At 41.0% G+C, this 144,179-nt stretch overlaps 1 pseudogene; it reads left to right on the top strand.

Moving 5' to 3' along the window:
- The first annotated feature begins 57,458 nt into the window (after positions 1-57,458).
- Positions 57,459-99,794, top strand: LOC149163130 (putative polygalacturonase At1g80170 pseudogene; annotated as a pseudogene).
- The last annotated feature ends 44,385 nt before the right edge of the window (positions 99,795-144,179 follow it).

Genomic DNA, 144,179 nt, shown 5'->3' with positions numbered 1-144,179 from the left:
AGCAAGAACCTCCAAGTGGAATCAAGAACTAACAGAGGGAGAGGACACTAGTCAGATCTCAAGCTGACTCATCCTCTCTCCAAACATCTATATATGGATCTCTCCTCCATGAGATCTAGAGGATGGAATTTTGTTATTGCAAAGAATTGCTGTTGGTTTGAGACTTGAATCATTCGGTGCTTAATGCTTTGAAGGGAGGTGAAGATAGGAATTTCATTTTGCTGCGAAGGAGATGCTGGATTGGAGCCCTCTGGGTTGTATCTCTTCCTGAACCTTGTTATTCATCAATAAAGCTATCTTTGTTTTCTCCTATATACTGATGTATCTTTGATGTATGATTGCATTAGTATGTTTAGTTTACTTCTAATCCTGAACTAGTTATGTTTATGAATCTATGTCTTTGTGTAGTGTTCTTCTCTTGTAATCTTGCAGAGACCTGTTGAAGTTGGGCGAACGAGAAGGCAAGTAGCTGTGAACACCCAAAGAGAAGAGAAACTGGATCGAGGGACAAACGGAAGACACCGGTTAGTCCATTCATCTCTCTTCATTCTTAATTCATAAAGGAAGAATACTAGAATAGTTGTCTCTGTTTGTTGCTAAGGCACTGTCACACCTTAGGTGGATAGGATCGTCCTGCATAGGCATTTTTCCCCACAACAATTGGGAATAGACTGGGCCACTGATATGAACGAACCACAAAATGATCTTTAATAAAAAGTCACTATGAATGGTAGTACCGCTAGATCCAGCCAAAGGAGCGCGATACAATGAACTGGTGTGCAACGACGATAGTGATGATGATCTCAATCGTATTTAGAAGATAACTGCATGAGAATAAGATTGGGTGAATCCGACTATAGATGGAAGGATTTCGTGGGAGAATGAAATCTCCTACACTTCATATTCATACGAAGAGATAGAGCGATGGCAGAATCGACTGCATGAAGTAACAATGCTGAACTACAACATGATGATCAGATCATTGCGTTGCGTGACAATAGAGGCAAGGGAGCTACTGACAAATGATGGATTGTCAGCGGTGAATGAATTCCTGAGCAAATTTGAAAGCACAGTTCTAGAATAGCAGCGATTCAATGCGCTAAAGTGGGCACTGTGTGCAACACCCACACGATGGTGGGGTACGCACCAAGGAAGTTTTGAGGACTGGTGCGGATGCAAAAGGATGATGTGCCTACACTTTGGAAAACCCCAGCTCCAAACGAAAGCCAATTAGCAGGGGCGAAACCACTTGCGTGCCCACCTTTCTCGATGGGTACAAACATATGCTGTACAATCCGCACAAGTGCACACCACCCCAGAATAGAGAATCAGAACAAACCATAGCAGCAAGAAAGGCGACGTGCACTACAAATTCTCCACAACGAAGCCTTCGATAGGGTGTGCGGAGTACTGAACAAGGTTCACCAGTTGAGATGAAATGATTGGGACCTGTGCATGCCAGCGGTTCGATGGGCCTACCAGACCATGTGAAAAACCCTGAACACGGAGATGATTCCAGAGGTGCAGAATAGAGTGGAGACCGTAATTACTGAAGAAAATACAAAAGGGAATCTGCACGTATTGGACCCTGTAGTGGTGATAGTGCATGATGACCAGGAGGAAGAAATCACACATCTACACGAGGTCGAACATATAAGGATGCAGGAAGCCATTCGGTGAGGGAACCTGTGCGTGCCAGCGGTTCGATGGGTCTACCAGACCATGTGCAAAACCCTGAACACGGAGATGATTCCAAAGGTGAGGAACAGAGTGGAGACTGTAATTTTTGAAGAAAATACAAAAGGGAATCCGCACGTACTGGACCCTGTAGTGGTGACAGTGCACAATGAACAGGAGGAAGAAATCACACATCTACGTGAGGTTGAACATATAAGGGTGCAGGAAGCCATTGGGTACAGACATATGTTGTACAGTCTGCACAAGCGCACACCACCCCAAAATAGAAAATCAGAACAAACCATAGCAGAAGGAAAGGCAACGCATGCTACCAATTCTCCACGACGAATCCTTCGATAGGGTGTGCAGAGTACTGAACAAGGTTCACCAGGTGAGACAAAATATTGGGACCTGTGCGTGCCAGTGGTTCAATGGGCCTACTAGACCATGTGTAAAACCCTGAATGTGGAGATGATTCCAAAGGTGCGGAACAGAGTGGAGACCGTAATTATTGTAGAAAATACAAAAGGGAATCCGCACGTATTGGACCCTGTAGTGGTGACAGTGCACAATGACCAGGAAGAAGAAATCACACATCTATGCAAGGTTGAGTATATAAGGATGTAGGAAGCCATCCAGAGAGGGAACCTTAGACTTTGCAAACTCGAAAAAGACCAGGTACAATTGATGAAGAAAAGCATTTTGATGGACGTTAAGATTAAGAGGCTGGAAAACGAGATCACACAGGCATGTCTCGTTGATAAACCAAGGATGAAAAGGCAAGATACAGATGCTCGTACCACTACATTAGAAGATTGTCACCGAGAATTTATGACTCTGCTGCCATGGCTACGACTGCACATCACCAAACACAGTAACCAGGGGAGCGCACTACATATAGTAGAATGCACGGCGTTGTCGATCACACAGGCAATTGAGGAGTTTCCCCAGACTATACTGGAAGACGAGTTGAAGTCTCGCATAGGTGGTGCGACCACCTGACTAGCCGTAGGGAGCACAGTCTCAACGCTCCCGACAGTTGAAAGAGAGCGCGGGACTCTAAAAGAGTCTGTTTGGGAGGTGCATGATGAGGGAGGTGTGTGCAGAATCAGCATGGCACAAGGTTCGTGCCTACTCACAGGGGGCTGCGCTGCCGCTTGGGTAGGCTAGGAAGTAAACATTGGTGTCACTGTTCATGATGAGATGTCCAATTTAAGGCAAAATGGAGCGGGCGACGGGCATTTAAGATGAATTAAGGACAAGATTTGGGGCAATCTTCCACCAAGAAAGCATTAATGACTCAGAATTGGGGGGAACGGTTGAATTCAAATTCAAAAAGCGCTATAAAACTCCAAGGGCTAGCCATGAGACAACACTTGGTCATTTGAGATTGGAGCAGTTGAATAGAGCATAGAGTGTTGAGCGCCGAGCAAGATTTGAGCCCCGAAGTTTGAGAATGACCATAGATAGCTCAAACAGGATGACAGCTACCAAGAGAGGTTTGGGCTATGTCGAAGGAACCACCGACGAGGCCACGCAGAACCCCACAGTGCATGATGTTCTCGGAGACACTGGGGTCGCACCGGAAATCCTAAAATCTCCTCGAATGTTGAGGCCCAAGAAGGATAAGCAGGAAGCGGGACGATTCGCATGTCCTCGAGGAATCCGCGGTTCGGTAAACTCTCCATGGAAGAAAAGGGCAAGGTTGTCACCATTAAGATAGGTGATGATGATGAGGACCTGCAGGCTCTCGTCGATGAGATAGAGGTAGCTGAAGACATGGAAGAAGACATCCAGTCAGTGCCCACTGCAGTGAAATTTCCCAAGTATGTCTCTCCGCGGAAAGGGAAAGCTAAGATACGCAAGGATTTGGATGCCGCTAAGAGTGCACTCCAAACTCCGCTCCTCTCCGATGGAATTGTGCTTGAGGGCTCGGCCTTGGGCCGCATGCTCACAATGAAGTTTGAAGATTGGGACCTCGCGAATAGCGAGAAGTTCCCACATTTAGAGACTAAGAACCTCATGAAGCAGAGAATGGAGGGGTCAGTTACAACACTAGAGCCGCAGAAATGGTTGCGCGGTGTGGAGAAGGCTGGACTACTTCAGCTACTATGGATTCCACACTTTCACCGCACAGCTATAAAAATTTTCATCATCAGGCAGTTGCTTTTCCTGGTGCATGATGCGTACTTATGGATGGAGGAGCCTATTCCCATCATGGCGGATCTTATCCACAAGATTCCCAGCTCCCCTGTAAGGGAAAGGACCCCACAGAGATAGTAGGTAAAAGCGGAGACTTGGCGCTCGCAGAGGCCATGAAGAAAAAATACAAATTGGAGAAGAAAAAGAGGGGTTACGCCATCAGCAACATTAAAGATAAGGGGTGCACGTAGCCACCCAACTCCTGGCCGGAAAGGTAATGCAAAAATGTTGAGAGATGAGGTACTCATGCTGGTAGTTGTGCTGGCAGAACAATGCACCGAGGGGGTCCAATTCAACTGGGCCGAGTTCCTCTGCGAGGAGTTCCTAACTAACTACAAGGAAGCCCATGAGCAGGGCAAGACCTTCCACTACGCATGGTTGCTCTTGTCTATTTTACTAATAACAGGGCAACTGCCTAAGGACAGTCAGTTCCCTAATATTGAACAAGACTTATTAGAGGCCGCAAAGTACATGTCGCTCTAGGCTACTAAGGATGCCACGCGGATCCACAAAACAAAGATCTTATGGGTGCTCATGGAGGCGAGCGTCCAGATGTGGATCAACAAGAGGCCGGGCCTGTCCCCCACAGTGTACAACAGTTTGCAGACCTTTGCAGACTTCAAGGCGGACATGCATAATGTGTATATCAAGGCGTGTAAGGATCCGACGTAGACATGGACCAAGATCCCCTTCAACACCATTGATGATGCGACCTTCTCAGTGCTAGAATCATGGCCTCCCAAGTGGCGTGCCCCAGATCTAGTGGAGAAGGAGAGAACAACATCACAAAAGCAGAAGGTTGCAACCAAGTTGTGTATCACGCAGTTGGCCTAGCAAAAGCACATCGAATAAGCTGTTGTGGAGGTAAGGGCTGTCTGCGAGGTAGTGAAAGTAGCCGCAGAGCAGGCAAAGGCCGTCGAAAAAGCAGCAGCGGTGAAGGCAGCAGGGGCCACCACGACGCAGGAGGAAGGGGGCCAGAACATGTCTACAGACAAGGAGCAGAGGACATAGCAGAAGGCACAGACCCGAGCACAACATCCACCCAGCTGAAATAGTCACACGTTACTGAGAGATCAGGTCCACGATAAAAGGTCAAGGCATCCAAACTAGACATCGAACTGATTACATTGACAGAAGGCGACCTTTACGACATCGGTGACACGGTTCGTGAGGTCACTAGGGAAGCACTCCAGGAAGCCATGATAGAGAAAAAGATTGTGTTGGGGGCCCTAAGGGCACAACTGCAGGAACTTCAGGTGCGCCCCCCATAGGAAGGAGCAGTAGCCTGCCTATGGTGCCATAGGTGCATCAGCAGCGGAGCAGCTGCTATGCGTAAATATGGCCAACACCATAGGGATACTGGAAGGAGCGCTAACAACGGAAAACGAAGATGACAGAGCTGCGGTAAGCAGGATCAAGGGAATGGGCCTTAACTTGGTTTCCCTTCCGCAAGACACATTGTACCAACTACAAGATGGAATCAGAGTAGAACTCCACACCAGAGAGGGTCACACAATCCAGGTATTGAGTGAGTAGAAGATCAACTCAGCTTGCAGTGTGACAAGCTAGTGTCACAGAATTAGCAGATCGTGCAAACAGTTGATGAAGCCTGTCAACACGTTCCAAAGTTATCCATCCTCGCAAACATACCAACAGAGATTTGGATCCACTTCCTGGCAAGTGGAGTCCAAAGTGCGCGCGAGGAAACAACACGAGTGGAGCTGGAGTTGAACCTCCAGATTGCCAAGCTGCAGCTGAAGGCACAACCTTCCACTCCTCCGGAAGTTAGAGAGCAGTGCATTAGCACTATTCAAACAGGATTGGAAGAAATCGGACGGGTAATGCAGGATTGTACTAGTATGCTGGACCAAGATTTTAACATCCTCACATCCTTGCAGGAGGACCCCAACATACAACGCCTGGAAACAGAGGTACACGAAGTGCAAGAGCAATATGACAGTGTAATGGGAACTGCGCAAACAATCATCCTCACCCAATAGTTGGCAAAGATGCAACAAGCAAGGGCACTGCAGGAACAGGTGTAAGGTGCAAGACAGAAAGAGGCACTTCTCAAAGCACACGTCCAACCTTGGATTGATGAGGCCTTAACCATTACAGCTGAGATTGAGGGAAAGCTCGCACAGATGCAGGAAATATATGCGCTAAGGTAAGTAGTGGATCCTCACAAAGAAGCATCGGAGGAACGCATGCAGCAGGTACAGAAAACCATAGAACAGTGCACCACGGACCTCTGGGCAGTATGGGACCAGTTCGATGGGCTCCGTGCCAAGATCGCCACACCAGCATAGTGACTCGAGACGAGTCATGATGATTGTGTTGGGGGCCTGTTGGGCATGGAATCCCCCCACAACATGTTTTGGGGCTCAAAGCCCAAGTTTTGGTCAAAGGTTTTGTAAGACTCCGCAAATTGCGGGCATAGAGCGCAAAGTAGAGGTTAAGTCATAGGGTTGTCCGCCCTAAAGTAATGTAATGTAATGTAAAGTCATGTTGGCCTACCCATGGTTCGCGGACCATGGGCTTGTATAAATAAAGTGAGGCTCTAAGTTGTAAAGATAGCTAAGGGAATAAAAGAGAACAATATGAATGGTTCGAGCTTAGACTAGGATTCTAAGTGTATTGGGTCGTAGTAGTAGGAAGAGGCTCTGCAGCTGAGTGTGTAGAGGCCTAGTAAAGTCCATCGCTGAGTGCGCGGACCCCTATAGCTGAGTGCACAGTGTGGTGTCAAGTTTGTAATCGGGATTGAAGATTAATAAAGAGAAGTTGATTCTTATTTCTATGTATTTATTGTACATTTCCTTCTTTACGTTTATATTGGTTTATTTATTGCTCACACTGATATGGTTGCTGAATATGCTATAATAATCATTAATCTTACGCACTCAAGTTAAGTAATGAGGTAATAATAGATTAAATAGCAAGGAACTTGAGTATTATACAGGTTGCGCCCCGAGTAGGGCTGTGCGGAAACAATGTCACAGGTTGCAAAGGAATAACCAGTGCGCGTAGCGACGTGCGCGCAGGGTCAAACTGCGAACCTCTGGAAGCCCATCAGACATCCCCAGGGTGTGGAAACCTGGTTCTAGCACCCACCCATACTACTTCGGGTGAGACCTTAGTCTGCGCTCCACGGACTGTTGCCGAAAGGGCTAGTAGTATTGGGATTTGCTTGGCTAAATCACCTCTGAACCTGGGTCAGGCCCACAAAAGCCAACACTGCTTGTATGCGTGTTTCTTTATGCTGTATGCCCTCCACACTATTGGGGTTTTCAACCCAAGACCCTAGGGTGTTTCCACCCACAACAAAATTGGCAACTCCACTAGGGATCAAACCAAAAATCTCTTTTGGGTTGTTTGTTCTTGATCATGGTTTATTTTCTTGATTTCTTTTTTTTACAGTGGCAGCGACTTATTGGCTTCCTAGGCATCAAATCTGATCTTTCGGACTAGGCCTTGATATTTTATTTTTCTTAATTGAGCTTTTTATTCACCTTTTTTTAGGTATACAGTAGTGTATACATGCTTGTTTCCTAAAATAGACTCGTGTATACATGAGTTTCCTGCGTTTGAAACGCGTGCGCATGCCTCTGTTCCTTTACACAATTACGTATACCTAATTTTAAATTAATTTTTCAAAATATTTTTCCTAGTTAAGTCTATTGCCTGGTGACTTTTGCAATTTTTTGGTCATTCACTGTCATTAAAGCTCTGCTTTCTTGCAAGTTTTCAATTTTGAATCTTCTTCTCGGTGAAAAACCTAGTTGACCTAGGATTGATTTTTTAGTAAGGTTTTAGTTTGCGTTTTGGGTTCAAGGCTTTTGTCAGAAGTTCTTGGTTGTTCCGACCTTCCAGAACAAGAAATTGGTTTCAGTTTCATTTATAACCCAACTTTCATATTTCTTTGCTTTGCTTTCTTTTTTGGTTGACCTATTTTGTTTTTCATGGTTTTTGAGTGTCTCTTTGGCAATCTTGCGAGTATTTCAAGACATTCTGTTGGTTTGTTGAAGTCTTTTATATTGCTTTTCAGATCAGTTAATACAATTTTGTAGTCCTTTCTCATTTCCAGTTTCATTTTATTGATGAGTTGCTTAACTTGTGAAGTTCAGGGACTCTTTATGCTTGTTTCTTGATCTTTGAAGTTTAGTAGTCTTTTGTGACCTCAAAAAATTCTTTGGGTTTTTAAAAGAAAAAGACAAAAACATAGCTTTTGCCTTTCTTTTTCTTTTCAAGTTTTTGTTTTTGGTCTATTTTGTTTTGTTTTCAAGAAATTGTGAACTTTTTCAATTAGTTTTTCTTGGTTTTGAGGGAAATTTGTTATTGAATTTTTTCCCTCTTTATTTTCAAGTTGGCTTATTGAACTTGTAAAGAAACACATTTGCTTATTATATGAGTATTCATAGGATCTTGCATCATCATTTGAGTTTTCATTAGGTTAGTTTGCACAATAAGCATTTTTAGTCTTTTTTGTTAGATTTTGAGTGTGTGTGGAGTGTACTTCTGAAAAAGAAAAAGAAATATTTTTCTTATATAAGTTTTTTCATAGAACCAAGTAGAAATCCTTTTTCATCGAAGAAAATAACTGCATGCATATAGTTAAGTTTCTATTGATTTATTTTGCATCGAAAACACCATAAGTTTCACTCTCGTTGTACCTTTGACTTAAAGAAAAACCCTCTAAAATCAAGCACTTTAATAAAAATAAATAGAAATTTTTTTAATTTGTCATTAACAACACCAAAAATTTTAGTTCTTTAGGGCATTGGAATAGGTGAGTGGAGAGTTAAATCTCCAAGGCCACTCAAACTATCAAACATAGCTGTTTAATAATGACTGAAATATAGTGTCGTTAGAAATACTAGGAAAGCCCTGTGACTGGGAGTCAAGAACGAGGGAGAGTGAAGGAAAGGAAGAGAGATACCCCCTCTCCTACTTGTTGGATCCAGCCCCGACACTGTTACGCCCGGATTTTGATGCAAACTGGTGCCCTTAGTTGCTATTCCTAGGGATCACATAGGTGGCTACGGGGGGAATCCTGTGGCACCTGAGACAAACATTGCATCACATTCATTAGTACTTCAGGAGGGTACGATTGCGAAGCTTGGGTGCTTGCACCAACAAAAGATTTTGTCTAGAAGTCATCATAATTGTTTATGTTACCTTCGCTAGTAGGCCTGGGCCGTCATTATCCCAGACTATTTTCGGAAGGTCCTTAATTTTCATTTTCTTGTATTTTGGTGTCCGGTCCTCAGCAGCCAGAGCATAAATACTTGGAAGTAGCTTGATTCACTATATCTTTTAGGGACTTTGTTATATAGTGCTCTTTTCTCTTAGTCGGCCTAGATTTATAAATTTTTTAAGTCTTTAATTAGTTCTCTTAAAAATAATTAAAAGTGGTTGATCAACCAGTTAGTCAGTCTAGGAGACTTCGTGGGCTTCCACCTACGAGTGTTGAGCCTTCTTCTAGAAGGCGTAGGAGAAATTATTCCAGTGACTTCCAATCAGTGGTAGTAGACGCAACGAAGATTGATCCTCTGGTTAAATATTTTGATTTACAGAATAGACCTCGTACAAGTAGAGAGTTGGAGAGGAACACTCCAGTACTTTCTAAAGTCCTCTTCCAGTCGGAAGATGTTATATAGGTTGAAGATTACCAAGTCTCTTTTGACTCCTAATTCTCCTCTTCCTCCCGATCATCAGATGTTTTATTATACGTTGGGACTCCGACCCACAGGCCTTTGAGCCCTAGTCTATATTGATCTATTCCTTCGATGGCCACTACTGGCAGCATAGTTTCAATTGCGAGTGCTACTAGTGTGAAAACTCCTTTATCAATATAAGGAGGAGGTACGATTTCCATAACTTCAATCACTCCTAGCACTACAATTTTTGGCTCTACCTCCATTCCATCTTGGAGTGGGGGCACCCAAGATTTTTCCTCCCACACTAGTTATTTCCCCTTTGGAATGCCTACTAGTGCAATCCTTCAGTTCCATTAAGTTTTCCATGAGCTGCCTCCACGTCTATGACTTCTATGGCAAGTGGCTCAACTTCTTTTTAGGGTTTCCCTTTTGGGAGTGGTCATATACCACATTCTAACCCAAATTTAGGATCAATACCTTTTCCCTCCATGGGGAAAAGTTATAATCCTTTCCAAGGATGGACTAACCCAGTTGTTAGCGGACTTGGAGATGGGAATCAATTCTCTTTCAACCAACAAGGGAATATGTCGTATTCCTCCATGAGTTCATTCCATAGTTTTTCTCCCTATGCTCATGCATGGAACCTTTACTAAGGGATGTCTTCTCCTTTCAACACCTCTCTAGGGGGAAGTTTCATTGGCACGAGTTGGACAAACTCCATTTTTTTCTAGGCCACAAGGTTCTCCTTATGGTTCAAGTTTTTCTACGAATTACTTCAGGAAACCCAGTACCTTCACAAATATAGGGTATTCTTTTCAGAATGTTGAAAATTCTACCTAGACCGGGTGGAATTCTCAGGGTCCTCCACACTTACCTTTCCTGGCAATGTTAAACTTGCCAAATCTATCCAATTTGACAAATGATTTGATTAGATATAACACGAACTGGCCTCCGGTTCGAACCAAACTTCCATCGGATATACCCAAATTCGAAGGGAAGACCGGTGAAGATCCGGCCAACCATATAACCTCTTTCCACTTATGGTGTTCGTCGAACTCCTTGATAGATGATTCAATCAAGTTGAGATTATTTCAACACACTCTAACTAGGAATGCGGCCAAATGATACATTGAACTCCCAGGGGGTACCTTCGCTTTTTTCGGTGATTTGGCTACAATATTTTTAAACCATTTTCATTTTCTCGTTCGTTATGATGTTGGAACCGAGCTATTAGCTAATTTCCACCAGGACCAGGAAACCCACATTTCGGATCATATCTAGGAATGGAGGAGAAGGAAGAGAATCATTAAAGCCGATATTCTGCAAGAATTCCTTCTTGAATGGTTTCTCAAATATTTGCAACCTTAGATTTCTAAGGATGTATCGCTCTCCGGTGTATTCAACGAAGAACAAGCTATTTTTAGAGCCCAACAATTAAAGCTTATATATTCTCAATCTGGGGTTCTTCAGAAAATTTTGCCTGATGCTCCTAGGTCCAAGATTGATTTAGCCAAAATGAAGCTAGGTCCCCATGCCGATGGGCTAGTTAAATCGATCAATAGTAACATGGCTAACCTGCTAAATCAATTGCAGTAGTTGTCTTTACAAACTGCTTCTTCTATTCAAGCATCGCCATAAATGCCTATGCCTTCTCAACCTTCATTTGTAAATGTCATTCAAACTTCTAACCCCAAAGGAAACCAACAATCTGATGGGAAGAAGAAAGGACATGGTAGGAAAAAGAACCAGGATGGGAAGGGTAATGTAAACAAACCCGACAATGATGTTGGAGGGGGTAAAAAAGAGTCTAAGAAGAAAGTAAAGTTTCCATGCAAGTTATGCAATGGTGACGATTTGAATCATATTTTCCCTAAGATTCAAGATGTTCAACACTTGTTGGTTCAACAAGGGTATTCGAGATCCTAGGATGTGCTAACTAACCCTTTTCCCCAAGGGCATCAGTTGCTTGTTGGAACGAATTCTAGTATTGGTACCCCCATTGGGGGCAACCAATAATGGGAAAATACAAAAAATGTTTATATGATGAGTTCACATATTGACGTTGTAACATGGTCACATGATTATGGTGAATCAAAATCGTCCAAGACTAAGTCTAATCCTAATGTTTCAAAGCCACTCCATATCAAGAGGCCCGTAGTTGAGTCTATACTTCAGATGTCGAAAGGCTCCGCAAAACGCTCGACCATTAACCCCAATGCTAAGGTAGCCTAGAACTACTCTATTGTAGAGGATCTGGCTTAGATTCCTTGTGTTATGTCGTCGTTAGAGGTACTCCAATTGTGCCCAGCACAAAGGAGTGCATTGCTCACTGCAATCAGAGTGGTTGATCCAAAAAACTCTCTTGTTCTTACATTGAATATGTCAAACACCAAGAAGAGAATGCCACATCATATGTCTTTTCAAATCAAGTCTACATATCAAAAGACTAATATCTTTCTAATTGTAGTTGATGAGGGAGCTTCCACATGTGTAATGTCTATATCATGTTGGAAGGCTATTGGATTGCCTTAGGCTATTCCTTCACCTACTCTATTAACAGCATCTGATGGGCATTCTCATAGACTGCATGGGATTATTCTAGCCTTTCCTGTCTGTGTTGGGGGTAAGGTTGTAAATATTGCAGTAGAAATAGTTGATGCAAATTTGGACTACAATCTCCTTTTAGGTAGAAATTGGATTTACGAGATGGATGCTATTGTATCATTGTTATTCCGCATCCTTTGTTTTCCTCGTGAAGGGTGAATTGTAAAGGTTGATCAGATAAATTATTCTCTGGGTGAGTCCTTTTGCATCTTCTAAATCTATTGTTCCATTAGTGAACAATCCCAAGCAGTCTATAGAGAATTTAGGAGTTGGAATGTACTCTTCCTTAATGGATACCTTTGATTTTCCTGCTCCTATAGCTAGAATTAATGATATTTCATCCTCCAATGCACCTTCTCGGAGGTAGAACTCATTATTTTTCGGATCCTTGGCCCTTACCCTTGTCTACCACCACATTAGATGAGGGGTAGGTAGATGGAATGACATTTCCTATGTTTGCAACAGAAATTACTTATCAGTCTATTGTTAACAGTGCAGACTCTGATCCTACTCCTTTTTCACCATAGGAGCTGGATGGGGATGTGGCTCCAGTCTGGACTCTAGATTCAACTTCTACTAAGGATTTCTTAGATACTTTTTTTTCCATCCGAAGAAGCAATTCTAGAATAAATGACAAGTGTTGAAAGCCCGTGGAATGATTTGCATCATCAGTCATATTTTATCCCTCATTTGCAAGACGTAGAATCAAGCCTATCCAGTTCTTCATCTACTAGTGATGTTCATGCAGTTAAAATCCTTTGGCCCCAACATAGTTTTTTGCTGAAGGTACCATGTCTGTCATTTCAAAAAATATTCAAGTGAACATCTATAGGAATCCCAACATTATTGAAAATGTCTTCATTGGAGCTGACTATTCCCCTGAAGAAATTCAAACTTATATCGATCTCTTCAAAGAGTTTTGAGATGTGTCCGCTTGGTCTTATGAGGAAATGCCTGGGATATATCCATATATAGTTGAGCATGATATCAAGATGTATGAAAATGCAAAACCTATTCGCCAGAAGCTTCGACTGCTAAACCCTAGAAAAGAAGCAGCTATCAAAGATGAGGTTGAAAAGTTGCTCAAGGCAGGTTTCATATACCCCATTCCTGAGTGGGTCTCGATTCCAGTCCCCGTAGACAAGAAGAAAGGAACGATACATGTATGCATTGAATTTAGGGACCTAAATAAGGCTCGTCCTAAGGATAATCACCCCATGCCCTTTATTGATCAGATTATCGATGAATGTGCGGGTAATGAAATTTTCTCATTTATGGATGGTTTTTTGGTTATAATCAAATTACTATTCATCCAGAAGATCAACATAAGACAACTTTTATTTGGCCTTGGGGTACATTTGCGTATAAAAAGATTCCTTTTGGCCTTAAAAATGCTGGAGCTACTTTTTAGAGAGCCATGTCATATGCTTTTCACGATATCAAACATGTTATCGAAGCTTATTTGGATGATTTAGCTGCTCATTCTCGAAAGAGAATGGATCATCCTAAACATCTTCAATCAATTTTTGAACGATGTCGTTTTTATAAAATCTGGTTGAATTTGAATACGTGTTTTTTCGTCGTCACATCAGGTCGGTTGTTGGGATTCATTGTGTCGATTGAAGGGATTCGGGTAGATCCCTTCAAGGTTGAGGAAAGACTTTAGTTGCCTCCCTTGTACTTTATTCATCAACTTCAAAGTCTCCAAGGAAAATCTAATTTCTTAAGGATATTTATAGCTAATTACGCCAAGATTACAAAAGGATTTACGAGATTTCTTAAGAAATGGGTCCCATTTATATGGGATGATTTCGTGCAACACTTGTTTGATGATTTGAAAAAAGCATTAACCTTTGCTTCTTTGTTGAGTCCACCTTATTATAGCAGAGAATTCCTTTTATATCTCACTGCAGCAGAATCGACTATTGGTATGGTTCTGGTTCAGGAGGATGATGCTCTCTGTGAGCACATAATATATTATCTAAGCCGAGGCTTACTAGGTCCTAAACTACGCTATTCTCCCACCGAGAAATTGGCTTTAGCAGTTGTCCATGCTATCCAGCGACTTAGACATTATATTATTCTTCGAAAAACATTTGTCTTACCAACCGTCAATCCATTTCAGTTTGTTCTTAGCACGCGAGTGATTGGGGGAAAATACAATAGATGGATTGTCATTTTGCAGAGTTGCCTTGTGAGGAAGAAACCGCTTATGAGGAAACTTTTCCTGACAAACATCTTTTTCTTATTTCCTTGCAAGAACCTTGTGTTATAGACATTTTTGTGCCTTACAGCATGAAGCATGAAATGTCAATAATCTAAGGGATCCAAAGTCCCTAAACATGTTGTTCCTACCCCTAGAGGAACAAGGTCAGCAAACCACAACACTGAATATCAGTTCTCCACCTGAAAACACTCAAAAACAAGCTAATTATGGATCATGTCAACTGCTCCACTGAGCATCTGCGCTGAATGTCAAGAGCTCCACTGTCTACCTGCGCTGAATATCAACTGCAAAGAAGGCTACCTGCGCTGGGCGAGTTGGGACAAGTGGCACAGTCATTCTTCAAGGTGTCAATGCCCAGGAAGCTTCCAAAATGACACTTGGATCAGGGAATTCGACTGGTGATGAGTAAGAGGGTCTAGATCTCCAAGTGGAAGCAAGAACCTCCAAGTGGACTCAAGAACTGAAGAATAACTGAAGTGGGAGAGGACACTAGTCAGCTTCATGCCAGCTACAAGCTGACTCATCCTTTCTCCAAAACTCCTATATATAGAGCTCTCTCATGAGGTCTAGGGAGGCTGGAATCTTGTGAATGTAAGGAAGTGCTGTTGGTTTGAGTATAGAACTATTGGGTGATTTGCTTGAAGGAGGTGAAGAGGAGATTTCTTTCTGCTGGGAGGTGATGCTGGATTGGACCTTTTATGGTTGTATTACTTCCTGAACTTTACTTCTCCCATTAATAAAGCATTTGAGGTTCTTCTATATGCATGTGTCTCAATGGTGTATTGTTATACTTGTGTATTTGATTTATTCTAATCCTTGAATCAATTATGAATGTATGCTTCTTGTAGTTTCCCTCTCTTGCCATTTTGCAGGATCTTGGTGTAGATGTGCCAGTGAAAGAGCAAGGAGCTGGGAGCAAGCAACAAAGAGAGAAGATTGGATCAATCATTAGCGGAAGACAACGATTAGTGGATCTCTTTCTCCCCTCTCTTACATCTCATAAAGAAGTAATCTCGAATAGCTTTGCTTTGATTGTTGCTGAGGTACTATCACCCTTAGAGAGGGATATGGTCATTCCGTATTGGATACTTTTCCCAACAACACCTTGGTATGGAGATATTATTATATATCTCTAGACTTCGAAGTTTCTGCTCACTTTTTAGAAGGATGAACATAGAAAATTACGTCACCTCGCTAAAAGCTATATTATGATAGGTGATAGTTTATTTCGTCGCGAGGTTGATTCAATCCTTAGATGTTTTTTAACCTTAGAATAAGATGAGTTTGTGCTTAATGATTACCATAGTGGAGCTTGTGGTGGTCATCTATCTTGGCTTGCAACAACCCAAAAAAATTTGTGTGTTGGTTACTTTTGGCCTTCGATCTTCAAAGATTGTATTGAAGCAGTCAATAGATGCCATCCCTATTAGGTTTATATTCTGAAAATGCGTGCACATCTAGCTCCGCTTTTTCTTGTGATCATCATCGATCCTTTCACGAAGTGGGGTATTGATTTTACTACTTGTAATCCACCTTTGGTAGGAAATCACAAGTATATCATCGTAGCCGTAGACTACTTTACTAAGTGCGCCGAGACTATGCCTACTTTCAAGAATGATGGTGAAACAACATCCTTGTTTCTCTTCAATCAAGTTAATTCCTGGTTCGGTATTCCTAAAGAGATTATCACTAACCATGGAAATCATTTACAAAATAAAATGATGTCTGAATTGGCTCTTGAGTTGGGTTTCCGGCAGGAGCATTCATCTCCGTATTATCCTTAGGCCAATGGGTAGGTTGAAGCCATGAATAAATCCCTAAAAATCATCCTAAAAAGGACAATTAACAAAGCTCGATCCAATTGGCACATTATGTTATATTCGACACTTTGGGAATACTGAATGTCAGTTAAGACTACCACTGGTTTTACTCCTTTTCAACTAGTTTATGGGTTGGAATCCATTTTTCTTGTGGAATGTGAAATTCCTTCCCTTAAATTAGTTGTTGAACTTCTTCCCGATACTTCTAGTCTCAAAGAATGCCTCGTTCATTTGGAACATCTCGATGAGCAACATCGAGATGCGGCCATAATCAACGAGGGTAAAAACTCATAAGAAGAGCGTAAAAACTCAATATGATAATTTTGTCCGTCCTAGAGTTTTTCTGAAGGCGACCTTGTCCTGGTCTATGACCAAGACAAATATGCCTTAGGGGAAGGCAAGTTTAAATCTATGTGGTACGGTCCCTTCATTGTCAAAAACGTTTTGAAAATGGGAGCTTATGAATAGATTTATTTCACGGGAAAAAAGTTGGCAGAGCCCATAAATGGGCTCTTTCTTAAAAAGTATTTTTCTTAGGCTTCAACCTAGCATTTGCTTGATTGTAAATATTATATCTTTGTGATTTTCTATCTATCGATTTTATAGTGATGTCAATATTTTTATTTGCTTTGGTAGGTATTGATGGATGATTTGATATATCTAGGGTTCGTCGATGGTGTTAGTAGACACACCCGGAACCTTGCTTCCGTGGCTTGGGTGATTTATTATCCATCTGGCCAGTTGTTGGTTTCGAGAGGCGTATGTATCAATGTTGCTTCAAATAATGTCGCCGAATATACTGCTATCATTAATTTACTATCTGAGGCAATATCACTTGGTATTGATTCATCAGTAGTTTATTTAGATTCACAACTAGTGGTATCTCAATTGAATAACACCTATCATGTAAGAAATCCTTATTTATATTGCCAATTTCTGAGAGTTCATTTATTACAAAGATCATTTTTTTAATATCAAATTTTTTCATATTCCATGATCAGAAAATTAATTAGAAAATTCTATCGCTAATCAAGCATTAGATTGGCATATAAATCATTCATCACATTAAAAAAATAAATAAAAAATCGAAGTATCATCTGTATATATATGATCATCATGATAAATTGTCTGTACATAGATAGATTTTTGTGTCCAAAATAATATACAAAATTAGGACAAAATGTCCTAAAAAATTAGGGCTTATACCCATCATCATGTCTAATAAAAAAAGATCTGATCATCTATCTAGCAATCCTGCTCAGGATGAGCAGCAAGGAAGAAAACGATGGCATTTTCCACCCGCCGAAATAGCCGCACCCAATCCCGTGGTACTCCCACCACGCGTCTTTGCATCTCCTCTGGTAGGTCCTCTATAGCCACCATAGGTACTTGGTGAGTTAACCTCACCAAGTTTCTCTGGATTGCATGGAGGGTCCTCTTAATCTCTGCTGCGACTCCTTCTGTGTCTCTTCTGCGATGCTTGTGTCGAGGTACATCATCAATTCTCACTAGTCCAACATCTGTGTCATGATCAATAATTTTGTAAGTATTTTGTCTCATCAAAAATATTTTTAGTTCATTTATACTTAAAATCCAAAAAATCTTAAAATTCAAAAATTAAAAAATATTTGTACCTATGGCGCCCCATGCTACATCTGGTGGCAACACCAGATCTAGATCTCCTCTGAAGTCCATTCTGGCATAAGGGTAGTCTTCGACCGCAATGACCTGTTGTTCCCACCAAAGGAAAAACTCGTCATCAAATGCATTCCTAGGGACCTCACCACCCCCTAGTCATTTCATTAAGTCAGCGCACCTGCCCATCCATGGATCTCTTGGGTTGCTAATGGTGGATAATACCTTGGGATGAAGCCCATGTACTCTCTCAAAGAAGAAGGAACACAAGATAGTTCCATATCTAAAGTTCTTTGTCTGACCCTTCTGGATAGAAGTAAGTTGTTTTTTCATATTGGCTAAAAGAGGTGTGCACCAATCAAATACTGTCGTGAGACACTCCACAACAAGAATCATTGAAACACGAGAGGCATGATGTAGAGAAGTAGGACCATTTACCCTGGAAATGGTAAAAATAAGGATTCTCAATGATATACTCTCTACATGTTTGATTGGAATCTGGGTTCCAATCTTCTCGGTGTTTCCTAGGCAATAGATGCATACGTAGTCTTCCACACTAAGACTACCTCTTGTTCTTCTTGTTGAGTGGACCCTCTCTCCCCTCCGGGAAAGACTTGTGATGAAATAGATATCCTCTATTTCAATCTTTAGGGGCATCTGATCAATAACAAAAGCATCTTCTTCTAAATTCTAGTAGTGGATTAACATCTCAAGCAACCTAGTATTTGCCTTCATATTCGACATTTTGAATTTTTTCAACAATCCACATCCTCGTAAGGAATCTAATGCATTTTGATCTTCCATTTCTTCATTATCAATCGCTATGCTCTCCTTCATGCCAAGTGATAAACATCCTGCAAAAAAAAGATTTTTTGAATCATTAAAATCATGTTTCAAATTTTGAATTCACGCACATGCGGGTTTGGTATTCACACAGTCGCGCATATGGATTTCCTATATTTTGTTCACATGTGTCCAACCCGCGTGTACGTAGAGCAAAAATTTTAAAATAAATTCCCACAGTCAAATTTGTGACAATTTTTTTTAAAAAGAATTAAAACTTATTTAAAGCTCAGTTAGAAGGTTACCTGGAAGATTGGAGGCTGTTTGAACGAATGAATTTGATGGAGTAAGCTTACTTGGTTTTTTCTCCATAGCTACTTCACCCAATTGCTCAAAACACAAATGAAGAATTGTGAGTCAAAAATTCCTTATATAAGTTGACATATGAAAAATATTTTTTCTAAAGTTTATTTTTCTTTTTTGTGGGATTTTTGATTTGGAGTGTTGTGATGGGTTGCTTTTACATGATACTTTGGAGATTTTTTGAGAGATTGCTTCGATTCCATGACTACAGACCCGTCATGGCAGGTATTGCTTTTTCACTGGCATATAGGTTAGGGATATCATTTTTCATTGCAATTTGTATACTAGCCTCCATACTGCGATATTTTTGCCATAGGGTTGATCCCATCATGTCTTGGTTCTAAAACCATTTTCACTCGCCAACTTGTAAAATATGATATGATGGTAGAGCCAACCTTCACATGGGCATCTTAGTTAGATCCTTGCTAGCATATGTTTCCCATGTTGTTATATTGTGTAGGCTCAAGAGTCCTCTTTAGTCCCGTCATGACTTATGCGTTGAAGACTCATTCTCTTACTTCTTCGCTATTTTTCTGGCTTTATACCCTAGAGGCTCCTTTGTGTTGAGTTTTACTATTGCATTGCATGTTGACCATTTGTACCTTTTGGCCTTAAGTCGGCTTCTCTTGGACTTGTGTTTAAGCCACCTTTTGACCATGTCTTATTTGAAATCAACCTTTCAATCACTTAGCCTCTGCAACTTGACACCCTCTTACCCGTGGAAAGAACATTCCTTTGAGTGTCACTGACCAGTTTCGTCACCTTGCATTTAGCATAGGAATGTTCCCCTCCCAAGAACTAGCGCATCTGTATTTGGACACTCGTTCTTTCCACTGTACTATAGGCATTCTTTTATTCTTTTTCAGGCTTCATAAATATGAAAAAGACAAAAAAAATAATATCCCAAAAAGAGTGGGAATGGGACATTATTTCCATAATTGATTGCAACTAGAGTCAGTTGTGTCACCCTTGAACAAAGCACTCAAAATTAAGTCTTTCCTCCATTGTGATGGGCATTAGCTTGACTTAGGAGAGCCTTAACCTTGTTATTGATTCAGTACTCCTTCGATTGGTTATCTCTTCCAATCATATGGAGAGTTTTTTTATGCCTCCTGCATGAAAAACTTATACAAAGTTATCATATGCTGCTATGTAGTCACATTTGATTCATGCTCTTGTTCAAGGGAAGTAAACCTAAGTTGGCCTTTTTGCGGTGTTTATTGATCTATTTTTCTGTCGACCATCCCTAGTTGTCAGAGTCATGTTCCTTATCACATCATCTATTTGGTCCTTGTGCTGGTTTGAGAAGGTCTCCACTAACTTCTTGTTGGCGGATCTTTCTCTTATTGACTACAAAAAATTGCTCTCAGAGTGGATATAGAGCCGCACCCTAGCCATATTTTCATTATTGATAGGTCACCGTGTGCTCAACATCGATCAATATCATGGGTCTTTGACTGAGTGGTTTCCCTTGTGTTCAACGTCAAATTTAATTATCACACAATGGGATTCGTGCAATACCTTGGTTTCCATTTGACCCTATTGGTTGATTCCTCACCTCTGTGTCAGCTTTCATTATTGGTTGGTTCAGAGGGTTTCTATCATGCGCTAGCCACATCTTGTGTATGCTGGAAACATGCTTTGGTTGGGTTAATACATCTTTCTTCATCTGATTCCTTCCACATTATTGGCTTACGAGTTACACTCGTGCTGGATTGATGAAGGATGACTTAATGCCTTCCTTCCAGCGGATCATTTCCCATCGACTTCAACTCATTGCTTTGGGAACAAGGTCTAGAGTCCATTTGGCAATACCTTAGGGTTTTCAGTCATCAGTGGCAGACTTTGTCACTATCGATAGTTGGAAAACTTCATTGTCTCCTGATTGATAGATTCTTCCAAGTGTTCAACTTCAGCTCATTTATTTGCACTTGTTATATTATACTGGGTACCTTGACTCTCATCATCATTATCGATGAGTAGTCTTGTGTTTGTTAACGATATACATCAATGATCAATAATCAAATGATTTCTCACATGGTCGACTTCAGATCATTTATTCCCATTGTGTAGAAATGTACCACAACAGTCAGTGAAGACCTCAAGTTTGCATCAACATTTCTTGGTTCACTTGTCAGTTGCTCCTATTTCTGCTAGTTGACACCATCCACCTTATATGTTGTAGTTCATTACAACAAAATCCTATATGTTGGCACCCAAGTTGCGTGTAGTACCATTTGTTCCACCATTTGACTTGGTACTTTTTGGATCAACTTTATGTCTTCAGTGATCAACTTTCTACTTCAGCATCATTGATTAGTTCTTTATATGTGATATTGAGACATGTAATTCTATGGATATGATCGGATGATCCACTATGTATTTTAGTCCTTTTATACTTGTATACATATTGGATCCACTTTTTTACTTGACGTGCGGACATGCTTTATTTTCTCGAGCATGGGTATGCCCGCTTCATACAACAACTTCAACTTTCTTTCTAATCTCTTTCACTGGCTTGGCTGGCTGAATTTTGGTGAACTCCTCTCAGGTCTCGGCATGATTCCTTCTATACACTTAATACATTTCAACCATCATGTACCCCTTCTGACCTCATATATTAGGGGGAATATGTTATAGCACCATTTACCACTCTTGGTAGATTTGATGCTCTGGTTATGGCCTAGGGCAACCCTTCCTTTCCAGACTTGGTCCATATTCTAAAAAACATTGTTTCAATTCTCATATGCTATTTTTCCTTGTATAAAAAGCATGTACACACAGGTCAGTCTATACCCAACTCGTGTATATGTGTTAAAACACTAAAAAATATATAATCTACTTAAATTTAGGTGGATTTTATGGGTTTTACCTATTACTCACCTACTATAGTCCGTGGCCCAACTGTTTCCCACCTGAAAAAACTAATTTGGAGAAGTATAAATAAACATCCATGGGAAAGCCTACGGGGAAGAGAGATGTAATTTTGATATTATAGTTGGTTACATCCCTGATCAAGTCTGAAGAAATCCATGTTCCTCCTACACTCCCAAGTTATAGGAAACCTTTGTTTCCTTCTTTGAGGTGTCCATCATCTTTGTATGACATCCTGGTGTACCTTTATGGAGGAGGATTGCTGAGGCCTGGGCAGGATGGATCTGGAGGACGGTTTCGCTTGGAGCTAGAGGAAGACTCAGGTTGTAGTTTTCCACATTTCATTTAGCTTACATCAATAAAGAAATGTTGTTCTATTCCTGATATTTATTGTGTTTATGCATTAATCTATGTTATGATTTACATATGAAATCTTATGTTAATTCTCATTTGCTCACATGCTTATATGATTTAACACCTATATCATGAACATGATTTCTATTACTGCTGTTGTATATGCTTTTCTTGGATAAGTTACAGGTTCTAAAGGCATTGGAAGGAGCAGAGGTTTTGGACCCTGCAGGATCGACCTCGAACGTAGGACCTCCGAGTAATACCTCTTCTTCCTACTTCAATAATTTAAGCATTTAGACTGTTTGTCTACGTGTTTCTTTATGTTGTATGCCCTCCACTCTATTGGGGTTTTCAACCCAAGACCCTAGGGTGTTTCCACCCGCAACGAGGAGTGAGGAGTGGCTCCAACATCCCACTACTAGGACTAGTGATGTATTGTGTACATATGTGTCTTGGGACTTTTTCTTAATTCAGAAGCTTGTTAAGGCCAACATGTTTTCATGCATGTTTTGTAGATGTTTGTAAGACTATTCTTTTGACATTTGTAATGCATGTTTTTTTCACCTATACTAAGATAATTGAACTATTTTGGTTGTTTTAGTACTTACATTGTCGAGAATGTGCTTTACTGGTTATCACCACTGTCTCATCCATGTGGACTATGCCGCGAGATACCAGACATACCACCTTTTGTTGAAGGAAATGTAACTAGGTTCAGTCTTCATAAATATTCTTTTGATATTTGTATTTATTCAAGAAAAGAAATATTATTTTTATAATATGTGTCAATAAGTTTCTTTCTCATTGAAATAGGTCTAGCACATGTTAAAGTGCTATAGGTGAGTCAAAGAGTCAAAAGAATTATGTTGAAGACCTTAAGGGAATGTTGCTATAGGTATATACTTATGTATTAGAGTCAAAGAAGACACCTCCAAGCAATGTCAAGTCTCCTCCAATCATGTAGCACCATTAAAAGAAGCCATCCAAAGCAAATAAGTCAGGTCAGCCTACAGTCAACAAGTTGGCTTAAAGGAGGGACAATCCTCCATATATAGAGGTTTTCCACCCCCCCATAACGTCAAGCATTCATCTTTGAAATTAGCGAAGGTAGAAGCCAAGAAAAGGGTGAATGAAGGACAAAGAATGGTTCTCCAAGTACAACGAAGAAGAAGGGTACACAATCAAGCCTAAGAGGATTGTTTCTAGGGCAAGTTTTAGTCACACGTGCGAAGATAAAGAGGGTATCTCTGCTATCATAGCAGCCCTCCACCACAGTCATACATATACCATTGGTTGGGATAGAAAATTAGGCCTACAAGGCCTCTCACTCAAGCGAAAAGGAATCTCACTCAAGTGAATAAGAAAAGAGGACCTCCACATAAGAATCTAGAAGGTATCCCCTCACACATGTGAAGAAACAGTGATACATTGTTTTCATATCATACCCACAACTATATCTCAAGAAAGAGATGAGTTGGAGGAAGGATAAAGTGCTCTTAATATGTAAAGGAATCTACCAAGGAACAAAGATTAATATCTCTTATATAAGAAACATAACAAGGACTATTATCAGTTTCCGAAAGAAGGATGAAGTGTTGGGGAGAAAAGTGCGTGAATAAGGAAGACTAAGTGTCGGGGAACAAAATGCAGAAAGGAGGAAGGGCTTGACTTGTGCTTGGAGGATATTCTTGTCAAGGGTATAGGATTTATCATTGATCAATAAGAAGCTTCAATAAGAGAAATTTACCAAAGGCTTTTCCTCTCAAGAGAAGAGAGGTTTTGGCCCTGGCAGAGAGCTAACATCTTGTGTTCTTTTTCTTATGTTTTGGTAGCAGTTTGATGAAGTACACACACATGCATTAATAATAATAAGAAGAAGATTAATCTAGCAAGAAAAATTAAAAATACTCCACAAAATGTTTTCAAGTCAAGAATAATCACATTGCACCTAATTTCCCTTAATTCTTCAAAATTGTATCATAGGTAAGGTGACACATCAAGGAAATAACATCTAAAGAACACTCATCAAGGAAGGACATCTACAAAAGTTTAAGCATCAAGCCAAGAAGTCTCAATCACTTCAAATACAATAAGGTCTACCATCTATCATTCATCGAGGACTACAAAGACAGAATAAGAGCCTTACATAAAGGCACCTACAAGAAGAGCAAATCAAAGAAGCACCTACATCAAGCTACAAGTCATCAAGAAAATCTCAAGCAAGTCCACTTGGAGAAAGAAACTTGTAGTACATCAATATCTAAGGAAGGCAAGCCATCAAGTCTTCAAGAAGAAAGCAAGTCCACTACATCTCAAAATATATCAAGTATATGTCCCCTTATGAATATACATCAATGTCTTTTTGCAAGGAAAGCAACAAATTTGTAGGTACCAATAACTTTCTTGCATGGAAGAAGAGGATTGATTTACTTCTCAAGGAGAATGAACTTAGAGAACACATGAAAGGGAATATCACTGTCCTTGCTAAGGAACAAACTCAAGCCTTAGCCAAGTACAATAAGGATGAGAAGAAGAGCTTAAAGGATTCTAATAGAATCCATCAAAGACTCTCTCATTCCTTATCTCTCCAAACTTGAAACATCAAAAGAAATCTATGACAAACTAGTAGAGCTATTCTCGGTAACCACCACTTGAGAAGTGATATCTCTATGAAATGAATTGTAAAAAATGAAGATATCAAAGGAATAAATATCTCCCTACATGAAGATCTCTGAGATGAGGGATCAACATCAAGATCTAGGGGAAGTCATGTATGACAATGAAATGACAACTGTAGTACTCAATGCTCTACCTAAGGATTGGGACAACTTCACATCAAGCATATATGCCAAGAATGAAGCCACCCACTAAGTTAAATGTGGTATCTATGCAATATATAGGAAACAATACTCAAAGCAAAGGAAGATGTGGGATCAAAGGAGCAATCATTTGCTACCATGGCCAAAAGAAAGGGAAAATTTGGAAAATTTTGTCCACGAAGAACAAACAACAAAGACATGTCCAAAGTCCAATGCTTTGGATGCCAAGAATATGGACACTGCAAAAGGAATTGTCCTAAACCAAAGAAGGAAGAAAACAACAAAAGAAAAAGGGAAGAAGCTCATGTGACTCAAGAAATGAAATAATAAGACAAGAAGAAAAAGAAGGAAGATCCTCCGGATCTCTATTGTGACTAAGTCTTCTTTCAAAGTTTTGAGTAGTATAGGAGCATGCAGGAATAGAATAAAATTTCATGGATAGAAACATCTTCTAGAATCTAAAAGCATGATGTACATAGAGTTCAAAATACTCATGTAGAAGCAACATTTATAAATAGAACAAAATGCATGGTTAGAAATATCTTCTAGAATATACGGGCATGGTAGATATAACTCAATATATTCATGTAGAAGGAGCATACCTAGTATAGGACCTCATCCACAATGAAAGAAAATTGATCATGATTAAGAATCTTAGAAGCCCTCCATCATCAAAAGAAAAAAACATTTACAGGCTAAGGGTCTTCAAGATCCTCTGATGGAATCTTCAAAAGAATATTAATAAACAAAAGCAGATGTCTCATTGGGAGTCCCATTCATGGGATTCAAGAAAAATTATGATACGTAGGCAAGCTAAGATGAAGCGAGAAGGGCCACACCATTGAAAATCAATTGAAGGTAAGATGATAAAAGTAGAATCAAGATGAGGTATGTATGCATCAAGGTTAGTCATGTTATCATATGTATATTATTGAGTCATGGGAATAGTTCTATGACATGATCAAGTAGGAAATAATCTCTTTCACCAATGACATGCTCAAAGGCATGTACTACAATGCAATGAAGGTCAACGAAAGGAAATACTCACATAAGGAATATAATATTGTTGACTAAGAAGCAAGTGAAGAAGGAATGTTGACTAGTCCTAGAAGAAAGCAATGAAGAATTTCTCCCAAAAGGAGCATAAGGTGGTTGACCAATCTATCCAAGAAGAAGCAAATGAAGAAAGAGATCAAGCATGTGAAGAGCACCATGATCACAAAGAATCACTATCTAACAAGATACTTTGAAGAAATCTCCTGAAAGAAGGCATGCCAACTCTGACAAAGGTAGGAAAAAGATCAAAATACCCTTGACACCTATGAAGTCCTTGGAGATATGAAATGTGTAGATAATTGATTCTACTCTATGAATATGCCATGATGAATAATCCATATAGCAAAAGAACCATTTAATTTTGAAGCAATATCAGGATGAATTCATGAAGGGCTACTAGATCAAAGCACATGAACAAGAAAGTACAATGAAGCATCCATGTGAAGAGTAGTGTGAATCATAGACAAGATGACAAAGGAGTAGCCAGATGACAAGAGAACCTAATATATGACAACGAGGTCACTTTCCACGAAGGAAGCAATGACATGACAAACCAAGAAGGAAAGTGATTGATGGATGGTTCCCTACTAAGAAGAAGTTCAAACAAATACTTCATGACATCAAAGGAAAGAAGGAGATCAAGTAGTTGGAGGACCCACGAAGAAGAAGGTCCTAAGAATGGAAAAGTCCCTAGTGAAGAGGGAGTTATAACAAATTCCTAACTATAAAGGAACTTGAACAAGTACCTTGTCAGAGGATACTTGGGCATGTCTTCCTCAATTGAGAGGAAGGGATAGACACAACATTATTATCTTCACTTGGGAAGAAATAATGGGAGGATTGAGTAATCATATGGAATCCGATGCTCTTTAAGGATGTGTAGGGCATCCAAGACAAGAGTAGGCAAGAGGAACGATATTCTTTGAGGGTTGGGAAACCAAGACAAGAATAGTCCTAGAAAGACATACTTAGGGAACACCAGGGTGGGTATGTAGCTGGAGAGTCAATGTCTAAGGTGTCTATAATTCATTGGTATCGCCAACATTGTGTTTTGATCTATTGAGAGATAGATTTGTCAGTCAAGGCCTTATTGTGGAAACAATGTTGGTTACTATGATGTTATAACAGATGGATTACCAATATGGTTTCTCTTATGTGAATTCTTCAAGATTGAAAAATAGCCAAACACCTTGTAATGTTGTATGAATACCTCCCTAGTTAAGAGGGAGTGTTGAAGGAAATGTAACTAGGTTCGGTCTTCATAAATGTACTTTTGATATTTTTATTTATTCAAGAAAAGAAATATTATTTTTATAATATATGTCAATGAGTTTCTTGCTCATTGAAATAGGTCTAGCACATGTTAAAGTGTTATAGGTGAGTCAAAGAGTCAAAAGAATTATGTTGAAGACCTTAAGGGCATGTTACTATAGGTATACTTATGTATTACATTCAAAGAAGACACCTCCAAGCAAAGTCAAGTCTCCTCCAAGCATGTAGCACCATCAAAAGAATCCATCTGAAGCAAATAAGTCAAGTCGACCTACAATCAGCAAGTCGGCCTAAAGGAGGGACAATCCTATATATATAGAGGTTGTCCACTCCCTCATAACGTCAAGCATTCATCTCTGAAATCAGTGACGGTAGAAGCCAAGAAAATGGTGAACAAAGGACGAAGAAGGGGTCTCCAAGTACAGCGAAGAAGAAGGGTACACAACCGACCCTAAGAGGATTGTTTCAGGGACAAACTGTAGTCACACGTGCAAAGATAAAGAGGGTATCTCTATTGTCATAGTAGCCCTCCACCACAGTCATACATATTTCATTGGTTGGGCTAGAAAAGCAGGCCTATAAGGCCTCTCACTTAAGTGAAAAGGAAGCTCACTCAAGCGAGGAAGAAAAGAGGACCTCCACATAAGAATCTTGAAGGAATCCCCTCATACGTGCAAAGAGACAGTGATACACTGATGTCATATCAGACTTGCAACTGTATCTCAAGAAAGCGCTCAGTTGGAGGAAGGATAAAGTACTCTTCATATGTAAAGGAATCTACCAAGGAACAAAGAGGAATATCTCTTATAGAAGAAACATAACAAGGACTACTATTAGTTGCCAAAAGGACAAAGTGTCGGGGAGAAAAGTGCCAGAAGAAGGAAGATTAAGTGTTGGGGAACAAAGTGTAGAAAGGAGGAAGTACTTGACTTGTACTTGGAGGATATTCTTTTCAAGGGTCTAGGGTTTGGCATTGATCAATAAGAATCTTTAATAAGAGAAATTTACCAAAGGGTTTTCCTCTCAAGAGAAGAGAGGTTTTGGCCCTGGCAGAGAGCAAACATATTTTGTTCTTGTTCTTATTTTTTGGTAGAAGTTTGATGAAGTACACCCACATGCATTAATAATAAGAAGAAGAAGATTAAGCTAACAAGAAAAAGTAAAAATACTCCACAAATTGTTATCAAGTCAAGAAGAATCACATTACACCTAATTGCCCTTGATTCTTCAACACCTTTATGTATTGGTTATCCCTGTTGTCACATCCTTGTGGACAACTCCGTGGGATACTCGACAAACCATCTTTGTTATTTGGTTATAACAATCATCACATCCGTGTGGACTACTCTATTGGGTGGTGTACGTGTTGTCACCTTCACTTTAGTTTTAACGACTGTCGCATCCATTGTGGACTATTCTGTTGGGTTTTGGATAGATATTTTTGGTTCGTGTGTGTCTCTTCCTGGGTAGTACTACTAACGCTAATCTAGAGGTTCACTTTATTACCCCCCCTTACAGTAAGAGAACCTAGACACGAGTTACATTACACACTCACCAAGCACATTTACCTTGTTGTTTGAAGATACTAGTGTAACACTCATGTGCTAATAGCTAGAGCCAAGGAAGATCTCTAAGTAAATGGAAACCATGCCATCATACCAGATGGGACTCCTACACTAAATAGTGTGAGGTCTAGTTGGGACTTCACATCGAAGACATCTCCTTGGTTAACGAATTTCCAACACCGTCAACAAAATGGCGCTAGAAGGAGGTCTAGATGAAAGGTTGTGCCCGTAGAGTTTGGTTTCAATCTCTTATTTTAAAATGGCTCTTCCCAAAATCATAATCCCAGGATTTTTTTCTAAAGAGCTTAATTGTACCATCCCTGCAGAACTCATTCATGACCTGTCTGAAATCAAGTTCGATGGTGAGTGTGAATCAACTTTTCATGAACATCTCTTTCAAGTTATCGGTCTTTATTTTTGTAACAAAGTAGAGTCCGAAGATGTCATGGATAGATTACTCACCCTCACATTCGAAGTTCATGTTAAAAAATGGTGTCATACATTACTCGTTTCTTCTATCCATTTGCTCACTCAGCTTGGATATATGTTGTGTAAAGCTTTCGATAAGTACAACCACCAAGATGTCTATGAAATAATATGTCGTTTAAAAATGGAGCTTGATGAATCAGTTGAGGACTTTGTTGAGTGATTCCTTCACCTCTGTTGTGAAATTCCTGACCAATTTTTGAACTCAGATTTTGTGGGACAAGGTTCAAATGCTTGGTTCATGTTTCCCAATATGGTGAACCTCTTGATTTCCCTTCTTCCCCAACTCTTGCAGATCATGAGGCACCTCAAAATACAGAGGAGGTTACCACTACTCTGTTTCTTCCTTGTCCTTCTCCCTTTTTGGTCCCGATGTGGGTGCCCCATTGCGGTGATCATGAAGCCAAGAAATATTTGCAGCATGTCCCCATCCCATCTTCTTATCTTTCTCTCGCTACAATGGAGAAAATTTCAGAATGGCTCAAGAAGCCTACAATGAAGACTCACTCCTCCATTCCGCAAGACGACATCACCGTTCAAAACCCAAGTCTCAAATCTGATCTGCATCTCTACCATCCTCTATCATCTACAAGCCATGACTCCTTGTACCATGACTCACTTGATCAATCTACTTCACCAGCTAGTTGTTCGCATTCTCTTGATTATCAAGTTGTTCGCTCAAATTGTGATCAGGTGCAAGTCAGTCACAATACACAGGAAGAGAAGCAGAAAGGTGAGGACACTATCGATATTCCCTCCCCATTTCAAAATTGTCCACATCAAAACAATGAGCTTCCATTCTTAAATGATTCTCAATATAATAATCTTGGTGGAATATCTTATACAATCAATTCTTTCAATCAACCACCAATCTTGGGCAGTCATCACTCCCATGCTTCCATATGTTGTGACGAACAACCAAGCACATCGTGTGATCTTTTGTTTTCTCATGAAGTCTCTAACTCAGATCTACGATGTGCTCCTTTTAAAGAAGATGTCCATATTGAAACTTCCTCTTCACCTCACTTTCCCTTGTGTCCTACCATTCAAAATGCATCTACGTGTGGCAGAGATACTCCATGCTCTCTTGCTTCTTCATCTGATGAGTTATCTCCTCGATTGACACAAGGCGGTGAGGTTGTCCATGATAAAATTGAAAATAGTCTATTCACACTGGAATCTTCCCACCTGTTGATGGGCCAAAATGTACCACCAACAACTAAGGGGTCTCCCTCGCGTGAAGTCCCAATTAGACCTCACACTGTTCAGGATAGGAGCCCCATCCGATATGTGGGCCCGACTGCCACCATGAATGTTTTCTACTCTTGGTTATCAAATGAGAAGATGCCAAAGTGGGGAAAGAATGAAGTGCTCAAGCAACGAAACAAAATCAACCCAAGATTGAAGAATTGCAGAAAGAGTTGCAAACAAGTCACAACAACGATAAGAAGAGATAAATGATGAGAGGGATTAGCGAGCTAAAACCCCATCAGACATAATAAATAGGAACATGCCAGAGGTCAATTGCAAAGTAGTTCACAATAGGTTACTGACATGACAAGGGATAAGCAAACATAGATTCGAAAGCAAAACATACATGCAACCACTATGTATCAATACATAACATCTCGTGTATATGAAATCACACATACAAATATGGTGAGGTACTAGACAAACTAATAAAACCACCATGAGTAAGCATGGGAATCAGTGCAAAAGGTGAAATAAAACATCTTATTAATATTGTTTCAACTTCAAATACATAACCTACAATTGGTCAATACCCAATAGTGGAACATGGGTTGTTCATATCGTCGCCCGATGCGACAACCCCAAACCCACTGCAGATCCACTCTACTAGCTACCAAGAGCTGAGTGACCCTAGCTCTCAAGCATACATCAGTTATCTATCTATGCCTCAACTCAAGTGCCAAAAAGTCTCTATTAATGAGGCATGGGGTAATATTTATAGAGACGAGGTGACTATTCACCTACTGTGACCCTTGGCCTTCCCTAGTGCCCTTTCGGCTACCCCCATGACTCTTGAGTTTACCCACTCCTTTCTCAAACCAAAATTGATTGTTGCATGCCTACTTCAGTTCCAACATAGTGGCTACTACAATGGTGGGAGATATTTACATTATGATAAAAGAGAGAGGAGAGGGATGTAGAGGGTTATTGAAAACCCTAGAATGCTTGATGCCTATATCTCACAATGACACGGATGCTTGGTCCTGAACTGATTTGTTTTCTTGCCACTATGATTTTCTTTCGTTCATCAATCCTCTGGTGATGTGCCTTGGGTTTTATTGAGGGGTTCTTGAAGTTTTCAAGGGACCATTTGGCTTATTAAAGGGGAACTCTCACCATGCAAGGTTCAAGACAAATTGTAATCTTGCTGCATAACTCAACATCTTGCTTCCCTACTCCTAACTTCTGTGGTTGAGGCAACTTTAAGTAACTAATGAATGCATTATCATAAATTTGAATCATTCTCCAACTGGTGCAGAATCTATATGATTGAGACATTCATGCCCTATAATCCTACAAGGACATAATCATCAATTAAAACCCATGATAAACATATGGCAGTAAAAGGAAATAACTGAGATAAATTAATGAATAAACAATTTGAGGGGAAAGAAATAGTCCATTTCGCGAGTGTTGGTGATGGGTCGGTCTTCATCATTCTAGTTTCTCTGCAACAGAAAAATCAACACATAGCTTCCTTTTGCCTAGGATAGGGTATATAGCTCCCTCATCTTTGGGATAGGATATTGGTCTTGGAATCGTCACAGCAACAACAACATATAGTAGCAAAAACAACAATGGTGAGGCCAAAAAAGGCGGAGGATTGATTAATATCGTTTACGATAACAGTAACCATGGGTGTTATTGCTACCCGTACTTACACGCCATGAATGAATCCCTCCCTACATAGCCAAACAAGCTTCTCATGGCACTTGCCCAATGTAATCACTGTCTCTCTCTCTCTTTGCACAACTAAACTGGAGGCTCCTTTACGGAACATATTTTCACACACCCCAATTCCCACTTCTTTGAGAGAGCACCAAAACATGCCCAACATTTTCCATGCACACTCTCTGTCGGCTTGTCTGAGGCTTTATAATGTGATTTTGCAACCTGTTAGTTGATAGAGTGATCTAGTCGAAAATCTGGTGAGGAGTGATGATGTGAATCTATCCAAGTCGCATTGTGGGAGCGTGATCATTCAAGTCACAAATGGAAGGTGAGACCTCCATGCAAGTAGTAATGAGAAGGTTTGATATCAAATTTTCATTCACATATGAGAATAGGATTGTGATTTTCCAATAATGAAAGTGAACACCGTGACTCATATTCAAACCTGGAGATGTTCCACTAATACTATTGTACCAAACTTCACTCACTTCCACTGCTGATGTCTGGTTTGCACATGTCGTTGGAGAATCACAGTAATACTAGTCTATAATTATAGGATATGAAACATTTTCCATATACACATTTTGGTATTTGATCCCTTGACAATAGCCAGAGCCACCCTGCCAAGTCTTGATCCGGAGCCCATTTGTGTTATCATGAAGAAAAACCCCATCTACCAAGACATCAACAACGTGAGCTTCAGAGTTTCCCTTACCCAAGCTTCCAATGTTGATTCCATGGCCTAGTCCACAGTTGACATTCCGAATTACAATGTCAAAGGAATCACTGACTATGGAGATGCAATCATCCCTGGTTCCAATGAGGCTGTTGGTAACCACAACATATGTGGAAGTTGCAATGTGAATGCCATCAGTGTTAGGACTATGTTTAGGTGTTGTCACCTCCAGATTGCTTGCTTCTACCACAACACAGTTCTTGAAAGTAATTTGTACTTATCGGTTGTTCTTCAAAATTAAGTTCCTCACCACCACGTAGTTGTTTGAATCGAATGTAATTATTGTTGGAGCATATCGAAATGGATTTGTTTTGTTGATCTTGCAGGATGTTGCCCACCATTTCTCCCTACTTCCTTAAATCAACCCTTCGCCCCCAATTGTTAGTTCATATGTTTCGGTATTTGATGATGATGCGAAGCACGTGGTAGAAGACTAATTGTGTTCATAATTTTAAAAGTAAGCTGCTGGTGTTTTTCCATTGCCAGCGGGCCTAGACAGTACCCCGGTGGAGTCACTCCAAGAAATCAAAATCTTGCTCCGCTGCCAGCGAGCCTGGTCAGTACCCTGGCGGAGTTGTTGCATTACCTCTCTATGCAAGAAGGCTTTATCAATCCTTTACCCTTTATTTGGTTTCACTTTATTTTGTGTGTGCATTTGCACTTATTTCTAGGCGTTTATTGCGCGAGGGTGGATGAGGGATCCCGACTTATTTTGTGAGCAAGAGAGATTTTTTCTTTTTTGATAGAAACTAAAAGATATCTTGATTTAGGTATTCCCTTATTGCAAGCTTCCACATCTCATTTCTCATCAACAACTGAAAAAAGAACACAAGTCATTGAAACAATGAAGACCACACTGAGCACTAGGTTTAGGTTATGGGTATAGCTCATTCAAGCTGATTAGGGATCCCCATGAGAAATATGTTTTTATTTTCCTTGTTAATGAATAATACTCATATGAGAGATATCCAGGATGCAACTTTGATGACTGGTTCCAAGAGAGGCTACTCATTAGTGTAATCATTACAACTTCACACCATCATTAGGGCTAGGGTTTCAGTTTAAGGGTTATCAAATAGGTGCGAAGAGGTCGAAGCAATGCACCTTGAGGCTAGAGCAAGAGAAAAAGGTGTGAGAAAGATATTCACAACACCACAGGTTTGAAAAATTTAGGTTCATGAAAGCTCATGAAGCGGCATGCAACACAGGGGAAATTTCCAGGCTAGGTCAAAGGTGGGTGTGTGCCAGGTGAGAAGGAAAGTGTATGATGCAATGCGGCAGATAGGGCTAATGATGAAATGTAATGCTATGTGAAAAAGAGATTGACTAATTACAATTAAAGGACCAATGCAATGCATATGAAAAGATTTCATGAATGTCATGAAAAAATAAACAAATGCATGGACATGAGTTAAAACATAAATATGCAGGAAACTAAACTACCTACGGCAAGGAAAACGAACATAAAAAATTTAAACTATCAAGAAAATTATAATCAACAAATGAATAAGAAAAACCCAAAACCTAACTAGTCTAAAAACCTAAATCCTAATTTAACCAAAGCATAGGTCGGGTTATGTGAAATCAAACTTCCAATGTAGCCATCGCAACAATTCCCGAAATGCCAAAAGCAAGATGACAACAATCAGAATTTGTGAAAAGAGTTGTACAAAAAATAAAATGTTTACCTGTAAAGCATGCACAACAGAAAGAAAATCTCATCTACTTCCAGGGAAACGCTCCAAAAAATACCTTTCAAGGTAAACTGCAACCCAACCCTCTCAAACTGACTCATAAGCATGAAATCTATAGTCACCCAGCCATGACATACATATGTGCATACTTAACCCGAAATGCAATACAAGTAAGGCAAGATGTTGTCGGCCAGCAAAGGGATCCCCCAGATTAACTCAATCAACAACATGATCATGATACAGAGGCTGATCAACTTGATGACTTAGAAAAGAGGGGTTTTTTCTTGGTTTAACTGAGATCCCTAAGAATTCGAACACATAAACCCTAATTTTAGAAACCCTAATTTGAAATTGTTCATAGACTTCATCTAGGGCATGAGGATCTGACATAGCCATCAACAGAAGCTGAAGTGCCTCACTGTCCTGACATAACTCTGAACCTTCAAATGACACGTCATCAAATATTGGTAGCTTCGCAAGCTTTTTAGGTGAATGTATATGGTTATCGTTGGTTGTGACCGAAAAACTATCAGTGAAAATATTGTGGATTGGATCCATTGTCTGAATATTGATAGATTGGCATCTCGACAAATGAGATTCTTTATATTCCTGAAAGAGAACTGAATCAACTGAAAGAGTTCCAGGAAGAGGGGAGATTAGGTGATTGATAAATTCCCATATAGGATATTGTAATACATCATTTAATAGTGTATGTTGACAGATTGTATCGGCTGGGCAACAATAAAAAAGGTTTAGGACAATGGCCAGAGCACTCCCTTCAGCAAACAAATTAGGATATAGAGGTTGATGCACATCAGATGCAAGGTGATGGAAAGGTTTGCTCAGAGCAACATTTCCTGAATCAGAGGATTTCCAAAATGAGCTTGCATCTAGCAAGATGATGTTGAGAGGAGCGTGATGTGCAAAAACCCTATTTTCAAAAACCCTAATTCGACTTGGTTCATGAGTTTCATCAGGAATGCGAGAACCTGACATAACCATGAGCAGAAGCTGAAGTGCCTCAAATTCTTGATGAGTCCCTAAACATTCAAACGGTGGGTCATCAAATTCTGGAGGCTTCGTAGGATCAACATATAGATACGTAGGATACTCACCAGAGGCGTGAGCGAATATATATTCGGTAAACTAAGAATCACTAAAACCACTAGTTTGATCAAGTTGGGTATCTGATACATAAAGCTCTTCTTAGCTTGGTGATCTGAATTTGAAACTACTTGAAATTTGTTTGCAAGGTATTCAATTCAGAATTAAACATGTTTAAAAGATTTCCATGTCTTGCAGAAAGAAAACACATGAAATTTTCAGCTGTTCATGACCCATTTAAGCATAGCAAAGTTATTTCCTTTTACTGTTAAAACATTAAAATGAATTTTTTCTGCAAAATAAATCAACCACAAATTGCAAAAGAAGTTGATAAAGCAGTTCACCCCCTCCAGGGCTACGTCTGCTGGGTCCAAAGCTCCCAACCGGGCTTGTCCTTGTTTTTATTAAATGATCAAATTGAAAATACAGCTGAATAGAAGCATCTACAGGAGAAATAGATGGTAAAAATTGATTCAAAACACTTGAATCCTTCAGGATTGACTATTGGATCACCTCCAATGGATACCTGCAACCCTATACAATCTTCACAAAACTGGGCCCTAGTGGCTCCTAGAACTTTCACGGCTCAAAAACCTCTAACGATGACCTCAGATAGCTGTAAGACCTGAACCAATGGCTTCAGAAGGTCGAAAATACCCAAAATAAAAAAAAAATTCGTCCAAAACCGACTTTCCTAGCCAAAGTTATGGCCATTTAAAGTTTCTCCAGTTTGCCCCTAGAAAAACTCTAGCTAACTTTAGTTAACTCCAAACAGCTTTGCCAATTATGGCGGGTCCGCCAAATTTGGCGCTCCTGCCAAAATTCTGCCAACTTAACTGCAGTTACATTTAATGTTTGGTGGTTGCCTCGGATTTTGTGCTCGGCGGAATATTCATTTTTTAATTTTTTTTTTGAAAAATTAAAATTTCTAATGTTATGGACAAATTCTTCTTTTTGCCATAACTTCCTCATACGGCGACCGTTTTTCGAACCGTTTGCGGCGCCGGAATCGGGAAGACGAGCACTTTCCAGTCATTCAACTTTGAACCAGTTCTAAGCACTTTAAATTTTGAGCATTTTACGACACTTAGGACATGAGCACCTGATCACGCCTCCCCATTGGGAAGCTTTTGGACCCCAAAAGCCTTCAACTACCTGTTAAAGAGGTGAGGGTATAGCTCCCTCACTCTGTCCACCTCCATCCACTTTGCCTTGTTTGATTTGTTTCCTTTGAAACCAACCCGAACATAATCTACACTGCCCCTTCTTGAAGTGCGTGTCCTTCTGTCAAGGATTGTATCTTCTTTCAGCTCATCTAAGAATTCTGGCGAGAAATCTTCTATAGATGGCAGCTGAACAACACTTTCATGATCAGCAATCAAAGGAGGTTCATACAAACGTAAGTTCTCCACATTGACAACAGAATACATTTGCATGTAGGAAGGCAAATCTAATTGAAAAGCATCATTTCCAACCTTCTTGAGGATTTTGAATAGACCATAACGAATAGGCTTCAGCTTTTTACCTTCTCCTTGCATCCTTTCCTTACTAATGTACAGCCATACCTCATCTCCTTCTTGAAACTTGTGATCGACTCTATACTTGTCGTGTCTTTCTTTGTACTTGCCTTGACTCTTCTCAAGCTGTTCTTGATTTTGCTGATGTATTTATTGAATCCTTTCAATGAATGAACAAGCTTTGTCAATGTCACTATGTCCCTCAATGGCAAAATCTTTCTCAAGAATGAAATCAAGAGGTGATTTTGGCAAGTAACCCAAACAAGCTTCAAACGGTGAGGTGTTTGTGGAAGATTGCTTGGCACGATTGTAAGCATGCTGTATGTAGTGCAAATGTTCATCCCAAAGCTTGGGATGCTTGCTGCAATAACCTCTCAAGAGGTGCACAATGGTTCTGTTCACAACTTCGGTTTGTCCATCTATTTGCGGATGGAAAGCAATACTTTTCTTCAACTTTGTGTCCATCATCTCCCATAGGTTGGACCAAAAATTCCCCACAAATCTGGAATCCCTGTCACTAATAATGGAAGTAGGAAAACCAAAGTGAATCCATACATGATGAAAAAATAATTCAGCAGTTTGTTCAGCAGTTATAGTTTTCTTACAAGGCATAAGTATACACATTTTGCTGAAACGATCAACTACTACATATAAATAATCATGCTGCTTTAGAGATTTTGGCAAACCTCCTACAAAATCCATAGAGATGCTCTCCCATGGTCTAGAAGGTACCGGAAAAGGAGTATACAAACCAAGCTTCCTATTGCTAGGCTTGCTTGTAGCACATAATGAACAACCTCTTATGAACCTTGAAACAAAATCTACCATGCGAGGCCAATAGCAATACCTCTGTAGATGTGCAACTGTTTTGCTCACACCAAAATGGCCAGCAATAAGAGAAGAATGAGCTTCTCTTATGACATTTATCCTCTCCCCCTGTGGTATACACAACTTGCCCAAATGAAACAACAAATTGTTATGCATGTGATAGTCATTTTCCTCCACATGATTTCCTTTACTCAAGTTAGCATACACATCTTTAAAGTCATCATCAGATGCATATTGTTCTATGTAACTATCATGTACAATGGAATCATTCTTAAGTAAAGTAACAGCACCAATAATAGGCCTTGAAAGCATATCAACAACCTTATTCAAAGTACCTTTCTTATACCTTATTACCAAATGGAACTGTTGCAAGAAGCCCATCCATCTGAAGTGTCGTGACTGTTGTAAATTGCTTTGTGATTGCAAGTACTGTAAGGGCTGATGGTCAGTATGTATAACAGTTTCTTTGCCCATCAAGTAGTGTTTCCACTTTTTGACGCTTTGTACCAACGCATACAACTCCTTATCATATGTAGGATAATTTACAACAACACCATTAAAAGTTTCAGAATGAAAAGCAAAAGGCTTACCATGCTGTAGAAGAACTGCACCCATAACATAATCACTAGCATCAGTTTGTATCTCAAATGGCTGTCTCAAATCCGGTAATGCAAGGACTGGAGCTGAACTAATCTTCTCTTTCAAATATTCGAAAGCTTTTTGCTACTTGCCTCCTCATTGGAAAGCATGCTTCACACTTATCACTGCATGCATAGGAGCTGCTATAGAAGAGAAGTTAGAGATAAACTTCCTCCAATATTGAGCTGCACCCAAAAAACTTCTTACCTCTGTTATGGATTTGGGAGTAGGCCACTTCACAATAGCCTCAATATTAGCAGGATCAATTCTCAAAGCACCTCCTCCTACTATGTGTCCCAAATAAAACAAAGAAGTCTTTCCAAATTCACACTTTGACATTTTAAGAAATAACTGATTCTTCTTCAAAACATCAAGTACTTTTCTAACATGCATGACATGATCTTCTCTAGACTTGCTGAAAATTAAGATGTCATCTAAGTAGACAATAACGAAATCATCAAGAAAAGGACGCAAGACATTATCCATTACCCGCATGAAAGTTGCAGGTGCATTGCACAAACCAAACGACATCACAAGCCACTCAAAGAGTCCTTGTTTGGTTTTAAAGGCTGTCTTCCAAATGTCGCTTTCTTCAATTCTTACTTGATGATATCCACTGCGCAAGTCTAGCTTTGTGAAATATCGAGCATCTTTCAGTTGATCTAGCAAATCATCTATCCTTGGGAGTGGGTAACGATTCTTTACCATTATCTTGTTCAAGGCCCTGAAATCAACACACATACGCCAAGTGCCATCTTTCTTTGGAATCAATACAATCGGTGACCCACATGGCGAAGTACTTGGCCTTATGAAACCCTTGTCCAACAAGTCCTTGATTTGCTTCTTTATTTCAACATTCTCCATAATAGACATGCGGTACATGCCTATGTTTGGAAGAGGACAATTTGGATGCAAATGGATTTCATGCTGAATCTCCCTCTTAGGAGGCAAACCTATAGGCTCCTGAAACATCTCATGATATGCATCAACTACATCATACAGATCTGATTTAAGTTTTGGATCACAATTGTCAAATGACTCATGATTCACATCAACCTTGGGCTTAATCATAAGAAGAACAAAATTCTTACTTGAATTGACCAGCCTTTTTACCTGTCCTGCATTCACCATCGCTATATTTGTCTTCTTGCGATGAGCTCTAACAATGAACTCCTTGCCATCTTTGAACAGATGATATTTGTTTTCATGGCGATGAAAGATAGCTTTCCTGTCAAACAATTAAGGACTTCCCAAAACAATTCCTGCTATATCAAAAGGTACCACATCAAGTTCAACTGTGTCAATAAAATGTGCAGTAATTGCAAAGCGCAATGTGCACTTTCTTGAAACTTGTAAATTTGCATCCTTGCAAATCCATCCAAGTGGATATGGCTTCGGATGTGGAACGGTCTCAAGTTTAAGCTGCTTGACCAAGTCCTCTGATATAAGGTTTGCTTGTGACCCACTATCAAAAAGTGTGTCAATTTTAGTATGTTTTGAAATCACCCTCACATGAAACAGTTCAATTCTTTCTTCCTCATTAGGAGCTTGTAAATGGCAGTTTGAGGTACTAGTGCTGGCTTGAGTTTCAATTTCTTTTTCCTTCAAGTTTTTCAAACCCATGGCTGTAATTTTGGTTTCATCACCTGAATATTCCCCTAAATCTTGTGGTGTAGATGTAGTAGCAGCAGTTTTATGTTTCCCTTTGGATTTGTTAAATTGAGGTCTTTTTTAAGGATATAATTTCCAACAGTTTTTCTCCTCATGACCTGGTTTAGAACAATGTTTACAGATCACTTTCTCACTCTCCTGTTTGACAGATGCATTCTTTTTTCCCTTTCCCTTGGAGGTTTTCTCTTTGTTTTTCCCCTTGGGGGGCTTGTTTCTACCCTCTTCAAATGTGTTTTTTCCCCTTGCCTCTAAATGGGTAGCTTGGACACGAACCTCGTCCAAGCTAGTAGGGTTAAACATCAAGATGGTGTGTCTAAGGTAGCTATGCAAGCCACCAATGTATTTCAGCAAGGTTTCCTGGGTCTGCAAATCTACCCCTAACAAGAGAGCTCTTCTCCTGAATTCTTGGGTGTAGTCTTGGACACTCTGACCCTTAAGTTGTCTGAAATTTTTCCAATTCATAATGGCCTTCTGCATGTGAGCAAGAGGATAAAACTGTTTTTTAATGGCTAACAGAAATTCAGGCCATGTTAAGGTAACCTTACCAAATTTCTTGATCTCCTCTTTAGTCTTGGCCTCCCACCAGACCAATGCCACTCCATCCATTCTCAAAGAAGCCAACTGAATCTTTGTGGCATCATCATGCATATTCTGAATCCTCAAGTAAACTTCCAACTGCCTAATCTAGTTGTCAAGCTTTTCTGCATTCACTTCACCATTAAACATAGGTAATTCGAATTTTACATCAAGCTTCAAAAAAGGACTTTTTCCAGAGGATCTATGCTTATGAACAGAAGAAGACGAGGATGAAGAGGAAGAAGGTGAAGATGGGGGTGGTGGATCACCATTTCCTCCATGTACTTTCTTGGAATGATCATCATCCTTCTTACCTCCTGAAGAGCCCTCTCCTTCAAGTGGATGTTTGGACCCTTCTCCAGCCAATTTCTCATTTCTTTCTTGGTACAATATCCTCACCATTTCAGTGAGGTCCAAGAAAGCCTTTCTGAAGACTCTTTCTTCTTCTCTTGGATCTGTCTCTATAGGAATTTCTCCTTCATGTTCAGACATCCTTGAATCTTCTGCTGAGACTCTTGAGGGTGAAATTGAAGGTGGAGGTGATGGCTCTCTGGCCTTCCTTGACTGAGGATTCTCTCGTTCTCTAGTCACCTGTCCTTCCCCTCTTTTGAGTTTCAACCTGGTAAGCATCAATACTTTGCAAGACAGTTAGAAGATCTTTGCACAAAACCCTGAGCTCTGATACCAACTTGATCTGAATTTGAAACTACTTGAAATTTGTTTGCAAGGTATTCAATTCAGAATTAAACATGTTTAAAAGATTTCCATGTCTTGCAGAAAGAAAACACATGAAATTTTCAGCTGTTCATGACCCATTTAAGCATAGCAAAGTTATTTCCTTTTACTGTTAACACATTAAAACGAATTTGTTCTGCAAAATAAATCAACCACAAATGCAAAAGAAGTTGATAAAGCAGTTCACCCCCTCCAGGGCTACGTCTGCTGGGTCCAAAGCTCCCAACCGGGCTTGTCCTTGTTTTTATTAAATGCTCAAATTGAAAATATAGTTGAATAGAAGCATCTACAGGAGAAATAGATGGTAAAAATGGATTCAGAACACTTGAATCCTTCAGGATTGACTATTGGATCACCTCCAATGGATACTTGCAACCCTATACAGTCTTCACAAAACTAGGCCCTAGTGGCTCCTAGAACTTTCACGGCTCCAAAACCTCTGAAAATGACCTCAGATAGCTGTAATACCTGCACCAATGGATTCAAAAGGTCGAAAATACCCAAAATAAAAAAAAAATTCATCCAAAACAGACTTTCCTAGCCAAAGTTATGGCCATTTATAGTTTCTCCAGTTTGCCCCTAGAAAAACTCCAGATAACTTTAGTTAACTCCAGATAGCTCCGCTAATTATGGCGGGTCCGCCAAATTTGGCGCTCCTGCCAAAATTCCGCCAACTTAACTGCAGTTACATTTAATGTTTGGTGGTTGCCTTGGATTTCGTGCCTGGCGGAATATTCCTTTTTTAATTTTTTTTTTTGAAAAATTAAAATTTCTAATGTTATGGACAAATTCTTCTTTTTGCCATAACTTCCTCATACGACGACCGTTTTTCGAACCGTTTACGGCACCGAAATCGGGAAGACGAGAAATTTCCAGTCACTCAACTTTGAACCAGTTCTAAGCACTTTAAATTTTGAGCATTTTACGACACTTAGGACATGAGCACCTGATCACTTGGGAGTGAAGGGGGATAAATGAGAGAACCAACTTAAGCTAGGAAATATGCATGGCCCTCTTCTCAACCTATTAAAGACTGCAAGTGGAGAGGATCAGGCATAAGAGATCCATAATCTGCATCCTTTAACTGTGAAACATCACCCCCATGTACATGATTGCAATCAATGCGGGCAAGATAAAGATTTGAATTATCTGAAAGAACCGTTGGTGCAGTAGACCCATGGGCCAAATCAGGGTAGAATGGACGCATAGGGTTAGATGAAGGGGCATCGATCGGACTTGGACTCACATCCTTCCCATTTATGTTCGCTAAAGAGAAAGATGGATTTGCAGACCTGATGTGGTCCGTGGATTTGATAGGACAGTCAACTTTAATTGAGACAAGACCAAAGCCAAAATGCACAGGTGAATGAGATCCCAGGATATAGTGAGACGTATGTTGAATGGACTCGATCGGGGTTCGATCAACAGGAAGAGATGTTATGTAATTTTCAGATTCAAGATCAAAAAGATGTATGAGGGATTTAGATGTGAGACCATCAAATCCATTGCCCATAAAGCATTGTTCATCGTTTAAAACATTTATGACCACAATATTATTATCTAACAAGTCAAGAGGAGGATGAAAAATCCCACAAACAATAATCGCTTCCTCGGGGGGTTGAGGTTGTTCTAGATTAAGAGAGATAGGCAAAACAAAACTATGGGTAGAATATGGACACTTTGTAATCTGAAAATTATGATGATACTTGTTAAGAAACCAGCTCAAGAGAAGATAGAAAAGATAGATCAATGCCTTAGAATTTAGCCTCTTCGAGGGGGAAACCTCCTTTACATTACATAAATGAACAATTCTTGGATGATACAAATGAAAATATCTCCTTTCTATATATAGGAGTCTAAGGGGGCATAACATAATCAGAGCTGACATAACAATAATAATGTAAGGGCACAATAATAACAATAGTGGGCTTCTATGGGGCACAAGAGTAACAATATGGGCACTACATGGGTACATCAATATAATAAGGGGGTTGTACTAATAACAATAAGGGGTTACACTAGTAGTATAGGGGCCTAACATGCCCCTCTCCTTCAAAAAGCGTTGTCCTCAACGCTTGAGTAGTTCTTGATGCTTTTGTATAAAATTCTTGTCCTCCCATGTGGAATCTTCAGCAGGTAAGTTCTTCCACTTGATGAGATACTCTGAAATTGATCGATTTCGTAGCTGTCGGGTTCTTGTTTCTGTGACTACTCCAGGTTCCAATATGATTTTTCCTTCCTCTTCTATTTCTGGCAATATTGTTTGTATTGGAATCTTTTTCAACTTTTGAATAAGTGGCCATACTTCTTTGTCCTTCTTCCATTCATCCCTTGCTTCGTTTATCCAATCTGGTTGGATAATAGAAATAGCACAAAACAATGCTTCCACATCCTCATCCTTGAAGAGTCTTCCCATTCGGTAAGGTCGCCATTTGTTAAGTGCATGTAGTATTGCCCACATTTCCTTCTCATAAATAGTTTTATTTATATGTAGCAGCAAAAATACCCAATCACCTACATCAAAACATTTTTCACTATGATGTTGATCTACTTGTTGTTTCATTTGATTTTGCACCAAAGTGGCGTTATCCTTTAAAAGTTGGAGAACTTGTTGTTGATGCTCGATGTGATATTTCACTGCTTGAACCTTTTTATTCTTGATATGTCCTTCTATCTTTAGAGTTTGAGGAGTGGTAATTTCTTCCAATCCTTTACAAGATATGGTTGGATTCATTTCTTGATGCTCGATGTGATCTTTCACTTCTTGACCATTTTTCTTCTTGATATGTCCTTCTAGCTTGATAGTTTGAGGAGTGGTAATTCCGACCAATGAATTACAAGATATGGTTGGATTCATTTCTTCTTTCTTGACGTGATCTTTCACTTCTTTCACCTTTTTCTTCTTGATATGTCCTTCTATCTTGAGAGTTTGAGGAGTGGTCTTTCTTGCTAATAGTTTACAAGATATGGTCTGATTCTTTTCTTCTTTCTCTGGGGTTGAGTCCTGGCATATATCCTCTTCTTTTGATGTTTCTTGATCCTTTTCTTCCTCCTCTTCATACTCTATGTAAAATAATTTCTTCTCGGCACACTTATGACCTTTAGTGCATTTGCTATCACAATTGTAACAAAGCCCTTTTTCTCTTTTTTCTTCCAATTGTTGTGGTGTAACCCTTGTAGGTTCTGGAAGGCTTGGAGAAACAACACTTCCATCTTTATAGTTGTGAGGGGTAGACTTCCTTTTTGCCATAATTTTACTTTCCAATATGTCACAAAGCCCTTTTACTCTTTCCAATTGTTGTGGTGTTGCTCTAAGGAAGGTGTTGCTCTTTGTATCCTCATATTGTGCTATCATTTCCTCCGTGAGAATTGACCACGTAACAAGTTGTTTACGAGAACAAAGCCCTTTATACCATAAAAGTTGATCCGGTTCTAAATATGAAGATGCAATACATGCCTTTTGTAACAGTGGCACACCATGTAGATCAAAATATTGCTCCATCTGAAGTATCCAATTTACCGGATCCTTGCCATCAAACTTCCTCATCTTTCTTTTTCTTGATTTTGGGATCTCGATTTTGCAACGACTATAACTCTATAATTTCAGATATTTAAGTTCTGAAATTTCTACTTGTAGTAGCCCTCTGTTTCCTCTTTCCAATGCCACCAGTCTGATCCAAATTGGATTCTCCAAGAAAGAGTTATGCACAATCTCCCAAGATGACCCGATTATAGACCTTTCCAGAAGAGCAAACTTGTATGAAGTGCCACGTGTCAATTTTTCGACCTTTGGTTCTGAAAAAGATATACAAGAAACTACAGTCTATCCTCTTTCTATACCTTCTTACGAAATTTCAATCTGATGCTTAGAGAGAAAGTTATGATGATTTTCCCCAGGTCACCTGTTTTGAATGTAATTCAGGAGTCTGCAAAAAGACAAACTTCCTCAGGTCATATCTCCGTAAATGTCACGTGAAAAGCTTTGAAATTCGGATCCAAGGTTCAGCACGATTTCTTCTCAAATGGGTTTTTCTTGCGACTTCTGAAACGTCACAGAAAAAAAGTTATAGCGAAAATTCCACGATGACCTGTTTGGAGTAGCGAAACCCTAGAATCCAAAGCTTTGATACCAAATTTTAAGAAACCAGCTCAAGAGAAGATAGAAAAGATAGATCAATGCCTTAGAATTTAGCCTCTTAGAGGGGGAAACCTCCTGTACATTACATAAATGAACAATTCTTGGATGATACAAATGAAAATATCTCCTTTCTATATATAGGAGTCTAAGGGGGCATAACATAATCAGAGCTGACATAACAATAATAATGTAAGGGCACAATAATAACAATAGTGGGCTTCTATGGGGCACAAGAGTAACAATATGGGCACTACATGGGTACATCAATATAATAAGGGGTTTGTACTAATAACAATAAGGGGTTACACTAGTAGTATAGGGGCCTAACAATACTCATGTGAAACAAGACTTTTTTCTAATTGAAAATGTTGTAAAGAAATGGGAACCAATTGATACAACCAATCAACATCACTTTCAAGACATTCAAAACAAGGATGCACATATCTGAAAGAAAAATCCTCTAAAGATTCTTCAGGTTTCATCCTAAGCTCATTTATCCTTTTTAACACATCTTCAAAATCGTACCTGTCAAATGCTTTTTGGAGCTTACCAAAAAGTTGCTTGAGCGAATGAATGGACGCTGCCAGAAATGTGTGGCACCATTGCTTGGCACGACCTTCAAGGGTGAGGAAGAAGACCACACGAGAAAACTCTTCATCATCGATCTCAAAATATTTAAAAAACTTGAGGAAATCATAAATGTGCTCGGTTATGGGTGCTCCATCCTCACCATAGAACTTTAACTAGGATAAGTGATGTAACTGCTCCTAGGGGATGGAAAATAAAAAAATAGACAAACCATATAAACACCCCGGGAGCAAGATTCTAGTCGAGCCATTAATAGATATGAGACTAAACTGCAGGCTCCAAGGGCTCAGCTTGTCATTTGACCCTCCTTCTAGCGCCAATTCAAGGGCTTGACCTATCATCCATGATGAGGGAGTTATATACCCTATCCTAGGAAAAAGGAAGCTATGTGTTTGTTTTGTTGTTGCAAAGAAACTGGAATGATGAAGAATGACCCTTCATCAACACTCGTGAAAATGGACTCTTTCTTTCCCCTAAAATTGTTTATTCATTAATTTATCTCAATTATTTCCTTTTACTGCCATATGTTTATCATGGGTTTTAATTGATGATTATGTCCTTGTAGGATTATAGGGCATGAATGTCTCAATCATATAGATTCGCCACAGTTGGAGAATGATTCAAATTTATGAGCACGCATTCATCACTTACTTAAAGTTGCCTCGACCACAGAAGTTGGGAGCAAGGAAGAAAGATGTTGAGCTATGAAAAAGGATTACAATTTGTCATGAAGCTTGCATGATGATAGTTCCCCTTTAGCAAACCCAGGTGGTCCCTTGCAAACTTCAAGAACCCCTCGATAAACCCCAAGGCACATCACCAGAGGGTTGATGAACAAAAGAAAATCATAGTGGCAAGAAAACAAATCAGTTAAGACCAAGCATCCGCGTTATTGTGAGAAATAGGCATTAAGCATTCTAGGGTTTTCAATAGCCCTCTACATCCCTCTCCTCTCTCTTTTATCATAATGTAAATATCTCCCACCATTGTAGAAGCCACTATGTTGGAACTGAAGTAGGCATGCAACAATAAATTTTGGTTTGAGAAAGGAGTGGGTAAACTCAAGAGTCATGGGGGTAGCCGAAAGGGAACCAGGGAAGGCCAAGGGTCATGATAGGTGAATAGTCACCTCTTCTCTATAAATATTCCCCCCGACCTCATTAATAAATACTTTTTAGCACTTGAGTTGAGGCAGAGATAGATAGTTGATGTATTCTTGAGAGTTAGGGTCACTAAGCTCTTGGTAGCTAATAGAGAGACTTCAGTGGGTTTAGGGTTGTGGCATCAGGCGACAATATGAACAACCCATGTTCCACTATTGGGTATTGACCAATTACAAGATATGTATTTGAAGTTGCAACAATATTAATAAGATGTTTTCTTTCACCTTTTGCACTGATTCCCATGCTTACTCATGGTGGTTGTATTAGCTGTTTGGTACCTCACCATATTTGTATGTGTGCTTTCATATACGCGAGATGTTATGTACTGATACATAGTGGTTGCATGTATGTTTCGCTTTTGAACCTATGTTTACTTGTCCCTTTCCATGTCGGTAACCTATTGTGAACTACTTTGCAATTGACCTTCGGCATGTTCCTATTTATTATGTCTGATTGGGTTTTAGCTCACTAATCCCTCTCATTGTTTATCTCTTATTATCATTGATGTGACTTGTTTGCACATCTTTCTACAATTTTTCAATCTTGGGATGATTTTTTTTCACTGCCCGAGCACTTCATTCTTGCCCCACTCTAGCATATTCTCATTTGATAACCAAGAGCATAAAATAGTCATGGTGCCAGTCGGGCCCACATACTGTATGGGGCTCCTATCCCAAATAATGTGAGGTCTAATTGGCACTTCACACTAAGGAGACCCCTCAGTCGTTGGGGGTACATTTTGGCCCGTCAACAAATTGGTGCTAGAAGGAGGGCTAGATGAAAAGCTGAACCCTTGGATCCTGCAATTTAGTCTCATATCTGTTAATGGATCCGACCAGAATCTTTCTCTTGAGGTGTTTATCTGGTTTGTCTATTTTTCGATTTTCCATCCCCAAGGAGCAGCTGCATCACTTATCTTAGTTAAAGTTTGATCGTGAGGATGGAACACCCATAACCGAGCACATTTATGATTTCCTCAAGTTTTGTGAATCTTTTGAGTTCGACGATGAAGAGTTTGCTTGTGTGGTCTTCTCCCTCACCCTTGAAGTTCGTGCCAAGAAATGGTGCCACACATTTCTGGCGGTGTCCATTCATTCGTTTGAGAAACTCGTCGATAAACTCCAACAAGCATTTGACAGGTACGATTTTCAAGATGTGTTAAAGAGGATAAATAAGCTTAAGATGAAGCCTAAAAAATCTTTAGAGGATTTTGCTTTCAGATATGTGCATCCTTGTTTTGAATTTCTTGAAAGTGATGTCGATTGGGTGTATTTGAATGTAAATTTTCAACGATTGGTTCTCGTTTATTTACAACATTTTCAATTAGAAACAATTCTTGTTTCACATGATTATCATCATAATTTGCATATTACAAAGTGTCTAGATTCTACCTATAATTTTATTTTGCCTATCTCTCTTAATCCGAAACGACCTCAACCCCCCGAGGAAGAGATTACTGTTTGTGGGATTTTTCATCCTCCTCTTGACTTGTTACATAATAAAATTATGGTGGTAAATGGTTCAAATGATGAATAATGCTTTCTGAGCAATGGATTTGATGGTCTCACCTCTAAATCCCTCGTACATCTTTTTGATCTTGAATCTGAAAATTACATAACATCTCTTCCTGCTGATGGAACCTTGATCGAGTCCATTCAAAATATGTCTCACTATATCCCGTGATCTCATTCACCTGCGCATGTTGGCTTTGGTCTCAATTAAAGTTGATTGTCCTATCAAATCCATAGACCACATCAAGCCTGCAAATCTGTATTTCTCGTTGGCGAACATAAATGGGCAGGATGTGAGTCCGGGTCTAATTGGTACCCATTCATCTAACCCTGTGCATCCATTCTACCCTGATTTGACCCATGAGTCTACTGCACTAGCGGTTCCTTCAGATCATTCACATATTTATCTTGCTCGCATTGATTGCAATCATGTACATGGGAGTGATGTTTCATAGTTAAGGGATGCAAATTCTGAATCTCTTATGCCTGATCTTCTCCAGTAGTAGTATTTAACAGGTGGAAAATAGGGCCATGCATCTCGCCCAACTCAAGCTAGTTCTCTCATTAATCCCTTTTCACTCCCAAGCCAAGAAGAGCCTTATGTATCAGATACCCAACTTGATCAAACTAGTGGTTTCACCGATTCTCATTTTACCAATTATATATTCGCTCATGCCTCTGGTGATTAACCTACGTATCCGTATGTTGATCCTATGAAGCCACCAGAATTTGATACCCCACCGTTCGAATGTTTAGGGACTCATCAGGAAGTTGAGGCACTTTAGCTTCCACTAATGGTTATGTCAAGTTCTCGCGTAACTGATGAGACCCCTAAACCAAGTCAAATTAGGGTTTATGCGCATCACACTCCTCTCAACATCATCTTGCCGGATATGAGCTCATTTTGGAAATCCTCTGATTCGAGCGATGTCACTCTAAGAAAACATTTCCATCACCTTATAGATGATGTGCATCAACCTTTATATCCTAATTTGTTTGCTGAAGGGAGTGCTCTGGCCTTTTTTCCAAACCTTTTTTATTGTTGCCCAGCTAGTATAGCTTGTCAACATACACTATTGAATGATGCATTATAATCTCCTATATGGGAAGGTGACAATCACCTGATCTCTCCTCTTCCTGGAACTCTTTCGGTTGATTCAATTCATTATCAGGAATCTAAAGAATCTCATTTGTCGAGTTGCCAATATATAAATATTCAGACAATGGATCCAATATGTTAGTGTCAATTAGTTTAGCCTGTCACCAATAATCAAATATGCTCTTACAAGGTGTTGTTAGGGTGTCAAGTCAATTTTTTGTCATTTCAGTGAATCTTCAAATAAAAATTTGGTCATTGACTGTTGATTTCTAGGTCACTGCTGCTCCCTTCGCTTACTCATGGTCTTCATATCATCATGGTCATTGTCTTCTTCAAGGTATCATATCTTCATTTAAGTGTCTTGGGTCATGAAATGGTTAAATTCCTCATTTCAGGTCATGGTCAAGGGTTTCACTCAATGTGTCACCATGATACCATATGTAAAAAAAAAACATGTCCATCATGTGATTTAGTGGGTAAAGGGAGTTAGGAGATTAGGGAAAGAAAAATAAAGGTAAATGTAATGTTTAATTTCAAATAAGACAATGATGCGGTACACTATCTCGTCTCATCATTTCTCATAGGGACAATTTTTCTTCAAAATATTTTTGTGACCTAATGGAGATGAATTTTACAAAAGTGAAGGAGGTTTTTTTCAATTATATTCCAAGGAACAAAAAACTTCTTCAGTATATGTAGAGGTATTATGATTTGACAGAAATACCCAAACTACACCTGCAAGGGGAGAGTTGTTACAATTCTAGACAGCTTGACTTCAAGGCAGTTTTTCAGGGATTTGGAGCAGGTGTTTGTAGTGCTTAAGGACTCTATTGTGTAGCAGACGTCCTAAGATTTCCAATGGTACCTTCAGATATTGATTTGGATTAGTGGAAGGCATCCAAAAGTGCTCTGAGAATTGGCATTATGCTTTTGTCAAAGACACCCTGGGTTTTTGGTGTGACCTTAGGAAAATCAAATTTTCACCCTAATGGAGTGTCCAAATTACATGCTTGAGGTGTCCATCTTGTAGAAAACTTCAAGATATTTCCAACGAGCTATCAACTTCGAAAATTGGAGCAGTGTAAGGCCTCCAAAAGTTGTTTTCAAGTCAATACTGCGCTTCTATGAACTGCATTGCGCTTTTGGAGGTGGCATTGTGCTTCTGTGAACTGCGCTGCACTTCTGTGAACTGCGTTGCACTTATGCCAGAGCAGCCCAAAACTCATCCAAACTCACCCAAATTTTGATTTTGAAGATTGCAAACCTATTTCATACTATTCTAAGCTTGTTCACAAGTAAGTATAAGTCTTTTTCTCACCTTTTTCCTTTGGCAAGACAAATGCAAATGCAAGTTCTCTTCTTCTAGGGTTTAGGTGAAATTTTCATGCTGCAAGCACTAGTGTAACTGATGGTTTGGTTATTTTTGATATTGAAAACATGTAAATATTCGACCTCACACCTCTGTACACGTTTAAAACACCCTTTGATTCACTAAATAGCTTATCAATCATCAGATTGCCTCACCCTTACCTAAACCTTAGCTCATACCTAGCATTTTGAGAAGATTTCTTAGAAGCCCTGTTTTTTTAATTTCTCCTAATCACTAAATAACTTATCAATCATTAGATTGCCTCACCCTTACCTAAACCTTAGCTCATACCTAGCATTTTGAGAAGATTTCTTAGAAGCTCTGTTTTTTTAATTTCTCCTAATCATTTCTTTCCCTCATTTCATTCCATTTAAGCTTCCTAAGTTTTCTACCACCCCTATCCATCTACCAAAATTCCCATATAATCATCTCCCTTCGCTAACTCCCTCATTTCATCATTTCCTTCCTTGACCAAGAAAATAGTCAGCTTAAGACTAAACAATTGATCATGGAGAAAGAGAAGTCTAAGATGCTACATCAAGGAGGCAAAGTTAAAGTAGTGTTGGAGCTTGGTGAACATGATGAACAACAAAAGTAGGTTGAAAAGAAAAATCCAAGGACAAAGGGTCTCAAAAGGCATTGAAGAAAGAAAAATAACAAAACCTATTGAATGCAGACTTGGACATTAAAGACATAATTACTTTGGAAATAAGTGAAGATAGGGAGTTTTGGCATGACAAAATCAATTTCCACCTTGAGAATCTCCTTGAAAAGGTTAACATGGATAACAAGTTACAAAGGAATATGGTCATCCATTATTACACAAGGAATCAGGTTGCCATGGTCAGAATTAAGCAGTTGAAGGCCAAACTCAAAGAAAACCCTAAAAAGTAAAAATGAGAAGGAAAAATTGGAGATGTTCGCTGATGCATCCATGAGAGATTAATATACCTCATTTTTCACTTCTAGACCAATTTTGGGATTTTTCTAAGCATTTTTTGTTTTTGGTGAATTTTGGTGCAAAACTCAGAAATTGAGCTAGTCACAAAAGAGCAGCGCCTTGGCGCTGTGCTTTTTCCTCAGGACTCCAAATGAAAAGTGGATTACATTTTTGGAAAGCTAATTGCCTCCTCTCAAAACACATTTCATAATATTTCTCAGAGAGGGCCCAAATTTTGAGAAAATGAGGAAAAAGGGGTAAAAAATCAACATTTTTCCCCTCTTTTTGACAGGGGCCGCGCTTCTGGAGTGACCTTGGGAGATTGAGAAGGCATTCCCATGGGTCATTTTAAAAAATTCAAGGTGTTTTGGAAGCTAGAATTGAAAATACATTTTATCGTTCTTTTAGATCTTCATTTGGACCTCGGGAAGGCACCTTAAAGTGGGCTCAAAGTTGGCGCTCTGCTTCTGCAATTTCTTTTTTTTTTATTTAAAATTTCACTATGTAAATTTCCTAGTTTTTAGTTTGACTTGGTCAAAGTCAAAACTATTGATGTAATTGAACTTGGTTCGAGGTTAGATGATGTAAGCATGAATAAATTCACATGATAGGTTGTTTTTTATGTTTAATAGGCCTCATTAAGGAAGCAAAATCCAAAACAAAGTCTCCAAGAAGTGTTTGTGTTTAACCTTCTCACTCTCACCTGTTGGTTGAGAGAATCTTGGAATCAGTTCCACCACCTAGGAATTTGACTCCTGAAGGTGGGGAAGTGGTCTAATGGAGTCTATATGTATCATTTCTCTTTCAGAGAGAGGGGTTGGACTTTTGTGGAGGAGGCTTGTATGTTATGATCTTTTCAGCTAATACAAGAGTAGTTGCAGCTATTTTTTAGGAACTCTAGTTCTGTGAGTCTATGGTGTTTGTTTAATATTTCTATCAGTTTTTAATGGATAAATCATCTTTCTTCACATTCTTTGTCTTATTTCTATGAATTACCTTATAGTTAAATAGACAGGATTCTTGATTTCAAGCTCTGTTTATGTGGTGTTCATAGTTGTGTTTATTTATTCTAAAGCTAATGAACTCATACTTACATATGCTCATTAGTATCTTCAAAACTTTATAATCTATACTACATTGAAAAATTTTCAAGTATACCATAGCCTACTGATACCTAGCTCCTTTCTGTACTTGTCTCTACATTCCTAAAGCCTAGACCTAATCACTTGCTCTAAACCGTAGTCCAACAAACCCTAAAATATCAAATTCACATATACACAAACAAACTTGTGTATCTAGCCTAAAAACTTTGTTCTTTAAAGCTATTCATTGATAAAAAACTTTGAGAGATCCCTCTCTGGCTCAGTAGGGATAGCTATTGAGCTGAAAGTAGGTTAGAGGTTACCTTTTTCGATCTCCTCCTCAGCCTAGGAAATTGTAGAGGATAACACAATCCACAATATTTTCACTGATAGTTGTCTAGTCACAACTAACGATAACCATATACATTCATCTACAAATCTTGTAAAGCTACCAATATTTGATGGCGTGTCGTTTGAAGGTTCAGAGCTATGTCAGGATGGTGAGTTAATTCAGCTTCCGTTGATGGCTATGTCGGATCCTCATGCCCTAGATGAAGTCTGAACAATTTCAAACTAGGGTTTCTGAAATTAGGGTTTTTGCGTTTAAATCCTCAGGGATCTCAGTTACACTCGGAAAAAACCCCTTTTTTCAAAGTCATCAAGTTGATCAGCCTCTGCATCATGATCAAGTTGTTGAAGTTGTTGATCAAGTTAATTTGGCAGATCCCTTTGCTGGTCGGTTGCGTCTTTCCTTACTTGCATTGGATTTAGGGTTAAGTATGCGTGTATGTATGTCATGGTTGGGTTACTATAAATTTCACACTTATGAATCGGTTCGCGAGGGTTGGGTTGCCATTTTCCTTGAAAGGTATTTTTTGGCACGTTTCCCTAGAAGTAGACAAGATTTTATTTCTATTGTGTATGCTTTACATGTAAACATTTCAATTTTTGCACAACTCTTTTCACAAATTCTGATTATTTTCATCTTGGTTTTGGCAGGTCGGGAACTACTGTGGTGGCTGCATTGGAAGTTTGATTTCACATAACCCGACCTATGCTTTGGTTAAATTAGGATTTAGGGTTTTAGACTAGTTAGGTTTAGGGTTTTTCTTATTCATTTGTTGATTAGAATTTGATTGATAGTTTAAATTTGTTATGTTCATTTTCCTTGCCATAAGTAGTTTAGTTTCCTGCATATTTATGTTTTCACTCATGTCCGTGCATTTGTTTATCGTTGCGTGACATTCATGAAATATATGCATATGCATTGCATTGGTCCTTTAATTGCAATTAGTCAATCTCTTTTGCACATAGAATTAAATTTCGTCATTAACCCTGTTTGTCACATTGCATCATACACTTTCCTTCTCGCCTGGCACACACACACCTTTGACCTAGCCTGTAAATTTCCCCTATGTTGCATGCCACTTCATGAGCCTCCATGAACTTGAAGTTTTCGAAAAAGCTGTTCTGTGTATAGCTTTCTCACACCTTTTTCTCTTGCTCCAGCCTCAATGTGCATTGCTTCAACCTCTTTGCACCTATTTGATAACCCTCGAACTGAAACCATAGCCCTAATGATGGTGTGAAGTTGTGATGATGACACCAATGAGTAGTCTCTCTTGGAACTAGTCATCAAAATTGCATCTCGGATATCTCTCCTATGAGTCTTATTCATTAACAAGGAAAATAAGAATAGGTTGCTCATGGGGAGCCCTAATCAGTTTGAATGGCCTATACCCATAACCTGAACCTAATGCTTAGTGTGGTCTTTATTGTTTCAATGACTTGTGTTCTTTGTTCACTTTCTGACGGGAAATGAGATGTGGAAGCTTGGAATAAGGGCAAACCTAAATTGGGATATGTTTTATTTTATGTCAAACAAGAAACAACCTCTCCTGCTCGCAAAAATAATTCAGGATCCCTCACCAGCCCTGGCGTAATAAACACCCCGAAATAAGTGCAAATGCACACGCAAAAGAAAATGAAACCAAATAAATGGTAAAGGATCAAGAAAGGCTCCCTGTGTAGAGAGGTAATACAACAACTCCATCGGGGTACTGACCAAGCTCGCTGGCAGCAGAGCAACGTTTGTGATTTCTTGGAGTGACTCCATCAGGGTACTATCCAAGCCTACTGGCAGTGGAGCAACATGAGAATATTACTTTTAAAATTCTGAACACAATAAGACCTCTGCCACATTCTTCGCATCATCATAAAATACTGACACATATGACTTTAATTGGGTGTTTACCAACTGGCAAGACCCAGCTGAGGCACGAAGGGAAGGCATATTTGCAAAGGTCGAGGAAATGCAAGAGGTTCCCATAGAATCTGTTCGATATTTCCTTGTAGCATTGTGCATGCTTGGACTGCTACAAGGGTGTTGACAGAGACACTAGATTCTACCAGTGGTTCACCAATTGCTGTAGCCGCTACAACACCATCCAAATTTTTGGGCATATTCAAAATTTTGGGTACCCCACAACTTTCCCCAAGCTTCTGGGGTTTTGATAAGACCCCCAACTAGTTGCTCTCCCTACAAACTTTCCTATCCAACCCCTTTGGTGCACCCACTCACATTTCGTACATTGCATCCGCACATCATGTTTTGTCTTAGACATATGCCTTAGGATCGCATTAGGGTGTCACAGGTTAATGGCTTTATTAATGCGTCAAGAGTCCCTCATGATTTTGAAGCTCATCTTCACATGATTCGCATCGCGATCAATAGATGTCCTATATTTGAGCAAATGTACATGCAATTTGGCTTTCCTTACGATTGACAATATTGAGGTTTGGGAAAAACCCTAAATGGGAAAAGGTGATTCCCCTCCTGTTTTGACCTAACTCGCCTCCCACTAAGAGTGTGTTTCCATCGACATTGTCGGGCATCATGGGAGAGATTGTTGCATGTCATATTCCCCTAGGTTCTTGATTGGTCCTACACCTCAACATGTGCATTAGGGCTTGCAAAGATTATATACTACCCTTGCATCCTTGTAACTCTAGACATATGTGATCGAAGTATGCATGTCATTTTAAGCTCTTCTTGACTCACCCTGAAGCATGATCACACATATGCATAAGGGTTTGTGATAATACCTCATGACAGTAACCCTGCTTTGTCTTGGTCCTCGTCCCCTCGAGTGCATTAAGATTCCTCAAATTTCCATCTTACTCGATGCCCTTGAATCTATAACTGCACCATTGCTTTTGGCATCACATAAATTGCTTGCAATTCATAAGTCCATTAAGGTGCCTAAATGTTGTGTTGATTTTCGGATTCGAGCATCTCTTGTTTTACTCGTATAATTTAGTTGCAATTTTACTATCACCTCTAGATGAAATTATTTTCATGGTTTTAATTATTTATCCCATTTTCTTTGCAGGGATTTAAATGGAGCTGCATTGGGCACATATTTAATGAAGAAGGATGAAATTGAATAATAGTTTGGAAATACGCCACTTATGGAGAAAAACTTGTCTAATGATATAAATATTGACTTCATGAGGCTTTGTTAAGGACAATATTTCATAGGACAAGGCATATTCTTGATACACGACATGGTGGATGCTTTTATGTTTTAAGGGAATAGTTGCCAAGAATAATTAAGAGCCAAGTAGCCACCATAAATCTAGCACACATCCCAAAGTGATGCATGGATCATAAGGGGTATTATATGGTCATCACATGAGATTATGTTCTATGATTGTTCCTGATACAAAAGATGAGGATAAATGAAAGAGAAATGGGCACAATTAGAGTCCTGCAAGCCATTTCTTTATTCCTGAGAAACGGAAGAAAGGGCACAATTAGAGTCCTGCAAGCCATTTCTTTCTTCTTGATAAATGGAAGAGAAATGGGCACAATTAGAGTCCTGCAAATAGAAATTTATTTCTTCATGGTTGCACCTCGGTACTTCACCCAGATGTGTTCATCATGGGAGATAGGTCAAGCCCTTGAATCTGTCAAAAGAAGGAGCAGTCACAGTGGCATTTATAGGTCTGGACTCAAGGAGCCAGGGATGGAAACTGGTTCAGACATATTCACTGCTAATCATTTGGTAGTGAATGTGGATGAGTTTGGTGTTGTAGGAGATGGATACATAAATGATACCCAGGCTTTCATGACAGCGTGGAATGAAGCATGTTCATCAGGCCCTTCAATCTTGTTAGTTCCAAGAGGAAATGCTTACCTGGTCAAGCCCCTCAACTTCTCTGGTCCCTGTCAATATCCACTCATAGTCTAGATTTCTGGAACAATCATCACCCCTGAGGATCCAAGCATTTGGGCAGACTTGAAATCTAATCACTGGATACTCTTCCATGGAATAAATGATCTAACAATTTGGGGTGGAGGGTTGATTTATGGAAGCAGGGAGAAATGGTGGGAAATATCATGCAATATCAACAAAACAAATCCATGTCGATCAGCTCCAACGGCAGTTACATTCGATTCAAACAACTACCTGGTGGTGAGGAACTTGATTGTGAAGAACAACCAACAAGTACACATTACTTTCAAGAACTGTGTTCTAGTAGAAGCAAGCAATCTGGAGGTGACAACACCTGAACATAGTCCTAACAATAATGCCATTCACATCGCAGCTTCCACATATGTTGTGGTTACCAACAGCCTCATTGTAATCGTGGATGATTGCATCTCCATAGTTAGTGACTCCTTTGACATTATAATTCAGAATTTCAATTGTTGACCAGGCCTTGGAATCAACATTGGAAGCTTGGGTAAGGGAAACTTTGAAGCTCACATTGCTGATGTCTTGGTAGATTGGGTTTTTCTTCATGACACCACAAATGGGCTCTAGATCAAGACTTGGCAAAGGTGACTCTAGCTATTGTCAAGGGATCAGATACCAAAATGTGAATATGGAAAATGTTTCATATCCTATAATTATAAACCAATATTATTGTGATTCTCCAACAACATGTGCAAACCAGACATCAACAATGGAAGTGAGTGAAGTTTTGTACAATAGTATTAGTGGAACATCTCCAGGTTTGAATATGAGTCACGGTGTTCGCTTTCATTATTGGAAAATCACAATCCTATTCTCATTTGTGAATGAAAACTCGAGATCAAACCTTCTAATTACTACTTGCATGGAGGTCTCGCCTTCCATTTGTGACTTGAATGATCACACTCCCACAATGCGACTTGGACAGAGTCACATCATCACTCCTCACAAGATTTTTGACTACACCACTCTATCAACTAACAAGTTGCAAAATCACATTATAAAGCCTCAAATAAGCCGACAAAGAGCGTGCATGGAAAATGTTGGGCACATTTTGGTGCTCTCTCAAAGAAGTGGGAATTGGGGTGCATGAAAATATGTTACATAAAGGAGCCTCCAGTTTAGTTGTGCAAAGAGAGAGAGAGACAATGATTACGTTCAGTAGGTGCCATGAGAAGCTCGTTTGGCTATGTACGGAGGGATTCATTCATGGCCTGCAAGTATGTGTAGTGATAACACCCATGGCTACTATTATTGTAAATGATATTAATCAATCCTCCGCCTTACCTTCTGGAGAATAAACCTGAAAGTGAAATAATGTTGTTCCGATGCAATGAAGGTTGGGATAATGTAATTGATATGAAGATTTTGGCCTAATCATCGTAGAGCTTACCATGAGGGATGTGATTGTGTGACCCCTGCCTAGATTTCTAATTTGCATAGCCACAGCCAGATCATCTCCAGGATAGTGCGACTCCCCTCAAAAGCGATTTTGCGACCTCTCCCAAGTCACCAGGTCGCAAAATCGCTCCTAAAACAAACAGAGGTTGACGCGACTCCTCCTATTCTACAACTATGCGATCAATTTTCAAATATCTCCTACAGGAAGTCGCAAAATCGTTGGCGTGACAGGCCATCGGAGTTGCGACTTCCAGTAAAATGTGACTATGCGACTTCTAAGTCACGATTTTTCCCACCTTATTTAAGTCGCCCTTCAAAATGAGATTGGTGTGAATACTCCATTTCAATTCGAATTTTCTTGCTTTTCTCACAGGTAAATCTCGACTAGGCATTTGAGGAATTTAAACAAGTGCGGGATGATTTTAAATGGGGAAAATCTTCAGCTGGGAAACAAGATAACTCATCTAATTTCGAAGAGAATTCAAATGAATATGAAGAGATATCAGATTGTCCTGAAGAGTTCCAGAGGAAAATTTAGGGGATGCTACACTATTTTGAGTAGGAAACAGGGGTTGATTAGTTTTAACCAAGACTTTTAGGCTCTGATCCCCGCAGAGACCTCCTGCTACCAGAAGGGGCGACATTGTTGGCCTCACTGTTGTTGTTTTTTCTACTGTATGTTGATGTTGTTGCGACAATTCCAAGACCAATATCATATCCCAAAAATGAGGGAGCTATATACCCTATCCTAGAGAAAATGAAGCTATGTGTTGGTTTTTACCCTATCCTAGACAAAAGGAAGCTATGTGTTGGTTTTGTTGTTGCGGAGAAACTGGAATGATGAAGAATGACCCATCACCAACACTCACGAAAATGGACTCTTTCTTTCCCATCAAATTTGTTTATTCATTAATTTATCTCAGTTATTTCCTTTTACTACCATATGTTTATTATGGGTTTTAATTGATGATTATGTCCTTGTAGGATTATAGGGCATGAATGTCTCAATCATATAGATTCGCTACCAAGTGGAGAACGATTCAAATTTATGAGCATGCATTCATCAGTTACATAAAGTTGCCTCGACCACAGAATTTAGGAGCAGGAAGCAAGATGTTGAGCTATGCAATAGGATTAAAATTTGTCATGAAGCTTGCATGGCGAGAGTTCCCCTTTATAAAGCCATATGGTCCCTTGCAAAGTTCAACAACCCCTCGATAAACCCCAAGGCACATCATCAAAGGATTGATGAATGAAAGTAAATCATAGTGGCAAGAAAACAAATCAGTTCAAGACCAAGCATCTACGTCATTGTGAGATATAGGCATCAAGCATTCTAGGGTTTTCAATAACCCTCCACATCCATCTCCTCTCTCTTTTATCATAATGTAAATATCTCCCACCATTGTAGCAGCCACTATGTTGGAACTGAAGTAGGCATGAAACAACCAATTTTGGTTTGAGAAAGGAGTGGGTAAACTCAAGAGTCATGGGGGTAGCTGAAAGGGCACCAGGGAAGGCCAAGGGTCATGGTAGGTGAATAGTCACCTCGTCTCTATAAATATTCCGCTAGGTCTCATTAATAGGGACATTTAGCACTTTAGTTGAGGCAGAGATAGATGTTTGATGTATGCTTGAGAGCTAGGGTCACCTAGCTCTTGGTAGCTAGTAGAGTGGATTTGTAGTAGGTTTAGCATTGTGGCATCAGGCGACGGTATGAACAACCCATGTTCCACTATAGGGTATTAAAAAATTGTAGGATATGCATTTGAAGTTGCAGAAATATTAATAATATGTTTTCTTTCACCTTTTGCATTGATTCCCATGCTTACTCATGGTGGTTGTATTAGTTGTCTGGTACCTCACCATATTTGTATGTGTGCTTTCATATATGCAAGATGTTACATATTGATACATAGTGGTTGCATGTATGCTTCTCTTTCGAATCTGTGTTTACTTGTTCCTTACCATGTCGGTAACCTATTGTGAACTACTTTGCAATTGACCTCCAACATGTTCCTATTTATTATGTCCGATGGGGTTTTAGCTCACTAATCCCTCTCATCGTTTATCTCTTATTATCATTGTTGTGACTTGTTTGCACCTCTTTCTGCAATTTTTCAATCTTGTGCTGATTTTGTTTTATTTCCCGAGCACTTCATTCCTCCCCCACTCTGGTATCTTCTCATTTGACAACCAAGAGTAGAAAAAAATAATGGTGGTAGTTAGGCCCACATACCTGATGGGGCTCCTATCCCAAATGGTGTGAGGTCTAATTGGGACTTCACACTGGGGAGACCTCTTAGTCGTTGGCGGTACATTTTGGCCCGTCAACACCACCCCTCATCATTTATCATGATGCATGAAGACAACTCGTCAAATCCGCTTGCTCATGCAAGCTCACCAATTAATTTATCTTTGGACATACCATTAGAAGAGCCCCTTCAATTCAGAAATCTGATTGTTGTTGAAACCTGTGATAGAGATGCCTTCCATTCGAAAAGCAATTTTTAAATTAGCAATAGCAGCTACCCTCAAGCCATGCATGATCTAGTTCCAGTTTTAAAATGTGATTCTACATTTCTGGAAAGTTCCAAGATTTGCCAGGGTGTCGAGGCATTTCAATGTTCGTTGATGGCTATGTTAGGATTTCGCAACTTTGGTAAGCCCCCCAAACCAAATCAAATCTAGTTTCTCATGCACAATCTGTCTATCTGCATGGTTTCATTTGGTGTGGATCCCCATGTAAGAAATGTTTGGTATTTCGGGTGTGATATTTCAAATTTTCATGTATGACCGAATTCACGAGTCTATTACAACTCATTCGTCTTCATGCAAATCTATTACGTCAAACTCAGGTTGTGAATGTTCAACTCTCATGAATTCATGGAATTGTGAAGTTGATCATCTCAAAGACTATCTTTTCCAACAATCATACTTATCGAATTTCCCTCTTCATGGTCAACTCCTCGGCCTTCTTGTGAACCTATCACTGCAAATTTTTCCATCATATCTAGCTCACAATGAACTTGGTTCTATTTTTCGAAGCATTCGTAAGATTGTTCAAATGGATTTGTGTTTGTTCACTGCAAACCAAGAATCTGACGTCTCAACTAGCTCATCTGATCATTGCTCTATATTGGGTGATTATCATTCAGCTTGTCATTTTCCCATCAGCAAATCTGATGGCAGTTGCTTCACTCTCTCTGAGCTTCATTGCTTAACATCTCTCTCTTCATATTTTTGTCAAGCAGGTGAGGCACTTTAGCCTTCGTTGATGGTTATGGTAGGTCCTCACTGTCTTGGCATGATCATCGAGGATGATCAGATATTTTTTTATTTACAAGGTTCCTATTGTGATCCTACTTCTCGAATTGAAAATTCAAATTTTCAGAGATCATGAGGATTTCAAGATGACCTTCATGAACTTTATGATTCAATCATTGAATGGTTGGAAAAATCTTACTTGGAAAGATCTGTTGCAGGCAGCAATTTCAATCCTTCCTCGCGCTTTCTAAGAAGCTCGGTGCAGGCAAGGACGCACCTGCAAAAGGCTTCCATTTTTGCTAAAAAGTGGTATCCATCAAAGAGGTAAGCATGTGGAATTGGTAAAAGTAGTGGTTGTGACATGTCTTTATTCCCATAGGCAAGACGTTCCTTCCTGTGTGCAAGTTTGTCAAGTTTTTGTATTTTCTGTTGCACATCACTTTTTATCTGTTTTATTCATTCGTATATTTGTGAATGCAAGTCAAGAATGACTGTGGTAGCTTCACTGGAAATATCATTACACGTAACCCTGACCGTCTAGCTATTAGGATATGAGTAGGATTAGTTGCACCTTAGTTTTCTTTCCTTGCACTTATCTTGCACTCCTTCCCTGTAGTTCATTCTGGTTTTTATTATTATGGTTTTACATCATGTCTTCTTTAGTCATTGTGTTCTCTTATATTTTTATTTTATTTCTTGGTTCTGTGTCTTCTTTCTTTTTTCTTTGTTTTCTTCCTTGTTGAGTTTACCTTTTATTTTCACTATGCCAATAAGTGTTGTTCCTGTACCTTCATCCTAACTTCTGAATGAGTATGTGGCTGATGTTCAAAGAGTCTTGTGACACTGTAGCCCTTGGCCAGTCTTGTGTCCATCTTCTTTGTGTTTAGTTGTAACTTTTGGTCGATGAAGTCTTGACGGAAAATAAGATCCATCCATAAGGAGATCTTGGTCCAACCATGAGCCTGTGTCCAATCTGGGGACCTCATGTATGTACTCAGTTTTATGGTTTGGTGTGTTCGAGCTTATCCAACTAGTATAAATGGAGAAAGGGAAAAATCTCAACGAGTAAACCTGAATCAGAGGTATTTACATGCTTCTCTGAAGGAACAACCTCTCCTGCTCTCAATAAGTTAGGATCCCTCTTCCTCCCCAAAAATAAATAAGTTCCTATGCATAGTTCTCTTTAAAAATAACATGGGCAATGGAAGAGAAAGGCTTCCTGCATAGAGAGGTGAAGCAACCAACTCGACCATGATATTGTTTAGGCTCATTAGTAGTGGAGCAATTCTTGTGTTCCTGCGTGACTCCGCTAGGGTACTATCCAGGCCCACTAGCAGCAGAGAAATACCAAAGATGAAAAAATATACTCTGAAAATCTTAAGATTGTGAGAAAAACTACCCTTCCCAATTCAAAACATTGTGATTTGGTTTAATCTTGTGTTATGTTCAACTGAGTTGGTACAAGGCAAACCATGTCTGTCCATGGGGTAAGTGGGGAAGACGAAGTAATCTGTACAATGAATCAATATGATCTAGATGGATATTGGTGGCCACCCGCCTATTCCACTTGGACCCCAACCATTGTTTCTTTTAGTTTTTCAGTTTCCTTAATTATAGCACAGTTTACTATTTTTGGTAGTTTTTAAGGTCCTGAACTTCTGGAGTTGTTTTGAGGCCCTAAACAATGTTTTTTTGAAAAATACAAGGTAGAAAATATTTTCGTTCAACTCAATATTCGTTGTCAGTAGTTTTAGCCCTCTTATAGATCTTTATAACAAGGTATCATATGCATCAAATAGAGATCATATGCCAAAGTTACGACCTTGGGAAATTGATGTACCAATTTAGCCCAATGGGGCCCATAGTTTGGAGTTTCATCTCATAGGATTAGGTTTTTGGATGTTTGGGGGTTTTCCATTGTTTCACAATAATAAATAGGACTTCAAGCCTCATTGTAACATATTTCAGAGGCATGTAGCTACCACATCTCTTCTCAAAGATAAGCTACCATTGCCTGAGCTAGTTTATTTCCATTTTGTATTTAAGCATATTTCAGTTCTTTGATATTAATGAAATGAAGTTTTATTTTTTTCTACATCTTTGTGTTTATGGTTATATCTGTAATTTGTTGTGTTCCTATTTAAATTTGGATTAGTGGTATCAGAGCGGTCTGCTCTTTCTCGATCCTTCTTTGCATGTCCCCAACGAGGTCGGGGTATAAGGAGTTAGGGCTCGATCTGGTTAAACCTTTTCAAGATCAGCCTCGCAAACCCCGACGACCGCCCATGGGGGAAGAAAAAAAGGATGAGGGAGCAAGATATCCTATCAAAATATTGCTTGAGGAGGCCCTCAAGAAACAAAGGAACGTGATGATGGATTAATTTTCCCAGTTTCAATGGTTGCCCAACGATGGAAAATCCACATCCAGCAGCCACTTTGGAGATGCCACTCCTTTTAATGTACAACTAAACTTTGACATTCCCATATTTGAGGGTCGAATATATGCAGACGTCATAGATAAATGGTTAAATCTGCTAGAAGGATATTTTTTTGTTCATGATTTTTCCAGCCGGGAAAAGATTACTTTTTCTTTTCTCAAATCTACCCTCCACGTTAAGTACTAGTGGGAAACCTACTATGAGCATAAGGATGAAAGTATGCCCTCACTGTTTTCAACAACACCCACTTGGAATTCGTTCTGGTATGCCATCAAGGAGTAGTACTACCCTATCGGGAGATATGAGGATAAATATGTAAAGTGAACCACGTTGCGGCAAAGAAGAGAATGTTGTTCATACCCTTCACCCAAAGTTGGGTATCAAGGATTCTGAGAAACATTTGGTACTCAAGTACCATGGCTACCTACACAGGTACATTCAAGATGAGATGGATTTCTTGGAAATATCCTCACTTTGTACAGTGTACCGATATGCTGTCAAGATCGAGCAGAATATTAAACAGAAAAAGTGAGACTTTGGATCTGTGAATCCGAAGCAAGGGAAAGGTGCTCCCAAATTGCATAACAAAGGACAAAGCCAAGGTGAGGTAGCCTAGGACAACCCACCAAAGCCGCAAGAAAAGAAAAACACCACGAAGTCAAAGAAGGACACGGGAAAGTGGTGTGAATTCCATAAGAGCTCCACTCACAACAGAAGTGAGTGTCAGGCCAAGCAGTCACTAGTGGTTGAGCTGAAGGCTTCCAAATTAGATGCATTTTCCGACTCTCAGTCAAAACCTGACAAGGGGAATTCCAAAGGGAAGAATATTATCGATGTGGAGCCCAATGCCACCATTGTCACCACGAAGATCCATAAGGAGGAACCCGAAGATCTAGAGGAGGAGGTGCACCTCTTCCACTCCCAGATGTGGGTAAAGGTTTCCCCGCCATAGTTTATTGTCGACAACGGGAGACAAAAGAACCTCATTTCAGCAGAGGTCATGAAGCGACTGGGCTTACCGACCACAACACACCCACAACCATACACCATCGGGTGGCTTCACCAAGGACGGGATCTTCACATCAACCATCAATGTCACCTTCCATACAAAATCAAGCCCTTCACAGAAGAGATATTATGTGGCATTACTTCTCTCTATGTTTGTGATGTATTATTAGGCCAACCATACTTATGGAAATGACATGTTGAGTTAAGGCCTCGCGTTGTTAATGTTACCTTAGGAAATAATTTGTTCATGATACCAGAGGTAGCACCGCCTATTGACATCTCTTTGGTTACTGTAAAACAATGCAGTGAGCTCATTTCCAAAACCAGGAAATTTGTTTTCCTGATGATACACCCTCAGTGAAAGAGGAATATGGTGCCCACGACCTCCAAATAGGGCCCCTCCGCACGATAACAACAGATCAACAAGGTCATGGAGGAGTATGAAGATATCCTCACCTCCCCCATAGGGGTGCCTCTGCATTGTCAGGTCAAGCACTCCATCGATCTAACCCCAGGTGCGTCGTTTCCTAATGGATCAATCTATCGGTGCTCTATTATGGAGAACGACGAAATGAAGAGGTAGATTCAGGAGCTATTGTAGAAAGGTCACATCCGTCCAAGTTCATCGCCCTGTTGGAGCTTGATCGTGTTGGTACAGAAGAAGGATGGGACTTGGAGACTTTGTATTGACTATCGGGCACTGAACAAGATCACTGTCTGGAATAGGTACCCGATCCCACGAATTGATGACCTTATGGAACAACTCAAGGGGACCAAATATTTCAGCAAGATCAACTTGAAGTTTGATATCATCAGTTACCAATCAAACCCTCCGATGTGTGGAAAACTTCCTTCAAAGCCAAAGAGGGCCTTTTTGAATGGTTGGTTATGCCTTTCGGGCTGACGAATGCTCCTGCAACCTTCATGAGGTTGATGGATGACATATTGTGGACATTCACCAACTCATTTGTAGTGGTATACTTGGATGGATGACATCCTGATCTTCAACCAGAGTTGGGACGAGAACCTACACAACATCCAACAGGTTCTCCAAACACTGCGGCAACACAATCTGTGTGCCAATTTGGAGAATACACTTTTGGCATGACCCAGGTTTGGTATCTAGGATACATTATTGATGAACAGGTGGTGCTTTTGGATCTAGCCAAGATCCAAGTCATTTGGGATTGGCCAGCCCCAACCACTTTGATAGAGCTGCGCAACTTTCTGGGTCTTGCCAATTTGTACTGCAGGTTCGTGTTGGGGTTCTCTCATATCACTTGGTCCTTGAGTCAAGTCACCAAGGGAGGATCAAAAGAAAAATTATTTTGGTCTGAATCTCAACAAAAGACGTTCGCATGGTTGAAACATTGCCTCTGCTCTGCACCATTTTTCACATTACGGACTTGCAACAACCATTTGAGATTGAGACAGATGCCTCTGACTATTCTATTGGGGCAGTCCTTAATCAACAGGGGCATCTAGTGGCATATCATAGTGAGACACTTTCAAACACAGTCCAGAAGTATCCCACTTATGAAAAAGAGATGTATTTCATTGTGCAGGCCTATCAACAACAGAAGCATTACATTTTGGGGAAGGAAAGGATCATCCACATAGACCACCGACCCTTGCAATTCATACAAACACTAAGGAAGTTTTAGAATGGTCGCCATTAGAAGTGGTCCACATACCTACAACAGTTCCATTTGAATATCAAGTACAAGAAGGTGTTGTAGCAACTACAACCACCCTCCAAAATTTTTCCTTAGCGTGTTTTGGAGCCTCCCTACCAACCTTCACAGCAGCTTGCCTTACTTCGTCAAGTCCTCAAGCTAGTGTCTTTCTTGCTCAAAGGTAACCTGTTGATCACAGTTTGATCTTTTCCCTTCACAGGCTACTCACCCAAACTTGGTCCAGTTGCAGGCTGAGCAACTTCCCCTTGAAAATTACACATTTCTGGAGGGAAACCAGCCTTCCATCCAGAAATTATGCAATCCTCTCTGACAGCTTGCTAGGCTCCAGGATTGCACAATCCTTCCAGCTAACCCTCCCAGCAGGATTTGCACAAATTTTCCCAGCAACAGGCTGTTCAACCCAGGATTTGCACAAATTTGGGTAGCAGTCAGCTGCTCAGCCTAGGAATTGAGCAAATCTCTTGGGCAGCTAGCCCAACTCCCAGCTAGAAATGCGCATTTTTCTCCAACATTCAATCAATCCCTTGCATGTGCAGCTGAGTTGACTGGTTCCCTCCGGGATTGAGCAATACATACTTTCATGCATGGGTTGTTTCTCTCAAGGCAGCATGCAAGGCATCCCTTGTTTTAGGGATCTATGTTTAGCAGTTGGAGGTTACATGCAAGGAACAATTCAGAAACCTCCTTCCAAGTATCGCTTCCCCTAGATTTGTGGCATACATGTCACAACCTTGATGTTATAAAAAATCATCAACCAGATGCTACAGATCTCATTCCTCACATCAAACTTGTAGATCTGACATCCCACATCACATCTAGGAGCAATCAGCACATCCAACTCAACTACTTTGGGGTAAGTTCACTTCCCATGCCTTGTGTTTCATTTCTGTCGCTTTTTGGGTTTTCGCTTGTATGAGTATTGCTTGCTTGATTTATTTGAAAGCTTGTTGTCATTTACATGTATACTAGCTTGTCCTAGCTCTGTTTCAATTTTCATTGCTATCTCACTATTGTCACATGCATGAAACTGTTTTGCATGGACGTTCGCCCAACCAGCGAACGACCTCACCCACATGCATGTTGATCTGTTTGCTCAATCCTCCATTCATGTTTTGCATGCATTGTTTATCACTTCTGCTATCACTTAGTGTTGCCATGCATTTCATCGACTTACTTGCTTTCAGTTGCCCGTCGACGAGTTAGGCCAAACTTGGCCCAGTCTCTGCCTTCACCAAGGCTGCGTTGCACATATGGAGAAGGAAGGCTCACCTTCCTCTCTAGTTTTGTGCATTCTGGCCCAACACTGGCCTCCTGGATTGAATTGCGCATTTCTAGAGGTTTGTGGCTGCTTGGCCCAAAAATTTGCGCAAATTTGTCCCTGGGCCAGTAGTCTTTCCCAGCTGCAATCACGCATTGTGGAATCCCAGCAGCCAACTACCCAACTGGATTGTGCATTTTGCAGTTCCAACAATTATTTAGTTTCCTAGCAACCCGGACTGTGCCTTATGTAGTCTTGGTAGTCAGTCTCCTGACCTTCCGGCCAAAATTGCGCAACCTTCATGATCATTCACCCAGCTATGTTGCAAGTCAGTTCTCATGTTCATTTTGGTTTTTGACTGACATATTGCTTGCTATGAGTGTTGCCATGTCTCCAGGTATCACAGGTGTTCATCTGCCTCTCAGCAGTACAGGTATGATGGTTTCCAAAAGAGTAGAGACGAAGACACCATTCAAAGCATGCTTAGGGATGCAGTCGATCAAGTTGTTCATGGACAGGGACATCAAGTAGTAGTATCATAGCGAGTAGCATCATGAAAAGCAGTTGAAGGCAGCACACCGAATGCAGTGAATGCAAGAGGAAGGTTGTTGACAACATAGAGGTGGAGAAAAATTGCAAGATAAAGCAAATCCACTGATAGCGAAAGCAACTTTGGAGACTCAAGCTATGCAGTGATGGTGCGACATGAGGATCTTGCGAAGGTAGAAGATGGAACAAAGAAGGAGTTTCATGTGCTAAAGCAGCAACTCAGGAAGAACATGAAGCTGCACAGACATTCCAATGAGTTGTAGCAGGAATAGGAACAACAGTGGGAACAACATGCACTCGCGGATGAAACTGCATTAGTATGAGTTAAAGATCCATCCTAGCAGCTGACATAAGAAAACATGGTGAGCAGTGTTGTTGATAGCATGCAAAGTATCTAGTAGCATGCATGTCATTGAGTGCATGCATGCAATCCAACCCATTCAACACACTCACCAAGGCACAAACAAGAAGCAAGTCCAACTAGGGTTGAGCATGCACTTCGACAAGTTGATGTGCATGACCACCAACACACACTTGAAGATCAGCACGAACAATATGCATCAGTGTGTTTCCAGTTCAAATGTACCTGAGAAGACCATGCACATGTTAGCAGACAAGTTGGATGAAGGGGCCGAACCAATGCACCGGTTGCAACAGAGGCAAGAGTTCGCTTCAGCAAGGTTTCACCATGAGATGCATGCACACGATCACGGACAATCAGGCTTGGAGTCAACTCACCAGCTTCACCATCACAATCATGTCAAAGAGTTGGTCTCACCACAATGGAACGAGTGTCAGTGATGTCTTGCAAGGCTTGCTCAAGCCATGGTGTCTCACATGAGTACATGTGCATTGCAATGTTGATTCGTGTCAAGTGTAAGTCGAGTGTCGATAGTTGGATGTAACAGTCATAGAGTAGGTGAAGAGTCATGAGGGTAGTTGAATTGTCACAAAGAGGAATGTCAAGGGTCACCCCATCCTTTGCTATAAATAGTCCCTCATAACTCATTGTATAGGCTTTTGGTCAGCCAAGCTTCTATTAAGACTATCGTGGAGAAGGTTTGGACAATATTGTAATGTGCCTTGGCTTCTCCACTACACCAAACTAGTACATCTCTTTGGAGGAGCAGGTGGATGTGGCTGTAACGTTCCACTGATGGGGCTAGCAGGTTTACATGGTGTATTGTATGATTGTGACTTACACTTCTTTAATAACAAGATCCAACACATTTTCATGCATATGTTTTTATTGTAGTTGGACTACTTTGGTTTCCTTAATGATATATGTTGTTTAACTTACGTATTTGTGTATGAACTGATTCACATGCAATTATATGAATCTTGTTGTTAATGTGTTGCATATGTTGTTAATGTTGTCACCGTCTGTGTCGACTGCTCTACCAGACATCAGACAGACCTTTCTCTGAACCTTGTTATATCAATCGTCACACTCGTCTTGGACTGATCCATGAGTGTTGTTCGTGTTATCTTACCTTGTATGTTGGGACTGCCGCATCCGTGTCGACTACTCTGCTGGAAGCTGTGCATGTCCTTTGTGTTGTGTGTTCCTAGCCGAGTTGGGACTGATCCCTTTCAACCTGGAACTCACCTTCACCTTCCTCTCCCTTTGAAGTGTTGGAACCTCTCATACTCATTCCTTGACTCACTGCATCAGTCACACCCTTGCTACTAATAGAGTTATCTTACTTGCCTCTATGCGACATCACGGTTAAGGCATTACCTTACAACCCACTGTTAGGACTCCTACACCAAACGGTATGAGGTCTAATTGGGACGTCTTACCGTGAAGATCCCCTTGACATGTTGGCAGGTCCAGTACCATCAACAGAAGGGCATCACCAATAATGTTGCAGATTGCCTAAGCCGACCACCGATCATGGAATTAACCACTGCGCTCAAATATTATGGGCATGAGACTTTTGATTGGCCACTTCTCTACAAAATCGACCTAGAATTCTGCCACGCATACTAGACGCTCGTGGAGTGTCAGCAAGTTCCATACTTTCACCTCCAGGATGCACTGTTATGCCACCTGGGACACATTTTTGTTCCTTCAAGTGAGTGTGCCAGGATGATTTTGGAAGCTCACTACAGTTGGGTCACGGGGCATTTCAGGGTCGATCAAATAATGGCAATATTGCAAAAGTATTTCTATTGGAAAAATCTTCGACAAGATGTCATTAAGTACATCACATCCTGTACTGCTTGTGCCATTGTCAAACTGACCATTAAGAAGCAAATCCTTTATACTTCGATTCCTACCCCTAGTCAATCTTGGGAATCCATATCCATGGATTACATGTAGGGCCATCCTTCTACTTAGCATGGCAATGACTGTGTTTTCATGGTCGTCGATAGATTCTCAAAGATGGCCATTATGGCGGCCTGCAAGAAGAATATCACAACAAAATCCACTCCTAAACTCTTCTTTGAACGAGTGTGGGTACACTTTGGGATCCCACATATATCATATCATATAAGTATAGAATAATCCTTAGTACATTTGGGTCCAGTCTCTAGTCGATGATGGAAACCAAGCTCACTAAGTCCACAACTTTCCATCCCCAAACTGATGGCCAAATAGAGGTCATCAACAGGATGATCATACACATCTTGCGCATGTACAACTCAAAGAATCCATGCACATGGGATGAGGGCCTCCCCTATGTCCAGTAAAGCTATAACCAGGCTCTCCACAGCTCGACTGGCCACAACCATTTTCAGGTCGGCTTGGGATTTTAGCCACTATGTCCCATTGATGTTGCCATCCCATTTGCAGATACTTAGGCAGATTCAGCTAATGTCAAGTCCAAAGTCGACAAGGCAAATAGCTTCATTGAGCACATTGAGAAAATCCACAAATAGGTCCATGACATATTGGACGGAGCCAATGCTAATTACAAGCAGCGTCGTGATCAGCATCAGGTGCCACACAAGTTCCAGGTGGGCGATAAAGTTTGGCTACATTTGCAGAAGGAGCGCCTCGTTGAGCCCCACCGCAAACTTCACCTGCTCTGATATAGGCCATACACCATCACTAAGGTAGTAAGGGACAATGCCTTCGAGCTCAGTATTGGACCATTCCTTGGTCTGCACCTAGTGTTCAATGTGGACCACCTTCAGCCCTACTTTCCACCATTGTTGGACACATCCGACATTGCAGAACAACTCACACCAATAGAGTTAAACCCATACAACATGGAACAAGAAACAAATAATCTGATCATGGACACGCATATCAAGAACAATCGACATCAAAGGATACAACTATATCGAGTTATCAAAGTAGGCAAACTCCTTCACAAGGGAAAGTGGCTCACCAGGGACCAAGTTCAGCAGAAGTTTCCTCATCTCAACGAGGAACTCATCGCAATGGGGAAAATTTCTTCCTAAGGGGGGAGGAATGATCCAGGTGGATATTGGAAACCACCCACCTATTCACATGTGTGCGCATAACAACATCCATGCTTTTGAACACCCGTGAATGTGAAGCCTGTAAACTGGTGATGAGATGCATGATTTCCTCATAGTTCGAGATCTAACTCTGAATGCGTGCCTTCAACTCCACCACCTTGGGCTTCATCAACTTAGGCAAGTGTAACGAGGCTCCCTTGTAGCTCATTTTCCATGTTTGCATGCGGTCAACAACAGTATGAAGATTTGACAAGATGCGTGCTCTCCTAGCACAACGATGTTGCCAACTATTGAGATGGACAACTGCCTTATGCACGATACCGAATCTGGAATACAACATCCGCATGACTGTCTTAAGGGACGATACTTCATCCAATATTTCCTTCGTAAACTTTGCTCTGGTGGATGTTGTAACTTGTTATCCCCCCTACTTGGTCATTTGAAACTCCTTATCCATTTTCTCGTTCTCTGCTATCAAGAAGCGAACACTTGAGTTGGTGGCTTCAACATATGCTTTGGTAGCATCATCCAATGCTACTGGATGCTTGCACACATCAGATATGATCACTCATTCTTCAAACTACGTAGGAGATGTTTGGACATCTGAAGTAGTCACTCTGTGTGATTGCACAACTCTATGCTGTGACTCGTCGAATGATATGTTGTGCATCTCTGCTTCTCAATTGTCTTCAAGGATCTCATTATCTCCTTGGTCGCTCAAGACTTTCTCTACTTTTGGATCTAGTGAATTTTGTGGGTTGACCTCTTGGTTGTAGGACATCAGGTCAATATTATGTTTTGACTCTGGCTGCTCCATCTCCGTATCCATCTGCTCAAGTATCTGTTCAATCTCTTAAGCGAAGTCCTTCTCTTGCGACTGTTCACCCTGTCTTCTTTATGCCAGCTGCTCAGATGAGTCTACAGCATGTATGGGCACAGTTTCATCAATCTGTGCATGTTGCACCTCCTATTGTGTATGTCCCTACTGCACTTCCTTATCCTATTTGTGCAACTCTTGTTCTTCCCGGAGTTTCTACTTCAACTCTTGCAACTCCTTCACTGTTTCCTCCATCCTCTGTTTATCTCTCTACCTTTGTGCGTTCCTCCAGCCACAATGTTGCCTCTTCGCCTCTATCTCCAAAGTTGCTTTCTCCATAAGTGGGTCTGCTTTGAACTTGCAGCTTTGTTCTACCTCTGTGCTATCAAAAATATTTCTCTTGCCTTTGTCACGCATAGGTATGTTACCCCCTGCTGCTGTTGATGATGGTGCTCTCCTAGATGCTGCTTTGCTAACCATTCCACAACTATGTCGACCGATTCATTGAGCTTGGAGAAGTTGTGGCAATATCTCCATGGGTCTTCCTCAACCCAATGACATGCCCTGTGGATCTGCACTCTCACACAATGGTCCTTTACAAAGCAATGTGGGTCATACGGATTGAAGCTTCTGGTGCCAAAAGTAAATCTTTGAACTCTTATGTCTGAGCATCAACATGCTTGATATTTTGTATCTCATACAACCCGATCCACAATGGAAGAACGGGCTAGGGTGCCTTCTTCTTTCAATGCAGTCTAGCTAACAGTCTTGTTGAGATGTGGTACGATACTTCTTGCATGATGAGCTTCTCCATGGCAAACTTCGATAAAACATGTGGAGGCTTCTCTGCTATGTACATTTGTATGAAGGTGCCAAGAGGTGAGGCATACCAATCCGCTATGTCAATCAATGCCTCCATTGCTTCCTTTGACCTACAAGGAGGATCCTGCTCAAATATCATCTTGTACACCAGGGTGAAAAAATGGTTTGACAACTCTGTGATGACTCCGCGGAAGCTGCATTCAAACAATAGTTTGTTGTAAGTGTGTATAGAGGTTTTCGTCAATGTCAATGCCCAACCCAAGTCTAGGAACTTCTAATGGGCACAGATCGCATCCAGAATGTATGTAGACATGTATATCTCTGCTTGCTGACCTTTGGGCGGCTGTCGGGCTCCTGTCACCTGTTCCTTCAGCCTATGAGCTAACATGTCAGACCAGTTGCATGGTTTGCCTTCACTAGCCAGTTTTTCCAATGCGATCACCCAACTCTGCAGGAAGGCCTTCGTGCTCTCTTGGTCTTACAAGCAGCATGCAAAGATGACCAAGTACTAATATGCCTTCCACAGTATCTTCATCTTGTAAACCTGGTTGGGTGTCATCCTGAACCTAGTTGGCTCCTTCACCCACCTATTCAAGATATCCCTAGAGTTTTCACTACTGCTGGGTCTGTTGAAGGGTGTTTCCATTATGATCATTAGCTATAGCATGTTACACAGCATTTTGTCACTGTCCCTTTACTCCTCATTCCTTGATCCTGGAGGACCTCTATAGTGAACCCCACATGCTTTGCCTTCATGGAGAAACTCCCATTATGTCCCTCTTCATGAGTAGATCATTTCCCTTTTGCACCATTTCCCTTGAAACTTCTGTTTTTCCGAGTTTACAAGACCGACGCTAATGGCCTTTGTCTCCCCAACGCTAATGTACAAAGATTAACACTATTCCCCACGCTGACTGGTGCAACTAAGCTGTGTTCCAGTTGTGCCAGTCCTGTTATGGAATTTTTTTTAAATTAGAGCCGAAGCTTCCAGCTCTAGAAGCTTCGTAATGGGAGTCTTGTAAATGGTTTGGCCAGATGGGGTCAAGGATGACAGTTTGGGCTCCTTTCCCCTATAATGATGGAACTACCTCAAGGGATAAGTCCTTATCCCATGAGAAGAGGACTCTCCCATCCATATTTCCTATATAAACCTCCCTTCTTCCCAAGCACAAGCTAGTTAGAGTGTTGGTTGAGTGTGAGTCTAGTATTTTGATTAGACAAGCAAGCTATTACTAGTTGTAGCCATCTAGTTTTGTGAGGGAGAAGTGTATTTGGTTTGGAGTGAAGCCTAAAGGGAAGAGAATTTAAACTATTGTTGTTTGAATCCATCATGGAGTGCTAGCAGAAGTGTGTGGGAACTTGGTCTTGTCAGAGGAAGACTGCAATGTCAAGACGAATGGCTGTAATCTCTCTTTGATATTAATATATGCAACTATCGATTGATTTATTACATGTTTTGTAATATTAAATATTCGTGTCTTAATTATTCTTGACTCATTAAGTAGGTTGAAATGAAATTTGTCTATTATTATGTCTGTGTGTTGTTGTTTACTTGTTTCAAGAGCTTGAAGAAGGAAGTGAGAGATTGCTGGAGTGAGCAAGCGAGGAAATCATCAAACAGGATAAGCGACCAAGAGGTAGACCCTCTTGATTGATTCTAACCTAAGGAAATCTTCCATAGAATGTATCTGTTGTGGCTAGACCCATTATTGGGCTAGAGGAATTCGTTCGGGTCCGCACTTATAATTTTACTTCACCATAGGCAAGTGGTACATCTACTGATAGTCCTTCGCCCTAAAGGTAGAAATATTTGTCCCGCTAACACTACTTAACACCATCATCTTAAGATCAATGTCAGAGACTATCCAATGTATCATGTCTGTGCATGGAAACGTGGGATACCTACGTGCAATCTGGTACAAGCCAGACTTGTGAATATTCACATAGACCCTGCGGTCTTCAAGGTCTTCCTCAAATGTGCCTCAGAATGTATCATCGATATCTTGTCATTTTAACTTGATGTCCTTGTCTACAAGCAACTTGGTGTCTTCATAAATCGGCAAATTCATAGACACTTGCTCTCCTACATCTGCAGTTGCGCTTCCGTCAGTGTCCTTTGACCCTACTCTCTTGGAGGCCATTGAACTTGAACTGCTGAGAGACAAACAAAAACTTGCTATACCTAGAGACATGGTGACATTCATGGTAAGTAATATGTTAGTTGAGAACCAAAGCAAACTTGAGGACTGACATGCAACATACCTGGGAGACTGATGGCAAGGATTGCGTAATTTTCATTGGGAGTCTGAGAGACTGACTAATGAAACTACACAAAAGATAGACTGGACTATCGAGAGGTTATTTTATTATTGGAATTGCGCAATGAGAAATCCAGGCTGGCGTGCTTCAAGCTAAGATTACACAATGCGCAATTTTAGTCAGCAAGGCATGCAGGCCAAGGGACTGCATTGCGCAATTTTCTGGGCCAGTAGAGTGCTGCCTCTCAGAAGTGAAAAGCATGCCTAGAGGATAGTGTCTGGCTAGTTTTGCACATTTTATTGGAGGAAGGTAGAGCCTTCCCTCTCAGAAATGTGCAATGTTGTTCGGGCAAGGCAAGGCCCGGGCCAAGGCTGCCCAGACCTGCCGACGATGACTGAAAACATATGAAGCTTCGAATGCATGGAAAAAATGAGTGTAAGAAAGAGTGAATGATCATGCATTCAAACAACGAATGCAATATTCAGAAAATGGGAAAACACGCATGTGTGTGAAATGGGTCACTGCCTTAGTGACCGTCAATGAAAAACAATGTCATGCATGCAACAATAGTGAGATGCAAACTAAAACTGAAACGGTGCTTGTACAGGCTAACATGCATGAAAACGATAGCAAGCATTCATAGAAATCAAGCAGACATCACTCACACAATCCAAAACACAAAAAGTGACAGAAATGTTGCAAAAGACATGTAAAGCGAACTTACCCAGAAATAGTTGAGTTGAATGTGCTGACGACTTCTATATGTGATTTGGGATGTTAGATCTCCAAGATCGATGTGAAGAATGATCTCTGTAGCGTCGAATAAATAAGTTTGAGGCTCATGATGTGCATGCTAGAAATTTAGGAAAAAGCGAAACTTGGATGGCAGTTTCTAAAACGATCTTTGCATGTAACCTCCAGTTGCTAAAAATAGATCCCTAAAATCTAGGGATGCTTTTTTCATGTTTCTTTTTTCTATTTCGAGAAAAGTAGTGCATGCATGCAAATCAGGTTTGCTAGGTCCCGGAGGGAACCGATCAACCTGAAGGCACATGCAACCGCGTGCAAGCCTGGGATGAAAATTTGCGTAGTTTCTAGGCTAAGCTGGGTTGGCTTTCCCTAAGGGATTGCGCAATTTATGGGGTCAGCAGGTGACTGTCTCCTAGAATTGTGCAATTTCTGGGTTGAGTTGCAGTTTTGGGCTAGATTGCATAGTTTTCTATGGGAAGACTGTCTGACTGCTCTGTGTAATTTTGGAGCATAGCAGGCTCTCCAGCAGATTTGCGTAATTTCTAGAGGGAAGGTTGGTTCCCCTCCATAATTGCGTAATTTTCTGGGGGAGCTACTCAGCTAGCAAATAGCCTAAGTTTGAAAAGGAAACCTGTGAGGGGATTGAACCAAACTAACATGCACAGGCTCACGAGCTACTAAGAAACAAATGAAGCCTATGTACTTGACAGTGAAAGACATGTTGCTAAGGATGGTTTGTAGGGAGGCTCCAAAATGAAGCTTAGGAAAACTTTTGGAGGGTGGTTGTAGTCACTACAACACTTGGTGACACATTGGTAGAACTCCAGCTCTCTGAATGGCCCTTGTTCATGAAAATAAAGTCCAACATCTCCGAAAGTATTGTTCAGTTCTTTGTCCATCTTGGTTTCCACACTTGCTTGATTGTAAGATGTAGCATCTACCAAGCTCTTGGTCAGTCTGCACAGATTCCAAGCCAAGCCAACACAATTGTTTCAATTGAGATTAGGGGTATATTGGTGCACAATCGATATGATAGTCAAAGTTTTAAGTTTTCATCTCTGGTGTTCCTCCGCTACTAGCAGGCCTGGATAGTACCCCGACGGAGTCATGTAGGAACACAAGCATCGCTCCACTGCCAGAAACCCTGGTCAATACCCCGACAGAGTTAGTTGTATCACCTCTCTGCACAGGAAGCCTTTCTCTTCTTTCATCTTATTCATTTTCATTTTTTGAAAATTTTTCACATTTTCATTTTCATGACTGTGCATAGCACTTGTTAATTTTAGAGGCGGAAGAGGGATCCTGATTTATTGAGAGCAGAAGAGGTTTTTCCTTCAGAGAAGTAGTTTTTATATACCTCTAACGTGCATGTTAAGGTTTTCCCTCTCACCTTACTCTACTTGACTGAGCTGACAAGGATTAACCCAAAACAACTGACTCGAGTAGGTGATACTAGTTAGCGCGCAAGCGTTATGTTTTCACCAAGGTTTACTTCGAACAACACGTATTTTCCATTGATGTATGATGGATTGAAGACAACAAGTTCTTCATAAGAGAGAGGATAACAAATAACCAAATGTTGATAGTTGTACAAGTCCTCTTGTACTTTACCCAACTTGTTTCAAGAGTCGCACATAGTCCATGCAAAACTATCCTATGAACATAAACAAGAAAACAAAAAACAAAACAAAGAAAAAGTAGAAGTAAATGTGTAAGAAAAGCAAGGAAACAAGTAGGCAAGCAAGAAAACAGAAAAATTAATAAGCAAACATGCATGCAGGAAAACAAACCAAAAGAAAACAATACTCCTACTCCTAAGCTAACTGTGCATGGCTTTGCTCACGTGAAGTGATACTTCCAATGCAGCCACTGGTGCATTGTTCGACCCATGTTGGTGAAGGCATTGTTTCAAGTTTAGATGCGTCCACAAAACATAAGTGAGTGCAAGCACATGACATGCAATCTGTGGACTTACCATGATGTTGTGCGACACTATGTGCAGATGTTAAGCATACACATACTCTTGATTGTGACATGCAAGCAAACGAAAGAAACAAAGACAACTTGCGTTGTGCACATGTGCTTGCTATGTAATATTCCTCCAATGCATGAGCGATGGGATCGTGCAGCTCGAGTGGAGTAAGCATAATCTATGTGTGAGATTGATCTTCAATGCATACAAATTAGTGATGAGGAGCCTTGGATGTTTCAACAATTTCTTGATCAGAAGTGAAACCAACCTCAAGACATAAAGGACTTGACACAACATCAGCTCGGGCTGAAGTGCCTCGACAGTTTGCAGGGTTTTGACTTCGTTGACAGATAGGTCATCATAAATAGGTGTCTTTGAAAAATCAACTGCAAATCATCATCGTGATCAAATATGGGGGTAAATAGACCATGATAGCTACGATTAGCAAAATCAATGATTTCATCGGCATCCTCATGATCTGATGAATCAAACAGAGGGGTATATGAGAAGCAGAAAAATTCACCCTCTGTGTTTCTGAAAAAGGTAGATGAAAAATCAAGTGGATTTTCAAAGACTGATTGTCTTCTCCGTTGTCAGATGATGGAATGACATCTGGTGTGCTCTACGAATGATAAAAAATGGGTGCATGTGTAGACGATGATACACATGCGAAATTAGGGATGGAAGAAGCACCAAAGATGTCAGGGAAAAATGGAGTAGGCGCAGACAGAAGGGAATCATCCTTCGTCACGGGATGATGTTCAGGTTCCTAGTCAAACTCTTCATGAATGATAGTGCATGTTGGTTGTGCAACACCAAATTTTTCGATAGCTTGATCCTCGTTCACAATAGGTGTAGAGTGCGGAATGGAAGAACATAATACATCGCAATCCGAAGGATCAACAGAACATGAAGACAAAGGTTGAGGTAAGACATGCATGTGACAACCCATGAGGTTGGCAACCAAATCTGCACGAAAATTGAGAGAAGTGTGTTAGGAGCATGTGACAGTTGAACGGACATGTGTGCATGTTCTCCCACATCACTCTGTGGTGGTGGAGTTGTTTAATGAGGGGACGGTGGATGATCACTTGTGACAATGACCGTGTCTTTCTATGATTGTGTAGCTCCATCACCGAAGTATGCTGAGCGGGGCTTTAACTTCAAATTCTTCTTGGGATTGATAGACTTGGTAAGGCAATATCCAAATCTGTCCATGAGATACTGGAATTTCGTTTGACTTTGTGGAGCTTTGAATTGAAATACATGGAAGTGGTCCCAAAAATCCAAAGGCAATTCTTGAGGAGTCTTATGTTGTTTTAACAAAAAAAATTCAAGAGGTTCTAGATCAAAATTATGGAAAGTAGATTCAATGAGATAACTGAATTACTCAAGTGAGTGCACGATGTTAGGTGGTAGACTACAACACCAGCATTGTGGGGATTCATGAAGTGTGTGTGCAAGAAGCAAGCTAGCCTCTTCGTCAAAGAAGTCATTTGCATCATCAAGAAATGCATAGAAGTCTTGTAAGTACGTAGGCTAGACCACTTCGCCTTCACCATCATACATGAATTCCGACAACAGATCAAAAAACTCCCTCGTGATGTCAAGAGGTTCGACATGCGAAAAATATTGTGGAGGGACGAGCTTGACAGTATCCATGATGAATGTGAAAAGATTCAAAACAGGATGAGAGGACACAACTTGTCATCTGGCCCTCCTTCTAGTGCCAGAAATGTTGATGGTGTTGGACCCACCAACATGTCAGGGGATCTCCCCGCTAAGAAGTCCCAACTAGACCTCAAACCATTTTGTGTAGGAGTCCTAATAGTGGGTCGTGTGATATTTCCTTGACCGCAGTTGTGCGCAGAGGTAAGTAAGATGTCATTGTTGGTAGCAAGGGTGTGACATGCGCAACAAGACAAGGAAGGTGCATGAATGGTCCTAACACACGGGAGGTGGGGTGAGTGCACCCCTTGGAAACCTATGGAAACACGTGGCTTGGAAGGGAACACACGAGCAAAGATGCATCACAAGCTAGAAGGTAGGTGAACCAACAATCCAAAGTGATGGTTAAACCAACAACACATGTCAGTAAGATTCATGCATAGATATACAGAAAGAGTTTATACATACATGCGTAAGCAAGCAGATACATATAACATTAGAGTAACCAAGATAACTTAAATACAATAACAACATATGCATGAAAGGTGTCGGCTTTGTTATATTAAGAAGTGAAAGTTCCAATCATACAGTACAACCATGACCAATCACTAGTCCCGATAATGGAACGTTACAGTCACTGTTGCTTGCTCCTCCAAAGAGATGTACTAGCTCCGCATTGTGTAGAAGTCAAGGCTCGCTACAATACTCTCCAAGATTTCTCTAAGATACTCTTATCGGAAGCTTGGCTGCCCAAAAGCCTCTACAATGAGTTATGAGGTTCTATAAATAGAAAAGGGTGGGGTGACCCTTGACATTCCCCTTTGTGACTCTTCACCTACCCTCACGACTCTTCAACTACTACATGACTATTACATTCAACTATCGACATTTGGACTTTCACTTTACAAGATGTTACATACAATATGCACATGTACCCATGTGAGACAAAATAGGCTTGAACAAGCCATGCAAGGCATCACTAAGACTCGAACAACTATGGGAAGATGAACTCTTAGACATCCTCCCATGGTCGATGGTGGCAAACTGATGCCAATCTTGGTAGTCTGTCATGGTGTCTGTGTACTCTATGGTGACATATTTCTAGAAACGAACTCTTGCCTCTATTGCATCTGGGTACACTAATTTGGCTCCTCTGTCCAACTCGTTTGATAACATGCACATCATTGTCTTGTTTGCGGCTAGACTATGCGTATCAACTCGTCAAAGTACGTGTCCAACTTCAGTCAAAATTGATTCTTTATCTTTGCCTCGATGAGTGTCCCAATAGATGGGATCGCATGCGCGTGCACAACAACATCCATGCTTCCTCATATTTCTTGATCTGACTCTGGATGCATGCCTTCAACTCCACCACCTTGGGCTTCATCAACTTTGTCAAGTGTAATGGGGCTCCCTTGTATCTAATTGTCCATGTTTGCATGCATTCGAAAGCAGTATGTAGATATGACAAGATTTGTGCTTTCCTAGCACAATGTTGTTGCCAACCATTGAGATGGACAATTGCCTTATGCACGGTACCGAATCTGGAATACAACATCCGAATGACTGTCTTAAGGGATGATACTTCATCAAGTATCGCCTTCTTCGACTCTGCTTTGGCGGATGTTGTAACCTGTTCTCCTCCATCCTTGGTCATATGCAACTCCTTAGCCGTTCACTCATTCTCTGCTATCAAGAAGTGAACACTTGAGTTAGTGGCTTCAGCATATGCTTTGGTAGCATCAGCCAACGCTGTTGGATGCTTGCGCACATCAGATACGATCACTCATTCTTCAAATTGTGTAGGATATGTGTGTACATCCGGAGTAGTCACTCTGTGCAATTACACAACTCTATGCTACAACTTGTTGAATGATATGTTGTGCATCTCTGCTTTTGGATTGTCTTCAAGGATCTCAGTATCTCCTTGATCACTCAAGACATGCTCTGCTTCTAGATCTAGTGAAGTTGGTGGGTCAACCTCTTGGTTGTAAGGCATCAGGTAAATATTATGTTCTGACTCTGGATGCTCCATCTTTGTATCCATCTGCTTAAGTATCTATTCAATCTCTTGAGCAAAGTCTTGCTCCTATGACTATTCACCTTGTCTGCTTTGTGCCAGCTTCTCGGATGAGTTTACAGCCTATATGGGCACAATTTCATCAATCTGTGCATGTTGCACCTCCTGTTATGTATGTCCTTGTTGCACTTCCTTCTCCTGTCTGTGCAACTCCTGTTCTTCCCGAAGTTTCGCTTCAACTCTTGCAACTCCTTCATTGTTTCTTCCATCCTCTGTTTATCTCTCTGTATTTGCGCGTTCCTCCTGTCATGTTGTCGCCTCTTTGCCTTTATCTCCAAAGTTGATTTCTCCACAAGTGGGTCTTCTTTGAACTTGCAGCTTTGTTGTGCCTCTACAATGTCAACAATATTTCTCTTGCCTTTGTCACGTGCAGATATGTTACCCCCTACTGCTACTGATGATGGTGCTCTACTAGATGTTGCTTCACATTGCTTCACTAACCATTCCACAACTATGCCGATCGGTTCATTGAGCCTGGAGAAATTGTGGAAATATCTCCATGGGTCTTCCTCAAACCAATGACACGCCCCGTGGATCCAAGGAAATTGCACTCTCTCATAGTGGTCCTTTACAAAGCAATGTGGGTCATATGGATTGAAGCTTATGGTGCTAAAAGTAAATCTTTTGAACTCTACTATCTCGACATCAACATGCTTGAGATTTTGTATCTCATACAACCCAATCCACAAAAAAAGAGCAGTTTAGGGTGCCTTCTTCTTCCGATGCATTCTTGATGATAGTCCTATCGAGATGTGGTTAAACACTTCTTACATGACGAACTTGTCTATGGAAAACTTCGTTAAAACATGTGGAGGCTTCTCTTCTCTGTACATTCGTATGAAGGTGCCAAGAGGTGAGGCATACCAATCCGCTATGTCGATCAATGCCTCCATTATTACCTTCGACATGCAAGTTGAATCCTACTCAAATATCATCTTGTACACCGGGGTGAAAAAATGGTCTAACAACTGTGTGATGACTCCGCGGAAGCTGCATTCAGAAAATAGTTTGCAGTAAGTGTGTATAGAGGTTTATGCCGATTTTCATGCCCAACTCAAGCCTGGGAACTGCTGACGGGAAAAAATCACATCTAGAATGTATGTAGACATGTATATCTCTGCTTACTGACTTTTGGGCACCTGTCGGGTTCCTGTCACCTGTTCCTTCAACCTGTGAGCCAACATGTCAGACCAGTTGCATGGTTTTCCTTCACTGGCCAGTTGGTCCAACGCGATCACCCAACTCTGCGGGAAGGTCTCCGTGCTCTCTTGGTCGTACAAGTAACATGTAAAGATGACCAAGTACTTATATTCCTTCAGTAGTATCTTTGTCTTGTAAACCTGGTTGGGTGTCATCTTGAACTTGGCTAGCTCCTTCACCCAGCTCTTCAATATATCCCTGGAGTTTGCACTATTAGTGGTTCTACTGAAGGGTGTTTCCATTATGATCACCAATTGCAACAAGTGGTACATCTGTTGATAGTGCTTCACCCTGAAGGTAGAAATCTCTGTCCCACTAACACTTCTTAACACCATCGTCTCGAGATCAATGTGCGAGACTATCTAATGTATCATGTCTGTGCATGGAAACGTGGGATACCTATATGCAATCTGGTACAAGCCAGACTTGTGAATATTCACATAGACCCTGCAGTCTTCAAGATCTTCCTTAAATGTGCCTGAGAATGTATCATTGATATCCTACCATTTTAACTTGATGTCTTTTTCTACGAGCAGCTTGGTGTCTTCGTAAATTAGAAAACTCATAGACACTTGCTTCACTGCATCTCCAATTGTGCTTCCGTCGGTGTCCTTTGACCTTGCTCTCTTGAAGGCCATTGAACCTGAATTGATGAGAGATGGAAGAACACCTGCTATACCTAGAGACATGGTGACATTCATGGCAAGAAATCTATCAGTTGAAAACCAAAGAAAACTTGAGGACTAACATGCAACATACCTGGGAGACTAATGGCAAGGATTGCACATTTTCCACCGAGAGGTTGGGAGACTAACTGCCAGAACAATGCTAAAGACAGTCTAGACTATAGAGAGGCTAGTTAACTTCTGGAATTGCGCAATTCACAATCCAGGCTGGCCTGCTTGGGGCTGAGATTGCGCAATGCGCAATTTCAGTCAGCAAGGCATGGAGGCCCAGGGACTACATTGCGCAATTTTTTGGGCTAGTAGAGCACTGCCTCTCAGAATTGTGAAAATCAGGCCTGAAGGATAGTGTCTTTCCATTTATGTGCATTTTATGGGATGAAGGTAGAGCCTTCCCTCTCAGAAATGTGTAATGTTGTCCAGCCAAGGCAAGGCCCAGGCCAAGGTTGCTCAGACCTGTCAACGGGTGACTGAAAACAAATGAAGCTTCGAATGCATGGAGAAACTGAGTGTAAGAAAGTGTGAATGATCATGCATGCAAACAATGAATGCAAGATTTAGAAAATGGGAAAACATGCATGCGTGTGAAACGGGTCACCGCATCGGTGACCATCGTGAAAAATGGTGTCATGCATGCGACAGCAGTGAGATGAAAAAATAAAATAAAATGGTGCTTGTATAGGCTAACATGCATGAAAATGACAACAAGAATTCACAGAAATCAAGTAGACAACACTGACACAAGACATAACAAAAAAGGCGACATAAATGTTGCAAAAGACATGTAAAGCAGACTTACCCAGAAATAGTTGAGTTGAATGTGCTGACGAATCCTAGACATGATGTGGGATGTCAAAGCTCCAAGATTGATGTCAATAATGAGGTCTACAACATCGAATAAATAAGTTTGAGGCTCATGACGTGCATGGCACAAATCTAGGAAAAAGCGACACTTGGAGGGAAGTTTCTAAAATGATATTTTCATTTAACCTCTAGCTGCTAAAAATAGATCCCTAAAATATAGGGATGCTTTTTGCATGTTTTTTTTTCTATTTCAGGAAAAGCAGCCCATGCATGCAAATCAGATTTACTGGGTCCCAGAGGGGGCCAGTCAACCTGAAGGCACATGCAACAGCCTGCAAGCCTAGGATGAAAATTTACATAGTTTTTGGGCTGAGCTAGGCTAGTTGTCCCTGAGGGATTGCATAATTTTTGGGGTCTGTAGGTGACTGTATCCCAGAATTGTGCAATTTCTGGGGTCTGCAGGTGACTGTCTCCTAGAATTGTGCAATTTCTGGGTTGAGCTGTAGTGCCTGGCCAGATTGCACAGTTTTCTGTAGGAAGCCTGTCTGACTGCTCTATGAAATTTTGGAACCCAACAGGCTTTCCAACAGATTTTCATAGTTTTTGGAGGGAAGGTTGTTTCCATTCCAGAATTACGCAATTCTCTGGGGGAGTTGCTCAACCAGCAAATAGTATAAGTCTGGAAAGGCAGCTTGTGAAGGGAGTGCAGAAAACTAACATGCACAGGCTGGAAAGCTACTGAAAAACAAATGAAGCCTATGTACTTGACAATGCAAGACATGTTGCTAAGGATGGTTGGTAGGGAGGCTCCAAAATGAAGCTAAGGAAAAATTTTGGAGGGTGGTTTGTTATCGGTAAAACTAGTGTCCATTCAGAACTGCTAGTCCCACTAAGACGGGTAGCTATCTTAGAAACATGCAAACTAAAGTCACTTGTGTTTTCCTTTATGAGAGATAGATGAGAGAGAAGCAGAGAGTACCAACCTCAGTCTTTCGCTAGTCTCCTTGCTCATTTCCTCTCCCCCTTGATAGAGCTTTCGCCACTCCTTTCTCGCTTGTCCCACTTCAAAGAACACCTGTGGAGTCAAATCAACAAAATACCATCAAAGCATAGAGATCTATAACCATAAACAATGTAGGATCAGATGTACATTAACCATATAAATACATATACAAATACAAGATTCAAATATTTACAAGCATATGGAGGAAAAATCAAATAGATTTATTGATAGAATTAGTAGAAAAGAGGATTAAAACTAAGTTGTCTGATCCAACATCATCCTCCCAACATGAAAGCCCTCTTCACCTCATACAAAGCAAGATCACCCAACAATGTCTTCAAAGAGAAACCAACAACACTTCCTTGCAAATTACAAAATTCCAGCCTCTGGATCTCTAGGATGAGGGATCCATATATAGATGTTTACAGGAGAGTGAGTCAGCTTCTGAGATTTTGATTAGTGTCATTTCATTGATAGTTCTTGGTTCCACTTGGAGATTTCAGATCTCTTACTCATCCCTGGGCGAATTCATAGAGGCAAGTGTCATATGAGCAATTTCTAGAAGATTCTTTAGGTTTCCACCTAGAAAACGGATTCTGCCATTTGTCTGCTCTCATTCATCGCACCCTACAGAAGGGCTTTCTAGTATGCATCACACCCCCCGTGTGTAATAGGTGAGATGCATCGCACCCTTTTGCATGGAGTAGTCTGTATGGTCCAGTTTTGACTAGTTCTGGGTAGTTTTTCATGGAGATCTTCTAGGAGATGATGTAATCAGCTGACCTTGTTCCTTTAGGGTATGAAACAAAACTTTTAGGGGTTTAGAAACCATTGGTTTATGGACATATGTGATTTGGGTTACAGTGCCCAAATATTTCTATAACAGTTGCCCCCTAAAGCATGAGGTCGTAAATATTTTGATGTCGGGTGAAATGCTTTATAATGAGGATCCGAGGTTTTTCAAACTGGAAGGTGACCTATAATAAGATACAATACAATACATTATCTTCATAATATTTTCATGATTTAGTTGAGGTGGACATTCCCATGCTCAACTTTATAAATTCATTTTTATGTACATAGGACAGACAATCATCTGTGTGGCAGACTGATAATTCTGGTAGAGCCATCATCCCTTGGCTTGGATGATTATCTGTGCAACAATGATGTACATTTGATGTCTTTATTTTCCTGAATATATGGCAGCCCGATGGATGAAACTAGATCTGGGGTCTTCAAACTCTTTCAATCTTCACCCGTAGTACAAGTCAATCCATGTGAAACGATGTTCTGATGTCGAACATGGAAAGACATCGCCTAATTAGCAGCCAATGATGCAAGCTGTTAACAGGCACAAGAGGAATCACCGATAATGATGATGACCCTCAAGGTACTACAGTACAATTCACGTGGTGCGAATACATGAGTTGATGTCGAACACCACGTAAAATCCTTTGGTCAAAAGCCATTGATGTAAACTTGTCGCCAGAAGTGAGAAACTTGCCATTGAGGCATGCAAGCTTCAAAGTACTGAAAGGGTTGTTCCTAAGTTGACTTCTCGGATAATGAGTTGATGTCGACAAGAAGTGATCCGTCATAGGAGGGCCTTAATTAATCCCACATCTACGACATGGAACGGAGCAAATGATTTTGTGGAGGTGAAAATGATCTGATGATATAAGGTTCAGGGTGGTGGTCATGAAAAATGGAGAGTGAAGGTATCGCAGCGGATGAGGCATTAGCTAGGTTGGTGAATTCTTTCAGCAACTTCTCTTGAACATACCGGCGAAACTGAAATAGATTGGTAGCATTAACCCTAAGGTGGATGGTACGACGGACCAATGGTGATATGATTGGTGAACGGAATAACCCAACTCGACTCAATCATGGTGACGAAGTGAAAGTGTCATGTTCAAGAGCGACCTGCTACCAATGAAGCTTGTTACACAGTAACTTGTCATTGTCTCCCTGTCAGTCACCTTACTGTGTCAAGAATTCACAATAATCAAGTTCATGCCTTCTGAACTGGCCCAAAACCCACTTTTCCAAAGTTTTCCTCATCAGCGCGTCTGTTTCTAAAATATCCGCGCTGACTGGCGGCTCGTAGTGTATTCAGTGCGCTGCCAACGCGGAAGCACATCACTTTTCCGCGCTGGTTGCATTTTATGAGCCAGCACACCTCTCCTTTGTATTGGGTCGCGCTGACATGACTTTCCCAGTTATTGAGGCGCGACGTCAGCGCGTCAGTTACCTCATAATCCGCGCTGATCCTGTTTGGGCGAATTTGTTCCAACAGCCAGCCTTCCAGATAACTCCAGGTGTGGTTGTTGGCTTTGTGAGTATCGACTCCCTTCTATGGCATGTTTGTTCGACCCTTTGCAACCACTTCCCTCAAGGATAAGCTCATCCTTCCACCCTTTTAGGAGGCTCCTTCTCCTATATAAACTTCCACCATTACCATGAGCAGCTAGTTTTGGAATAGCTTGTGTGAGAGAGAGTTTCTTGTCTTGGGAGAATCATTTCCAAAGGTGAATGCTTGAGACGCTTGCTGACTGGCCCCTCCTGAGAAGGATACCGACGTCAGAACATTTGGTTGTACTCTTCTCTGTCTTGATTAATAATAGATGACTGCTATTATTGTTCCATTCTCATTTGTCTATGCAATGGTTAAATGTGAATTACATCTTTTCTGACTGATGTATGGTTGCTTTTACTAGATTTCACGCTTGCGTTTGTTTCCTCTTCGTGTGTGCAGGTATCTATTCGCGGGGATCGCGGAGGATTGTGACCAGCCAAAGCGAAGGAGCGAAGGCAGCATCTCTTCGTCAAACAACAGCGCTGGAATCCAAGTAGGTGCTCTTTACCTCTTGTTTAATTGTAATTAGGAACATGCATAGCAGCATTGTTTGATTGTTGCTAGACCCTTGCTGGGCTAGTAGGGATCGCCTCTATCCGTAGAGGGGATTTACCTCTCCAACAATTTGGCGACTCCGCTGGGGATCAGCCTTTTTGTCTCTTGAGTCCACTTTTGTGTTTGAATTTGATTGTTCTCTCTTTTCGAGATTCTGGGATTGTTTCTCTGCTTATAAACTTTCTGGGTGCATCTGGGAAGTGTCTTAATTGTTAAAAGGTTCTTACCTTTGGTTTGGGAAGTTTTTGCTTTGGCTTTACTTGCTTTTTACCCTCAGCGCGCTTTAATTCAAAACAGACGCGCTGACGTCGCGCCCTTTCTTCTTTGTTTTCCCTGTCATCGCGCCTGTACACCTAATACCCGCGCTGACCTCGTTTTTGAGCCAGCGCGCTTTTCCCGTGTGCTTCCGCGCTGACGTCGCAAAGTTGCTACGGGACCCCTCCTGTCAGCGCCGAGTTGCTGAAGGCCACCCGCGCTGATCCTGTAAAACTCGATTTTGCCCAGATTAGCCTCCTGAACTTGTTGCTTTAGCTTTCCCCTCTTCTCTCCACTTGGTTTGTGACTTGTTTTTCATTATCTGAACTCTGAGCTGCTTGCTTGCGAAGTCTTGTTCCACAGGGTTTCGTTTTGCTCATTTTTTGGTTTTGCAAATACCTTCCTCTTTGCTTTCGCTGCTTGGTTTGTATTTCCGCCATCACTTTTACAGCTGCTGGATTGTGTTGAATCTCTATTTGACTGGTTGGGACTCTTACCCTCCGGGTGTTTGCTTTTCTCCATTGATTTCGCACTCTAGCCCTAGGGCATCTAGTGGCCGTGTGTGTGTCAAGCCTTCCGTAGGGATCTTGTTTGCTTGTTTGACCGGCCAACTTCAGATTTGTTGTTGCACTTGTTCAGTGATTGTTGAAGTGTTTTGGGTTGTGTTTCCGAGTGGTTTTCGCTTCCTCCTTGTTTGAATCCTTGCTTGTCTTGCCGAGCTTAGATCACATAGCTCGTGCGGAACTTGGTTTTCCTTTTGGTTTGGAAATCTTTGTTGGACGTTTTGGGAACTTTGTGTGCTTTCATTAAGTGATTTTCTTGGTGTTCCGGTTCCTCCAAATTCATTTAGATGCTTTGTGCCACTGAAAGAAAATCAAACTAGTAGCTTTGCTTTTGAGAATTGAAAAGGAAAAGAACGTTTCGTTGATTTGCGTTTTCAAAAGAAAAAGTTTCCTTTCCTTGCTTTTAGCTGCATTAGGTTGTTTGATTGCTTGTATTCGTTTTGTTTGATCGAAATCTCTTTACCCTTTCATAGCTAGAATTCATCGAACAAAATGGTTTTCTTTGGCATATAGTTTGCATCTAGGTAATTGTGAGAGAACATACGATAGGACCTGAAATCGAAACTTAATTTCAAGATCAACTATAAAATGAACCGAATGAATCTAAAAACGCATTGGAACTAAACGCAAACATCTAGAGGTCTAGGTTAGAGACGTGTTCCGGCGTCTTTAAACATAGTCACTGTTGTTTCACATTATGGTTGGGTGATTCCTCCTTCTGTGACTCGATAGTGGTCTAACACGGACTGCGCTCCCACGTACCGTCGCGTATATAGGGAGACCCCACTAGGCTTTTATCCTTTATCCATAGGAAGCCGAGTCTGCCGCCTTGTGAACTGTAACGCACCGAACACAGCATTCGAGAAGATTGACTGCAGTACGGAAAGTCCTTGGCTCTCATACGATTGCTGAGGTGTATAAGCAGTTTTACGGCTCGCTTGGTAAACCTTGTACCTAGAGTCTCCAGAGCAGTCACTTTTGATCCTTTTCGGACTCCCTAAATGAAAAGGTGCCTGTGAGCGTCTTGTCACTTCGTGCTCATTAAACATTCGAAGGAGACTGGAGTCATCTTTTCGTCCTTTTCTCGACTCTCGAAACATGAAAAGGTCAAGTTTGGTTCTTGTGTCTTAAAATTAATTCGGCCACGATAACATCACCTGTTTTAGATCTTGTGTGCGATAGTTTTGAGTAGGGTTTTTATCGTTAGTTTGCTTTAGGTTTTCTGAGGGGTCTTATCATCCTGGCTGACCTGTCAACTCCCGGTCCGAGTGATCAAAGCTTTCCATCTTCTGTTGCTCCAAAGGTACCAGTTGTAAGAGATACTCTTCCCATTGTCTCGAGTATCCAGCCTATCAACGTACGTGCCCCGGGCGACGAAGATTACATAGAAGATTGGAATCCTATCTGGGAGCCTGACAATGACTCTACCCCCCATACTCCTTTCGGTATGTCATCTCCGATGTCTACTTCCCCCATGGATGAGATCTCTTCCAGCACAAGTGAAACACCTGTGGTGACAGATATTGAAACTCCGATCCCGGCCTCCTCCCCACTCCCTCCGCGATATCAATCAGTGAGGGACAGGATAGCCGCTAGAACTACTTCTACGACTATATGGGATCCTAGTCTTATTGCCACCACAGGGCCCTTTGTTTCGCAACCTCTTAGTACACCTCTTACTTCAGGTCTTAATACGCCTGTTACCTCAGTTCCCACCAGACCCACCGTTTGTGTAGCACGCTCGACTCCGGTCGTCAGTGCTGTACCGACGTCCTCATCTACAAACCCTGAAGCTGGTCCCTCTTCTGGTGGCATTCCAGGAGCAGGGCCGTACGATGCTCATGGGCAACCCATTGTGGACCCAGATTACGAAGGTCCGCTCTTTTATTATGATGTGAACGACGAGTACCTCGAGAACATTTCGGTCCTTCCTCATCGTCCTTTCAAAGAGAACCAGGAACCGTTGGATATTACGTATGATCCCGCTACTCACGTTTTTCATGGGCACCGGAATCCTCCCGGACAGCCCCAAGGACCACCCAATCAAGGCCAACCACTCTATGTGAAAACCCCTCAGGGGCAACCACTTTATGGCCCGCCTTACCCAGGACAATCTGGGGGCCCACAGGGACAACCCTCGGACATCGCAATGGGAGCGTGTGTAACTGAAGAGCAAGCAATCGCGCGAGCTCAGTACCTTGACTTAGTGTATTCTCAGTCGGGTACTTTGTATGAGTATTTTCCAGATGCCCCGAGGCATGGACAGCCCAAAGCTCCACCAAAGCCTTCTGTTGATGGAGTCATTGGTTCTGTGAATGCATCATCAAAGAAATCGGCCGCGAACCCTGGGAAGCAGAAGCAGAATGCCCCTAGCGAAAATGCTCCTCAGGGCCAATCAATTTCTGGGAGTACCTCCGAGGTAAACGCCGTTCAGTCCACCGCGGCGGACAAATCCTCGAAAGGGAAAAAGAAAGGGAAAGCTAAAGATAAATCTGGACAGCCCAAGCAGGACCCTCCTAAGCCTCCTTCCGAGGAAGGAGCTAAACGGAAACCTAAGTATCCTTGTCTCATCTGCGATGAGGATCACTATACCAAGGATTGCCCAAGGCGGTCCGAGGTTAGTCGACTCTTAAAAGGTGCTCCGGGGCCTCCTGCTGTGCTAAAAGAGCCTTTCCCTTCCCAGCAGACGCATCAGGTGGCAGATCCCTCTCAATCCTCTTCCTCGTTCGGTTCTCAAGTGTTCATGGCTGGAACGATCCCCATCCATGTTTCAACTCGAGCGAAAGATTATCCATCTCCAGCCGGGAAAGAGCCGGAGGTTACCTCCAGCGCTCCTCCGTCCAGTTCTGGTCCCCTTCACATCGAATGGCCCAGCACTGAGACGATCCCCCGACCCCCTCCCAAAGGTGTACTCAGGAAGTCATCTTATAACCCCAATGCTCGTGCTGCCCAGCACTATAGCATTGTCGAGGACTTAGCTCAGGCTCCGTCTGCTATGTCCGCATTAGAAGTCCTCCAGAGCTGCCCCTCCCAGAGGAAGTCCCTGCTATCAGTGATTGGTGGCATAGACCCGGCAGATTCGGATTTAATTTCTTTTGATCTCGAGGGTTTCACACAGAGACTGCCTCATCAGGTGGCTTTCCTTATACAGGTTCTCATCAACGGCAAAACGATCCATCGTACAGTCATTGATGAAGGTGCCTCAACCTGCATCATGTCAGTTGCTTGCTGGAAGGCTATTGGTTCTCCTGCTCTGAGCCAGTCTCCTACGACCCTGGAGGCTTTCGATGGAAGAGAATCTCGTCCATATGGTATCCTCCCGCGATTGCCTATCTCTTTAGAAGGGAAAACCGTAGAAGTAGAGGTTGAAGTTGTTGACGCTAATCTCACTTACAACCTCCTCCTTGGACGAAGCTGGACGTATGCCATGCAAGCCGTGGCTTCCTCCTTGTTCCGTGTCGTTCGCTTCCCCCATCAAGGAAGAATCGTCACGGTGGACCAGCTGTCCTTTTTTGCTTCCTCTTCTGAAGGAAATGTGCCATTCGTAGAGCATACCTCCAAATCGTTAGTGAGTGTGGGTGCTGGATTATTCAAAGATCCCTCCTTGATGGGAGTCTTTCCCCTCCCACCTCCGAATCTCGCCCCTGTTAACATGATTTCAGTGCGTTCTGATCCATGGGTTCTTCCTCCCTTGAATCAGGAAGACTCTTGGGGTGATATGATGCCGTTGAGTCCTGCCGAGCTCAACTACATCGAGATTGTCGCTGCATCGGCTCCCCCTCCTGAACCTGCTTTTTCAAGCAGCATTCTCGATTCATATGATCACTTCCCTTGGTTGGGAGATGAGGCCACTTCGGATCCCCTGAAGGAATCATTTCCCTCCGATGAGGCTATCATTGAGACTATGTCTCTCGAGGAGCTCCCTTGGTTAGATCACCACCATCGCTCTTCGTTTCTCCCTCCGCATTCGGAAATGGTCGCATGTCTCGAGCGGTTTGCTTCATGTGTCCCGTCTCCGCCTCTCCAAACACCTGTTCAGCTATATCAAGTGTCTTCGGAAGGCAATATGGGTAACATCACGCAAACCCAGTCTATCGACATCTCTGTCAAACCAGGGATTGTCGAGAATATTTTCATTGGAGTGACATGCACTCCTGAGGAAGTTCAACTTTATACCGCTTTATTTCGTGAATTCCGCGATGTCTTCGCATGGTCTTACGAGGAAATGCCCGGCATCGATCCTAGTATTGTGGTGCACGAAATACCTACCTATCCAGGCGCTAAGCCTGTTCGTCAGCGCTTACGACCAGTGCACCCTCGAAAGGCTGCAGCCATCAAGGCCGAAGTTGAAAAGCTCCTTCGAGCTAGTTTCATCTATGCCATTCCCCTCACGGAATGGGTATCCAATATAGTCCCTGTGCATAAAAAGCAGGGCACTATCCGGGTCTGTGTTGACTACCGCGATATTAATCGTGCCTGTCCGAAAGATAACTTTCCTACGCCTTTTATTGATCAGCTTATTGATGACTACGCAGGAAGCGAGATTTATTCGTTTATGGACGGCTTCTCTGGTTATAACCAGATCAACATAGCCCCTGCAGACCAGCATAAGACAGCTTTCATTTGTCCTTGGGGCACCTTCGCTTATAAGAAGCTACCTTTCGGTCTCAAAAATGTCGGTGCCACTTTCCAGCGTGCGATGTCGTATGCTTTTCATGATATCCGACACATTGTACAGCCTTACCTGGATGACCTCCCAGCTCATTCAGCTAAACGTCAAGACCATCCATCTCATTTACGCGAAATTTTTCTCCGCTGTCGACACTACCGTATTCGACTCAATCTGCATAAGTGTGTCTTCTGCGTAGAATCTGGCCGACTGCTCGGGTTCATCGTCTCCCGGGAAGGCATCCGTCTAGATCCCCTTAAAGTCGAGGCCATTTTGAATCTTCCTCCCCCTGCCTCTTTGCAGCAATTGCAGAGCTTACAGGGAAAAGCTAATTTTCTCAGACGATTCATCCCGAATTATGCCGAGGTGGCTAAGGGTTTCACACGGTTATTAAAGCGAGACACACCCTTCCGTTGGGATGCTATCGCCCAGGAATCTTTCGAGCGCCTTAAAGACCTTCTTGTCTCCGCTCCGCTCTTAAGACCTCCGAATTACCACCGTGACTACACTCTCTATCTAGCTGCCGCTGACACCACCATCGGCATGGTTCTAGTGCAGGATGATGATGCCAGCACCGAGCACGTTATCTATTATCTTAGCCGCAACCTTCTGGATACGGAAACTCGCTACGCATATGTCGAGAAGTTGGCATTGGCAGCTGTCTGCGCCGTCCAACGATTCCGGCATTATATCCTGTTGCGCACAACGACCGTGATCTCTGATTGCAACCCCATGACCTACATTTTGTCACGTCAGCTGCTGGGGGGCAAATACTCGAAGTGGATTGTAATCCTCCAAGAGTTCGACTTGGAATTCACTGCAGCCAAGTCTAAGAAATCTCTGGTCTTTGCTGAACTGCTCTGTTCCTTACCATCTCACTCTGCACCATCTCGCTCAGAGGAGCATATCCCGGATGAAACACTATTTCTCATTAGCACCCTCGACCCGTGGTACGGGGACATTATCGTATATTTACAGACGTCTTCCTTCCGTCCGAATGTATCGAAAGATGCTCGACGGCGAATTCGTCACCAAGCTCAACCCTATCGCATTTTGGGCGATACCCTGTACCGCCTCGGCGTTGATTCTGTTCTCCGCCGTTGCTTGACTCTCGAGGAGGCTGAGCGGGTGTTGAATTCCTGCCACTCCGGCACTTGTGGCGGCCATATGTCCGGATATGCTACCGCCCAGAAGATCCTCCGTGCTGGTTATTTCTGGCCTTCCATCTTCAAGGATTGCATCCTTGCTGTACGTGCATGTCACGAATGCCAGGTTTACCACCGGAAGATGCGTGCACCTGCTGCACCACTGCACCCTGTTGTCACCGTAGGTCCATTTTCCAAATGGGGCATCGATTACACGTCCTGTAACCCTCGTTCGGCCGGGGGGCATGGGTACATCATCGTTGCCGTGGACTATTTCACCAAGTGGGCCGAAGCGATGCCTACATTGAACGAAGACGGTTACACAGCGGCGCAATTTTTATTCAATCATGTCATTACTCGTTTTGGAGTCCCTCAGGCTATTGTCACAGATCACAGAAAGCATTTCGTAATCACATGATGACGGAACTAACGACCCAACTAGGCTTGCGTCAGGATAGTTCGACACCGTACTATCCACAATCTAATGGTCAAGTCGAGGCCGTGAACAAAGTTTTGATCACTATGCTTCAACGCATCGTCAACACACACAAGTCTAATTGGCATCTGATGCTGTTCCCAGCCTTGTGGGCCTACCGGACTGCTGTGAAGGATGCCACTGGTTTCACTCCGTTCCAGTTGGTTTATGGGCTGGAGGCTACCCTTCCCGTCGAGTGTGAGATTCCTTCGTTGAAATTAGCTGTCGAGTTGCTTCCCAACACCACTCCGGTGGAGGAACGGCTTCTGTACCTAGAACGGTTAGACGAGACTCGTCGTTTAGCTTCTCTGGCTATCGAAGCGCAAAAAAAGAGAGTCAAAGCTCACTTTGACCAGAACATTCATCCTCGTTCCTTCGTTGAGGGAGATCTAGTACTGCTCTACGATCAAGCTAAAGATAAGCTGGGGGCAGGAAAACTCGAGTCCATGTGGCTAGGTCCCTATATCATGAAAAGAGTTTTACAAAAGGGCGCATATGAGTTGATTGATTACGAAGGAAATCCTCTCGACAAGCCCCGCAACGGGCTGTATCTGAAGAAATATTATGCATGACTTCGTGCACTTAGTTTGTACATACGCGTGTTTAGTATGTTTTGTGTGCATGATTTCATGTTTTGCTTTGGTGTGAAAGCGTGTTTGCCTCTTATTGTGTTTTCTTCTTCTTGTGCAGATGTCTAGTGCACCTTATGTTGGTTTCGCTGATGGCGCCTGCCGTAGTACCTGCAATTTGTCTTCTGCGGCATGGGCGATCTATGATCCTCACGGAGAGTTGCTAGATCTTCAAGGAGTCTGTCTCGGTCGTACCACTAATAATGTTGCTGAATACAGTGTCGTAATTGAGCTACTAGCCGAAGCAGTTGATCTCGGCATTCGAGCAATGATGGTAAACCTGGACTCCCAACTGGTCGTTCATCAACTTAACGGGCGATATTCCGTCAGAGACCAACGTATCCTAAGGTTGTATCTACGTGTCAGATTGTTAGAAAGGAATTTTGACTATATCACATATCAACATATTCCGAGACGATTAAACACGTTGACTGATGCATTGGCAAATCATGTGTTAGACAGACATTTGCGAAATAGATAACATCGTACAAGAAGACATAGAAAGCATAATAGAGTAAAGCATATGTAAATATTTTCTCAAGCATAGTTTGCATGCGTGTTGTGTGTGCTTTTAAGCTTGCATTAAAAACATTAAAATATATGGGTCATGTGTTTTGCAAATCCATACATAAGATCACATTTGTACTGAACATTTGCATAACAAAACATCATCATATGTAACAAGATCCATCCAAAAATCGGTATGTATATGTATATATATCGTGTGGCGCACTGAGGCGCTCAAAAATAAGTGTATGTGTCAAAAATAAAGAGTCACTGTTCTCCATACATTCGAGACATATGTCTCTCAAAACATCAAAAAGAAACCTAGGCGACTACTGTGCTGGGTTGTGCTCTCTGTAGCACACAGCCGCTCGTGCCACCCGCCTCAACAAGCGGTGCACCCTGGGTGCCACCCCCACTGTATGGATCTGGTGCTCTATGGGAACCTCCTCGACTCCCTGATAGTCTGGCACGCCCTCCAGCAACCCCTCAAGGTTGCGAGCTATGGTCTCTGAAGTATCAACTCCTGGAGGGACCAAGGCAAGGACATCGGCTCCTTGCCCCTCTCTCCGTGCCTCTGGGGCTAAGCCGATGGGTCTAACAGGTCCCACATCTGCACACAGTGACATTTATCAAGACATATGCATTAAAATCAAAAAATATTAAAAAATTTAGAAAAAATCAAGTGTCATACCTCCATCATCCCAGTGATCTCCCGCGGGCAGTGGCATGTCAGGATCGTTGCGGAAATCCATACCTGCGTACGGCCAGTCCTCAACGAAAACGATCTGCTACTCCAACCACTCTCGAAAGATCACTCCCCAAGTAGCTGGCCGGCCACCACCCCCGCGTGGCATAATGCGAGCCCATCGAGTGGCCCTCGTCTCCCGGGGACCTCTAGGAGGATCCACGGCCATAGTCTGCAGCCGCATGACTGGCACCCGCTCCAGAATGAGTGGGAGTAAGAGCGACCCATAGCCAAACTGTTTCGACTCTCCGCGACGACAGTTGTTGAGTTGCCTCTTCATGCTGTTGGTCACCGCAGTGGCCCAGTCAAACACTGTAGGGTGTAGACAATCAAGAGCTAGTAGCAGGTGGGTCTTCGAGGCCTCGTGGTTGGCCAAACATCCCGCTGCCCGGGTCACCATAAAAAGGATGGTGCGAAGGACTATATCTCTCACCGTGGGAATTGACACCTTCCCACTCCGCGATTTCTCCGCCCCTGGACATACTCGAGCCATGAGTTGGTCGAGAGTCTCGCCGCTGGGCCGCTGCCCCTCCAGAATGGGCCTCGCACCCCGGCGCAACAATCCAGTCAAGAAATATATGTCCATGTGGTCGAACTCAATGTCTTTACCGCGGATGGTAAATTTGCCGTCTATAGGGTTCCATGACCGGATCAGGAACTCGAGTAAGTCATGATGAGCTCTCAAGCGTGGAGTCAGGAAGAATTTTAGGAATTCGCACGCCCGCATGGCATCTCGGTAATCCGCTCTTGCAAAAGCGGCTACGTCCTCAACATCGTGGGCCCTCTCTTGCCACTGGAAGGCCATTGCGTCCTGCATGAGCATTAAAAGCAATTAGAATGCTGGCTAATGAGAATTTCACGTTCAAAATATAAAAAATGAAATTTGACAGCGCCAGCGCGGCTGTTTTTAAAACAGCCGCGCTGACAATGGCGGATCCTTTGTATTTTCTCCAGGTCAGCGCGGAAGAACACGGGTTTTCCGCGCTGACCCGAAATCTGGTACGTGTAATTTTCATCGGTCAGCGCGGTCCCGAGCGGGAAACCCGCGCTGACCGAGAGCGCACCGATGGCTCAAAAAATTGCCCAATTGGGCCAATCCCACCGCCAAAATGCTTACAAAAGGACTCAAAAAAGGGCGCATGGCAAGAGGAACCTACCTGGAGCAAGCCGTTCGCCGAATGGTGTCCGCACGAGGAAGAATTGGCTCCGTCAACTTCACAGCTTCACAACGTTCTCAAAGGCTCAATTTGGTAACAATGGTGAAAATGACTATTTACCTTTCTATTTATAGTAAAAATGGCTTAATTGACTATAATTTTTACGAATATGGGTTTTTGGTCATACTTTTACCATGGATTTAGCACTTCTGTCAATGTCTTATACATGTTTCAATATGTTTTTAACATGTCGAACGGATTTATGCGGGTATTTTTATTGTGCAGGTCCTCAGAAACGGTGAAAATCATAATGATCCTAAAATCACTTGGTCCCAAACAATGTCGTCTTTGAGCTCTTTTCCGACACGAAACAAGAAAAGATGGCCGAGCCTCCTTTCAGCTCGTTAAAAGGAACGAGAGGCGGTCATTTTAAGCTCTTTTTCCGACCGTGTAACTTAAAAAGATTGCCGGGTGTTTGTCGTTTCGCACTCGTTATCGGCTCTAAAACGACGTGTTTCCGACCGCTTTTTTACTTTTTCAGGTCGAAAGCACTATTTACGAAAAGTACTCCTCGATCGTAATGGTCGGGCGGTTCTTTCGGGCATCGTTTTATACTTTTTCGGGCTCGAGAGACACAACTGTACGAAAAAGGACCCCCCTGGAGTCTCCTTTTCCGCTGTCTTTTCAGACTCTCTAAACAAGAAAAGACGTCGAGTTTTTCCTTTGTCAGGCTCGTTAAACACTTGATGACATCGGGCATTGTCGAAATGACACTCTTCAAGCATATGCTATCCCCGTCAAGCTTGTCATCCAAAAATAACCGGGGTACCTGCCAGGAATGGTGGGGAAAATGGAACTGTAATCATAGTCGTGTCGGCAGTATGTCGCTCTTGAACATGGCACTCCTCTGCTTCGTGTCTGGGTGGGCCCATCTCATCTTGTTTTTTCACTGGCCTCCGTGGGTTTGGGTTATCCTATTTTGGCCTCTCATCTGCTCATTGCCATCGTCACCATACCCTGTCAAATACTGCCAAATCCGTTATAGTGTCGCCGATATGTTCAAGAGAAGTTGACCTCTGCAATAATACAACCTCCTCTGCTATCTCACACAAATCATTTTACCTCTGTCTCGTGTCGATGATGTGGGAATCATTATGGCCCACCTTCGATCAAGGTCACTTCCTGTCGACTTCAGCTCATTATCCGGGAAGGAGACTTAGAGACTCCCTTCAGGTGCCTTAGAGCCTGCATACCCTAATGGCAGGTTCTTCGTGTTCGACGCGAGGTTTACATCATTGGCCTCCGATCGAATGATTCCGTGGGTGTTCGACACCAGCTCATTGATTCACATGCCGCGGATTGTACCTATAGTACCTTGAGGGCCATTTTCATTATTGGTGGTACCTCTCGCGTCTGTTAATAGTTTTCATCATTTACTGGTAATCAGACGATGTTCATGCGTGTTCGACTCCAGCTCATGTATTCACATGCTTGAACTTGTACTTTGTTCGGGTCGGGACGGAGCGCAAGACCTTGGATCCCTGTCTGTTATGGTCCAGGTCACAATTTGTGGATGATCATTACATGACTCATTGATGGATGGCTGCGCCCATACCTGAGTCTTCATGGATGGCTGCGACCATACCTTATCCTTATTCTGGTCTCTTTAGCTGGACGGCTGTGTCCATTCCACAGACCTTTTCGCATGTCTTTTGGATGGCTGCGCCCATGCCTAGACTGCATGTACTTGATTATCAGAGATATTCGGTCCTTCCTGGTGGTGTTCCAGTTCGGCGAGTGTCGTAAAGCATTTCACCCCTCTCACTCTCTCGGTCTTCATGCTTTAGGGGGCATCTGTTACACAGTAATTTGTCACTGTCTCCCTGTCAGTCACCTTACTGTGTCAAGAATTCATAATAATCAAGTTCATGCCTTCTGAACTGGCCCAAAACCCACTTTTCCAAAGTTTTCCTCATCAACGCGTCTGTTTCTAAAATATCCGCGCTGACTGGCGGCTCGTAGTGTATTCAGTGCGCTGCCAGCGCGGAAGCACATCACTTTTCCGCGCTGGTCGCATTTTATGAGCCAGCGCACCTCTCCTTTGTATTGGGTCGCGCTGACATGACTTTCCCAGTTATTGAGGCGTGACGTCAGCGCGTCAGTTACCTCATAATCCGCGCTGATCCTGTTTGGGCGAATTTGTTCCAACAGCCAGCCTTCCAGATAACTCCAGGTGTGGTTGTTGGCTTTGTGAGTATCGACTCCCTTCTATGGCATGTCTGTTCGACCCTTTGCAACCACTTCCCTCAAGGATAAGCTCATCCTTCCACCCTTTTAGGAGGCTCCTTCTCCTATATAAACTTCCACCATTACCATGAGCAGCTAGTTTTGGAATAGCTTGGATTGTGTAGAGCTTATAGTGCTCAGATTGCTGCTACTATAGGTATTTGGTGTGCTAAGTGTGGAAGTGATTGATAGCTTAGGGAAGGTTGTTTTGTGTTGCTTGTGTGAGAGAGAGTTTCTTGTCTTGGGAGAATCATTTCCAAAGGTGAATGCTTGAGACGCTTGCTGACTGGCCCCTCCTGAGAAGGATACCGACGTCAGAACATTTGGTTGTACTCTTCTCTGTCTTGATTAATAATAGATGACTGCTATTATTGTTCCATTCTCATTTGTCTATGCAATGGTTAATGTGAATTACATCTTTTCTGACTGATGTATGGTTGATTTTACTAGATTTCATGCTTGCGTTTGTTTCCTCTTCGTGTGTGCAGGTATTCATTCGCGGGGATCGCGGAGGATTGTGACCAGCCAAAGCGAAGGAGCGAAGGCAGCATCTCTTCGTCAAACAACAGCGCTGGAATCCAAGTAGGTGCTCTTTACCTCTTGTTTAATTGTAATTAGGAACATGCATAGCAGCATTGTTTGATTGTTGCTAGACCCTTGCTGGGCTAGTAGGGATCGCCTCTATCCGTAGAGGGGATTTACCTCTCCAACAAAGTTATTCAACTTTTCTTCCCTTTTTCCCCAGTCATTGTTGACCAATACCTCTTTATTTTTGTCAAGCTTGAGGAGGATAACATATGCTTGTTCTCTAATTTTCCCTTCGGGCAAACCTGTTACTATGTTTTAATGAGCCTAGCACAGTGAAACTCGCTCTTGTCTGCATGGACAAGTTTGTCGCTATTGTTTTAACAAGCTTCACGACAAAGATAACTCGGTCCTTTTCAATTTCAGAGAGTCTAAAAAGGGACGGAAAGGCAACTCTAGTAGCCTTTTTCGTAATGTAATCCCTTAAGTCCGAAAAAGTATAAAATAATACGAAAGGGATGACTTTTCGATAGTTTTAACGAGCCGAACAAGACAAGCGCTCAATATTTTTGTGTAATAATCCCTCGGGTCCAAAAACATTAAAATCTAGAGGAGGGATGGCACTTCTGATCATTTTAACGAGATGGAGAGGCCAATTGCTCGGCAATCTTTTCATATTTTACGAGTTAGATGAAAAGAGCTTAAAGGAGACTTGTTTTTTGAGGAACGAGTTATGTTTTTGGATAGCAACTAGTTCCAGGTAAGGTTTGGAACTTTTCAATCACGGCAGTGTAAAGAAGGTGGCTAATAGAATCACTCGTCACAGCTATTCCTCAAAAGGGGTAAACAATCAAATGGATGATCGGCTAAAAAAGAGTGGAGGTGATGGTAAGAACACGACCAAGGTTCAAAATCTGATAATTATGCGATCGCAAAGATTATTTACTGAAGGTGGGTTCATTTTTTAATGAGCTTAAACTTTGGGGGAACATTTTCTCATTGCTATGTTTATTTTTTAATGAGCTTGAACTTTGCGTAAAACTGCTCATGGCTAGGTTTATTTTTTAACGAGCTTGAACTTCGCATAAAACTGCTCGTGATAATAGTCAGAGACGTTGATTTCACCATTAACACTATGTTCTTTTGACGGTCGTGCTGCCTATTCAATTAGTCCATCAAATTGACTAGAAACGTAAATACATGCTTGAAAAATGAGTTAAACAACAATATTTTACTTGAACTACGTGAATAGTAACATAAAAATAGTTTTTACCTCTCATTTTTACCATTTCATCCAAATTTGGGATTTTTGGAGCTTTGGAGGTGTTTTCCCCTTTGATTTTCACCAGCTAATTCTGGGATATTTTGTGGACTATTTTTAGCACCATCTGGACCAGGTAGGAGCTAACCCTATGCTCTTTAATTGCATTCTTTCCTTTTCTAATTCTGAGCATGTTTTCCTATTCTTCTGGGCCTCTGGGGTTTGAACAATTCGTTCTCTCCCCATTGCACCTAATGTACATCGAAAGGTGTGATTCATACTGAGCTGGCCATTGGCCAGTCAGGATGCATCTCACGTAGTACACAACTAGGGTGTGATGGGCGCAAAAAGGAAAGTTTATGCACTATTTTTTCATGGAAATTTTGCCTATTTTTGCCTGAATCAGGATCCTAATTCTTCTCTTGTTTGTTTTTCAGAGATTCATTGGATCAATATGGTCATTACATGGCATGAACGCGAGCATGAAGAAGAGGACATGGTTTCTTTACATGATCTGGGTACGGTGACTGCTTTGTGGAACTGTGGTTTGTTCAAATTCTTCCGCACATCCGACATGAGGCAACAAATCAATTTGTTGAAATATTTTCTCGATGCATGGGATCCTACCAACCAAGTGTTCCAGATTCGAGGTAAATCCATCCCTTTGACAGTTGAGGATATCTACTTCTTGACCGGTTTATCGAGGTGTGGTGCCCCTCTCTCACTATCAGGATCTGCCCGTGGAGGTGAATCCATGAGGGATTATATTCACCGATTTTGTAGAGATGGATCTCAGCCGAGCAGGGACGGCAAGATCAGTATTCGAGATGTCACTGACCAGTCCTTGAGGACTATCTTATTCACCTTTGCTAGCTTGGCTAGTAGTGTGACTCTTCATTTGGCCAATAGGTCCTATATGCAGTTTGCTCTGGAATGCCTTGAACCAAAGGTATTCAACTGGTGTGATGCAGTACTTCCGGTTATAAAAGAACAACTTACCAAGGTGAAGAATGAAATATCTAAGAACTTTGGTTATGGTTCTATTTTGATCGCTTTCACCTTGGAGAAGATCCCACTATTGCAGCCACAATACATTTCACTCGGACCACCAGTACCATAGGAACCACGAATGCAAAGATGGGTTGATCTTATGGCTAGACATGTTGTTCAGTTGTAGATTTCATTCTCTGATGCCTTCTTTGAGTGGTTCGACCATCAGGAGATGGTCTTTGCTGAGTATCCATATGCTGGGATGGATTTCCAGGGTGACCCAGATTTGGTGCTGCCAACTGGTGAGCAGTGGGGTGTTATAGGTAAAAAGATCTAACCATATCTCTGTTTATTGTTTTTATAATGTTCTTGTGTCTTTTAAATGTTCTCAAGACTAATAAAACCCATATATTCGTGCAGATATTGGACCAGTGCGACCAGCAGTGCGCCCGAGGGTAGCAGCTGCGGTTCCAGCAGGAGAGGCTATAGGGAGGGCTGTCATTCACAATCTGGACGTAGTCGAGACCCTTGCAGTATTGCAGGATTAGATTGAGGGTCTCACCCTTGGTATCTAGGATGTGAGGATCGATGAGTTACCTCTGAGATTACAGCGCCATACTATTGGCGTGCCGAGTAGATGGACTAGGCTCTTACGTATGATCGCACAGGCGGTGACTTTTTATCACCAGCACCATTAGTCTAGGGTGCTTTTCTACATTTTTGATTTTTTGGGTCATGTGAACGATTTTGTATTGGAAACAGGACATCTTTGATAAACTATAAATAGTTATATATATTTTCGATTTTCAGAGCTTTATTTTGGTTAAGTTATATGATCCTGATGCAAATGTTGATTGAAATGCTTTCTTTTATAAATGCTACAAATGTCTATCTAACACATAATTTGCTAATGAATTAGTTAATATGTTTAAGTTTATGGAAATGTGTTGATATTGAATAGAATCAAACTACCTTTCCAAAATCCTGACCCTTAGGAACATACGATAGATAGCTGGATTCCAAATAGAATATATGCCAGTAAGTTGTAGGATGACAAGTTGTGAGTCTAGCCTGACAAAAAGTCAGCGTATGCCACATGCAATGGCATCAGAGAGAAGTTCTATCAACACGCTATACTCAACAATGTTGTTCGTTGATCGACCAATACATACTCCTCTGAAACTCACTAACTCACCGCTTGGATAAAAAATGGCCCAGGCCGTAGAAGATAGGTTCCGCATACTACGACTAGCTCCATCGGCATATCCAATAAATGATTCCAATAGGTTCGACATCTGAAACAAATGTAAAAGTGGATTACCTAACCAAAACGATCACTCTTGATGAAAAAAAAAATGTAACAAAAGCATATGAAGAGGTTACTACACTTAGTCAAGCATAGTAACGCTTAAGGTACAACCCGTTTCGGGGTTGTGCTAATGGAATTCCATCGTAATCTACTAGCTCGTAGGCTCCTTTTGCTAACACTCGTTTAACAATGTAGGGACCCATACACAAAGATTGGAACTTACCTGCTCCCAATTTATCGGATTCCTAATCGTAAAGCAAGACCAAGTCACCTTCTGAGAAGACACGAGGTTTGACATTTTTGTCAAACTGCACCTTAACTCGTTTCTTATGGGCTTCGTTAGCCAAGGCAACATCGTGACAAGTTTCATCCAATTGGATTAGTTCCAAGAAACGAGCCTCTTCCTCTGAAGTTTCGGGGAGAAGGTTGATTACGAGCTTCAAAGATGAAATCTCACATTGAATTGATAAGATGGCTTCCAGGCCATACACCAGCTGAAAGGGTGTAAACCCAGTCACATTTCTTACCGAGGTTCTGTATGCCCACAAGGCTGAGTATAGGATTAGGTGCCAACTCCGTTGGTGGACTCCAATCATCCTTTGCATCATGCGCTTTAGGGCTTTGTTGATGGCCTCAACTTGTCCGTTAGCTTGCGGATAATACGGAGTAGAACTATTGTGGGACAATCCTAGTTTGGTAGCCAATTCGACCATCATGGGATTGCGAAAGTGTGATCCATGATATGTGACTATAGCCTGTGCAACATCGAACCTAGAGACTACATGATTGAAAAAGAAAAGAGCAGTCGTTTCACCGCTATTGTTTAATGTAGGCATCGCCTCGACCCATTTTGTAAAATATTCAACTGCGTCTATGATATACCCATGCACCCCGACCGAGGTGGGGTTACATGTCATGAAATCTATGCCCCATTTGGCGAATGGCCCAACAAAAACTACTAGTTGCAAAGGTGCGGGTGGTATTCTGGTTTTGCGGTCGAAGATTTGACAAGCATGGCAACTTCTGACTGTGGTTATGCAATATTTGAATATTGTTGGCCAGAAGTAACCTACTCGTAAAATATTTTGTGTTGTAGCGTAACTAGATTGATGCCCCCCACACGCACCTGAATGACAATCATTCAGGACTTTTTCAGCCTCCTCATGGGTGAGGCACATTCGTAGAACTGTACCAATACCACGACGGTAAAGCATATCATCGACGATCATGTAGTCTTTTGCTTGGTATCGAGTACGTCATTGTTCAGAGAAAGAGGTATTAGGCCTGTATGTTTAGGTTTGGAGATAGAGGATTATATCTCCGTACCACGGATCACTTGACAATATCAGAAACAAAGATTCATCCACGATTGTTGCTTTGGATGTTGAATTGTTGGATGACGATGGGAAGTCACATAGTAACTCTACGAAAACTAGAGATTTCTTTGATTTGGATTTTATGAATTCCAAATCAAACTCTTTCAAAATAGCTATCCATTTTGAATATTTTCCCCCAAGTAACTGACACGACAGAATGTAAGTCATAGGGTTGCAATCTAATAAAATGGTAGTTTTGCAAAAGAGGATATAGTATCGAAATCTCTATACTGCTTGAACAGCTGCAAGAGCCAGCTTTTCAACATAGGAGTACTTGCTTTCTATATCATTTAAGTTCTGGCTTAAATAATAGATAGGATGTTCGATTCCATTTTCTTCTTGAACTAAAACCATTGAGCTGGTTGTATCTGCTGCAGCTAGATATAGGTTAAAGTCTTTTTGATAATCAGGAGCGCACATTAATGATGCTTTTATTAGGGATTCTTTTAGAGCATCAAAGGAAGCTTGCACAACTTGATCCCAGTTGAAGGGTACTTCTTTTTTCAAAAGACACATATAACCTTTAGCAAGTTCAGAATAATTTGGAATGAACCTCAGAAAGTTTGCTTTCCCTTGGAGTTTCTGAATCTGAAGCAAATTTGAAGGTGGAGGCATATCGATGATTGCATGAACCTTACATGGGTCGAGTCAAATTTCGTCCTTAGTAACCACGAAGCCAAGTAGACTAGAACCGACACAAAACACACACTTGTGTGGATTGAGTCGTATCTTGTAGTGTTAGCAACGTAGAAATATAGCTCTCAAATGCCGCGGATGATTAGTCCGCTTTCGTGAATGGGCCAAAAGATCGTCGAGATATGGTTGAATGATGTTCTTGATGTCATGGAAGGCATAATTCATAGCCCTCTGAAAGGTTACCCCTGCGTTCTTTAAACGAAAAGGTAATTTGCGATACATAAATGTGCCCCATTGATATATAAATGCAGTCTTTGACTGGTCCTGTGGGCAGATATTTATTTTATTATACCCAGAAAATCCATCCATAAATGAAAAGATTTCGCATCCGGCGCATTTATCAATTATCTGGTTGATGAAGAGTGTAGGGTAGTTATCCTTTGGAAAAGCTTGATTTACATCCCTGTAATCAACGCACACTCTAATAGTTCCTTGCTTTTTCATCACAGGAACAATATTCGATACCCAATCAGTTAGAGGAACCGGGTAAATGAAACGAGCATGTAAAAGTTTTTCAACTTCTGCCTTGATGGAAGTGGCTTTTTTCGAGTGCACCTGCCGAAGCTGTTGTCATACCGGTTTGACATCTGGATACATCTTGATTTCGTGTTCAACTATGCTCGAGTCAATGCCTGGAATTTCTTCGTATGACCATGCAAAGACATCTCTGAATTCGTGAAAGAGAGCGCAATATATTTCTAGTTCTGAAGAAGAACAAGATTTTCCGACATGAATATTCTCTACAACATTAGGTTTGATTGAGATATTTATGGTGAGAGTTTCTTCAATATTGGACAGATTTCGCTCAGAATCCACCGTACTTACAATATTTGATAGAAAATAAAAAACTGAAGGATGATCAAGGTCATTGGAATAATCTTCGTTGTAATCCAGAAGATGGGAACGATGGTGGTAATCTTCCCATGGTGCCTCTCCTATCATCATTGACTGAATAATTCCTTCATCTGTAGAATGTACATGTGACCAAGGATTTGAAGAGGTGCCATATTCCTTTGACCTATCTACCCAAACACTCGATGAGCGTTGATTTGGGTTTGCTGCCTAGGCTGAGAAAATTGATTGCTACAAAATCTCTATTGGGCTTGGAGGCAAAACATGTTGATGATCCATGCTAACAAAATGTTCGTAAATCTTCTGAATGGAAGATATCATATTGCAGGTTCCTACTATTTCCACTTCTGCCATATTACTCGGAGGCGATAGGGAAAAAGTACCCATCAAGGTAGGGTCTTTCAGTAGGCCTACTCGAACATTTTGAAGCGAATGAGAGCTTCCATGGATCATTGGCATGCTTCCTGTAACTTGTGAACTATTGGGGAGAAAGGTTTGTTGATCAACGATTGTAATTCCTCCTTGGAAAGGAAATGCAATCTTTCTAAAGTAAGTTGATACAACAGCAGCCATGGCATAAATCCAGGGCCTTCCTAGTAAGATATTGTAATCGAGGTTTCCATCGATAACTTTGACATCAATTTCTACTATCTTGCCCCCTATTTCAATTTGTAAGTTACTTAAAATCCCGTACGGGGTGTATGTTCATCCATCAAATGCTTTTAATGTCGTTGATGATTTTGACAAGGGTGGTGATCCTAAATTTTTCCAACAACTCGTTGACATAATGCAAGTAGATGCCCCCTCATAAATAATTGTTCAATGAACAGTTTTGTTGAGGGCTTTCACTTGGATGAGGAAAGCGAGTTGAGCTGGTAACTGAGGTTCAAATCCTTTATGATTAAAGGCCACAAGATTGGAATCTGCTGGGTCAATCCCACCTATTACTGATAATGGAGCCTGCTTTTGGGAGGGGCAATTTTACAGTACTTCAAGTGTCGACATAACGGACGGCGACTGGGCCAGATCCTCTACTATATTATAATTCTATACTACTCGGGCACGAGGATTAAATGTTGATTTGTGTACTACTCCCTTTGGCGGCTTTATTGTTAGCTCAAGAATGATGGGTGGCACAACTTCGGTTGAAGTTGTTGTCGAACTACTAGGTTGATCTGCAGCCTTGTTGTTCGACAACTGTGGATTCCCGTAATCTTTATTCCTTGTTGATATCAAAGATCATTTTGCTGTTTCGAAATGGAAAACCTAAGCACTTGGGATGGGGAAGCATTGTCGCTAGCAACCAGATTGGTTTCTGGGTTTGGAAATGGATCAGTCAATACCGCTGAGGTTTTTGAATCTCTAAAAAACTTCTTAACCTCAACTTTATATGGACAATCTCTCGTCCAATGGTCCTCATCGCATATGAGACATGGATGATTAGGTTTCTTTTGCCCAGAAGGGTTTGCAACAGATTTTTGAAGAGACGAATCATCATGTTTCTTCTTTTTGCCTTTCCCTTTTTTCTTTCCCCCTGGTTGCTTCGGTTCTTTGCCTTTGTTGGTCGACACGACATTAACCTCTGAGGCAAGAAGTTATTCATTCACATTTTGACCAAAAACTATACGGGCTTTCTTAGATGTAGCCTTTGCAGTTTTTGTGCTGGTAGTACCTATCACACGCCATCGCTGGCATGAGAGTCTTTGTTGGATTTAGGAGGAAGAGGAACATAAAACTCTGGTCTAGGAGCATTAGGGATTTTGTCGTAGAGCGTGCCAGACTGAGTATAAATCAAGTCTAGATATTGTGCATGAGCAATGACTTGCTCTTCAGTGACAACTCCCCCCTTAGCCACATCTTCTGTAATAGAAGGTAATAATAACTTAATAAACCATTCAGCTAGCAGTTGATTAGGAACATATGTTTTTACCATTCGACGATGGCATCGCCACTCATGAATATGATCAGATATGTGAGTGGCTGTCATTTGCTTAAAATTGGTAAGAAGCTCCGTTCCTGTTTCGTACCTTATGGGTAACTGAAAATGGGTTAAAATGGTTGTGGCAAGGGCGCTAAAGTTATCGAATGAAGCTCTAGGCAATTCGATGTACCATTTTGCTGCCGGACCGGTTAATGTTCGCTGAAAGAGGTGAAGCCTGATCGAATCATCATTGAGAGTGTTGGACGAACACCACAAATGAAAGGTCATCACATGATTCGATGGATCTTCACCCAGATTTCCATTGAATTTAGGAATATCTTACGGAAGTTTATGAGGAATCGCCGGCCACCAAGGGGCGTAAGAAATTGGATCATTTGTTAGTCGATTCAGATCTGGTAATTCGAACGTTGCGACGAAAGGCAATTGTTGATTCAGGTTTGGCGAAGCATACACAGGATAAGATGGGATCACCTGAGCAGTGGGTCTTTGCATACTAGAATAATGTATTTGATGCTGATAACTTTGATAAGGTTGATGGGCATAACCATTATGATATGATTGATGGTGACCGTTTTGAATATACGGTTGCCCATTACTCGCAAAGAATTTGTTGCTCAAGTCCTCAGTAAGCTTGCTAGAATTGCGGTTGTTGATATTGCACCAGCCATGGTTATGAAGCTATTTGCTGTTGTCCAATACTAGATGTTTGACCAAGATGAGGGGTGATAGTACCTGTTTGAGCCTGAGTCGCTTCAGTTAAGGAGCCACTAATTGGCAATTGTGGTTGAGTCGTTGAGACAAGAGGCTGTTGTATTACGACTTGAGAGACTTGAAGTTGACATACAACAGGCAGCACTTGTACTTGCGACACCATTACAATAGATGGTGTAGTGGGAATATTCGACACAAGTAGATTTGGTTGCACTGAATATACAACTCTTGGTTGTTGAGGCAGTATTGGCACCCAACCACTAGATGCAATTCTAGCTTGACCTAAATTCTGTTGTGAACTCTCATATGGTTGTTCTCCTAGAGGGAACAATGAAAAGGCATGTTGCCCCCCATATGGTGGCAATCCAGTGTTCAAAGGAAAAATTGGTCCTTGTAGACTGGACTGCCCAAATTGATACTATTGTGGAGGATCAATTTGCTGAGACTCAACATAAGAAATTCCAGATATTATTCTGGATGAAAAAATAGGAACAGACCATACTATCGAAACAGTCCCTGGGTGGACTCCATCTAGCGGTTGAGAGTTAGTTGGGACAGATGGTATACCAACGAACATTGTCAGATTATTGGCAGGAGGTTCTGCTGCTGCTGTATCGGATGACACAGTCCTATATGTCGATGGTTGTTCAGACATATTGAGTCTATCCAAAAGAATTCCTAGCGATTCCTCAGGAACTCGTGATGAAGGTTGACTAGCTTCTGAATTAGAAGGATATAGGTGGATCCCAATTCCAAAATGCAGTGGGGTACTGGATGGAATATCCTCCACAATCTCTTCTATTGCAATCAGTCCAGGTGGAAGAGGTAGACCATCAGGTCCATAAAATATTTCTAGCACCGAAGAAGGTACACACTCTGCAACGACAGATGTTGGAGGGTTAACACTTTCCGAATCAATCCTAGATGGAGCTGATTTAGGAATAGATGTGTTTACCGTTACAGTAGGATTAGTTCTAGTGTCCTCTTGTAATTATGGAACTTCTTCTGTAGAGGCAGGGATACCAGAAATAGTTGGAGTAACTAGAGTTTCTAAGGATGTTGAAACACAAGTTTCAAACAAACCAGGAGACTTTGACCCAATTAAATGAGATCGCTTGGCCCAGAATGGTTTCGTTTCCAAAGTCAAAGACGGTTGACTCGTTAGTCTCTGCGAATGACGGGGTTTTGATTGACTTTCTTCCATGATTGCGGATTACTTGATCAACTCAAAATAAAAAGGGGAAAATGTTATTCCGAATTAAATGATTTTATGACGCTTTGGCACAACTTGCTTCTTCAATTTTTAAGAGTCGAAAAAAATCTAAAGATGACTCTAGTCGCCTTCGATTTTTAATGAGCCTGAAGTGGACAAGTGCTCAGATGGACCTTTTCTTTTAAGGAGTCTGAAAAGGAATGAAAGTGACTACTCTGGAAATATAGACAGAGGGATTACCAAACCAATCGCAAAACTGCAGAATACTTTTTACGGTATGGCAGTCAATCTTCCCGAATGCTATGTTCAGTGCATTGTGATTGATAGGGTGGCAGACACGACTTCCTAAGGATAAAGGATGTAGCCTATTGTGGTCTCCCAATATATACTCGACGGTACGTGGGAGCACAAGTCTGTATTGGCACTTGTCGTCTCAAAGAGGAGGAATCACTCGACCTACGATGAAAGTGATAGTTACCACGCTTTATGACGCCGGAATACGTCTCTAGCCTAGACTTCTAAATGTTGTGCGTTAGGTTCCAAAGCATTTTTATGTTCATTGAAGTTTATTTTACAGTTGATATATCTTAAGAAGTTTGCCTTTAAGGTTCACCGTGATGTAGATATACAATTTCTAAATATGCAATCTAAGATGATAAACAATCGTTTACTTTCTTTTTGCAATGAAAATCCTAGCTACTAAGGAAAGAGAAATGAAATTCTTTCAACATAGAGCAGAGAGCACACACTAGATGCACTTTTCCTAAATCAACTTCAGCATGCAGTCTTAATGCAAATGCACATGCATGTATTGTTTTTCAGTTTCCTTAATGTGAGAATGACAAAAAGAAAACTAAGTATAGATCTGAACTATCTTCTTTCAAAGCAACAGTACTAACAATTTTATTTTCAAAAAATGAAAGTAAGGTCAAGTCCACACTTTGCAATTTTGAATTTAAAACTACTTTTTACACTTTAAATACTAATGATTCAAATCAAATACAATGGAAAAAGTGTAATCGACTATCTAAAAGAGGAATGCTTTGTGACACTCTTTTTCTTGACTGAAAAAGACACTTGCGACACTTTCAAATCAAAGGATGAAGTTCGATTAAGCTACTATTCGCAAAGGAGAACAGTAAATGATGAAAAAAATACATTAAAAACATTCACAATTCCTTCTAATGGAGGATGAATAATGCAAAGGAAGATGGTTTCAACAGAGATATACTGATCATAGACAACAAAACTACTGAATAAAGCTGAAGACAATGAAGAAAAACCAAAATCTGGAGGTAGAAACAATCTCATTCAATCATCACACCTGTAACAAAGGGAAACAAGGATGCATCTCACCTGAAACACACGGGAGGTGCGATGCATCCAGGCTGCCAAGAAGAGACATTGCGATGGTCCAAGGACAAGACTGTGCTTGGTTTTCACTTACAGTTTGTGGCTAAGTTTAGGGATTTAGGCTGAGCTAATGATTGTCAGTAAACACAAAGTATAGGGGCTGATCTAATGAGGTTATTTGAGCTACCACCAAGGCACTTAGGATGTTTGCAAGCTAGATGTTCAGTTCATAAACCAACCAGGAGATTGACTGAAGCAGCATTGATCTACTTTGCAGTTGCATAGAAAAATTAGTTCGAAGGCTAGCTGGCTTGACTTCAGGCTCCATCTGTGGTTTATAAAGCAAACAACAGTAACAAAACATATAAACTATTCGCTCCCTAGCGGAGTCGCCATTTTGTTATCGGGAAAACTAGTGTCCATTCAAAGCTGCTAGTCCCACTAAGACGGGTAGCTATCTTAGAAACAAACAAACTAAAGTCACTTGTATTTTCCTTTATGAGAGATAGATGAGAGAGAAGCAGAGAGTACCAACCTCAGTCTTTTGCTAGTCTCCTTGCTCGTTTCCTCTCCCCCTTGATAGAGCTTTCACCACTCCTTTCTCGCTTGTCTCGCTTCAAAGAACACCTGTGGAGTCAAAGCATAAAAATACCATCAAATCATAGAGATATATAACCATAAACAATGTAGGATCAGATGTGCATTAACCATATAAATGCATATAAAAATACAAGATTCAGATATGTACAAGCATATGGAGGAAAACTCAAATAGCTTTATTGATAGAAGTAGTAGAAGAGAGGATTACAACCAAGCTATCTGATCCAACATCATCCTCCCAGCATGAAAGACCTCTTCACCTCATAGAAAGCAAGATCACCCAACGATGTCTTCAAAGAGAAACCAACAATACTTCCTTGCAAATTACAAAATTCCAGCCTCTGATCTCTAGGATGAGGGATCCATATATAGATGTTTACAAGAGAGTGAGTCAGCTTCTGGGATTTTGATTAGTGTCATTTCATTGATAGTTCTTGGTTCCACTTGGAGATTTCAGATCTCTTACTCATCCCTGGGTGAATTCAGAGAGGCAAGTGTCATATGAGCAGTTTCTAGAAGATTCTTCGGGTTTCCACCTAGCAAACTGCTTCTGCCATTTGTCTACTCTCGCTCATCGCACCCTACAGAAGGGCTTTCTAGTATGCATCGCACCCTATGCATGGAGCAGTCTGTATGGTCCAGTTTTGACCAGTTTTGAGTAGTTTTTCATGGAGAACTTCTGGGAGATGATGTAATTAGCTGACCTTGTTCCTTTAGGGTATGAAAAAAAACTCTTAGGGGTTTATAAACCCTTGTTTTATGGACATATGTGATTGGGGTTGCAGTGCCCAAATATGTCTATAACATGGTTGTAGCTGCTACAATAGATCTTGTGATCGATCGTTCCTTAGTCACTTATTTGGCAAGTTGATGATCTCAAGCTTCCCTCTTTGATCTTAAGAGTTGTTCACGCTTTTATATTTATATAGTATGTATCATCTTTGGGTAGGGGATTATTGCTTTTCATGAAAAGGGAAGTTTGTTTTTCTTCAAGGGGAAATCTTTGTCAGAATTAGTTGTCCTCACCACATAGACATGTTTCACACTCATCTCATGCACTAACTACAGAATATGCAGAAAGCCTAGCCTCCCTTAGCATTCAAAACTACTTAGTGGATTTCCCCCAATGTATTTCCCTTAGCCGAAACCCACTATATCCTGAAACTGCACAACTTTTTCCCTCAACTACTCAGTCTGCCTTGCATCCTAAAACTGCGTACATGTGGCCTCATAGTGCCTCATCTCATAGTAGTCACTGCCCACTGAAACTACATAGATTTGTCTCTCAGTGATCACAAGAAGGATGACATGCTAGAGGACTCTCAAGGAGCTAAGGAAGAAGATACACATACCAAGGAACCCAAGGTATGATAGTAGATCGGGACCTCATGATGACTCCACCTGATGCACAACCCTTGGAGGGTAGGTATGAAAATAAAAGCACATATTTTAAAATACACCTCTTAGTGTAGCTTGGAGGACTACTTATCATTTTCATATCATTTTTTCCTCAATGACGTACATAGTTTCAAGCACTAAAAGTCATTCCATTTGTTTCTTCTACATGTCTTGCTTCATTTTGCTTGCTTAACCAATTGTCATATTTTGGAATGTTGACCGATTTTCCATGCTTGTGATCTTGCTCTAGTGATTTCTAAGGTTTTTCTTTGTGTGGTTGGGTTGTCTTATCTATGTGAACACCCGTCCAACTCACACACAAATTTGTAAGCACTGTTGCACAAGAGTCATCACAATCATCCAAAGGTTTATCCCAAGTGTCGCACTTGTCACTTTCAACTCTAAACCGTCCCACATAGGGTCATGCTTTGCTATGTTTTCATGGTTGTAGTGTTGTTTTAATCAATCCTAATTAACCGAGACTGCAACATTTAATTATCAACCCAAGGTAGGTCTTGCTGTTTCAATGGAGTTCGCACTCTCTGTGTCGATACACTACAACCAAGAATGAGAAAATGAAGAAAACATTAAAATATGTCATTGAACCAAATTGTTGAATCAAACCACTCATGTAGACATAAAAACACTCTACATAATTGAATCACACTTTGCAACTATCAACATAAGGGCGCGCCACACAGTGACTAATATCTACTCTAGCTGGTTACTACCATTCTGTTTATTAACTCACTGTAACAACATAATGTAAATTGAAACAACAGCAAATATAACCCACAATTTGTACAGCAACGGTAAGAAACCATAAATCAACTGGCTAAACTAGAATGTACACTACCTCTAACATTGTAGTCTCTGCCAAAGAGGAGGGCCCTTCCTCCTTAGCAGGGTGCAGGAATAACACAAAAGTAATTAACGAATCAGCTGAAGAGTAGTAACAACATCACCATGGTGATTAATATTAAAAATGATTTCAGAGTTACAGAAGCAGAGTAACAGTACTTTTCTATATGTCATGTCCTTTTATATGGAATATCGAGTTCCTTTATAGTTATTACATAGCCAAAATTAGAAACAGATTAGTCATGAGAATCTCACGATTCTCATGCTAATAAAAAATAAAAGTAGTTACAACCTCTTTCTAAATACAAATATAAATTAGTTAGGATTGAAACTACTTGGGTTTGTTGCTCACAAAATAAACAATTCCTACTGCCAACAACTGTTATGTGGAAGAGTACCCACAATTGCCATCTTCGGTGCAATAGCATCTTGTGAGTGAATAGTGGTTCAAGATGTTACGACAATCACTAGCGATAGCACCCTTGGTGTAACAACAAAACTTTTTATCAATGCGTAGTGTAACAACATCCAATGTGTAACAGAAACCTATAACCGCATACAAGGTGTAATAGCAAACTGTTCTACCATGCTTTGTAGTTAATCAGCGCTACCTGTCTGCTCCATAGCCTTGCTCTTGCGAGCAATGCCTAAAAAGGGAGAAGAGGTTTCCAAAATAATTCTTCAATGCTCCCCCAATTAGCCACAAAAATGAATAAAGCATCTTATTATTCAGTAATATATGAAAAAATAACATGACAGTAGAATAGGTTATAAAAGTGAGAAGGGGAATTAATCATGTAAAGTTCATAGGCCTAGAGGATAAAAGGATCAAAACTAGGGAAATAAGGTGTAGAAAATAGATAAAAATCCACACCCAACATCTCCCCAGAATCTCAGCTTCTCCTACTATACCCCCGATGCAATTCTATGAAATTGTAGGCGCCAACAGTGTCTTCACCCAGAGCTCTGTTCCCTTGAATGGCCATCAACTGACGTGGCCAGGATTCTTCTTCAAAATCACATAAGTGGTAGTCTGGATGGTACTCCTCTACCGGCAACCAAATCAAAGGAAATTTAAATATGGGCCCAATCCATAATGCCCCCAATGTTTGCACAATCCGAGCATACCCAGGCACTCATGTAACAGAAGCCAAAAAGTTCATGTACTCAAAAGTATCCCCTTCTTGTAACTCAGCGCTATAGGCCTCGGTGTGTTTAAAACATCCTGCTAGCACTCAGCTTTTCATTTGTGCATATCGGTTGAGGCAGATCCTCATAATATTTTTCCTATAGACAGTTGATTGTTCCCTGATCTCTGGAATGCTCGAGAATAGCTTAAGCTCACGCCTGAGTTCATAAACCATCCTTGGTTTGGCTCTGACCCACAATGTTGTTCTCTCTTCATTAGCTTCTGCTAATTTCATGGCCAGATGCCACTCAATTTGGTTCCTCATAAATGAAAGGAAGGCGCGCAATTGCAAATCTCCCATATAGGAGAAGACACTTGCTACCATCCTCATGCTGACATAATCACACATGATATTATGCAAAAATAGCTCACAAAGCAAGATCTGGCCATCAAAGTCATAGGAGTGAAAAAAATTCAAGAACAAAGGAACATTGGATATGACAGGGATGACCACCTGCATGCTAGCAGGTTTAGGGAAAGGTCACAGAGCTTAGTCTTGTCATTCATCAGGTCTGAGACCTGTCGATGTAGCTGATACAGCTATTCATCTTTCTTTTTCATGGCTTCCTCGTGGCTCCATGCTTCCCATTCTCTCTCCCATTCTTCCTTTAGCCATTTCTCTCTAAGGGAATCCATCATCCTTTTATTTTCCTTGAGCAAGATCACCCCTTCTTGTAGAGAGAGCACCTGCTCCCTCCATTTCTGTAGCTCTGGTAACAATAACATCTTTTCAGAACACCATCTTTCATCAGGACCTGGTGTTCTCCCACATGCACTATCCATTGAGGGTGTAACACCTTCCTGAGGGTGAAACTACTCCACTTCGGCTGTTGGTTCTTGCGTAACAGCAGCTTCATCAATGGATTTTGTTACAGTTTCCTTATCTATATCCCTGATCAATTTCCATTCCTACTGTTGGTTCTTGTGTAACAGTAGTGTCATCCATAGACTTATGTATATCATTTTTCCCCAAGTAGGCTTCTATCTCCACTGTTGGTTCTTGTGTAACAGTAGTGTCAACCACAGGCTTGTAGATGTTAGCTTCTCCTTCCTTTCCTTGGTTGACTTCCACCTCCACTGTTGGTTCTAGTGTAACAACAGTGTCAGCCAAGGGCTCATGTGTATCCACTACCTGATCACTTTCTATGGACTTTGCCATCTCAGTTGCTAGTTATTGTGTAACAACAACGTCCTCAACAGGTTCTTGTGTGTCAGCTTCCCAATTTTAGTTTGTGTTTCCCTCGAGGTGATGTCTACTGTACAGAATTTAAACCTGTTAGGATATTCCGACACATAGGAAATAGTTAAGTACAACTTGGTCTAGTATAGAGTTAGGTATAGAGTTAGGTAAAGTGTGTTTCTTTACCGTTGTACATTTTGTAACTTACAATCCGACGGTCACGATATGTAGTGATCCGACGGTTCATTCTCTCCTCGGTATTACCGACACTTGATCCGTGGCTTGACACCCGATTGGTCCATGATTTCTATTTAAAGCGCATGGAGGGTCATTTGTAGGGTAATTCGTGCATGAGAGAAGCATATGTAAATTTTCATTCTTTTATTAATAAATTGCCTGAAGTGGCTGCATTGGCTCAGGCCGTGGACTGTTTCCCTCTTTGAGGGTTTTAACCACGTAAAAAATACTGGTGTATTTATCTGTGATCTGGTTGTGAGCGGTGTCCTTTGGTGTTCTATCTGAGGAACTTACCCTGTAAATTCCTACATGGTATCAGAGCTATTTGAGGGCCGTGTCCGTTGGTGATCCAAATCTGAAGCCGGTAGAACTGCATCTGACTGCCGTTTCCTAGATCTGCTATTTCTGACTGCTTTCGGGCCGAGAGGACTACTCTGTTGTGTCGGGAGCATCTGTTCCAGTGAGGAACCCCTTTCGTTTCACGCGAAAAGGTTTCCGGTAGCCCTAGCTGCGTCATTTTTAAGATCTGGAGGTATACAGTGTTTATTTGCAGTTTACTGTTATTTTCTCTCTGTTTATTTCGGTTTCGGTTTATTTAGCCTTTTTTTATTACTGGATCTATACCTTTCATTTTTGCGTATGATCTTTGCCCCGCGACTCTGTACGATCTGGGCAAATCAGAAACAGAAAAGAAGGATTTTTCTCATGCGTATGCTCTTTTCCCTGCACCTTAGTGTGATCTCGGAAAATCAGAAACATTGAGAAAAATATTTAGTTTCCGGCTAAAGCTAACTTTGAGCTGCAAGGGTCATTTTTGAAAATATTTAGTTTTTTGGCTAAAGCTAACTTCGAGCCGTAAGGTTCGTTTTCTTTGCATGTTCGTGTTGGGTTTTGTGTTTTTTGTTTTGTAGGGAAAAAAAGCTTTCTCAAAGCAAGCACGCAACCCAAAGCACACCCCCCCCCCTCTCTCTCTCTCTCTCTCAAATTTTTTGTATAGCTCAATTGGTTCAAAGCTATTTTAAGAGAGTAGAGGTCTTGGGTTCAAGTCTCCATTTTGTGGGGGCGGACTTTTTCATTTCCGCACATTCCCGCACTTCGTCGGCAACTTCATCAACTTTTTTTTCAAAAAGCCATAACTTCTTCATCCGGAAGCCGTTTTCAGAGCCATTTTTTTTAAACCAGCCTAATTTTTCGAGATCTATCCATTGGAACACTTATTTTCAGCATCTTTAGCTTTAGTTTCCATTGAAATGGAAAGTCAATACCAAGTTACCCTTGACAGCACCAACTACTTCCAATGGTTGTCCTACATTGAGGATTTACTTAGAAGTAAAGGTTTCTACAGAATAGCCTCAGGCCAAGAAAAGAAACCGAAGGATGAAGATAAAGCTGCTAAATGGGAAAATAGGCAAGATCAAGCACGTGGATTGATAGGGATGTCTATTTCTCCAGATCTTAGATTCCATATTGCAGAACTTGATACTCCTGATGAAGCAATGAAACAAATCAATAAAGTTTTTGGGATTAAAAATGAACTTAGAGCCCATCAACTTGAAAATGAGTTGCTTACATTGGACCCTAATAATTTTTCTTGCATTGAAGATTTCTTGTCCAAGTTCAAGACCCTTAGATATCTTTTGGAAGGTGTTAAAGTTAAGAAAGAAGATAGTAACCTTATCTATTCCATTCTTACAAAGTTGGGACCAGCCTACTCTGTGTTTGTTTCCACCTTCCATTCTACAAGAGAAGCCTTCATTTCTCAAGGAACAGACTACAAGTCCCCTTCCTTTGACTCTTTTTATGATTCTTTAATAAGAGAACAAGAAAAACTCTTACACCTTGGTCTTCTTGATCTTGGAAACTCTTCCAAGAAAGCGTTAGCCGCCCAGCAGCAACCAAATTCAAAGAATCCTAAGAAGTCATATCCTAAAAAGAATGGTCCTAAATCAAGCAAGGGTCCTAAGCAATCTCAGCCTCAAAATGAAAAATCATTTCAACAAAATGATAAGACAAATAAAAACAAATGGAAGAACACTGATAGACATTGCAACTTTTGTAATCGAGATGGCCACTTAGAATCCAAATGCTTTAAGAAGATGGAAGCCTTGGAAGCAGCGATGAAGAAACATAACATCCATGTGGAGCATTCTTCAACTTCAACTTCATCTTCAGGAATGGCACTTTCTGCATGTGGTTGTCAATCATCTCGGTCTAGTTATGCATTAAATGTATCTTCTTCTTCTCATTCTCATGAGTGGCTCATTGATTCTGGAGCTTCTTATCACATGGCCAAAAACAAAGCCATGTTTTCTTCTTTAAATGATTGTAACACCAAAAATATATATGTTGGTGATGATAGATCTCTTAGTGTCGTAGGGACTGGAACTGTTCATCTAGACAATGGTCAGTTTAATGATGTATTATGTGTTCCAAACTTATCCTGCAACCTTTTATCTGTATATCAGATAACTCATTCAGGTGAAGGTAAAATCGTTGAATTTTCACCTCATGATGTTGTAATCAAGGACCTAAGAGATCCTAAAAATATTTTAGCTACTGGCATTGCTGATGATTCTACAAGGTTGTATAAGTTTCACAACTTTGGGTCATCAAATCTTCCCTCAGTATTTGTTGCTCATAACGATGAAGTGAGAAAACTTTGGCATGAGCGATTTGGTCACTTAAACTATCGCTCCCTTCAGCATCTATGTAAAGAAAATATGGTGACAGGTCTTCCTATGGTATCTTGCAGAGATGGTGTTTGTTCCGGATGTGTACTCGGAAAACATCATCGGGACAGTTTTGAAAAACGTGCCTCTTGGCATGCCTCAGCCCCTTTACAGCTTGTGCATAGTGATTTATGCGGTCCACTTCCAGTTGTGTCATTCTCTGGCTGCAAGTATTTCTTAACTTTCATTGATGATTTCTCTAGACGCACTTGGGTATACTTCTTAAAACTCAAGAGTGAAGTATTTAACACTTTTTTGGCCTTCAAGGCCTTTGTTTAAAAACAATCTGGACATCAAATTCTTAAGCTAAGATCTGATAATGGCGGAGAATATGTTAAAAACAAATTCATCAACTATTGCACTGAGAATGGAATTCAAATGCAACATACTGTTCCATATACTCCACAACAAAATGGTGTAGCTGAAAGGAAGAATCGCACCTTAAAGGAAATGGCTAATTGTATGCTACAATCTAAAGGACTTGGTCTTAGTTTTTGGGCAGAAGCAATTAACTGTGCAAATTACATAATAAATCGCACTCCTACTAAGGCTTTAAAGAATATCACTCCAGAAGAAGCATGGAGCTCAATCAAACCAGATGTAAGTCACTTTCGTGTTTTTGGAAGTGAAGCGTGGGTCCATATTCCAGATGAAAAGCATAAAGCTTTAGAACCTAAGAGTGAAAAATGTACTTTTGTTGGATATTCTGAAGATGCCAAAGGCTATAGACTTATTCCATTTAAGTCCAAAAATGTTATCATTAGAAGAGATGTAAAATTTGATGAAAATATATCGGCCTGCGAGCCTAGTCCGGCGGATGTGCCACCTCTCCCTATCTCTTCTACTTTTGAAAACATTTCTTCTTCAAATGATGAAAGTGAGGATGACAATCCTCCCACACCATCTTAGGATCCTCCTTCATCTCCTCAGCTTCCAAAATGGGTTCGTGCTACTCGAGATGCAGCAGGTGATCTTGCCGGTGATCCTACAGATCAACGACATACACATTCTCAGTTCGAGAGAGCCTCTTCTTTACTGGCTCAAGCTCCAGTAACTTATGATCCTGACACCTTTGCAAAATCTTCAGGCCATCCAGATTGGGAAGCAACTATGAATGAAGAATATCATTCATTGTTGGCAAATGATACATGGGATCTTGTTCCTTTACCAAAGGGACGAAAACTTGTTAGATGCAAATGGGTTTACAGAACCAAGTATGGACCAGATGGGAAAGTTGATAAACATAAAGCTCGTCTTGTTGCTAAGGGTTTTTCACAGGTTGAAGGCATTGACTACAGTGAAACCTTCTCCCCTGTTGCCAAAATGAACTCTATCCGCCTTGTTCTTTCCCTTGCTGCCTCTTTCAAATGGGAAGTCCATCAGATGGATGTTAAATCTGCCTTCTTGCATGGGGACTTGCATGGAGAAATCTATATGGAACAACCCATTGGCTTCATACAAACAGACTCCAGCCTTGCATGTCGACTTAAGAAATCCCTTTATGGTCTCAAGCAAGCTCCTTGGGCTTGGTATGCCAAAATGGATAGCTTTCTTTTAGAATCTGGCTTTTCTAGGTGTCATTCTGACAATACTGTCTACACCAAGAAAGTGGGCAACTCTCTTATCATCCTTGTTCTTTATGTTGATGATCTTATCCTTACTGGTAGTGATCCCAACCTTATAAACCATGTGAAGTCTAGCCTTAAAAGGAAATTTGAAATGACAGACTTAGGACACTTACACTATTTTCTCGGTCTTCAAGTCTTGCAATCCAAGGAGGGTATTTCCCTTTCCCAGTCCAAGTATGCTTGTGATATTCTACGTCATTTTCACATGGAAGACTGTAAGCCAGCCCCTTCTCCCTTTCAGTCTGGAGTCAAACTTTCAGTCACTTGTACTTCTCCTGAAGTTGATGCTACCTTATACCGTCAACTTGTAGGAAAACTCTTGTATCTAACTCATACTCGTCTTGACCTTTCCTTTGTTGTTGGCCTTGTTGCTCGGTTTATGCAAAACCCACGTGAAAGTCATTGGAAACCAGCTAAAAGAATACTTCGTTATGTTCGAGGTACAGTTCAGTTTGGGATTCATTACAGTGCCGAAGCAGCTCCTCTATTGGTTGGTTTCACTGATTCTGATTGTGCTGGTGACCCTGATGATCAGAAGTCTACTGCCGGTTATGTGTTCACTCTTGGTTCAGGACCTATTACATGGGCTTGCAAGTAACAGGGTGCCATTTCTCTTTCGTCAGCAGAAGCAGAGTATCGTGGTGCCATAGAAGCTAGTAAGGAAGCCTTGTGGCTTCGTCAGATCCTATCAGAGTTTGGCTTTGAGCAGCAGCATCCGACTACACTTTGGTGTGATAATCAAAGTGCCATTCAACTATGCAAAGATCCAGTCCAACATCAGCGCAACAAACACATTGAACTGCACATGCACTTCATCAGAAAGCTCATTCATGACCATGTTCTTGAAGTGCAATATTGTTCAACAGATGATCAAGTTGCAGACATCTTCACAAAAGCTCTCACAAAGGCGAAGTTCACTAAACTTCGATTTATGGTTGGAGTTCAGGAAGTTGTCACTAAGGGGGGGTAGGCTCTAGTGCCTCCTTCCTTCTCCTATTGTTTCATATTTGTAAATCCTTCAATCCTATCCCAAGTTGTTCTTAAGGGGGGATGTTAGGATATTCCGACACATAGGAAATAGTTAAGTACAACTTGGTCTAGTATAGAGTTAGGTATAGAGTTAGGTAAAGTGTGTTTCTTTACCGTTGTACATTTTGTAACTTACAATCCGACGGTCATGATATGTAGTGATCCAACGGTTCATTCTCTCCTCGGTATTACCGACACTTGATCCGTGGCTTGACACCCGATTGGTCCATGATTTCTATTTAAAGTGCATGGAGGGTCATTTGTAGGGTAATCCGTGCATGAGAGAAGCATATGTAAATTTTCTTTCTTTTATTAATAAATTGCCTGAAGTGGCCGCATTGGCTCAGGCCGTGGACTGTTTCCCTCTTTGAGGGTTTTAACCACGTCAAAAATACTGGTGTATTGATCTGCGATCTGGTTGTGAGCGGTGTCCTTTGGTGTTCTGTCTGAGGAACTTACCTTGTAAATTCCTACAAAACCCTGTTGCCACTAGCTTCTCAGCACAGGCCATGCACACAGTGCCAGGGACATCTCCCCTTCTGGCCCTGTCCATGGCCTCAACCAAAGTATCTATCCTTTGGGATCTTTCCTCTGCCTTTCCCTCTGCTAGTTGTTCCCTTAACTCTCTATTTTCTTTTTCTAAAATTTCAATTCTTAACAACAAGGATTGATTTTCGCTCTTACCAAGTGAAGAAGGTTCCTCTAACTAATCTTTCTCCTCGTCCTTCTGCTTTGCTGCCTCTTTGTTCTTCTTTGACATGGATGGGGACTATGGGTGCCCGCTAACTCTTATCCTCTTCTTTGGCCACCTATCACCAATTGGTTTGTCTACTGGCCTCTTACCAACCCTTACTGTCGAAGGCTGGGGCTGCTCCTTTGTCACCATTGGAGCTTCCTTAGACGTCCCAGTTTGCCTCCTACGGGTGGTCCTAGCCTTCTTTCTGTTGGGTCCCTATAATACTAGTGATTACCCCATTACTATTGTAGTTATACCCCTTATTTATATTGTTGTTCCCCCATTGCCCCCATATTGTTATTAATGTGCCCATAGAATCCCTCTATTATTATTTTTGTGGCTTTATATTATTATTGTTAGGTCGGCTGGATTATATTGTGACTCCTTAGACTCCTATATATAGAAAAGAGGTTTTGTCATTTGAATCATCCAAGAATTGTTCATTTATGTAATGTAAATGAGGTTTCCCCCTCGAAGCTGAATTCTAAGGCTTTGATCTATCTTTTCTATCTTTTCTTGAGCTGGTTTCATAACATTTGGTATCAGAGCTTTGGATTCTAGGGTTTCGCTGCTCCAAACAGGTCATCGTGGAATTTTCGCTATAACTTTTTTTCTGTGACGTTTCAGAAGTCGCAAAAAAACCCATTTGAGAAGAAATCGTGCTGAACCTTGGTTCCGAATTTAAGAGCTTTTCGCGCTATATTTTCAGAGATATGATCTGAGGAAGTTGGTCTTTTTGCAGACCCCTGAATTACACTCAAAACAGGTGACCTGGGGAAAATCGTCATAATTTTCTTTCTGAGCATCGGATTGAAATTTCGTAAGAAGGTACAGAAAGAGGACGGATTGTAGTTTTCTTTTGTATATTTTTGAGAGTCAAAGGTTGAAACAGTGACACGTGGCACTTCATACAAGTTCGCTCTACTGAACTAGTCTATAATCAGGTCACTACGGGAGATTATGCATAACTCTTTCTTGGAGAATCCAATTTGGATCAGACTAGTGGCATTGGAAAGAGGACATAGAAGGCTACTATAGGTCACAATTTTAGAACTGGATGATTCAAAATTACAGAGATACATCAGATTCAATATCAGGCTTCTACAAAGTAAAAAAAGGTGTGTAGTTTTTTTTTTTTTAATTTTTGCATAAGCTTGGTTTGAAGGAATTCAAAGGGCATAGTAAAGCATTATTATCGATAACTGATGCCCCGAGGAAAGAAAATGAAAACACCTAGTAAGGAACCTGAAAGCTCTAGCATGACTCATGAAGAAGAGGAAGAAATGCTACATGATATATCAAAATTACAAGAACAAGTGCAACAAATGTCACGCTCACAAAAGCTAACAGATGCTAAGATAAATGGCGTGGAATCTAAGATAAAGGGCATGGAAGCTAAGATGGATGATCTGAAGGCAGGTTTGAGGACAGATTTGAAGACAAACATGGCAGATTTGAAGACAGATTTGACAAATTTTCTACAAGAAATACTTATTAATGGTGAAAAGGTTGTAAAGGAAACTCATGATGTGAACAAAAGAAATGTTAATCATGATTCCATAGACTCTAATGTTGGATCGAAGACCCACCATATTCCAAAAATCGATATGAGGAAGTTTGATGGCAAGGATCCCGCCACATGGATATTACAGATGGAGCAGTTCTTCGATCTCAATAATGTGCAAAACACACAAAAGGTACGTATGGCAACTTTATATTTGGAACCAAATCAGTTTGTATGGTATTAATGGCTTTTCTCTCGTAAACAATTTATCACTTGGGCAATTTTTATGGAAGAATTGATAGCACATTATGAGGATACAAAAAGCAACACTTTTTTTAGCCAATTGATAAGTCTCAAACAAAAGAGCTCAATAATGGAGCACATTGAGGAGTTCCAAAAATTGAACATAAGGGTAAAAGATATTCCAGAGGAGCATAGGATTGATGTGTTCATAGGGTCTTTAAAGGATAATATCCAACATGATGTTCGAATTTCGGAACCTGATTCATTAGATAAGGCACTCAGGTTAGCAAGAAAAATGGAAAGAAAAATTATGGCAACCAGGAAGCATACCACTCACAACTATAAAGACGGAAGTGCAGTTGCCCCTAGTCTTCCACAACCTATAAGGTTGACACCACAAAAATTGGAAGAAAAAAGAGCAAAAGGGCTTTGTTATAGTTGTGATAGAAAATACACTAAAGGTCATAAGTGTGCTGAGAAGAAACTATTCTACATAGATTGTGAAGAGGAAGAAGAAAAGGAGCAAGAAAGGTCAAAAGAACAGGATATGCTCCAGGAACAAAGCCTAGATGAAGAAAAAATAAATCCGACCATATCTTGTAATGCATTGGCGGAATTACCACTCCTCAAACCATCAAGATAGAAGGACAAATCAAGAAGAAAAAGGTAATAGTGTTGATTGATTCAGGAAGCACCCACAATTTTATTCATTGTAGGGTAGCAAAAGAATTGAATTGCTTCCTATATCCAGCACCAGAGTGTCAAGTGATGATTGCAAATGGAGGAACAATAAATTGCTCTGGAAAGTGCCATAATATCAAGCTATCCATGGGAGAATATGTATTGACTAGCCCAATGCTTTCCATTCCAATGGGAGGTGCTGATGTTGTACTAGGAGTCCAATGGCTACAATCCTTGGGTACAATAGCTTTTAATTTTCAAGAACTTTTCATCAAATTTTCTACAGAAGGAAAGGAAGTTGAATTAAGGGGTATTGTAGGGAAACCAGGAAAGACAATCAGCTCTAATGGTATGACAAAGCTTCTAAAAAAGGAGCAAAGGGGTGTAATTGCACAATTATGTTCGCTAGATGTTTCCACATTAGAATCATCTATTTCTCCAGATCTCCAAAAAGTCCTGGACAATCATTCCAAGGTATTTGAGACTCCCAAAGGTCTCCCACCTATGCGTGATCATGATCATGCTATTCATCTGATTACAGGAAGTGTTCCTCCAAACATCCAACCAGATTGGATAAATGAAGCAAGGGAGGAATGGAAGAATGACGAAGAAGTGTGGGCACTTATTCGAAAGCTACAACACAATACGTCTGATACATTTAGCTGGAAAAATGATTCGTTATGGTACAAAGATCGCTTATACCTCTGTAAGAATTCCCAGCTAAAACAAAAGATTTTTATGGAATTGCACACTTCTCCCTTAGGAGGGCACTCAGGATTTTTAAAAACTTACCACAGGGTTAAGAAGGAATTTTTTTGGGATGGCCTTAAATCAGATATTCAAAAGTTTGTGGCAGAATGTTTGGTTTGCCAACAAAATAAAGTTGAAACAATTAAGACACTGGGTCTATTACAACCTTTATCCATTCCAAGCCAACGTTAGGAGGAGGTATCAATGGATTTTATCACAGGTTTACCCAAGTCTGAGGGAAAGAGTGTCATCATGGTGGTAGTTGACAGACTTACCAAGTATGCACACTTTTGTGCATTATCACATCCATTTAGAGTCAGTACAGTTTCTACTGCATTTATGGAAACAATTCAAAAGCTACATGGAAACCCAAAGATTATTGTAAGTGACAGAGATCCCATTTTCACTGGAAATTTTTGGACAAAATTATTTTCTCGTCTTGGTACTCAGTTATCTCATAGCTCATCTTATCATCCTCAATCTGATGGGGAAACTGAGATAGTAAATAAATGTTTGGAAGGATATCTTCGTTGCTTTGTATCTGATAAACAGACACAATGGGTCAAATGGTTGCCTCTGCTTGAATGGTGGTATAACACTTCCTTTCATACAGCAACAAAAATGACCCCATTTATGGCACTTTATGGGTATCAACCACCATCCATCACATCATATTTAAGAGAAAATTCTAAGGTTCAGGCAGTGGAACATCACATCGAACATCAACAACAAGTCCTCCAACTCTTAAAGGATAACCTCGTGTTGGCACAGAATAGAATGAAACAACAGGCAGATCAACATCGCAGTGAAAGAAGTTTTGATGTAGGTGATTGGGTATTCCTACGGCTACAACCATATAAGCAAATGTACCTCAAGCAAGCTAAGAAGGATAATAAATTATCACCAAAGTATTATGGTCCATACAAGGTGTTGCAAAAGATTGGTACTATGGCATACAAATTGGAGCTTCCTGCAGCTTCTCGATTGCACCCAGTTTTCCATGTTTCATGCTTAAAGAAGGTTATAGGCGACAAGCTCCCAGTTCAAACAATATTGCCAGAACTTGACGAGGAAGGAAAAATTATATTGGAACCGGAAGTAGTTATAGAAACAAGAACTCGACAGCTACGAAATCGATCAATTTCAGAGTACCTTATCAAGTGGAAGAACTTATCCGCTGAAGATTCCACATGGGAGGATGAGAATTTTATGCAGAAATATCCAGAACTACTCAAGCGTTGAGGACAACACTTTTTTGAAGGAGAGGGCATGTTGGGTCCCTATAATACTAGTGATTACCCCATTACTATTGTAGTTATACCCCTTATTTATATTGTTGTGCCCCCATTGCCCCCATATTGTTATTAATGTGCCCATAGAATCCCTCTATTGTTATTTTTGTGGCTTTATATTATTATTGTTAGGTCGGCTGGATTATATTGTGACTCCTTAGACTCCTATATATAAAAAAGAGGTTTTTTCATTTGAATCATCCAAGAATTGTTCATTTATGTAATGTAAAGGAGGTTGCCCCCTCGAAGAGGCTGAATTCTAAGGCGTTGATCTATCTTTTCTATCTTTTCTTGAGCTGGTTTCATAACACTTTCTCATGAATTCTTCCCAATTCCTGTCCTGGTGGCTCAAGGCGTCTAGCATAATGAGATTGATAAGGGCATGGTTGGTGACGCATGTTTCTAGATGCACAGTTGTTTTCACAGCCATGGTCATATGCCTAATGTTTCCCATCAAGAAGTAGGGAAGATTGATCAGTTGTTGATGTCGAAGGTGGTTTAGCAATGGAAAGTGGTAATTGAACACAATTGTTTCCCTTCCCTCGCAATTAATGTACTTGATGAGGTAGAGGGAAACATCAGCCCATGGCTGGGGAAGTGACAACATGTCGATCCCCCTCCCTTTCTTTACCAGCGACTCCTCCTCTTGGAGGAAATCCCCCTTCAGGGAGGGGTCATTAAACTTCCTATTAAACCACCTCTTTCCTTCCACTAGTAATCCCATCACTCGAGCAATCACCTCTTTTGTGATGTCCAACTTCAACCCTCTAACCTCCATCTGGTTTCTCTCCAAATTCTTTGCAAATTCCATGGCAACACCGTTGTTTGATCCCTCCAACCTCTAGAAGAACTCAAACCAGCCTGCATCTTTGAAAATCTAGCATGCTTCGGGGAAATATTCCAAGGCTTCTGTGGACCCTGGCTCATGTCGAAGCTACGCAAATTTAGTGTTGTTTCTCTTCCTTCTCCTTTCCTTCAGAAGTTCCCGGGGTAGTCGACACACTACTTAGTTGTTTCAGCTTGCGTTGTTTCTTTCCCACCTCTCTGAGCACTCTAAATGGGGACATAGTGCTCCAACAGGAGTAAATGGTAGGGTGGTAGGGTGGTGCAGGTGAGGATTTCAAATTAGGATTTTGCAATCATGGTTCATACTACATAATAAATTTACCTTATTAATGCTTAGTCATGGGAGATCTTGTTGAAGGTACGCTTCCCCTTTTTGGTATGATCGGGCATTAAGTAACAATAACTACTAGGTCATCTGCCTTAATTGCAGGATTTTTTGAATAATCACAAATCATGCGACGATCATGTTGCAATATGATTCACTCCCCCCAACTTAAATGTGACAGTCATCCTCGACCGTCAAAAGTCATGTTAAGTTGCCATAATTACCAAATAAAGCGAATACAATATTACCTTTGTATGACATAATTAGGTGACGTGGGGAGAAGTCATGGGTGGTGCAACACGCGAACCTAGCTCCGGTGGCGAGACGCACGAACTTAACTCTGATGATGAGGATCACGATGATATATGTTGTTTATTACAATAAAATAACTCACTTATCTTTAAGAGTCGTCGATTATTACAGGTGTAAGAGCCAAGATGGCTAGTATATATTATTTAATTTTTACAAAAATAGAGAAGAAAAGATAATGTAATAACACTTATCGTAAGGTATGCTTTGAAATAACAGATGTTGTTACAAAGTGTGTAACAACCGCCACAAGGTGGTTTTCAACTGCTACAAAAATTGTATGTTTGTGCCCGGGAAAGGTTTTCACAGCCAGATTATTATTATTATTATTATTTTATTTTATTTTATTTTATTTATGTTGAAGAGTTGGAAGGTGTAACAACCGCCAATTGTAGTTGATTTTCAGTTGTTACACTTATTTGAAAAATTAGAATTTTTACAGCACAAGGGGGCTTTCCCCTTTTCCTGTAATCTATAGATCCGAATTTGTGACAATGTTGACAAATGAATCCCTTGAAGCAGTTTTATGATATAATCGAAGATGGTGCCCATTTTCAAGAAATGGTGTCCTCGCACTGGCAATGGTCACCAAATTTACAGTCCCATTGTCAAAGACTGCATCTACCTCATAGGGACCTAGCCATATGGTGTAGAGCTTACCCTTGAAGTCTTTAAATATTAAGTCGTCTAAGAGAGCCCAATCTCCTTTCTGGAAATTCTTCTTCTTGATGAATCTTTCATGCCACTTAGCTCTCTATTGCTAGATAATCTTTGTTTGCTGGATAGCAGCTAACTATTTCTCCTCCAATTCATTGAGTTGGTTCAATCTCTACTTTTGTGTTGTTGCCAGATCCAAATTGACCTGCAAATTTGTTCTTAGTACCTTGATTTCGAACTCAATGGGGAATAAGGGGTTTTTACCATACACAATTTCATATGGTGAGAATCCACTAGTATTCCTCCATGTAGTCTTGTATGCCCACAACACTTCTGGAATTTTATCAGCCCAATTTTTTTGGTGACTGGCCACAGTCTTAGTAAGGATCCCCTCAATGACTTGTTAGTTCTTTCCACTTGCCCATTTTCTTTTGGATGATAAGGTGTTGTGATTCTATGATGTATTTTATATTTTTCAACCAACTCCCGGATCCTATGATATGTGAATTGGGGCCCTCTGTCTGTGACTATCTCCCTGGGTATGCCAAATCGAGCAAAGATGTCCTCAAACAGAAAGTCTGAGACATCCTGCTCCGTGGCTCTAGTTAGTGTCTTTGCCTCAACCCATTTTGTGACATAGTCAATGCAGACCAAGATGTAAGATTTCTGTCTAGATGAGGGATTAATTGGTCCCACAAAGTCTAGAGCCCATTTCTCAAAATGTTCTAAGATGATTTGGGGTTGTAACAACATCTCATTTGATTGCAATGGTTGGCCCATCCTTTGGCAACTATCACATCCCTTCACAAACTTCTTGGCATCCTGAAATATTGTTGGCCAATAATACCCTATTGAAAGGACTTTGTATCATGTCCGTTTATCTATGAAGTGCCCTCCACAAGGTTCTTCGTGACAAGCCTTAAGGATGTCAAAGACCTCATCTTCTCTAACACAATGTTTGATCTGGAAATCTGGTCCAATGTGATAGAGGTTCCCATCTATCCAGGTATATGTAGGACTTTTCTGTATGATCTTTCTTTTCTCCTTGGAGGACAAATACTGTGAAAACTTCCCTACAGCAAGATAATTAGCTATATTTGCATACCAAGGTGAGTACGTAGAAATAGAAAAGAGATATTCATCCGGGAAAGAGTCTTCAGTAGGAATGCAATTGCCATCAATAGTTAACCTAGAAAAAAAATCAGCTACTACATTATCTTTTCCAGGTTTATCAACAATTGTGATATCAAATTGTTGTAACAACAATAACCAGCATGTAATCCTACCATTGGTAATTGGCTTATTCAATAAAAAACGAATCGAAGAATGGTTAGTGTGTACAAATACTTGATACCTGGTGATATAACGTCAAAATTTATTAATGGTGTGCACGACTGATAAGAACTCCTTCTTAGTCACTGTGTAGTTGAGCTCAACTGGGGTTAGATTTTTTCTTATGTAGTAAATAGCATAAGGTTTCTTATCCTCCAGTTGGCCCAAAACAACACCTACAACAATATCGGACGCATATGTAGCTATGTCAAATGACAGTTCCCAATTAGGTCCTCACAAGACCGGAGCTGCTGATACACAACATTTCAATTTTAAAAAGGTCTTCTTACACTTCCCTTTCCACAAAAAGTCGACATCCTTCATGAGCAAGGAAAATAATGGCGATGCAATTTTTGAAAAAAATTCTATAAATATCCTATAATACCCTACATGACCCAAGAAGCTACGTACCCCTTTTTTCATTTTGGGGGTTGGAATTTTTAGAATTTCCTCTATTTTTGCAGGTTCTACCTTGATTCCTTCAATAGAAATGTAGTGTCCCAGCACGATCCCTTCAGTCATCATCATGTGACCTTTTTCAGTGCTCAAAGAAACATTAGTCTATACACAACATTCCAGCGCTTTTTCCAGATTAATTAATGCTGTTTCAAAAGCATCTTCATAAGGTGTAAAATCGTCCATGAAGATTACAAGGTAGTCATTCAACAAGTCAGAAAAAATTCCCAGTATTTCCCTTTAAAAGGTTGCTAGCACATTACAGAGTCCAAAAGGAAGTACTCTGTATGCAAAGGTTCCCCAAGGGCAAGCAAAGTTTGTTTTATCCTGATCCTCAAGGGAAATCTGTATCTAATTGTAGCCACTAAATCCGTCCAAGAATTTCTTCATGGAAAGGGTATCAAGGACCTGATTTATAAATGGGAAAGGAAAATGGTCCTTTTGAGTGGCCTTATTGAGTTCTCTATAATCGACACAGATTCTCCACTTGCCATTATTTTTAGGAATGATGACAAGCGATGACACCCACTCACTGTCAGATATCAGATAAATAAAATTAGCACTCAGGAGTTTTGTAATTCTTCCTTCACCGCCTCCTTCAGTGCAAGGTTCATGCGGAGTTGTGGTTGTCTTACTGGGTTGCTGCCATCCTTCAAATAAATACAGTGAGTGCATAGGTTAGAATGGATCCCTTTCATATCCATATAGTCCCATGCAAATGCCTTTTTGTATTTCTGTAACAGCAGTTGGTGTTTCTCAGCAGTCAAGTTGGGGTTAATATTCAAAAACTTTCCAGGTTCTATCTCAATTAGACTATTGTCAATATTCAGAGTGGTTCTCATTTGTTCAAAATCTATATCTTCCACCTCTTCCTCCTCGTTCGCAATTTTAACAAAAGCAACAGAAAGTGAGTTACTAATAAAACCATTAATGACATCATATTTTGTCTTATCCTTGAAATAATGGGCTTTCCCCAGAGTGAGGAGTGGCAGGGAAAGATATGACTCAGGCTCAAACGCATCCCACCAAGGGTCGTATACATCCATATTTGGTTTTGGGGGGTAAATGATAAGGTTCTTTGTCACCTGACCATCCAAGATCATCATAGATCCTGATCTGCGACCTATAAATGCATCCACAGTGGCCAGCCAAGGTCTCCCTAGGATCAAAGGATGTCCCCCCAAATTGGATTTGGGTTGCAAGATAAGAAAGTTATTCGGATACCTCTAGGAAGCTATTGTAATCACTATATCCTCTAACACCCCCTTGGGTTTAACACAGGACTTGTTGATCCAGGTGGATGTTGGTGGCCACCCACCTATCCCACTTGGACCCCCACAATTGTCTCTGTCAGTTTTTCAGTTTCCGTAATTGTAGCACAATTTATTATTTTTAGCAGTTTTTCGGGTCTTGAACTTACTGAGTTGTTTTGAGGCCCTAAACGACGTTTTTCGGGAAATCTGGGAGCAACATAGATCCATGGACCAATGTTGCTCTTCCCAAAGTTGTAGTGCTCAGATAGATCTTTCTAACGAGCTATTGTACGTGTGAAACGAAGATCGGGTGCCAAAGTTACGGCCCCAGGAAGTTGATGTACCAACTTACCCAAAACGGGGCCCACAATTTGGCGTTTCATCTTCTAGGGTTAGGTTTTGGGATGTTAAGGGTTTTCCATTGTTTCTCAACAATAAATAGGCCTTCGATCCTCATTGTAAGACAGTTCAGAGGTATGTAGTCACCACATCTCTTCTCAGAGATAAGCTACCATCGCTCTAGCTGGTTTATTCCCATTTCTGTTTGTAAGCATATTTCAGTGTTTTACATTAACGAAATGAAGTATTATTTCCGCTGCATCTCTATGTTTATCGTTATTGTTATCACTCCAGGAAACTCTCCGAGGTTGTAAATCAGAGATGCCTGGTAACATATAAATTTTAATATTGTTCTCTGAAATATTGGAATGAAAGATGGTTTGGATCAAGTCGGATAACCATTTCAGCTCTATTCACACTCAAGGCATGCACGAACACCCCCAATAACACAAGGCTTTAGACTGCTAATGCTCAATAGTTTGTAGATTTAATGGATAGATGGAGAACACTGACTATGCCAGCAGGTTGCATACATGGACCTATACGAATGGCTAGCTACAGGCAACAAATGAACTTATTGACTATACCGGCAGATGCGTATATAATTACACATATAAATGGCTAGCCATAGGCAGCAAAGAATATTGCAAATCTAATATATCAAAGCAGAGCTAAGATGACAGTTATCTGGCCTCGAACACACAGAAAACTTGAACAAACTGTTCAGGTGCAAGCATAGAACAGAAGAGAAATGGACATTAAACATGTAGCAGCAAAAGAAGCTTGTATTACTAAAGACTACAGATGAGAAGCTTGAGAAAACAGGGGAGGAATAATCTCCAAAAGTTGAACCCTTGTTACATCTTGTTTTCAGCTATTTATAGCTTGTTTACAATGGTCCTCAGCCTTTTAAGGCTTCAGGTTTCTTAATCTATCCTTCTGTCTTGTTTAACTGATTGATTCCCTCAATAGGTAGGCATGGCTCGGCGGTTTTCCTCTTCTGACAGAGAAATAACCATACTCAGATATTTTGGGTGGCCTGCTGTGATGCATAGGAGCTCCCTCGTGCCAAAGATGCCCCATTAAGTTCGTTAGGATGACTGCTGCACTGGCAGGGCCGTTAATGCTCCATGATTTTATTTGATTTGGGTTGAGGCATGTAGTGGCCCTTCCCCTTCCCTTTCTGGGTTCTGTTTGCCGGCCGCTGTCCCTCCGCCGAATCCTTCTTCTGGTATATAACATAACTGCACGGTTCCTTCAAGGATGGCTGCCGTTCTTATGAAATCCCTGCACCGGTCCCTTGTTTTTTTAATATTTGAACAATATACATAAAACAGCTGCAAAATCATGAAAAATGGCTCTAGAGGATTTGAAGAATATATATATTTTACTTTCGAATCCCATCGGATCCAAAACCCATCATAATCGGCATCTGCCCAGGGCTTCCCTTTATATTTTCTTTATACAAAGAAAATACACCAAATACATTGAAAACGATATGGGCGCGGACTTTAAAAAATATGAAATGGAGTGTTGTGCATATATCGGGTCCGGCCCATCGGCCTGCACCATCATTTGTGTTAAAGCCCCGCCCCTTTGAAAGTGCCGATGCGATATCGGCGATCACCGCGGACCCGATATTTTATAAAATGGAGTGTTGAAGGGTCATCGGGTCCGGCCCATCGCATCGGCGCATAACATATGTGAAAGGCCCTGTACTCTTTGGCAGCCCCGATAGCGAAATGCTGATGTGATGCGAGCCGTTGATCTGTGCACGCGATTAACGACCCTGATCAAATCGCTAGACCGCAATCGCAATGCCACTGCCGATACCGCCGATCCACCAATCGCCGATATTGCCGCGGACCCGATATTTTATAAAATGGAGTGTTGAAGGGCCATCGGGTCCGGCCCATCGCATCGGCACATAACATATGTGAAGGCCCTGTACTCTTTGGCAGCCCCGATAGCGAAATGCCGACGTGATGCGAGCCGTTGATCTGTGCACGCGATTAACGGCCCTGATCAAATCGCTAGACCGCAATCGCAATGCCACTGCCGATACCGCCGACCCGTCGATTGCCGATATTGCCGTGGACACAATATTTTATAAAATGGAGTGTTGAAGGGCCATCGGGTCTGGCCCATCGCATCGGCACATAACTTATGTTAAAGCTTGCCCCTCGTAATCGCCAATAGCGAAATGCCGACGCGATCTGGACCGTTGACCGGCCAGATCCAACGGCTGATATGATTTCGGACCCTTAAGCCTGCAACTTTGGTTTTTATGTGATTTTTTGGGTATTTTCACCTTCCGATAGTGTAATTCTGCCCTCCAAAGGGAATCCCTCTTGCAACCTCTTTGATCGGTGGGTAGCTTTTGTCATGTCTTAATGATTTGAACAGCAAACATGGATTTTGGGCATGACTATAAGCATATTTGCAGCCTTTGAGAGCTTTTTGAATCTATTTTTAATCCATTTGCATAGCAAAGCTAACACTGGCTCCTTCTGGGGATGAGATCCTCCCTATGAGGTCTCAAGAACTGCAGATCAATGCCTTTCATGTAGAAAACAAATTAGCCAAAATTTCCTAGTGTTCCATTGGGCATGGAGTCTACTTTGCATACAACATAAAACTATAAAAGAACTTAATTACAAACATAAAAGCCTGAAAACTTAAACTTCAAAATTTGCCCATCTGCAGGGCAACCAAAACTGTTTCTCCTGCTCTCAGCCCGGTTCATCATAGATCAACAGGACTGGATTGATTTGATCCTCTACCTCAAACAGCTTAGGACATTTAAGCTCATCAGGTAGAGAGGGATCAAATCTCATTTCCCCTCTGTGTATTTTTCTCCTTGGATGCTCTTTACAGGAGCTTCTGTACACCTGCTAAATAATCATGGCTACCGTGTACCTGTATTTTTTTTCTGTGGCCTGCACAATAAATATGGATGGTGTACCAATATGTTCATATGCAGGGGAAACAGAAACGTCTTTTGCTCCTGAGCAGGCATCAGAATATTAAGACTGAGGTGATCAATCTCAGCCTTTGGCATTGGGTTATTTCCTGCCTCAGTGTTCATGGGGCAACTTAGAGGGCTTGTCACTTGAGCATGCAAAGAAACAAAAGATGATGGAGAGATTTCCTCTCCCTTACTGATCACTGAGTTATTCCCCCAATGCTTTAGGAACACATCATCTAGGGCCTCAATGTGTGCAATGGACCTAGGGGGTAATTGTCTGAACCAATTTATAGCCTCCCCATCTAGGCTTTGGACAAAAACCCTCATCCACACATCCTCTTCATAGATGTCCAGGTTATCAGCATAGCTATAAAAGGACTCTAAATGTTCTTCAGCTGATATTCCCTCTGCACCAGTAAACTTAGGCATGTATTCTCGATAATCTCCTGCAGGCATGGCATTTAAAGGAGAAGGCAAGACCAAAGGTCCATACCTGGCAGCAACTATTCGTTCTATCTTTGTGAGAGCTTGATGGCCTACCATGACTGAGCCTAAATGAAAGGGTACTGGTAGGCGGAGTGGTATGAATCAATGAAAAGGATAGCAGAGATAGAGGAAAATGATGAACAACATGGAATGCTTTTTTGGACAGAGATCCGAAGGGAAATGAATAAACGGGAGCTCTATGAATCTCTGAAGGTGAACTTCACTAACAGAGACACATAAAAATTCTTTAAGGCTTACCGGATCCTGATGCTCCCTTCCACAAAGTTTCTTCTGCTTATCGATCTTCTCAGGATCAGGCACTGGCCAGCTAGTGATTTTTGAAGGTTTCTCCGAGCATGCTTCACGAACTAGACCAGAACTTCAATGTGGAGTCGCCAAAGGATGGCCTTCCTCCGGTGGAGTCGCCAGACAAATGATTACAACCAAAATCTGTGTTCAAACCTTGTCTGTCATCAAATCTTGAAGCTGTGTCGTCTCCCAGGGAAGCTGAGCTTCGATTCTCTTCTCCCCGGCAATGGTGCCAATTAAAATTTATATGTTACCAGGAATCTCTGATTTACAACCTCGGAGAGTTTCCTGGAGTGATAACAGTTATCTCTATAATTTTTTGCATTCCTGTTTAAATCTGGATCAGTGGTATCAGAGGGGTCTGTTTTTTCTCTGTTTTTCTTTGCATGTCCCCAACGAGGTCGGGATATAAGGAGTTAGGGCTTGAACTAGTCGAACCTTTGCAAGACCAGCCTCGCAAATCCCAACGGCCTCCTATGGCGGATGAAAAGAAAGATGAAGGGGCAGGAGATCCTATCAAAATCTTGCTTGAAGAAGCCCTCAAGCAACAAAGGAATGCAATGATGGACAACTCTTCCGAGATCCTTTAGCGGCTACTTAGAGGTGACACATCGGCTTCCAGCAGCTACTCTGGAAATGCCACACCCTTTAAGGTACAAGTTAATTTTGAAATCCCCATCTTCGAGGGTCAAATATACGTGGATGTCGTAGATAAATGGTTAAATCTGCTAGATGGGTATTTTTCTGTTCATGATTTTTCCAGTCGGGAAAATATTATTTTCACGCTTCTCAAAGCAGCCCCCCACATCAAGGACTGGTGGGAAACCTACTGCGAGCAGAAGGATGAAAGTACGGGCTCACTATTTTCAGCCACACCCACTTCAAATTCATTTGGGATGCCATCAAGGAGCAGTACTACCCTGTCAAAAGCTACAAGGACAAATATATAAAGTGGACCACACTGCAGCAGGGAAGGGACCAAGATGTGCTCGAGTTCACCAACATTTTTCATACCCTTCGCTCACAGTTGGGTATCAAAGATTTTGAGCTTCATCTGGTACTCAAATACCATGGCTGCCTACACAGATACATCCAAGAAAACATCTCCTCTCTCGGCACGACATACCGATATGTCATCAAGATCGAGCATAAGCTTAAACAGAAGAAGCAAGACTTTGGATCTGCAAATCTAAAGACGAAAGGACAAAGCCAAGGCAGGGTGACCCAAGACAACCTATCGAAGCCACAAGAAAAAAACACCACGAATTCGAAGGATAGAGGAAAGTGATGTGAGTTTCATAAGAGCCCCACTCACAACACAAGTGAGTGTCGGACCAAGTAGTCACTAGTGGCCGAGTTTAAGGCTTCTGAATCAGATGCATGTTCCGACCCCGAGTCAGAACCTGACAAGGGGAATGGCAAAGGGAAGCAGATCATTGATGCGGAGCCCAGCGTCAGTGTTGCTGTTATCTCAAAATCAAGCCCTAAAAGGCTGCAGACCAGGAAGACTTCAAGTAACTGTTTCAAACCTACTTTAGGCTGAGGTTTAGCCTCCCCAACCTGAGAGGGATCTCTCAAAGGATTAAAGGTTTTTGATTATGATAAAGATGGCTAACTCTTGTGAAACAAATAAGAAATGAAAATGGTGGAAACACAACTAACAAGTATTCATTGGGCTTATGGAGTCATGTATGATTCAGTATTAACAGCAGGGTTGGCTTTGCATAGAAGTCAAAGCATTCAGATTTCAACACACCAAACACATAGAAGGCAGTTTACGAGTATATGAAGGAAATTAGAGCACTGTTAATGATTTCTAAGTAATCACACACTCATAACACTGTAGATAACATGAAAATACAACAAAATAAACTCATTACATTGAACTCTTTATGATTCTTGAGAAGCATAAGCCAATACTGTATTACCAAAAAAACAGAGTCTTTACATAAGCCAAATATCAGAGCTTTTCTTTCATCAATTTCCAACCCTTAATACATTAGTTATTCTCCCATATATAGATTTCATGTAGATTCCTTCCTCCAGCATGAGGGGAATTTGAATTCCTCCTAATTTGACACCTATTGACACTTAAAACTAGCTATTTAATACAAAGGACAACTAACTAGGAGTCCTAGAGACCTAATACAACTAGGAGTGTAACTCCTTATTATGATTACAAAAACCTTATCTAAAAATTTAAAACATTCTTTGACACCTAAAAATCCATGAAGTCTAATTTGATGGTGTTCATAACCTTCCAGCTGGCCCTTGATGACTCATCCTTTTGTTGTTCCTAGAAACTAGGAGACTGTCCCTTCCTCTGTTCTAGCTGAAAAATAGGTCTTGGGATAGAGCTCATAACTTCTCATCAAAAATTTATTTGGAAAAACTGAAGGAGGCTTTTCTGAACCAATCCATGCTTAAAGAAAACCTCTCTTGGTTTTTTTAAACATCGTTCCTACCACCCAGAATGAGTCTTTGAAAAATAGGTTTTAAACATGTGAAATATGTTTGTGAAAAACTGCACCTACAACAGTTTCGTAGCGCAAGTTTGGTCATCCATTTCTCCCAGATCATAATGGATTTGAAGAAAATAAAAGAGGTTTTTCTATTTCATTAGGTTAGGAATAAAAACCTCTTTAAATTTTCCAAAATATTCTTTTAGTTTCTCTAGAGACGTCCTGGAAGTTGACTACTTAAAACAATATTTCTCTTGAAAAAGGTTGCTTCAGTGATTTCGTAGCGCAAGGTTTGGTATGTGTATATGTCTTCATTTCTTGAATTTACCTTTTGATTAGGGCTCAAAATTCTCAAGTGATCTTATTACACCTCTGCAGAAACATCCCTTTCAAAATAATCCTCTCTTTCTTTCAAGGTAGATCCTCAAAAACAAAACTGTCACCTTCAGCAGTTTCGTAGCGCGCTACGAAACTGCTGTGTGAGTCAAAAACACATAGTTCTCTTTTTTAAAATTGTCTTTCTTGGGATTTCAGTGACTGTAGATATAACCTCTGGAGAGATTGGTAATTCAAGCACTCCAACCTTTGAATTAAATCCTGTGAAATTGGAAGAAAATTCTTTGGTGACTTGCATGTGACCTCCTTGAAGTTTTTCGCAGAATCTCCAACAGCCAACCTGTTTGAAAGCTTGTTCAATATTAGACACCTGCCTGACCTATGATCCTTCTTTTTTGTAAAAAAAACCATGGAATTCCTGCAAGATGAAAATTGAAAGAGCTTGCACCATCTTAATCTCGATCATTGCCTCGCTTGAAATGAAAAGGGAAGCTACTTCACTTGGACTTCAAAGAATTTTGATTAAGTGCTTGTCAATTTGCTTCTCATAGATGAACCCATACATAATCATAACTGAAAATACTTGGCTCCTTTTTTGAAATTTGAAACTTGAGTGCACCAAGACACCTAACGAACCTAATGATAAGAATGAGCAGTTGAATGTGATAGGCAAGGTGTATGGATTGACAATTGATGATGAAAATCTAACAAATTCTAGTAGATTTGACAGTTGGATGACATTTGACACGGATCTACATGAATCCCTGATTTCATAGCGCAGCCAGTGAAAATTCTGGGTTTTGCGCTACGAAAACTCCTAGACTGGGTTTTGCGCTACGAAAACACCTAGACAGTTTCGCTGCGCATAAGAACTTTGAAATAGGATTGACATATGGAGCTTAGGTGTGATGTGAGACCAGTGATGGATGAAAATGGAGTGTTGACCTTTATTTAAACATACCAACAAGACTCCTAGGACTTAGACACTAAAGCAAACATGGAAAAATTAAACCCGGACTAACACCTAACCTTTACAATCAAACTGATGTGAACAATTTAGAAATTGTTTCCTAAGTGATAACAGTGGCTCCACTTGGGATAGTGTGCTCCTGTAGTACACTAAGAACTCGCAGGTCCAGTGCTTTATCCTCTTATGACAAATGGAAATTTTCTTGACAAGCATCCCCTTTAAGCTTCTTGGGCCTTCACCTCGGGCTTAAGCTTGATGATCACTGTAGGAGAAAGAAATCTATATCTACTGAAATATGCTCAGTCAACCTTGAGCTTATTTTCATTTTCCTACCTACCTACTCTATCAATTTCCACTTTAGGTCAAGCAACATGATATTTCCAATAAAGCCAATCAATTGTCCTTTCTGATATTGGAGGCTCTTGACT

Source organism: Pinus tabuliformis, chromosome 5_2, assembly GCF_031772625.1.
Source record: "Pinus tabuliformis cultivar Carrire ecotype Pingquan chromosome 5_2, CPIR1, whole genome shotgun sequence".
NCBI lineage: Eukaryota > Viridiplantae > Streptophyta > Pinopsida > Pinales > Pinaceae > Pinus > Pinus tabuliformis.
The sequence above is the reverse complement of the archived record's forward strand: the minus strand, read 5'-3'. Positions and strand labels throughout refer to the sequence as shown.